At 40.6% G+C, this 144,179-nt stretch overlaps 4 protein-coding genes and 1 long non-coding RNA gene across 15 annotated transcripts in view; 3 read left to right on the top strand and 2 right to left on the bottom strand.

The window, feature by feature from the left end:
• The window catches only part of LOC109204452 (zinc finger BED domain-containing protein 4-like), a 35,472-nt gene extending 3,114 nt beyond the window's left edge, over nucleotides 1-32,358 (bottom strand). The window contains exons 1-2 of one of the 2 annotated variants that reach the window (XM_025896960.1): nucleotides 31,480-32,358; nucleotides 31,126-31,344 (exon numbers count right to left, since the gene is read on the bottom strand). In XM_025896960.1, coding sequence (XP_025752745.1) covers nucleotides 31,287-31,344; nucleotides 31,480-32,264 — 843 coding nt within the window. In that variant the 5' untranslated portion in view covers nucleotides 32,265-32,358 and the 3' untranslated portion in view covers nucleotides 31,126-31,286. Of the gene's footprint in view, nucleotides 1-759; nucleotides 903-31,125; nucleotides 31,345-31,479 lie in introns of those variants that run through there. The other variant, XR_002063930.2, reaches the window with a different exon arrangement.
• Nucleotides 32,359-36,131: 3,773 nt separating this feature from the next.
• On the top strand, nucleotides 36,132-54,927 carry LOC100694118 (GTPase IMAP family member 8). Of its 5 annotated transcripts, none has more exons than XM_025896959.1 (7): nucleotides 36,132-36,348; nucleotides 37,618-37,691; nucleotides 37,813-37,859; nucleotides 45,018-45,050; nucleotides 45,386-45,979; nucleotides 51,612-52,784; nucleotides 52,907-54,927. In XM_025896959.1, exons 3-7 carry the CDS (start codon nucleotides 37,841-37,843, stop codon nucleotides 54,478-54,480), a joined length of 3,393 nt encoding a protein of 1,130 aa, XP_025752744.1. In that variant the 5' UTR covers nucleotides 36,132-36,348; nucleotides 37,618-37,691; nucleotides 37,813-37,840; the 3' UTR covers nucleotides 54,481-54,927. The 5 variants fall into 5 exon arrangements, with proteins under 5 accessions (XP_025752744.1, XP_019220944.1, XP_019220945.1 ...); XM_019365399.2 differs by having other exon boundaries at nucleotides 36,133-36,348; nucleotides 45,018-45,059; XM_019365400.2 differs by having other exon boundaries at nucleotides 36,133-37,005; nucleotides 45,018-45,059.
• Nucleotides 54,928-73,538: 18,611 nt separating this feature from the next.
• On the top strand, nucleotides 73,539-83,916 carry LOC102080448 (GTPase IMAP family member 8). 3 transcript variants are annotated; one of them, XM_019365405.2, is made up of 6 exons: nucleotides 73,539-73,624; nucleotides 75,325-75,377; nucleotides 76,823-76,870; nucleotides 77,699-78,313; nucleotides 80,875-82,035; nucleotides 82,124-83,916. In XM_019365405.2, the coding sequence occupies exons 2-6, from the start codon at nucleotides 75,359-75,361 to the stop codon at nucleotides 83,683-83,685; spliced, it is 3,405 nt and encodes a 1,134-aa protein (XP_019220950.1). In that variant the 5' UTR covers nucleotides 73,539-73,624; nucleotides 75,325-75,358; the 3' UTR covers nucleotides 83,686-83,916. The 3 variants fall into 3 exon arrangements, with proteins under 3 accessions (XP_019220950.1, XP_019220949.1, XP_019220951.1); XM_019365404.2 differs by having other exon boundaries at nucleotides 75,325-75,398; XM_019365406.2 differs by lacking the exons at nucleotides 73,539-73,624; nucleotides 75,325-75,377 and adding an exon at nucleotides 77,267-77,343 and having other exon boundaries at nucleotides 76,852-76,870.
• On the bottom strand, nucleotides 79,982-80,867 carry LOC112841808 (uncharacterized). Its single transcript, XR_003213192.1, has 2 exons — nucleotides 80,241-80,867; nucleotides 79,982-80,154 (listed from the first exon to the last, which is right to left on the bottom strand). It is a non-coding gene; the product is annotated as an uncharacterized LOC112841808 (long non-coding RNA).
• Nucleotides 83,917-108,777: 24,861 nt separating the features above from the next.
• On the top strand, nucleotides 108,778-133,436 carry LOC100694656 (poly [ADP-ribose] polymerase 14). Of its 4 annotated transcripts, none has more exons than XM_025896957.1 (25): nucleotides 108,789-109,090; nucleotides 109,347-109,429; nucleotides 111,676-111,703; nucleotides 112,047-112,100; nucleotides 113,315-113,488; nucleotides 114,143-114,268; nucleotides 117,327-117,500; nucleotides 119,297-119,422; nucleotides 120,944-121,045; nucleotides 121,705-123,892; nucleotides 124,300-124,506; nucleotides 124,613-124,679; nucleotides 125,442-125,678; nucleotides 126,381-126,602; nucleotides 127,933-128,047; nucleotides 128,511-128,645; nucleotides 129,252-129,314; nucleotides 129,398-129,580; nucleotides 130,299-130,502; nucleotides 130,803-130,888; nucleotides 131,211-131,446; nucleotides 131,553-131,824; nucleotides 131,958-132,103; nucleotides 132,672-132,846; nucleotides 132,947-133,436. In XM_025896957.1, the coding sequence occupies exons 1-25, from the start codon at nucleotides 108,907-108,909 to the stop codon at nucleotides 133,225-133,227; spliced, it is 5,868 nt and encodes a 1,955-aa protein (XP_025752742.1). In that variant the 5' UTR covers nucleotides 108,789-108,906; the 3' UTR covers nucleotides 133,228-133,436. The 4 variants fall into 4 exon arrangements, 3 of the variants coding, with proteins under 3 accessions (XP_025752742.1, XP_019220939.1, XP_025752743.1); XM_019365394.2 differs by having other exon boundaries at nucleotides 108,790-109,090; nucleotides 130,806-130,888; XM_025896958.1 differs by lacking the exons at nucleotides 113,315-113,488; nucleotides 114,143-114,268 and having other exon boundaries at nucleotides 108,790-109,090.
• The last annotated feature ends 10,743 nt before the right edge of the window (nucleotides 133,437-144,179 follow it).

Genomic DNA, 144,179 nt, shown 5'->3' with positions numbered 1-144,179 from the left:
TACTGCAAACGAGGCTAATCAAAAGCAGCTGTGTCCTGGGGAGAGAGGAGAGTGAGAGAAACAGAGGGGGTAGGAGTGGCAAGAGAGGAGGAGGCGGGGAAAAACACCACGCCCACACAAGGGCAGTTTCAGGAGGCCCAGCTAGGGCCGTAACACCCAGTCTGCAATATCTTTCCCAGAACAAACAGCAATTGCAAAAAACATACTAAAAATAAACCAAGCACAAGCAGAAGTCCTGAAAAATCTTTCAAAAGCGTACTATGTTGCAAAGAGTGAACCACCATTGGCCAAATTTAGCAGTTTTGCAAACTTCAAAAAGCAAATGTCCTCGATCTTGGTTCCCCTTACCTCTTACCCGTGACTTCAGTGGAAATTTCGGATTCAGGATCTGACACAGACTGATTCATGGTCTACACAGTTCTTACAAGTTCATAGAAATTTCTGTTCAATTAGAAACAAGTATTTGAGTTGATGATTGTAATTTTTATACAGTTGTTGTGATTTGTATTTAACAATTTTCTGATTAATTTTTGTTTCTGTTACAATATTATACTTCAATGTATAATATTGTAACGGAAACAAAACATTAAAAAATTGCTCTCTTTTTTATTCGGGCTACTTAAATTTATTTTGGGCTACCAAAAACTGAAGAGTGCCTGCCCGAAGGGCTACCAGGGATTTTGAAATTTTGCGAGCCCTGTCCTGAACTGGATAAGTACTTAAGAAAATGTGTCAATAAATGGACAAACATCAACTTACTATATTTATCCAAACAGACTGGACCAATAATGCTTCACTGAGTTAGAGACTTTAACAGTCTCTTCTATGTAAGAATGTCTCGTGATAGACCTGCAAACTTGACAACAAAGGTTTTTCAGACTACATGCAGCAGTCCTCTATGTCAGCTAACACATTTACATTCATGTCACACTTATTTCTGCTTTCCCATTTTTATCATTATTACTTACATTTTGATTGGATACCTTGAGTTTGTAAATGATCAGATTACATAATTGGAATATAATTCATGTATCCAATTCAAGGTCGCGGGAGGATGAAGCCTATCCCAGCTGATACAGGACAAAGACAGGCTGCCAGTTATCGCAGGGCTAAGACAATACGTGTTACAGAAAATCCACTTAAATGTTTGATATTGTTAGATTTGTATTGTTTATTGCCATTTATGCTTAGAAATATTTACTCATATATGCTTAGAAGTATATAATTGATTGTGTAGTGATAGGAGGTTTGATCCTTAATAGTCTGTAACAACTCTGTGTAGCATGAAGAGAGGAGTGCGTTCACTCCTCTTCAGAGTGTTCTGGCATAGATCACACACCTCCTAGGAGAGGTCGTATCTTCTCTTGCTGATATATGGTATAACAAACACACGTATATCTGTTTGAGTCTAAGAGCCTTTTGTTTAGATGGACCGCTAGACTCCTGGCACCAGCTTTGGGGAGTCACATTCCACACACACACACACACACACACACACACACACACACACACACACACACACACACACACACACAGGGTATTCTTTGTTCACATGCATACCTATATAAGATGTCATATGTTAATGAACCTATGCATATTCATGTAACCACAATAAAAGGAATGCTATGGGGAACCTGGCTGAGAGTCTGACGGAGGTCAAGTGGGTGGAACGACACTTGGCTCCAGGCAGGCCTCCCTCATGCATGAGTACTACAAAGAACTTTGCCTACTTGTGTCTTGTTTTTGCTGTGTAGCAAATTGTCCTGAACGTTCCAGCGAATAGGTTTATGCTACAAACCTATCATTAATTGGTCCTTCGAGAGCCGGATCCCTGGAATTGACATTCACCAAGGGGAGAAAGAGACACACCGAAAGACGTCAGCCAGGATTCATAGAGGTCCTGCAGCAAAGACCCGAGACGTGAGAATTCGTCATCGGGCCGGTGGATTAGCCGTCTGTTTTTCTCCTCGATGGATGACGATTGACAGGATCTGACGGGACTGATGCTGCACGCAATAAGCAACACCAAGTAAGTTCAAAGAGAACGACTCTACAACCGTGTGAAAGAGATTACTGTAGCGGCGCGGGTTCACGCGAGCACGGTCGTGCGGGTTGCACGCGGACCTTAGCCGTGTGGTTGGACGCAGGCTTATAAAAAAAGAGAGCGACGGCTCCTTAATTGAGTGCGGCTGCGCGGGTTGATGCGGGCCTAAGCCGTGCGGGGTCACGCAGGCTGGGGAAAATTATAGGCCTATTTTGTGTTGTTGTTGTTGTGTTGAGTGTGTTTGTGTGAGTGGGTGCGGAGCAGAACACGTGGTCTGTGACGCCGGTTGTTGTTGTTATCATGGGTTCCCGAGCAAGTAAGACTGCCTCACAGGGAGATGACACATTCATGCAAGAATTTACTCCCGGCAGTGCGAGGTATTTATATGCTCATAACTGTAATCACCGTAAACCAGTCGTTGGAGAATGTCAAATGTTAGAAGTTGTCAGAAAACACAGCAACCTTGAAGAGCGTGCAGAGAAGGCCAGCCCACATCAGCAGCAGTTAAGCTATGCTCTGGTGAATGGCTTTCACCCACCCATTGCTGATTTCATCGGAAAACAAAAATGTTAATCATAACTCTGACGGGTCCGCTGAATGTATGAACTGGACCCGCCATGTACAAGAAGCAATTAAGGAAACACAGAAGAAGTCACAAAGCTCTGCGGCCGCTGCCTTCTTAGTAGACGAGACCTTTTTCCAGGGGCAAAACAGAGAGCAGAATAGAGGCAAGAATGGAGGAAGTAGAGATAGGCGGAGACCTAGGGGCGGACAAAAGCGAAGGAATGAAAAGTGTTACAGGTGTGGGGACATAGGACACTCTCTAGCATAGTGACCTAAGCACAAGCCTGAGTAACCCCACCTGTAATAAATGATTAGTACCCATCAAAACTGCCAATACACACACATGTTTAGATTATTTTTTTTTTAGCTTGCCCTGATCAACAACAGCCGTGCTCCAGACCACAGATTTAATTGAGGTGGATAAGTGTTAAAAGCAATCTGCATTAAGCTTAAGGTTGCTCAAATTCAGTACAATGACATATGAGATGAAGTAAAATAGGCAAATATTTTACCTAATTACGTGCATAGAGGCACTTGACCTGTTTGAAAACTGTCATCCTAATATGAGCCATTGTTGAGATATAGAGCACACCTGTGAAAACAACTATTATGCTGAACCCTGTGTGAAACAGCTGAAAACTACATGATGGAGAAGCTGAGTTGAATATAAAAGTGTAAGTCCTTGCCACTGTGGGCAAAGCACGCAACCACTGTGTGAGGTTGTGTTGCGGTCTCTTCTGAGCTGATGAGCAAGCTACACATTATCAGATCAGGAGCTGGCTGAGAACTCATCAAAGAAAGGGGAAGAGAACTATGATAACTCGAGGATGTAGCGTATCCGTGAGTTCAGCTTCTTTCAGATGCGCAGCAGTTTTCCTGGATCTTGACTCATGTGTGTCGAGTGTTCATAGCATCAGCATCATGTTTTTGTTTATGTCAGGGCTCTGTGTGCAGGCGGATGGAGAGGTGGATCCAATCGCAGGACTCAGACACTGAATTGTAACTTAAACCTCAGCTTTATTGCTGGCACGAAAACAAAACATAAACTGAGCAATGGTAGCGAGTACTGAACACTAACATGGAAACACACAGGCATAGTCTGATGGTACGACGCGACACCGGGTTGAGGAAAACACAGGGCTTAAATACACAGGGTAGTAATGAGGGAATGGGCAACGGAAGGGAGACACAGCTGGGAGAGATCAGAGCTAACGAGACGGGGGAACCAAGCTGCACACACTAACATAAGACAAAGACTTTCACAATAAAACGGGAAACATGAATTACTGAACAAGCACGCAGACTTAACACAGAGACAGAAAATACCACATGGAACTCAAACAATACATGAAACCACAAATCCTAAAGCACGGAATAAACAGAAACATGAACTCTAATAATAACCATCATCACCACCACCACAAGAGAATGAGAAAACAATCCAAAACACCAAGATAACTGAAACACAAAGTACCAGAGAAACAAAGAATAATCCATGATGCAAAAGTAAACCAAAACATAATAAACTCAAAATACTGGGTCCGACGGACCCAGAACCGTGACAGTACCCCCCCTCTAAGGGCTGGCTCCCGACAGCCCTAAACAAAAAAGCACAACAAAGCACCAGGCCAGGGTGGGCGGAGGGGGTCCAGGACGGAGGGACAGAAACCAAACAAAAAACAAGGAGCAAGACAGTTCAAAAACACAAGAAAACAGTCCCAAAGCACAGGAAAATACAAAAACCAAAGCTCAACAAGAGTCCATAAACAGTTCAGGAGGTCGACCCGGAGGTCGGCCACACAGGAGCCAAAACAGGTCAGGGGCCGACCGTGCACACGGCAATGGCGGCGGTGCAGGCAAAACCCTTCAGGAGGCCGGCCACTTGGAAGGCAGTGGCGGCCACGGGCAAACAGTTCCGGAGGCCAACCGTGCACATGGCAACGGCGGCCACTGAGCAGATCCGGAGGTCGGCTGCAATGCCAGCAGCGGCAACGATCTCCCTCCGGAGGCCGACCTCGACGGCCATGACGCCAACTTAGAGGCCTGGAAAACGGCCGGCAGAGGCGAGGCGGAACAGGATGAGCTGGGTCCCATGACGGTGTAGCAACCGCAGGACCAGACGAGGCAGGGCCAGACGTGGACAAGGCAGGGCCAGACGAGGCCGGGCCTGGCGATGACGAAGGCGTGGACGAGGCCGGGCCTGGCGATGACGAAGGCGTGGACGAGGCCGGGCCTGGCGATGACGAAGGCGTGGACGAGGCCGGGCCTGGCGATGACGAAGGCGTGGACGAGGCCGCGGCTGCAGGCGTGGACGAGGCCGCGGCTGCAGGCGAGGACGAAGCCGTGGACGAAGCCGCGGCTGCAGGCGTGGACGAAGCCACGGCTGCAGGCGTCGGTGTGGGTGATGCAGCTGATGAGGAGGCTGCTGCAGGCGACGCTGAGGCCCGAGCTGGACCAGGCGACGCTGAAGACTCGGAGGCTGCAGCTGGCGAGGATGGAGACGAAGCGGAGGCTGGACCAGGCGACGCTGAAGACTCGGAGGCTGCTGCTGGCGTGGCTGATGAGGCCGCAGGTGACGGCGTGGAAGCCGGAGACGAAGAGGCCGCAGGTGACGGCGTGGAAGCCGGAGACGAAGAGGCCGCAGGTGACGGCGTGGAAGCCGGAGACGAAGAGGCCGCAGGTGACGGCGTGGAAGCCGGAGACGAAGAGGCCGCAGGTGACGGCGTGGAAGCCGGAGACGAAGAGGCTGCAGCTGGCGGCGTAGATGGTGAGGCTGCCGCTGGCGTGGATGGTGAGGCTGCAGCTGGCGGCGGCGTGGAAGCCGGAGACGGAGGCGCTGCAGCTGGCGTGAATGAAGAGGCGGCAGCTGGCATGGAAGCCGGAAGCAGTGGCGCTGCAGGCGGCGGCGTGGAAGCCGGAAGCGGTGGCGCTGCAGGCGGCGGCGTGGAAGCCGGAAGCGGTGGCGCTGCAGCTGGCGTGAATGAAGAGGCTGCAGGCGGCGTGGAAGCCGGAGACGGAGGCGCTGCCGCTGGCGTGGATGGTGAGGCTGCAGCTGGCGGCGGCGTGGAAGCCGGAGACGGAGGCGCTGCAGCTGGCGGCGGTGTGGAAGCCGGAGACGGAGGCGCTGCAGCTGGCGGCGGCGTGGAAGCCGTGGATGAAGAGGCTGCAGCTGGCGGTGGCGTGGAAGCCGTGGATGAAGAGGCTGCAGGCGACGGCGTGGAAGGTGAGGCTGCAGCTGGCGGCGGCGTGGAAGCCGGAGACGGAGGCGCTGCAGCTGGCGGCGGCGTGGAAGCCGTGGATGAAGAGGCTGCAGGCGACGGCGTGGAAGCCGGAGACGGAGGCGCTGCAGCTGGCGGCGGCGTGGAAGCCGGAGACGGAGGCGCTGCAGGCTGGACGGGCCCCTTGGACCCTCCAGCGACGACAGGAAGCAAAGGCCGGACGGGCCCCTTGGACCCTCCAGCGACGACAGGAAGCAAAGGCCGGACGGGCCCCTTGGACCCTCCAGCGGAGACACGAGGCAAAGGCCGGAGTGGTCCTTCGGACCCTCCAGCGGAGACACGAGGCAAAGGCCGGAGCGGTCCTTCGGACCCTCCAGCGGAGACACGAGGCAAAGGCCGGAGCGGTCCTTCGGACCCTCCAGCGGAGACACGAGGCAAAGGCCGGAGCGGTCCTTCGGACCCTCCAGCGGAGACACGAGGCAAAGGCCGGAGCGGTCCTTCGGACCCTCCAGCGGAGACACGAGGCAAAGAGTCCACTAGCCGACATAAAGGCAGCTGGCACTGCACGGAGCACTGGCTTTGCCCAGGCAACACTAACATGGAGGAGTTCTCTGAGGGCTGCTTAATCCTCAGGGGTCCAGTAATAGCTGGGGGGTGAAACCTAGCTTCTGGGGAAGCCCTGGAGTGCATTACTTCGCCTGAAGCAGCTAAAGAGCAAGAATCTCCCTGGGTGGAACTAAGACTTTCTCCCTGCCTAAAGCGAGGGTGTGAGACTGGAGCTACGGGGGACCCCGGAGCTACGGGGGGCACAGGGGCCTGGGCTGCGGGTGAAACTGGGAGCACTGGAGGCTGGGCAGCTACGTGAGCCACTGGAGGCTGGGCAGCTACGTGAGCCACTGGAGGCTGGGCAGCTAAGTGAGCTGAAGGTGTGGAAATGAAAACTACACCAGTCCGTACTAGAGGAGAGAATGTAAGTGTGGTTGGGTGATGATGGCGAGGGTTGCATTTCTTCTTTAAGGACGGATCAAACGATTTGGCGATAAACCTTGGCAAAAAATGCTGCTGTTGTTGAGAGCACCAAGTGGCGAGGGCCTCCAGGAGAACAACTGAATCCTCTTTCCCTGGGCCGCCCATGCCAAACAGTTCGAAATTTAGCCTCGCTCTTAGAGCTGTTATTATGTGTTTGAGTCCATTTATATTCAGAAAACTGATAGTCGAGGCAGTGGACGACAAAAAATTATCAAAAAATACTACCTCCAACAGCCTCTTGTCGGGGCTCGCTGTGTGGGCTATCCTCCAACAGTAATCCCATAGGTGCGCGAGATTCTCTCCCTTGGAGGCAAAATGTGAGTCCGCTGGATCCATACTGGTCGCGTCGTTCTGTCAGGGCTCTGTGTGCAGGCGGATGGAGAGGTGGATCCAATCGCAGGACTCAGACACTGAATTGTAACTTAAACCTCAGCTTTATTGCTGGCACGAAAACAAAACATAAACTGAGCAATGGTAGCGAGTACTGAACACTAACATGGAAACACACAGGCATAGTCTGATGGTACGACGCGACACCGGGTTGAGGAAAACACAGGGCTTAAATACACAGGGTAGTAATGAGGGAATGGGCAACGGAAGGGAGACACAGCTGGGAGAGATCAGAGCTAACGAGACGGGGGAACCAAGCTGCACACACTAACATAAGACAAAGACTTTCACAATAAAACGGGAAACATGAATTACTGAACAAGCACGCAGACTTAACACTGAGAGACAGAAAATACCACATGGAACTCAAACAATACATGAAACCACAAATCCTAAAGCACGGAATAAACAGAAACATGAACTCTAATAATAACCATCATCACCACCACCACAAGAGAATGAGAAAACAATCCAAAACACCAAGATAACTGAAACACAAAGTACCAGAGAAACAAAGAATAATCCATGATGCAAAAGTAAACCAAAACATAATAAACTCAAAATACTGGGTCCGACGGACCCAGAACCGTGACAGTTTATTTGTTTTGTTGGGTTGAAAAATAATTAAATAAACTTGTGATCATACTTATGGATCACCATCATCAGTCATATGTTTTATTTATGCAGATGAAAAAAGTGAGTGTGAATGTGCCTGACGTCGCAGTGTGTGTGTGCGTTGTGTAAAAGTAATTGTCACAAATTGTGAGAGTGGTGATTCTGCAGGTCACCAGCTAGTGTAAAGAAAAAAAGAGTAAAAAAGAGACAAAATCTACATTGTAGATGGAAAATAATAGGAAAAAGGTTTTGTGTTTATCAGCCAAGAACAACTACAATCTCATTTTCTGCTTTTAAGAAAGGAGAGTTCAAAAAACAGAGAGTTCTGTGTGTTGGTTAAGCAGTGATAATAATAATGGAAATGTCTTAGTTTTGTCACTTTCAGATGAAAAGCAGACCTGGATCGATTTTCCACATGCAGCAGTCGGAAGAAAGTTATAGTTTAACACTATTGGAAATGTTCAGGCCAATTTTTGGCAAACTTATGTACAGCACCATGTGTCCCTCATCCTCACAAGCGAGCTCTCACTCCTCCCTGAAGACAAGGAATGCAGTTCCAAGAGCAATAACATGGCAGATAAAGAGAAAGCAGCAAAGTCCTGAGCAAAGAGTCCCAGCAAGCAGCAGCAGTGTGGACAAACAGCAGTGGAGAAGAAGAGCAAACCATCATCCTGACTGATCGGATGAATGACACTGTGTTTCCAACAAGCTGCAACTTCACTGTGCTTGTGAAAAGGACGTTTGAGGAGAACCGAGGAGACTGTTGGAGGTTGACATTTGCCACTTTCGGAGTAAAATGGCAAGAAGAGACAGTGAAACAGGACAAAGCTGAAGAAGAACTGCCGGCTATTGGACTGTTGAAGTGGGAGAGGACAACAGAGTGAGAGCAGGAGGTAAGAACACAGAGGAAAGCTGTTGTTTAATGTGGGAAATCAAAATTTGGGTTAGCAAACCTGGGGAAAAGAAAACTGACTGCTTAAGTGGAAAATTGTGAAGGAATCTGAACCACTGCAAAAAGAAACATATACAAAATCACACACACAAGCAGAACATGCATTAACCCTACTAACACAAACACAAGAGAGCTCATGAAGATTAGGCAGCATCTTGAGCATGTGAGTCTGTTTATCACCTGGTGTGATGCAAAGACCAGTGGACTCACAGCACATTAGTTAAAAAATGATCAATTAATAGCAGAGGAGTGTGTAGGAAAGGCAGCTTTAAGAACATGCCCTGCTGGAGATGCAACTCCACAGACATTGATTAAACCTGCCTATTGACACAAACACACATGCATTGAAAATCAGCTTGTTATCTCTCATCAGTGTTAAAATTGTGCCAATTTAGCAGACACCTGTTATCAAATGCTGAATTTATCCAATGCTGACAGTTAACTCTCTGGGTTGCAGGACAACAGTTTAATTTTGTGGAAAAAAAAAAACAGGATTCTGGTTTGAACAACCAGTAATCAGACAATAAATTTAGTTGTTAATATAGTAAATTGGGAGATGCTTTCTGCCTGATTGATGCAGCACAAGTAGTTTACTGTATAAGGGAAATTCTATTTTTGTGATAATATTTTGAACATGCATTTCTGTTGTCCTGTCAACTTAGTGGGTTAATAGCTGATATGCAAATTAGTTGATCGTTCTTAGATTAATGAAAGGTGACTGAATTCTAGCACGAGTGAATGGGATGTGTTGGAGTTTGTTGGAGTGGAGACTCTAAAACACTGAGTTTCCTGTTGTGATGTGTGAGTGAATCCTGCACCCAGATACACAACTCTGAATACATAAGAACAAACTTCTTTTGTGAAATGTATGACAACATGTCACATGTTTTATGATGATGGGGAAAAAGGAAAATTAAATAAAATTTGTGGCCTAAATGAGTGAAAAGCACAGACATAGGGATTAAATTCATAGCTAATAAGACATGAGGCTTATGTTGTGTGTTGTGTGGCTGATGGTTGGTTTGGAGTTTATCTAGCTGATGATTTTTCTTTTGTTGTGAAGTTGAGTCTGCCAATTAGTATGATGGTATGATGAATCATGCTAATGGTATGATTTACCCTCCTGAGATGAGGAGCATGTGTCATGACTGAACAAGGCCTTTTTATTTTGATACTTTCACAGTGCACTGAAAGTTTTGTTTGATGATCTCTGTTTGAGCAGATCTGCACGATTACAACTGAAGCGCTATGCAACGCGTCGTCAAGAAAATTGTTGCAAGTGAGTTTCTCCAAAAGATTACAATGGGCTCCGGAGAAAGTCACTTATATGGGACAATTAGAAAATAGGTCCCTAACCAAAAAAAGATTAAGCGAGATAATCCAATATAAAGTTCTTCTTTTCTTTTTGAAATGACGTCATTTTGCTGAGAAGTGGAAATGAAAATGCGACGATAATTTCCACTATCAGCAAAGAAAGAATGAATGAATGAGTGAGTGAGAGAAAATAAAACTGACTGACTGGTAAAAGTGGACAGAAGCTGACAGACTGACTGACATCACTGTGTGAAGTTAACCCCCACCTGACAAAGTTGCAGATGAATCTATGTGTGTTTCTTTTTACAGGAGCGGAAAGATGACAACAACATTCGAGGTTGTGTGACGATTTAACTTTTTAAATGCCACTTTCTGTGTCTGTGCATCTACCAGGGGTGTTATTCACTACCTTGTGTTGTTCACAGAGGTGACTGTGAGAAAGTGTGTATACACCTGCGCAGCGCTAACTTTTCTACAGCATTACAGTTCTTCATGTGATTTGATCATGTGATTTATACCAGGATAGCTGGTTGATGTTTTCTACTACAGGATTTCTGGGTTCATGTATGAAGAAAACTGTGTTTACAGGTTATGAGTTGGTGATGCTGTTACACTGTGTTTTTGGGAAAATGTGAAGGTTACTTTGACGATGTGAATAACATGTGAAACATTTCCTGTGTTGAAACTAGTGCCACTTCTTTCCACAGCTATGGATGGCTAACTTTATGGTCTTTTTATAGCACCTCTGGGACCTGTCAACTTCTGCCTGACCTCCAGGATTGTCCATGTGTGTTGCTGATGTTTGTTTTTTCTAAGAGTGCATGTAGAGGATTCAGCAGAGACGGACAAGTAACATGAGAAAGCAACTAAGAGATGCAGTGTTTGTGGAATAGTTCAAATGGGGCTCATTAGCTGGCCACTACTGAGCTCCTAGTGATAGCTGAGTGGATTACATTAATGTTAACGGAGTACATGGGATGATCCATGTTTGGGGCGAATTATGGTAATAATTGTAGTTTACTGATTTTAGAAAACCTGCACATGATACTTGTCCTGTTGATGCTGAATGCTTTATTACTCTTATGATACAATTGTTTATAAGTGTGAAGTTTGATTTCACTTCCAGATCTTGTTTTCCAGGCCATGATTGTGTGTATGCAGGCTCCAGGCGGAGCCAGATGTTGAGCAAACTTATTATGCAAAACACACTAACATCTTTTACTGCAGGGTTATAGGTCCGGGGTGGTGCTGCTCCAGAGGGGGAGTGTTGGGAAGGAAGTATTATTTTTTGTTATTTTTATTAATTCTATTTTTATTATTTTGTTATTACTGTTATTACTGTCATTACTGTTGCATCATAATCATATAGCAAGCCTTTGCATTGACACATTTATTGAAGTATTGATACCGCATTCATAGGTTTAAATATATTAGCCTTTAGTACAGGTCTAGTAAGAATCACTTTAAATTGCTGAGCTGCAGGGACAGGAAATATACTCTGTGCCAAAATGAGACAGGAAACACTTCTGCAAGGCTTGCAGAAGTGAAACTGAAAGCAGTCTGAGTTGGTTTGTCATTTTATTATGCATTTATATCTCTGATTAAGCTTTGATTAAGTTTTAAGTAGTGGTATTAGATTGAAACATTTGTTTTATACATTTTACATAGAAGTTAAGATCATCACAACACAGGATGGCCTTAGCCTGGTTGCCTAAGTTGAGGTCAACTAAGGTGCAGAGAGCATATGCAAACTCTGTGCACGCACAGACAGACATACACACACATACACACACACACACACACTGTTAGGGTGTAGGTGAAAGTTGACTGATGACGAAGTAGATGCACGATGCGAGAGCTGAGCTGGCTTACGGGAAACCACCGGGGAGAAGATGGAAGCCAGTGTCCTTTTAATTGTGTCACAAGTTGTCAAATAGAACATTTGTGGTTTTGAAACTGATGTATATGATGACGCAATGAGGGGGCGTCACTAAATATACTCTGATGCATATAAAACTGTATTTTGATGTTTGGAGGATGAGATTTTGGGGCTGTCTGCTCATAGAGTCTGCTCATTCTCCCACGCGTGTCATTTCATTAAAATCATCGTCTTTACCCTTTGGACCAGTGTGGTTACTTGCATTCTGCCTGTATTTACTTCCCTATATTTTTGAACCTTAATATTTTGGGGGCTCGTCCGAGGGGGGAAGTGAGACAGGACGGAGAAAGGTCTGAGGCGTCAGGCGCTCAGGCATTGGTCAGTGGTCAAAGTGAGTGACAAGCCGGCATACAACAAAAGGTAGGCACCACCTGTTGAATTTCAAAGTGTGCCAGATTGGACATTACAAAATTAAAAGTCTACTCACTGAAATTACTGGTAGATGTCTGTTTTGATTTTGGTGAAAATCTCATGAGAACTGAAGTTGAAGTTGAAGTAAAGATAATGACATGTTGAAAATGATTAAAGAGAATAAGTGTATTTGAAGCAGTTGGACTGCAGAGTGAATTTAGAGTTATAGGTTATTGGCGAAGTGTTTGACACAGTTAAGTCTCAATTGAATATAAAGCCGGGCTTGGACATCAATAGAATTGCTTGTGTGATTTTATGTGGGGTTTTCAAATTAATTAAATTATTTTAGGACGGGACTGGGTCCTAGGAAGCTCATTGCTCAGAGGAAACGCTTGCCAACGGTTCGGACGCGCGCCGTTGTCCTCTATGAGGGATAGTCAGCTGGCTACTGTGGAATTTGGGGCACTCCAGAACAGCTAGTGATTGGATCACTTTTACTGTCCGGGACAGTATATTGCGCTTTTTTGGTTAGAGAAACCGGGTTTTCGGCCGTGTAACCTTAAGACTTAAAACTTCCGGAAAGTCTTGGCTGAGGCGGTTATCGTAAATTTGTCAAAATTGTGTAGGTGTTAAGAGGCCTAAAATCTGTGCAGTTGTAATTAAAAGACGTCTGTGTAATATAAAATAAGAGATCTTTGTGTGAAGGAGTCTCTGTGTCAGCAGTGCACTGCCGGATGTGCACTGATGGTGTGTGTGTGAGAATGCAAATGAGGAGCGGTGACGTGCATGGAGATGGTTGCTTTCGGTTTAGAGTGTTATTGAGCTTTATAACTATTGTTTGCAAATATTGCTAAATGCCTGTGACTGAGATGCTGGTTTTGCTCATTAGAATTATATAAATAGAGTTTGAATTCATTACTGTGGATGTGTAGTAATTGACTGAGTTTGATATATATATAGATTGAGTGCATTGTACAGTACCTAAGACCACTATATATTTTTCTGTAGTAACCTCTCTTGAGTAATAAATGCTGGTGTGTTTTAGTTTTCAGCTATGTGTGTGTGGTGTGAGCAGCTGTGAGAATGATTAGAGGTTTCAGTTTTTTCTTTACTTGCTCTTTCTGATTATGGAAGGCATGTTTAAAATACTCATAGGAAAGCATAATTTGTGTGATTTTAACTGTGTGAATGCTGTCAGTATTTGATTTGAGTGAATAGAGTGATTTGTACGAAATAAATAATACTATAGGTAATAATAACACTGGGGAAGTTTTTAGGAGAGTGACTGAGAAAAAGAAAGAGAGAGAAAGGGCAGTGTGTGTGATGATTCCTGAATGACCAAAGAGCTCAATTTAAAAGTGTGGGTGAAATAAAGGTGTATTGTTTTTAGATCAAGAGATTTAGATTGTTTTTAGTAGAATTAAAGAGGGATTTTAGACTATAAATACAAAGAAAGACAGAGTCTGCAGAAACAGGAAATGTGTGCCTGTGGTGTGTCTGTGACAGGAAATGCATGCCCATAAAAGGAACTGAGTGTGTAAAGAAAGAACATAGAGAGAGACGAGTTAAACTCTAGGCATATGTAGCAAATGGAGGCTTTAAAAAAAAGAAAGAAGAAGAAGTGAAAAGGATATTAATTATATGCTTTAGTGTGTTGATACAGGTGGACTTCTCTCAACCTGGAACCCTGAGTACAGCGGCAAAAGCATAGATTAACACAATTGGGAAAACAAGCCAGTTTTTGGCTAAAAGTTGATAGCTTCACCTGTCACTCTGTTCGGACCCTGAGAAGAAGCTTAAAGGACAGTTAATTTCATGATGAAGACCGATAGAACATCGGGACTTGAAGAATCAACAGGAGGCGAAAGCCAGTGGAACCGAATCATTAACACTGACGAAGATTGACGACCCAAGCAGCAGCATGTAAGAAAACCACCTGATGACAACATGTACTGTGAATAACTGGCTGGGTAGTTGAACACAGGGATAAAGAACTGTGGAAAGCACTGGGCACTGAGTTTCATCAAGGTTCAAGGTTCAAGGTTCTTTATTTGTCACATGCATAGTTATACAAGTATAACACACAGTGAAATGTATCCTGACACGCTCCTCGACATGTGCAAAAACATGGGGGGGGGGGGGGGGGGGGGGGTAGAGGGATAACATTATAAATATATATATAGTATATACATTGGGTGAATGTGCAGTAGAAGCAGCAGCAGGTGAATTCTGTACATTAATATGAATAGACATCTGACTATTTTACAGAATGGACAATATAAACATATTTAAAGTTAAAGGAAGTTAAAGGAATTGAGTGTCTGGAGGAGAGTCTCAGTCAATTATAGATGATGTGAGATGGCGTGTGTGTGTGTGTGGGGGGGGTGTTGGTTTAGGGCCCGGATGGCTTGAGGATAAAAGCTCTTCTTGAGTCTCTCTGTCCTTGCCCGGATGATGCGGAACCTTCTACCAGATTGTAGAAGCATATTTTCCATGCTTGGAGTAATCTTGGAAGAGAAGACTGAAAACAAGAATGGAGAAGAAAACAGAGCAAATGAAAATAAGACTGACTGACGACTCCAGAAGCAGAATGGAGGAAACCCCGTGATAAAACATTCAGGGGGAACTGGAGGCTGGTCAAGAACAGTGTCACATGACTGGGGGGCACTGAGCTGAAGGCACTGAATGTGATATTTTGCCAGGCTGGAACCAAACGTAAAAGAAGAATACTGAAAGATCAAAACAGAGAAGAAACAGACTGTGTTTGTTGGAGCTTTGAAGGCCACACAGGACACTGTGAAAAAAGGGAGAAAGGACCGGTGTCAGGTGAAGCCGGGACGAGTTCGACCGTGAGAATACAGGATATGATTGGATTGAAATTGAAGGCTGGACTCATGATGGTTTAGGGATGTCCACCACATTGCAACAAAGAGGTAAACAATAGAAAAGGTAAAAATAATGAAAGAAAATAACTGACAACTATATTAATGAATAGAAAACACACATGCACAAATTGTTATATGTGAAATTATTTTTGGAGAGAAGCAGAAGTGAGATAGTTTGAATCCAGAAATCAGTGAAAAGATGCATGAATTAAACATGAATACGTAAAAATGCAATGAAGAACAAAATGAATTAATGCAATGAAGATGCAGCTTACAGTTCATTAACATGATCACATGATATGCAACGAAGAAAGCAGCTTACATTCAATTAACATGAAATATAAGGAAGAACACGCTTATATTAATATTGATGACATAAACATGACATAATTGGTATAATTGGTAGACTAGAGAGAGAAATGGGTCGTTTAAGCACTGATGATAATAATGAAAATGTCTCAGTTTGTTATTTTTAGGAGCAAAGCAGACCTGGATCAACTTTCCACAGCAGCGGTCGGAAGAAAGTTATAGGTTAACATTACTGGAAATGTTCAGTAAGTTTCTGGTTGAATTGTTTACAGCGTCATGTGTTCCTGAACGTCACAAGCAAGCCATGACTACTGGCTGAAGACAAGGAATGCTGTTATTTAAGGTGGGAAATGAAAATTTGAGTTAGCAATTTTGGCTAAAGACAAAACTGACTGTTTAAGTGGAGAATTGTAAAGGAGTCTGAAATACTGATAAAGAAACATTTACAAGATCACAAAGATCACAAAAAAATAACCCATTCACAAAACCACACACACAAACAGAAAATGCATTAACCTTAAGAAGACAAAGACAAGCTCATGAGGATTAATGCATAAACACTGATCAAACTTGGCTAAGAACACAAACACATGCAATTAAATCAGCTTGCTAATTTCATGAGTGATAGAATGGTGTGAATGTTGAAGAAAATCTACTTGAGTTTGAAGTTGAGGAATAACTCAAAAGGAGCTGTAGGACAAGGGAGTGAGCTATGGAAAAGAAAAGTGATTAGAGTAGTTTTAAAAGAGTGACTTAGGAGTGCTCTCGTATTGAGTGATCAAAACCAGTGATTATTATAGAAAGAAAATGAAAATAATTGAATAATGTGTTAAGGTTTAAACAGGCATTTCTCTTGTCACGGCAACTTGTTGAGATAGGACTCAGTATGCAAATTAGCTGGAGTGAGTGGTGACGAAGACACTTCCTGTGTGTCTGTGTGTCTGAGGCTTTCAGTTGAGGAAACAGAGCAGTGACTGGGGAGGATCATTTGTCGAAATATATAGGGGTAAAGTAACAGGATAATTGATTACGGTGGTCAGGTCTGTTCAGAGGTGCAGATTTGGACAGGAAATTTATAATTTAGTGATGATACGTTGTTGTAATGTGTTTATATTCGAGGCTGATTCTAAGTATGGTGAAGTGTCTAAGGAGACGTTGTTGTGTGTAAAACGGTGCAGCTTTGACGAGGTTTTCAGTGTGTTGAACGGGTGACATTTATGATTGTTTCAGATTTTTGAGGTTGTTGTTTTTATTTTTAATAGAGGGAGTTTTAATAAACATGGACATGTCTAAGGGGGGCAATTATTTTTGTAACAGTGCACTTTAAAAAAAAAAAGGGAAAACCTGTCAGGTGATTTTGTTTTGTGTTTTGATGAGCTAACAACCAGCTCTCTTTTTCTCATTTTTGTTCTGAAGCAGGCCTGTAAGAGAGTGAACTAACAGCGCTGACGAAATTTTCGGGAGAACAAAGATAAGGTGGGCTTTTCAGATTGTAATTGGCTGAAGAGGAGTCTACCGTGGGGACCTGACTGGTTGTGAGTCTCTGTCTAAAAGGATTGTAGCGATTCAATCCAGTCAAAAGCCTAGAGGACTATTTTCCTAAAAAGGAAAACAAAATAAAACAAATGATTGAGCTCATTTTGCTGATGTGGAGCATCTGATGACGTGCGCAGAAGGCTGCAGATCAGCAAAAAATATCATGTGTGAATGCATGTGAGTGAATGCGAGTGATTGGACCAAGGGGGGAAATAAATAAAATGTTGACAAACAGGAGGAGTGGAAGACTTAATTCTGGGGTTGCTGATGTTTCCTTTGAGTGAATTTCTGTTTTATTGATTGGGGTTAGACCATGTTATTACATTATAAAATGCTAAATGCTGAAAGGGAAACATTTTCTGATGTAACTCAGGTTACCATTAACAGAAGAAACACATGATAGATAACTGTTCTGTTTTAAGTTTTAGTTTTTGAGTGGGTTATGAAATGTAAAGTACAGGATGATTAAATTGATTTCATTCCTTAAACACAGGTTTTTAGGGCCGGAGCTAAGTATAATTGAGAGGAAGATTGCACCTTGCTGAGGTGCTTGGACAGACGACTAACCTTTTTTCCTTTTAAGTTTTTTAAGCCCGGGTGACGCATTTTGAGTGTTTATTTGAACACACGTCATGTGTTCACCTGAGTGTGTTCAAATAAAAGGGGGGAGTAGTTTAGGATCGTTTAATGACATTTTGGGGTTTTTGATAGATAGTTATTTTTAAATAAAGCTACTTTTAAAGTAAAATGTACTCAATTCGGTTTAGAGGATAAAATGTATTGATAAGAAGCCGTACACCAAACTTAAAGGGAATTGTGGGACATTTTGAATAAAAGACAAGTTTTGGGGAGAAAAGCATATTTCCCGAGTCAGGATTCTACGACAAGAAAATGTTTGATTTCTTTTTGATTTTCTTTTTGTAGGCTTTATGAAATAGATATTAAATAGATTTATTTCTAGGGTATAAAGGAGAGCTTGTTATGAGAATGTTAAAAGTGCCGCTGCCCCAAAAGGAATAGATCATACACAGGAATGATTTCATACACATTCCATTTTGTGCTTATTAAAGAAATGTTGCTCAAGTCAATAACTGAGGGTCAGAAGCTTTGTTTGGCGCGATGTCCAAGCAATTTATTGTGCAAGATGACAGAGCATTGAAGGCTGCGCACGCTTACAGACATATAGAGTTCATAAACACACATGACAGTATTGATTCCAGGCCAAAGGCCTGAAATCCATTTAGCATCTAACTGAATAGGAGTTTCGCTTGTAACTAAACGGTGACATGTAAAATATTGAGACAACACATGCAGCCCCACATGAGTTTTATTATATAAAATGCAGCTACAGAATAACGAACGCTTGTCGAAGTGACCAAGGTTTCTTTTTGCTTTAAACCAGGTCCAAAGGGGGGAAAGCTTATATATTTTGCTTAAGTCTGATAAAGTATAATTAGAATGTACCATTACATAAGAGCAGCAAAATGAAATAAAAGGCTGTACCAAAATAGGTTATAACACAGGAAATGTGAGTTTAAAATGAAGTTAGCGTTGGCACACGGAAGTTGTTTCTAGGCAGTTTTTAGCTATGATGAAATATATTCAGGAGTAATTGATTATATGCTTACACTTAGTTGATTAAAATGGTTGTTTTTTCTTTGATCCTTGTGTAGAATAAGTGTTTATGATGATTTCTATTGTGAAAGGTGATTTTTGGCCAGAGCTGTGACAGTACAGGATGTTGAATAGAGTGAACAACAGGAAAAGTATGACATCAGTGCTTTAAGACTGTTAAAATGCTGTAGATTGAGATGAGTGATGTTTAAGATTATATAGGAACAAAAGTCAGAAAGTCAAAACATAATTAGGTTCATGCTTTTGAATAAAGAGAAAATTGATGGACATAAGTGAGGGGAAGAGCATAGTAGGGAGAAGTTTTTTTTATCCCTTACAGTTAAGGTGAATCTAGTCTTAGACTAGGAACTACTCTGTGAATTATTGGTTTCGGTCATGCTTTCATTTGTTTTGGTGAGAGAAATTGTTGGGAAGGAAGTATTATTTTTTGTTATTTTTATTATTTCCATTTATTATTTTATTTTTATTAATTCTATTTTTATTATTTTGTTATTACTGTTATTACTGTCATTACTGTTGCATCATAATCATATAGCAAGCCTTTGCATTGACACATTTATTGAAGTATTGATACCGCATTCATAGGTTTAAATATATTAGCCTTTAGTACAGGTCTAGTAAGAATCACTTTAAATTGCTGAGCTGCAGGGACAGGAAATATACTCTGTGCCAAAATGAGACAGGAAACACTTCTGCAAGGCTTGCAGAAGTGAAACTGAAAGCAGTCTGAGTTGGTTTGTCATTTTATTATGCATTTATATCTCTGATTAAGCTTTGATTAAGTTTTAAGTAGTGGTATTAGATTGAAACATTTGTTTTATACATTTTACATAGAAGTTAAGATCATCACAACACAGGATGGCCTTAGCCTGGTTGCCTAAGTTGAGGTCAACTAAGGTGCAGAGAGCATATGCAAACTCTGTGCACGCACAGACAGACATACACACACATACACACACACACACACACACTGTTAGGGTGTAGGTGAAAGTTGACTGATGAAGAAGTAGATGCACAATGCGAGAGCTGAGCTGGCTTACGGGAAACCACCGGGGAGAAGATGGAAGCCAGTGTACTTTTAATTGTGTCACAAGTTGTCAAATAGAACATTTGTGGTTTTGAAACTGATGTATGTGATGACGCAATGAGGGGGCGTCACTAAATATACTCTGATGCATATAAAACTGTATTTTGATGTTTGGAGGATGAGATTTTGGGGCTGTCTGTTCATAGAGTCCGCTCATTCTCCCACGCGTGTTTTTTTCATTAAAATCATCGTCTTTACCCTTTGGACCAGTGTGGTTACTTGCATTCTGCCTGTATTTACTTCCCTATATTTTTGAACCTTAACAGGAGATGCCCTGATGTTGCCTGGGGACATGATCTAGCTAACCTTTTTCTTTCAGACAGGAATCTAGGTTTGATGAGTTGACACATGGGAGTGTCCATGCGTCAAGAGGAGGGGTCCAGAATTACAGAGTTACATGAAACTATGTTTTTCTATGTTTTCTAAACTATGTTTTTATGATTTTTGTGTGATTAACAGTTCATCAACGGGTATTAAACCTATGCAAGTGGTGCATCTGTGTTCAGATGAGGCTTTGATGGTCCATAAATGAAGCTCACTGAACTAAAGAATGTGGTTTGATGATGGTTTACATGCTCCCCAAATAGAAGTTTTTCCTCCTAGCAAGGAAATACAGGTGCAGCAGTTAAAGTATTGCTGAAAGGATCTCCTGAGAAATCTTCAGAGGCCCAGTGAGAAGCAAGAACCCATTCCAGGCAGAGCTGACAGCCCAGGCAGTGGTTGAGGTCAAAGGTCGAGCTGTTTGGGGCCCATCTTCTGACGAAGTTGTGTTTTTGTATTTTCCTACTCAGTTGTATATAGTATTTGTATTTCTATTTTATTCTATTGTATATAGTATTTTATTTTATTTTATTGTATTTTATTGCATTCCAGTGTTTTCTAATTTCTGCTACATAACTTTGCACTTTTGCTGTAACAAAACAAATTTCCCACCTGTGGGACTAATAAAGGCCATCTTATCTTATCTTATCTTATCTTATCATGAGATCAGACTTTGGAGCCACAGCAAGGACCACGAAGCTGCGAAGGATGAGAGCTGTGCCAAGGGGGCTTTCCAGAGGCCAACAGAGGAGATTGTGGACGACAGACGGGCACCTGAAGGATGAGGGGAGCGTGCCAAGCTCCATCGACAGCGCAGGCGGAGTTCGAGGATGACATCATGATTCTGTGAAAAGCACAGGAGCCAGAAGCTATGGTGGTGATGACAGCAGTTTCCTATGAACATCACCTAATGCTGTGTCACTATACTGTGCATACGATTACACTCTGAAGACTGCTGGGATCATAACAGCAGTAAGATAACTGGATCCAACACCCTTTCCACAGGGTTTTCCTGCAGAGGATGGACAATGGAGGAGTCATAAATATCCCCCACAGGACAAGAAGGCCTGAAGTGAGGTGATGGGGGTTGGCAGAGGCCATAAAACTAGAGTGTTGACGAGGTCTGCAGCTTTCAAGATAGCTGAGACCCATGTTGACAAACGGCAAACTCAACTGGTATGTTTGAATGTCTACATACATTTGGACTCTGGTCCTATGAACAGTGATGGAAACAACTGGAAGACACATTTATGACGCCCTGCAGAACTTAAACCGCTCTGCAGAGAGACGTGTGATTTACATGTCTTGCGGAGGAGCACCACCAAGCTGGAGTGATCTTGAAAATGTTAATTTCTCTTTTGACCTCTCCAAAAGTTGAATCTGTTCATCTGGACGTAGCGTTTTGTGGGAGAAACGTTTCGTCACTCATCCAAGTGACTTCTTCAGTCGAGACTGAAGAAAGCTGTTATATTAGCACTCGGTGTATTACTAACATAACCACATTAACATTATTGACACTCGCTGACTTTTAATAGTGTTAAGAGAATATGGTATATATGTGATCAGCTACATGAAATGTATTATCATTAAGCACATTTCTACATGACTTTTCACCTAGTAACTTGTGTGTTGAACCTCTGCAGATACTAACCGCATCCTGTTGTTCTGAACATTTAGATGTAGAAGAAGACCAAGCTCAGCTCTATTACAAGAACATACAGACGTAGAAAAGGGAAAGTCCCGCTACTGGAGTGATGATGTTATCTATGTAACACACACACACACACACACACAACAATCTTGTATGAGAGTCATTCCACGAGAATGGCTAAAATTGGACTTGGATGTTTTCACATTTTTTACCAAAATATATTATTTATATGTATATCCCACATCATTAAGGATATATTTAACTATCAGAAAAATGTATTTTCCCATCTCAGGCATTAGTTTTCTTTTATTATTGATCATATTTTCAAGATGTAGTGACTGTAATTCTTCAACCCCGTTATGGACACTTTGGAGGGTCTCTGAATATTATCATAAAATGTATTTCTAGAGAAATCAATATGTTTACATTAATTAGATGTCCCCCATACTAATTCAATAATTTTACATAGAAAAATGACATAAAATCACACATTTTTACTCTCTTAAAACCTGAAATGTAACTAATGAGTGAAAGCAATCTTATCATTTTTCATCAAAAATTTAGTTTAACTAAGAATTTTAATCAAAATCAATGATCATTTGATAGCGCTCAATATTTTAGACAGAAATCCCCAAATATTAAATTATTTTTTCAACATTTTAAGAAAATAATATATGAAAATGTAGGTGTGACAGGGTTGAGACTAGCATAACAGGGTTGAAGATGGTAACAGGGTTGAATAGACAAATACAGCTTTACATATAAACAGTTGTTTACTCTTAAATTCAATGTATAGGACTTTCCATTAGCATTATATCTCACTTTGTAACCACAGGAAGGACACCAGATACAAATTGCAGTAGAATTAAGTTTTATTAATCTAAAGTAAAAACAACCACAACCGCATATTAACAACTAACAAACATTGTAAAGTGAATTGCTCAAATGTAACATAATGCATGTGTGTGTGTGTGTATGTGAGGGTGGGTGTGTGTGTATGTATGTGAGGGTGTGTGTGTGTGTGTGTGTGTGTGTGTGTCTAGGCATCAGAGAGCCTCATGAGGTGTGCTAAAAGTCACCTCATCCTTGCTCCAATAACATACAATTAAACTTGATGAACTGGTTAAACTAATAACAATAATAATCAGTTAATGATTTCAGTGTGTCTGTCTGTATCAGCGCCTGTGTCTGTGTCAGAGTGTTTTTGCATGTGTGTGCCTGCATCAGTGTGCATATCTGTATATATGCATGAATGTGCATTTTGTTTCATGAATTCATCTTGTGAGTCGGTTCCACACCTCTTTCAAGACTTCCACATGGCACTTTGTCACAGCCCGTGGGGGTGGAATGAGTTCAAGGACATTATCAAACAGGTACCAGAGGATATCATCCTGATGCGGCCAGAACAATCGGTTTGACCCAATACGATGCATGCATTTGACCTGGACTTGTGTTGTTTGTATGTTTAGAATGATGCCTGGATACAAATCATCGTCATATCTAAGTATACACCATTTGCCAATCAGCTCTGGACTTTCCCAATGGATTTCTTTTTCTGGATTCCCCCCACCGCCTGTCTGTGATACAGCCGTTTCTATCTTCTGGCCAAAACTGCTTCCGGGTTGTGCACATGCAGCTTATATCACGAACCATCAGTTCTCCTGGAGCTACAGTAGTGACCTGGTGAATTCTCATGGTTCCAGGAACAGCTGGTATCTGCTTCGGCTTTTTCTCCATAGCTTCCTCGACATCTTCACTTTTCACAAAGAACAGTTTCACACTTGTGTTTGTTTCAGACAAGGCCCTGAATAACTCTTCTGCATCTGGGATGTCATGCCCCTTTGCTACCATCATGTTAGCTGCGCTTTTTAAGGCTCCCCCGACACCATCTGGTGCTCCTTTTCCATGACTAGCCTCGAAAAAATTCCAAGAACCAGCCTTGAATCCCCTTCTGTCCAGTTCTGTAGTGAAAAGGTAGAAGTTTCTTCGTTGTTTGTATCGTGTACAGGTCCGTCTCTTAAACAGTGCAGCACAGACACTTGTGGATGTTGGCCTTGAAGGTAGTCTAGCACAGGATTCAGGTGCTGCCATAATCCTGGAGGGCCTTCATGTCTACTGGGGGAAATAGTGTTAAAGCACACAGGCTCTGAGAGTCCACCAACATGCAACACACCAGTATGAAGCGTAGCCTGCTGATGTGAAGCCCCAAAGTGGACCGCCTGAACTTGAGAACTGTATTTACAGCTGTAGTTTTCTGAGAAGTCAACATGTATCAAAGTCTCCTCCCCTGACATGTTGTTCTTCAGCTCACGCCAGAAGGCATACTGCTGCTTGATATTAAAGTGATGCATTTTAAATTTCTTTACAAAGCTCTGGAAGAGCTTAATGAGGTCCTCTTGTGTGCCTTCCACAGATTTCTTGACTGTCACCTTGACAGTTGCCTCCATCTCTCACGCTCACTCTGCAGGTATCTCTCCCTTCTTTCAGGATCAGCTTTAAGGCGTTCCCGATACTTCCTTTGCCTTTCTGCTGCTGTTGTTGGTGCTATCTTACTTGCATCCTTAACATGGAACATAAATCACATTCAGCATGCATGCAGTATAAGAATGGTGATTGAATATAATAATAATAATTTAAATAATTGGATAACTTAACAACCAAAGTATTAAAATCTCAACCCCATCACAATCTCACAACCCCGTTACAATCAAAAACATAACAGGGTTGAGTGTGACGGGGTTGAGATTTTTGCACAAACTGGCCGCTGCTCAATGTAGTGCATACCAGACAGAGAGCAAATGGCATGCATGAAATTCAAAATCACCATATATTCATGAACTAACAAAAAACTTTTCCATAACTAATAGTTTTCTATCTTTTTTTCATGTTACGGTGTTGAGTCATTGAGGTTGACGACCACAATATCACAAGATAAATGACTAAAATAAAGGACAAGATGGGAACAACTTGCCTGTCTCTGTGGTCCTGTTGTCCAAAACACTTCAGTGATGTCACTTCCTGATGTATATGGAATTCTGGATAACACCATTGTATTTATGGGGGTGGGATCATTTGTGTAACGGGGTTGAGGGGTTAGTCAGGTACAGGAATAATTGTGATTTTAATGAATAATTAACAATTAAATTTGAAAAAAAGAAATATTAACAGCAAAAGAGCAAAAATAGATGTTTAGGTTGATATCAAAATTTATTGACTTTTTAAATAGTTTTATGTGGTATTTTCAAAGTAAACTTTCATCAAGGCCATGAGGGACATGACAAAATAGGTGGTGTCAAATGAAAAAACTGGATTATTTCCCATAAAAAGATAAAAATTAGTTCAGTTTTTTTACACTGTATTAAAGGGTACATTTCAATATATATGTAAAGCTGTTTAAATAGAAGGTTTGGTGACCCAATAGATGAAATACACCATAAAAGGTGAGAGGGACTCAAATTGTGCCATTTTCATGGAATGACTCATAAATAAAGGTCGCGGACAGACGTGGGTTGCAGTTCGTGCGTTCCATGACTGCCCCTCGCGAGTGAAAAACTTCTGCAGTGTTTGTGTGTTTTCTGACTCAGACGTCTCAACTGAAGAACGGCAGGGTGATTTAAAGAAATCCTCTGTCATTTAAATTGGTCCTTCGAGCCTAGAGATGGAAACAGCAGACTCGTTTCTGTGACTCCAATAAGGTCTGACTTCTGCATCCTGACGCCGTGGGTAAACCAGCACCGAAGTCTGTCGACAGCCCTCTCCAGGTAGAGGTGAAAGACCTGGGACGTAAGACAAATTCGGGTCCAGGCCGGTGTAATAGTACTGGTCCACGACGTTGGGATCCAGCCAGATGACCTGACAACCAGCAAAGGACAGCTGAGGGTGAGAAAACACTTTTTGGTTTTAAACCGCCGGAAGGGTTTAGAAGAATGCGCATAGGTCTTATCCGCCGCAAGGATTAATAGCGCATTAGGCTGACCCACTGCACGGGTGCACAAAAGAGAAGCGCATAGGTCTAACCCGCCGCAAGGGTTTGAAGAAAGAAGCACGTGAAATAGGTTGAGTTCGCCGGAAGGAACTAAGTTTAGATTGGTTCTAGAGGTAGCCGTCAAATACCTCGTGACAAATAAGGTTTAAGTTCGCCACAAGGAACTGTGTTTAGAGTGGTTTTAGAAGTGGCCGTGAAATACTTCGTGACAAATTAGCGCGCAAATGTCTATCTGTGTGTATGTATATGTGTTTTGTGTATGTGTTTTGGAAGTAAGTTGATTTTACAGCACAATACGCTGCTGAACTACTTCCATTGTTTGTTTGTTTTTTATTGTTTTCTTTGTGTATCCTGCAAAAGCTCAAGTACTGGTGATAAAGGGGAAAGGTAGAAGGGCGTGTCAGCAACCACCCCCGAGTTTAGTACCAGAGAAAGCTTTGCAGTTCTGTGATAATGGGGAATCAGCCCACAAAACTCACTGTTGACGAACAGTGGTTAGAGAGAAATGTCCAGGCGCCAGACAAATTAGTGCATATAGATGGAGAAATCCAAAGAACACCTAAATGTCCCACGTGGGAGGGAAAATGTATAACTGTATGTATAATGTATAACTAAATTATAAGAAACCCTCCAAGCAGAAATAAATACTGAAAAGGAAGCTAAAAAGAAATCAAAGCGTACACAAGAGTTGTATTTTAAAGCATGGAAAGAGGAATGAAGTGGAATAAACAAAAGGTTAAATTAAGGTTAACTTAAATTAAAGTAGAGCTTATCTAGTGTATTCAACATGATAATAGGAGATAATGGGAAGGATAACAACCTGTAAATTGGTACAAATGAAACAAATTGGGAAGACAACCATGCATGAAACCAGATAATTCACACGAAAATATATCAAATAACAAAGAGAGATGCATAAGATATATTAAGGCTGTGTCATTGGTCAGCCAAGGAAAAGTAAATGTCTCCAGCTTGGGAAGGTGTGAAGCTGCAGATTCACACAGACCCGTGATGGATACATAATAAAATCTAAAATAATAAACTATTGTATATTAGTAGTATAGTAGTATATTGTAATATACTATTGCTGTTATAATAAAGGAATAACAATACAATGATAACATTAATAATGACATACTATTAATAAGAAGAGGCACCTCAGTCAGTTATGATGTGAGGTGGAAGATTGTTAAAAGTAGTCTGATTCAAGCTTAAGGTTTGCTCAAACTCAGTACAAGGATATAGGAGATGAAGAAAATAAGGAAAATACCTCATTCTATAAATGCTGTCCGTTTAAATGGTCTTACCTGTAAACACTGCTGTATCCACCGGATTCCAGCCAGAGTGGATTCTGGAGTCTTCCACGCTCCTGTTAGTGATCCTCCATCTGGATGGATGATAACAAGCTTCTGAACAATCTAGCAGGTGGATGGCCCATATCTATGGGACTGATTTCTGCTAATAACGCCCATTGTATGGACTGATAACAGCCGAAGCGGGTGAATAAAGTCACCGTGTCGCTAGCTGTGCCATTACCCAGCATACACCTCTCCCTCCATAAATGCAATAAACGATACAAAAGTAATGGCCTATAATTAATTTACCTGCTGTACCTGATGTTTCTCAGGTAGTTGTTTACATTATATAATATATTGTGTTCAGTACACGTCACTACAATGTGATTTCGGAAATATATAAATATACGGACAACAAGCTCTTCCGCGGCAATCTCTTGTTGTCAATAAACAACGTTTAGGGAGCGTATTCAATAAGAGGACCCTGCACGTCAATTCTCGACGCCAGGGGGGTACCCTGCGCGCCGATAAGTGAAGCAGAGGGAGCCTGACCATGCGTCACACATTTGACGAGTTGGGAGTGAGAACGTGTTGGTATACCACACACACACAGAAAAATGCAATGAATTGGAAGACAGATTTTATTTTATTCTCTGCCAATAAAAAATAAAATATTAATAAAAATTACCAGAAAAATAAAATTTCAAGTGAAAAATAAACACTTCTCTTAAATGTCCACATTGTAAACAAACAAACAAAATAACTAAAGTATTTTGCAGTCTCAAGCTTTCAGACATAACATTAATGAACCTATTGCAGAGTATCCACATTGTGATTAAAAAACAAACAAACAACTGAACTCTTTGGGTCTCTTTCCCGCTTTCAGACTGAAAAATAAACACTTCTGTTCTGAATAAAACAAATAAAACTTGGGTTTCAGAATAAAATAAACACTTTTGTTAAATTATTGCACAATGTCCATATTATATCCAAACAAAATAACAGTGAACTATGTGGCACTGTCTACAGCTTTCAGATTCACATAACATTAATGAACCACCTATTGCAGAGTGTCCACATTTTAATCAAACAAAAAAACAGGAGAAATCTGCTCTCTCTTTCTAGTCCCTGTCAGGACTCTTGCTGCAGCATTTTGGATCAGCTGAAGGCTTTTCAGCGAGTTTTTAGGACATCCTGATAGTAAAGAATTACAGTAGTCCAGCCTGGAAGTAATAAATGCATGAACTAGTTTTTCAGCGTCACTCTGAGACAGGATATTTCTAATTTTAGAGATGTTGCACAAATGGAAGAAAGCAGTCTTACATATTTGTTTAATATGTGCGTTGAAGGACATGTCCTGGTCAAAAATGACTCCAAGGTTCCTCACAGCATTACTGGAGGCCAAGGTAATGCCATCCAGAGTAAGAATCTGGTTAGATACCATATTTCTAAGATTTTCAGGGCCGAGTACAATAACCTCAGTTTGATCTGAATTAAGAAGCAGAAAGTTAGCGGCCATCCAGGTCTTTATGTCTTTAAGACATTCCTGCAGTTTAACTAATTGGTGTGTGTTACCTGGCTTCATGGATAGATAGAGCTGCGTGTCATCTGCATAGCAGTGAAAATTTATGCTATGTCTTCTAATGATGCTGCCTAAGGGAAGCATGTATAATGTAAACAGAATTGGTCCTAGCACTGAACCCTGTGGAACACCATAATTGACCTTAGTGGGTGAAGAGGACTCTCCATTTACATGTACAAATTGGAGTCTATTAGATAGATATGATACAAACCACTGCAGCACAGTACCTGTAATACCTACAGCATGTTCTAATCGCTCTAATAGGATATTATGGTCAACAGTATCGAGCGCTGCACTGAGGTCTAGCAGGACAAGCACAGAGATGAGTCCACTGTCAGAGGCCATAAGAAGATCATTTGTAACCTTCACTAAAGCTGTTTCTGTGCTGTGATGAGCTCTGAAACCTGACTGAAACTCTTCAAATAAGCCATTCCTCTGCAGATGATCAGTTAGCTGTTTGACAACTACTCTTTCAAGGATGTTTGATATGAAAGGAAGGTTGGAGATTGGCCTATAATTAGCTAAGACAGCTGGGTCTAGAGATGCTTTTTAAGTAAAGGTTTAACTACAGCCAGCTTGAAGGCCTGTGGTACATAGCTGATTATTAGAGAGAGGTTGATCATATTTAAGATTGAAGCATTAATTAATGGCAGGACTTCTTTGAGCAGTTTTGTAGGAATGGGGTCTAAAAGACACGTTGATGGTTTGGAGGAAGTAATTATTGAAGTTAACTCAGAAAGATCAGTTGGAGAAAAAGAGTCTAACTTAACATCGATGGTACTAAAAGTAGCTGTAGATAATATTACATCTGTGGGATGATTATTGGTAATTTTTTCTCTAATGATAAAAATTTTATTTGTGAAGAAGTTCATGAAGTCATTACTAGTTAACGTTAAAGGGATGGTTGGCTCAGTAGAGCTCTGACTTTTTGTCAGCCTGGCTACAGTGCTGAAGAGAAACCTGGGGTTGTTCTTATTTTCTTCAATCAGTGACGAATAGTAAGATGTTCTGGCTTTGCGGAGGGCTTTCTTATAAAGCAGCAAACTATTTCTCCAGGCTAAATGATGATCCTCTAAATTTGTGACACGCCATTTCCTCTCCAGCTTACGAGTTATCTGCTTTAGGCTACGTGTTTGAGAATTATACCACGGAGTCAGGGACTTTGGATTTGAGGCCTTAGTTTTCACAGGAGCTACAGTATCCAGAGTCGTACGTATTGAGGAGGTAAAATTATTAACAAGATGATCGACCTCTGTTGGAGTAGCGTTCAGATAGCTGCTCTGCTCTGTGTTGGTACAGGGCATTGAAGATGATAACACTGGGTGGATTATATTCTTAAACTTAGTTACAGCACTTTCAGAAAGACATCTACTTTGATAAAGTCTACTCTCCACTGCTGTGTAATCAATTATTGTAAATGTAAATGTTATCAGGAAATGATCAGACAGCAGAGGGTTTTCAGGAAACACTGTTAAATGTTCAGTTTCTATGCCATATGTTAAAACAAGATCTAGAGTGTGATTAAAGTGGTGGGTGGGTTCTTTTACATTTTGAGAGAAGCCAATTGAGTCTAATAACAGATTAAATGCGATGTTGAGGCTGTCATTTTTAGCATCTACATGGATGTTAAAATCACCCACAATAAGTATTTTATCTGAGCTGAGCACTAAATCAGATAAAAAGTCTGAGAAATCAGAGAGAAACTCTGTGTAAGGCCCAGGTGGACGATAGATGATAACAAGTAAGACTGGTTTCTGAGTTTTACAGCTGGGGTGGACGAGGTTAAGCATCAGGCTTTCAAATGAATTAAAAGTCTGTCTTGGTCTTTCGTTAATTAATAGGCTGGTGTGAAAAATTGCTGCCACACCGCCCCCTCGGCCTGTGCTTCGAGATTTCTGGTAGTTAGAATGACTCGGGGGTGTTGATTCATTTAAACTAACATACTCATCCTGCTGCAACCAGGTTTCTGTAAGGCAGAGTAAATCGATTTGTTGGTCAATTATTAAGTCATGTACTAACAGAGACTTGGAGGAGAGAGACATAATATTTAATAATCCACATTTCACTGTTTTACTCTTTGGTTCAGATGTAGATACTCTATTGTTCGTTCTTTGTGATTTTTTATGTTTAAGTTGTTTGTTGCTGGTTTTTAGTTTGTTTTTTGTCTGTTTGGGAGCTGACACAGTCTCAATGGAGATGGGTTTTTGGGGGGGTAGCAGGAGGAGAGAAGCTGCAGAGAGGCGTGTAAGATTGCAACTCTGCTTCCTGGTCCCAACTCTGGATAGTCATATTTTGGGGGGTTTAATAAATTTAGCCAGGTTTGGGAACCGCACTTTATTAACCATCCAGTATTGTAGTGGTTTGTCTTCTCGTAAAATTGCGGCCTCTCCAAGATATGTCTCTAACTCTACACTGGAACCTACCGCAGCTCTGCCCACCGATGCTGATGCCTGCTCATCTGCAATTTCATCAAACATGCTGTCCAGACTAGTTGTGGGCTGGTCACTGCGTGCTTTTCTTGAAGGTGGTTCATTCAGGTGTTGATCCTCCTGCTTGTCTCCAGGCAACCTTAGCAGCTCAAGTTTTAGCATCTCCTTGGCATTTGCAGCAGTTGTGGTGCTGGAGAAAAATGGTTTTTATATCTAAAACAGAGAAAGAAAAAAGTTAGCTGACAATTGTCTTGCTTACCATTTTTTTTTTTTTTTGCAGTAACACAGTTACATACACAGTCACATTCACATACAGTCAAACAGTTACACACACAGGCACACACTCACCTGGGATCGAGTAGCGTGGCGATGCTATAGAGTGGGTTTTCCTCCACGTCAGTGAACCGCGTCCTGACAACTGCAGCCAAGGTTCCCTTCATTGCTTTGATCCCATGGTCGTCATTAGTCTCCCTTGTTAGAAATCTGTGGAGCACAGTGACGGCTGGAATGACGTCTGCAGCCATGGCATCTGAAGAGCTGACTTTTCGAGTTAACTCCTCGAATGGACCCAGAACAGATATCACCTTCTCCAGCAGTGTCCACTGGTGAGCTGTGAGAGTATCAGGGAGTCCATATTCAGACACAAATATTCCCAGAGCCCGTTTCTGCTCGATCAATGACTGTATCATATAAAAGGTGCTGTTCCAGCGGGTCTGAACGCCTTGCTGGAGCTGCTTCACGGGATGGTTGATCTGTAATTGAATGTCCTCGAGACGGGAGATGGCTAGAGCAGAATGTTTAAAATGTCCAACTATTTTGCAGCCAACTGCCACCGCATCAGCAACACTCTTCAGTGACAGAAGGCCCTCATGAACAACCAACTGGAGAGTGTGAGCAGTACAAGGTAGGCTGGGCAGCTCAGCATCACTCATGGCCTTTATCATATTTCTTGCGTTGTCCCGGAGCACTACGTGGACGGACATCTTTGGTATATCCCAGGTTTGAAGCATGCTATCGAAACCATTGCAGGTTTGGCTGGTGTGCGAGCCCCTGAACGACTTTGCATGTAGTGTTACTTGATGACAAACAAACTCCTCATCAATCCACTGCGCTGTTAAACTGAGGAGCGACATCGTTAGTTACAATAATTCACTCATTCTATCATTTACTGAACAGAAACAATGAACAGTTACATGCAGAGATGGGCAGTAATGCGTTACGTGTTACTGTAATCCAATTACAGTAATGCGTTACGTGTTACTGTAATCCAATTACTTTTTTTCAAGTAACGAGTAAAGTAAGGGATTGCTATTGCAAAAAAGGTAATTAGATTACTATTACTTTCCCGTAAGCACGCTGCGTTACTGCATTACTAAAACAGTGATTTTTTTTGTGAGTGTCTCATGACAGTGACGTAAGCGAGTGCGACGTTCAAGACAACAGCTGTGTGCAGATCAACAATGGATAATATATTGAGTGAGGGAGAGAGTATGAGCGTGCAGCGTTTAAAGCGTGGAAGTACTGACCTTACTTTGAGTTTGATTCTGTAAAAAGTGACAAAAACATTAGTGTCCGCTGTTTACTGCGTGGGAAGAAAACTTCTTTTTACAGCAAAAACCCCCCTAAACGTCCAAGCAAGGACCGAGTAGCTACCAGGGAAATTCCCAGAGCTCCAGTTCAGTGACATCTACAGTACATGTATCTTGGAGAGAATTGCTCGCTTTACACTGCTGCCAGGATGAGAGCTTACATAGTACAGATAGCTATGTGTGTTTTTACATCTGGATGAGAACAAGAAGAACAAGAATAGTTAAAACAACGGTAGCTAGCTTGAACAAACTACCATAAGTAATTCTTGAACTATGTTGATTTGGACGAATACTACATGAAAAACAGGGCACTTGGTTTGATTTGGCCTGTAAGCCAGGGTTAGGAACGGTGTGTTCACATGTTGGTGCTGCACTCTGAGCTCTTCTGTCACCTGTAAACAAACACAACTAAGAGCACAACAGCTTTCTGGAAGTTAAGCTCAAAGATGTTTAAAGGAAGGCTGGAGAGCAAATGGCCACATTACTGTTTTTGCCCACCAGATGGGCGGGTCCCAGTAGCTCTGCCATCATGTGAAAATAATGGATAATTATAACTTCCACCTTAAAATTATGTAGTATGTAGTCCATTAATAGAGATAGATTAATTAATTAATGGCAGGACTTCTTTGAGCAGTCTTGTAGGAATGGGGTCTAAAAGTCACATTGATGGTTTGGAGGAAGTAATTACTGAAGTTAACTCAGAAAGATCAATTAAAGAGAAAGAGCCTAAGGAAATATTAATAGTATTGAAAGTAGTTGTACATAATGTTTCATGTGTGTTTTTAACAAGAAGAAGAAGAAGAATGTCCTTGGCACCACGATGTCAGAGCCTTCACTTCATCCATGTAGGCTGCCTTGTTGGAGATGGTGCCCAACACCACTGTGTCGTCAGTGTTTGGCATCCCTCACTGCATGCCGCAAGCTGTATGAAGCAGCTTTGGCGCGCATATGGCCAGTGGCGAGACCGGCATTGTAGGTGGTCCTGGTGTCCACTGGAGCGCAGATTGATCTGTCCACCCACTGTTTCAGGTTAAGGAATGTCACAACTCGTGCAGTGGGGATTGTTGGAGATTAGACAGTTTAGGCCTCAAATACTTCGGGCCATATTTAAGTATTTTGCTATGATCTTTAATTTGAGTTTCTATTTATAATCTTGATTGTTTTATGTTGTAATGTAAAATAATATGCTCCACAAATTTGTCCTGCTTTGTTAATCTATTGGCTTGTTGTAAAGTGTTGGTAGGTGTTGTAAAGGGGGTGTGTTAGGCACGATGAAAGGTTAAGCAAGTAAGCAGGACGTGGAGCAATGGTTTTCTGATCGTTGTTGGTTATTGTTGTTTAGTTATAACAGAACAGAAATGTAAAAGGAGCCCCCGCTGGAGGCATTTGTTTTGTACGTCTTGATGCATTCTCAATCATCCAGGAAAGTAAATCTCCAAAAATTGAATCTGTTGAATCTGAGACTGAAGAAGTCACTTGGATGAGTGACGAAACGTTTCTCCCACAAAACACGTCCAAATAACAGATTCAATTTTTGGACATTTGTTTTGTACTTTCGGTTTGTATGGAGCAAATAAATGTTTTCCTTTTTTATATTTGCCTTCTTTTTGCGACCGAAAGGTATACAAGCCATCTAAGAAAGGCAGGAGTCAGAAACCTTATGTCCTGTAGAAGCGGCAAAGAAGGACCGAAGATTGGGGATGATATTATGACAGACACTAATGTAAAAAACATGTAAAAAAAAATTAAAATGTCCTGTTTATAAGATTGGGGAAACCTGCAGTCAGCTGAGACTGAAGAAGTCACCTGGATGAGTGATGAAACGTTTCTCCCACTGAAAACGCTACGTCCAGATGAACAGATTCAACTTTTGGAGATTTACTTACCTGGATAATTGAGCATCCATCAAGACAAACAGTAAAGATAGTTTGCTGCTGTTGAATGCTCAGTAAGGCTTCTACCATCTATGAACAGATCTGAAATGTTGTATGTCATATTATGTTTTAATTTTCTTTTTAGGTTTTGTGTCTTATGTTGTCTTATGTTTATGCTGCCCCAGATTAAATGTATACATAGAAGAGCTGAAGTTGCCCACCTGTGGTAAACAGGAAGCTGTGGGTGGAAAGATTGCTGTATGTATGTACCACATGTATTATGTTCTGTCTGCAGAGTGTGCTGCCTGCAGGAAATGAGACATAGTCAGACGTGGGAACGGTGGGTGAAGCAAGCAGTCTAGCTTTCAAAAATTCTGTTTCTGTTTCTGGCTCATTCTGTGTGATGTGCACTTTCTTTTCTAGATAGATTTAAATAAACAAAATTCAACAGCACTGTGTTTTAGTGTTAGTTAAGCTGGATCATTTTAACATTTTCAACTGTACACAGTGGAGAGAACTGACTTTAAAATAGTTTTAAATGTGTACTGCATGATCAGTGGAGGAATAACAAAAACTGTATGTAAATGAAACTCACAAATCCATGTTCCCCTTCACACAAACATTAAACTTTTTGGACACAAATGTGCACAAGTTGAATACATTTTGATTCATACACAGATTTAGAAAACCACAACAACATGAAACATGACTGTGAGGATTACTCAGATGAGCTTTTCAACAGTAATGTGGAAATGGCAGGTGCTCTATCAGTCATACACACCAACAGTAGAAGGATGCAGAAACTGCACAAAACAGGAATATTTATATCAGTTCACAGAGTTGAATGTTTGTGCTGTATCTGAGACTAATAACAAAGACTATGATGTGGGACTAGATGGATTTGAGTAGTTTAAAGTTAAAAGGACCAATAGAAATGGAGAAGGAGTTGCCCTGTCTGTTGGTGGAAAGCATGCCTCGCACCACAGAAAACATGTTTTTAACTTCAGAAACTGTGACCTTTAGTTAGTTTAATGTTTTCTCTGCGTTGTTTGGGTCCTTATTCTTATCCGGGCGCCGGGACAAGGAGCCCAGACCTTCCTCTCCCTGCCCACCTCCTTGAAGTTATCTGGCTCCTTACATTTTAAATATGATGATCCTAGCAAAACACATTAGGCTTTAAAATGAACAATGCTTTGTAATAAAAACAGTACAAACTATACAATTAAGTATAGGTTCTACCTTACAATATAAAGCACTTTGAGGCGACTGTTGTTGTGATTTGGCACTGTATAAATAATATTGAATTTAATTAACAAAACTCTGAAGAGGGTAATTAGATGCAGTACATATAAAAGGGGAGATAATCATCTGTGATCCAGTTACAGACCAATGTTTCTGCTTTCCCATAATAAAGAAAATCATTATCATTTAAAGCTTCATCGTTCTTTCAGAAAGCTTCCTGTTTATTGCTTTCTTGCTGTAGTCATGTGCAGGGGCAGGCTAACACCACCCACACAGAACATCAAACCCACCAAAAGTTGTTATGTTTTGTTCGTTTAGGTAGTGGAAGCACAGAAAACATATGCACAATTACTAAGTTCTGATTGGGCAGGCAGCTTACAGCCCACCTACAAATTGTCCCACTCTCTCACCCACCAACATGATCAGAGACACAAACAGACAAAGGAAGAAGCAGTGCTGTCTGTCCGAGCGTGCAGAGTTGTTCAGCTGCGAACTCAGAGCAAAGCAAACAGGTAACACACACAATCATCAGCTGCTGCAAAGGAATCACTCGAACTATAACCTGCTTAAACTTGTACACATCAGTCAGTATGTTGTTCATGTCTGACTTACACCAACCTCGCACTGGGATGACACTCTGACACTTTTTTGTCTAATTTACATTTAACATTATCTGGTTTTTAGTCTTCATTAACTTTAATCCATGCAAGATGCCATGGTCCTGAATCTGACGACTCAGTGTTTTGGGTTTCTTTATATTATTCTGTGTTCTTGTTTATTATGTCTTTTGTTTAGGTTTGCTATGTGTTTGGGTTTTATTTTATGCCTGCCTGTGTTCCCTGTCTGTCCGCGGTGTCACTGTGGCTGCTTGTGAGTCTGTCTGTCAAGTTCAGTCGTTAGTTTCCTGTTTTATTCTGAAGGTCCTTGTCTCATGTGAGTGTGTTCACTTTATGTTTCCCCTGTCTCGTCAGCTGTGATTTCTCCCAGGTGTGTTCTCCTCCCACCTCTCCCGTCTCCCATCCCTTGATTACTGCTGTGTGTATTTAAGCCCTGTGTGTTCTCCTGCCTGTTGCTGGTTCGTCTGTGTTATTCCCCTCTGTCATCATGAGTGGTTTCCCTGCGTCTGTCTGGGTCTCTCTGCCCTTCACCCCAGTTGGTTATCATTTCAGGTTTGCTCTTTAATTTTCCTGGTTTATCTTTCCTCAGTTGCTTCTCATGCCCCCATTGCCTGTTTGTGTCATTCTGCCATTTTGAAAATAAACATTTACTCATATCATCTGTCCTTTGCCTGCGTTTTGGGTCCTTTAATAATTTCATCCCGTGAGCCGTGACACAAGAGCGCCAAAGACAAACTGTTACAAGTGTCAAACCAATTTTTTGGAGCAGAAATACAAATTTTTTAAAACCAGTGTAAAACTTTCATTTGGTTTGAATTTTCTCTTTATGTGAGGAGTTTATTGAGATGGAAGTGATGTCCTTTGTGTTTTTAACCAAGCTGAACACCAAGAGAATTTTTTTCAATTAACCAAAAAGACAGTTCATCTCTCTTTGAGAGGTCAGGTAAAAACATACTACAGGTAAGATCTAGGTCTCTAAACATTTCTGCCACAATTCTGTTCATATACTCCTGTATCCACAAAACATTTATGTATTCCAACAGTATCCACGACAAATTCAATATTTCAATAATTGAGGTTATTCTGCAGAAAAGATTTGTTAATGAATGAATTATGAACAAAAGCCAAAATGCTGATGCTATCTGAATTATTTCTGCACTGCAGCATCCTCCAACTCCAAAATAGTCATCCGAGTTGCAAAGATCTTTTTCAGCACAAATCTGAGGACACAGTAAAAAGTAAGTATTGAGTATTCACTGCTTGTCCAAAACCGTACTGCATGCTTCCACATGTTTGGAGAATCTGTCTTTATAAGCAAGTTTGTCACAGAAAAACTTAATATCTTTTTTTTCTCTCCAGTCTTTGGTATTTTTAACAGAGTGATATTATGGCGGCAGCAGCACCTGGTGAGTTCAACCAGACTTCAGTGGTCTGCATGACACATTGTCTAATCATATTGTAGCATGGTGAGATCAGACTCGTTATTGTCATGTTGAGGCAATGCAATACTGGTTCTGTTGTTGGAAGAGAATATATGGAACAGGATGCTAATATCTCTGTGTTGTAAAGAGAAAAAAAGTTGATGAACATTTTCATATTGCATTTGATTATTTTTTTTTCTAACAAACAAACAAATCTTATGTTCAGGTCAGAACTGAATGAAATTTTCTTTTCTTTTAATCAAACAAAACATCACATTCAGCAAAAATTGGAACTTCAAGAACTGAAAGAAAATTCTGTCTATTTAATGCATGTTCTTTGTGTTCACACACTTTACATGCACTTAATCTACAGGGTGGGCCATTTATATGGATATACCATAATAAGATGGGAATGGTTGGTGATATTAAAGTCCTGTTTGTGGCACATTAGTATATGTGAGGGGGCAAACTCCTCAAGATGGGTGGTGACCATGGTGGGCATTTAGAAGTCGGCCATCTTGGATACAACTTTTGTTTTTTCAATAGGAAGAGGGCCATGTGACACATCAAACTTATTGGTAATGTCAGAAGAAAAACAATGGTGTGCTTGGTTTCAACGTAACTTTATTCTTTCATGAGTTATTTACAAGTTTCTGACCACTTATAAAATGTGTTCAATGTGCTGCCCATTGTGTTGGATTGTCAATGCAACCCTCTTCTCCCACTCTTCACACACTGATAGCAACACCGCAGGAGAAATGCCAGCACAGGCATCCAGTATCCGTAGTTTCAGGTGCTGCACATCTCGTATCTTCACACCATAGACAATTGCCTTCAGATGACCCCAAAGATAAAAGTCTAAGGGGGTCAGATCGGGAGACCTTGGGGGCCATTCCACTGGCCCACGACGACCAATCCACTTTCCAGGAAACTGTTCATCTAGGAATGCTCGGACCTGGCACCCATAATGTGGTGGTGCACCATCTTGCTGGAAAAACTCAGGGAACGTGCCAGTTTCAGTGCATAAAGAGGGAAACACATCATCATGTAGCAATTTCAAATATCCAGTGGCCTTGAGGTTTCCATTGATGAAGAATGGACCCACTATCGTTGTACCCCATATACCACACCAAACCATCACTTTTGTGATGGTTTGGTGTGGTATATGGGCTACAACGATATATGGTATATGGGCTACAACAGTCTTGGAGGTATCCATCCAATGTGGGTTAGTGTCAGACCAAGAGCGGTGGTTTTGTTTGTTAACTTCACCATTCACATAAAAGTTTGCCTCATCACTGAACAAAATCTTCTGCGTGAACTGAGGGTCCTGTTCCAATTTTTGTTTTGCCCATTCTGCAAATTCTGTGCGCCGATCTGGGTCATCCTCGTTGAGATGCTGCAGTAGCTGCAGTTTGTAAGGGTGCCATTTGTGAGTAGCTAATATCCGCCGAAGGGATGTTCAACTAATGCCGCTCTCCAGTGACAGAGTGCTACGCTGTGGGCTCTTGCTGAATGAAGCTAGGACAGCCACTGATGTTTCTTCATTAGTGATATCTTGATGCATTCTCAATCATCCAGGAAAGTAAATCTCCAAAAGTTTATTCTGTTCATCTGGACGTAGCGTTTTGTGGGAGAAACGTTTCGTCACTCATCCAAGTGACTTCTTCAGTCTCAGCTGACTGCAGGTTTCCCCAATCTTATAAACAGTACATTTGCATAACAACCGAAACCAGCCCACTGAAGGAACAATGGGCTGGGAGGTCAGTTCCTTAATCATAATCATTTTTTCTAAACACCGGGTCTCTGTGGCTTTTAAACCCCAAAACACGCTGCTCCAAAAATTGGTCCACCCCAAGGATCGGGTCCCCCGACACAAACAGAGTAACATAGTGTACGCTGTTAAGTGCCAGGAAGATTGCCAGGATTTATACATCGGGGAAACCAAACAACCTCTGGCGAAGCAGATGGCACAACACAGAAGAGCAACCTCGTCAGGCCAGGACTCTGCAGTCTATTTACACCTACAGGCCAGTGGACACTCTTTCAACGATGAGGATGTACACATCCTGGACAGGGAGGAACGCTGGTTTGAGCGCGGAGTCAAGGAGGCCATTTACGTGAAAAGGGAAAGACCATCTCTGAATCGAGGAGGGGGCCTAAGGGTACATCTGTCACCATCTTACAACGCTGTGATTGCAGCCATTCCCCAACTCTCTGTGAATGGTACTCATGGCCATTGATCAGTGTTCTTTGATCAGTGGGTTTTGGTCAGTGGTTGTTGATCAGTGGTCATGAGAATTTGAATAATTATGATTAAGGAACTGACCTCCCAGCCCATTGTTCCTTCAGTGGGCTGGTTTCAGTCATTATGCAAATGTACTGTTTATAAGGTTTGGGGAAACCTGCAGTCAGCTGAGACTGAAGAAGTCACTTGGATGAGTGACGAAACGTTTCTCCCACAAAACGCTACGTCCAGATGAACAGAATCAACTTTTGGAGATTCATTAGTGACAGTTTTCTTGGGTCCACATTTTGGCAAATCCAACACTGAACCAGTTTCACGAAACTTAGCAAGAAGTTTGCTGACTGTAGCATGGGAGATGGGTGGTCTCGTAGGGTGTCTTGCATTGAAATCTGCTGCAATGACCCGGTTACTGCGTTCACCAGATGTCAAAGAATCGTTTCAGCAAGCAAAGAAAGACACAACTCAAACATGTATATACATGGGTGATCTCAGTGGAGACTCACACTGAGACATCAGTTCCCTCTGTATTTATACACTGCTCCTTCCTAAAATATGTCAGGTCGGTGCCCCTTGTGTGTAAAACAACTCCTTACAAGGTGATAAGCATGAAACATATGTTCAAACAGTTAAAAATAGTAACTGGTCAAGCTTATCTCAGCAAGGGTAGAGGCACCTGTGGTATTTCCTCATGCAAGCTTTGTCATGAAACACAATGTATGCAGGAGTTTAAATGAAGCTAAACAACTAGGGATTTTTAACTACAATAGAGCAGAATACATATAAAAATCCTTTAACACCAGATATCAACATGACTTCGATCCACTCCTCACGTGTTAACCTCTTCGACATGTCAATGGCTGTGAACAAAGAGAAACTTGTAAATAACTCATGAAAGAATAAAGTTACATTGAAACCAAGCACACCATTGTTTTTCTTGTGACATTACCAATAAGTTTGATGTGTCACATGGCCCTCTTCCTATTGAAAAAACAAAAGTTGTATCCAAGATGGCCGACTTTTAAATGGCCACCATGGTCACCACCCATCTTGAGGAGTTTGCCCCCTCACATATACTAATGTGCCACAAACAGGACTTTAATATCACCAACCATTCCCATGTTATTACAGTGTATCCATATAAATGGCCCACCCTGTACAACAATATCATACTACTACTTAGTACTATAAGAAGATAAGAGCAGTGCAATATGGGTGACAGTGCCTACCCTGTGATCAAGTCTTCACAGATTTGTACTTTCTACATATGTAACATGCCACCTAGTGTTTAAAGGGAGGAAGTGTGCTGTATTGCACATATTGTTTGATTGAATCTGAACACAGCAGCATAGGGATCACAAGCCAGTAGTGTTGTGGTAGTGTAATGTGCAATTCAATCCAGTTTTATTTATACAGCACCAAACCACAACAACAGTCGCCTCAAGGCGCTTTATATTGTAAGGTAGACTCTACAATAACACATACAGAGAAAAACCCAAGAATCATATGACTCTCTATGAGCAAGTATAATGGTGGCATCTAGTTTTTTAGCTATTATACAGGAAAGATATCTATTGTTTAAAAAGATTTAATTTGCTTCAGCATTTGAAATTACAGGTTACAGCGCTGGACTGTGATGTGAACAGAGCAGCCTGCCTCACACCAAGGATAACTCTGAATCGGGCCGTTAATACTATGACAACAACAACTGCAAAAACAGCTTCACACACATACACATCCGCTTCAGCCAGATTTCCGCAGAGTAAAAAACTACACAGAGAGCTTACATGCACACACACACACACACACACACACACACACACACACACACACACAGTGAGACACAAAAAAACATATGCATTAAACACCTGTAATTATATAAATATTGTACTAAAGAAGACTTACTGTTTTTTTAAGGGGAGAATTGCCTCCTTCTTCAGTAACAATGATTGATGTCACCACCAGTGACTACCGTAGTTATTGGCTCAATGTACAATGTACTGTTATTAACAGTTTCCTTTTTTTTTCCTTTACGCCGTACAATACTGTTTTCCATTCCCAACCACTTTAATCCTTTTATTCAGCTTATTTTATCTAATTTAGCTGTTAACCTGTTTTAATCTGACCTTTGACCTTAACCTTAGTCTAAACCTTATTTTTAAAATAAAAACCTTCCACAATTCTTGTATAAAAGCTGTTTTTATGCTAATACCTTAAAAACCAGTAAAAACCTAACCTTAAACTTAACTTTAAAATAAAACCATTTGATCTTTGTTGACCAAACCAAAATCTCTCTCTTTTAACATTAACCTTAAGTCTTAAATTAAACCTTAATTTATAACCTTTTTCCCAACTTGTAATTACAACTTTATGCACTTAACATGTATCTTATCATATAAACACAATTTGACTGAGAGATCTTTGACTGCTCACATTTAAATTTAGTTTATGTCCATTCTTTGCAGATTTCGGTATAAACAACAGACTCTGCTTACCTTTATTTTGAAGGCCTTTTGTGAGTCTGACTCAGTTGTATCTAGCTCTGGCGTCTGACAGCAACTCCGTCAGGAGCCTTTTCAATTGTCTTTTCTCCTTTCTTCTAAAAAAAAAAAAAAAAAAAAAAAAAATTCACGTTGGGTCACCAATTTGTCATTTTCAACCCTTTCACGCATAATGGAGTGGTCTCTAAGTGGACAGCTATTCAAAGGCTGTTTTCTTGTATTTGCATCAGTTTTGACGATATACTTGCACATAAACATAAAACACCTGGATGACTGAGAACCTTCACAGACATAACACACAGTGTATATTATGTATTTGTTTGTCATACATTGTTTGTCATACATCAAAACGTACGTTGTCCACCTAAGTGGATGTGTAAAAAACTCTTTGAAAAGTACGTTTAAAAATGAAGTTCAAAAATCTTTTTTTCATGCCTAAAGATGAATACATAGAAGAATAGAATAGGGGGAAATTTGGTTGTATCAGCAGCAAAAACACACATATACAAACAGAACAGAAACACATTTTTTACATACTACATGATGGACAATAGTTACCAAAGCAGAGGGCTGTACAGTTATTAAAAATTAGAGTAAAGATAAGTGGCAAACCCAGGTTGTAGTGTGCAAACAGAGCAGGATACTGAAAGATGTTTAAATAGTTAAGAATATTTAGAATAATTAGAAAAGTGCAGATTAGGGCTGGGTGATATGACCTAAAATCCATATCGCGGTATAATTTAAAGCATGAAAACAGAATTGATTACATTTGAGTTAGAAGTTAGCTCGCTAGTTTCCACCTAAATATGACATAACATACCATGTCCTGACTGAAAGTTTTCTGACAAAATTCAAACGTACAGCTCTGCTGTCACTTCCAACATAAATGAAGACAGAAAACTAAACAGCAGTGACGTTTGTAGGGTTACTGAAGTTGGGCTAGCTGGTATATAATGATGTGCTATGTGATCGCTAGCGACACAGCTATGTTAGCATAGCATTAGCACAGTGAAGCTGGAGGATGAACGCTAACTTTTTTCACTGGTTAAAAGTTAACGTGAGGGTTCCTGATGGTTAGATACAAATGCAATCGCATGGCAGGATGCTGTAAACGGACCAAACTTCAGTCAGGAGAACAACTGAGATAATCCATCCACAATACGAGGTTAGACATTAATATACTGCAACAACACGGGAATAGAGCAGCTGTGAGAGAATTCAACATTAATGAATCAATGGTACAGAAGAGGAGGAAGCGCAGTTTTTGGCTTTTCCCATATTTCAAAAGTGCTTCGTCTCTTTGCTGTTACTGTCGCCCGGCATAATTTGCAGATGATAATGCTTTTAGCCACTGTCATGCTTTCGACCAAAACAGGCGCAGCTTGATGACATCATCAACACCTCCTCTTCGTCCACGTCTGCTCACTCCTGTCGACCTCCTATCTGATCCCGTTTGTACTTCCTTGCCCCAGAGAATATCCTTATAACCATTATGAAGTGTGACGTGTAAGCATGCAGCAAAAAGGACCCTTAAGTGCTCTACATCACTGTCAATATTTCAATCCAGACATACCACTGGACGAGGCTTTTGACCCTCAAAGCAAGGAGCTTTCTTTAGGCGCCTTCCCAGCTTTGACAAAAGTCCAGCTGGGATAACCACATTTACTCAGGGCCTTCTTGATGTGATGTTCTTCTGCCTCCCTGGCTGCTGTGTCAGTGGGGATGGTGTTCGCTCTGTGTTGTAGCGTCCTGATGACACCCAGTTTGTGCTCCAGTGGATGATGAGAGTCAAACCTTAGATACTGATCTGTATGCGTAGGTTTACAGTACACATCACCTTTTAGATGTCCCCCATTACTGATGGAAATCTCACAGTCTAAGAAGGCCAAGTTGTCATTTCTATATCGTCCCTGATGAATTGTGAATTGTGGAATGTCCTGAGAAACCTGGGAAAGACGTAATCTGATCAGCTAACAAGATATACTTGTAGATATACTGTAGCATGTTAGCAGTGCACACACACACACATACATACATTCACACAGTACATATACTCATGCAAATGGAGGCAAGTGTCATGGGTGTTATGTGAGCACACTGTCAGATTCTCTAAATCCTATTTTAAGCTGTTTTTCACTTGGGTAGTGCGGTCTAGGAATAACTATATTTTATTAACTGTAAATATGTTTTGAAATAGTTAAAAATGTTTATCCCAACTTTCCTGCATATCCGGCAGCTTCTTGTCTATTTACACAGGCTTAGGAACATAATCTGTTTAATTACATTGATATGAAATCTGTTCATTACATAAAGTGAATGTGATTTTTCATTTCAGAAAGCAAAAATGGTGGCTGGTAAAGTGTTAGAATGCTGATTTGTGTTTTTCTATTGTTGCAGATGAAGATAAGCCAGAACACATCAGCACTGAGTGTGAGGACTGTAAGAGCAATTAACAACACATAATGAATAAAATAAGATAAACCAATAAATGTGTGGTACAAAATATTGTGCCACAAACTTTATAATTTCAAAATATCAACCCAGTAGTAACATATCACAATCTTTAACAAATGAAATCAAAATAAGAGGTTAAATGTAACTGTTTATGTCTAAATTTACATTTTCTGTTTTGAATAAACTGAATCGTTTGATTTCTTGTACAAAGGATGTGGCGCAACAACTCGAGCTATTATTGACTAATAATTACAAAAAATTTAATGAAAAATGAAAGTTAACTCAGTACTCACTTAAAGTCTTTTTTTCAGTGTCTGAGCTGAGGGTCGTTCTGCTGGGGAACAGCTGGTCTAAGAGGAGCTCAGTGGGGAACTTCATACTGGGAGCGACTGTGTTCACCTCTGATGATAAAGCAGACCTCTGTCTGAGAGTCAAAAGAGAGCTGAAGGGGAAAGAAATCGATCTCATCAACACTCCAGATCTGCTGTCACCTAAAATCTCCCCAGAAGATCTGACGAAACAAGTTGAGAACTGCGTGAGACTCTCTGCTCCTGGACCTCATGTGTTTCTGCTGGTCCTCCAGCCTGCAGACTTCACTGAGGATCACAGACAGAGGCTACAAATGGTCCTTGAACTCTTTGGTGATCCATCATTTGATCGTTCGTTGGTTCTGATAATGCCCAAAGACAAGAGTTCAAGTTCCATTGAAAAGTATCTGCAGCATCCACAGTTAGGAGACATAATCAAGAAATGTAGTGGAAAATTGTTGTGGCAGAAGAACCTGGAACAAGAGCAGCTGTTAGCAGCCATAGATACAGTGGTGAAGAAGAGCATGGGGGAGGATGTTTCCAGTGAGGAATCACCTGTTTCACCCAGTCAAGATGACTTGGATCCTATAAGGGGTGGTGAGTACAGTAAAAATATTTGTTGTATAGCAGAATGTGATGATTTAATGATTAAGTTCAGGCCTTTTAATAAATGTCTGTCTATTAAAAACCCTGCAATCAAGGGGTCTAGGTTGGCCTCCAAACAGACACATCTTTTAAAGATAAAACATTTTAATAATCCTCAGCTCAGGTTGAACAGCTTGGAGAGAAAATGAAAGAGGTTGAGATGATCTGGACATGTGAACAGGAGGGGTATAAAGGATGTTGAGGATGGAGCTGCCAGGCAGGAAAAAAGGAAGACTCCAATAAGCTACATAGAAGGACAACATGCAAAGGGTTGGTGTGACAGGAGTATGCAAGAGACAGTGAAATGCAGGCCTGTGATCTGTCAACCCCTAACCCCCCAAAAGAAAGAAACACTTAAATGTCCCATTCAGTCATAAAAGCTAAAATGATTATTTAAAACTTGAGGAGAATAAAAGTTCTAAATGTCATATTCCCATTTTAAGTGGAATTGTTAATAGCTGAAAATTGCCACTACAGTACTTATTGCAGGAGGTGAGTCAACAAAAGAGAAGTCTGTCATAACCCAGCAGAATGATGGACTCACTTGCAATACACTGGGGAAAGATTTAACATGTTTATTTGCAGATAGTAATGAAATTAGAATTAACACTGACTGTGATGCTGTGAGATCAAGGAGACATGGCAAGGGTAGTGTAGTTAGTCTGAGAGCACGTGGACACTGTCACAAAAGCTCACCAGATTCTAACAATGTATAGTGGTTTGCGCAGAAACAGAGATGAATTCAAAGCAAAATCTGACACAAAACATGGCACGACTGAGGCCTGCCACATACCCTGGCTGATGCAACGATCTAGCAAAAGCCTGTCCACAAGTTGCTGGTTTATGAGACACTCCTCAATACCTGGCTCCAAGGAAAGGGCTTCAGTCCCCATATTCCTATATCTATATCTTCTGCGAATTATTGCCTTATAATGGTGGAGGGGTTTGTACATCCCAGGGATCCCAGGGGCAATGTTGTTGGGTGTTTTTGGCCCCCTGGCAGGATCTCTGATGACAAATTGGTTCTGGGTGAGGGACTAGGCGATTCAAAACTCCTATTAATGAAAAATCTGGGGAACCTTTCTTGATGCATTTTCAATCAATGAGGTAAGTAAATCCCTAACCTGCAGCCAGCTGAGACTGAAGAAACCACTTGTATGAGTGACAAAACATTTCTCCCACTGAAAGCTCTACTTCCAGATAAACAGAATCAACTTTTTGTGATCTAGGCAACATTTCACCCTGCCAGGGGTAGGTGCCTGGGGGCAAGTGCCTGGTAGCTGGGCCTTAGTCCATGAGGCCGGCTGGGACACAGCCTGAAAAAGGGACATGGGCTCACCCTCTTGTAGGTCCACCACTCTAGTTACACTAGTATCCCCTTGGCTTGGTGTCTGCACGTTGAAGTTTATCTTGGTGGACAAGAGTGTTTGTTCTCTGCGCCTTATGGCAGGAGAATGGGTCCTGACTGTTTCTTGCACTTGCCATACGACAGTTCCGAGTACCCGGCCTTCCTGGAGCCTCTGGGTGAGTGCTTGAGGGTTCTCCACCTAGGGAACCTGTTGTCTTACTGGGAAATTTCAATGCACATGTGAGCAAAGACAATGAGACCTGGCTGAGCGTGATTGGGAGGAATGGCCTGCAAGATCTGAACCCAAGCGGTGTTCTTTAACTGGACTTCTGTGCAATTTTGTCCGTTTCCCTTCTCTCACCCCAAGCGGTCATAGCAGATGGCCCCGCCCCTCCCAGAGTTTGATTCTGCTGGGGGTTTCTTCCTGTTAAAAGGGATTTTTCCTTCTCACTATTGCCAAAGCACTTCCTGATATGGGGGTCAAATGATTTTTCAGTTTTTCTCTGTATGTATTATTGTAGTGTCTACCTTGCAATATAAAGCACCTATAAATTGTTCATGAGTGAGTGGAGCGGGAAATCGGCAGATGGATTGGTGCTGCGGATACTGTACCAGTCTGTCGTGGTAAAGAGAGATCTGACCATAAGAGCGAAGCTCTCAGTTTATTGGTTGATCTACATACGTACCCTCAACTATGGTCAAGATCTTTGGATAGAGACCAAAAGAATGAGACTGCAGATAGACGCTTTCTCAAATGATGGCTGGCCTTTCCCTTAACAAAGCGTGAGGAATTCGGCCATCCAGGAGGGGCTCAGAGTACAGCCACTATTCCTACACATGGAAAAAAAATCAGTTGAGGTGCTTTGGGCATCTGACAAGGATGCTTCATTGTGGGCATCTCCTGGTAAGGTGTTCTGGGCATCTCCCACTGGTAGGAGGCCCCAGGGCAGATCCTTGACACACTGGAGAGATCATATTTCTCGCCTTATCCTTTACCTAGAACCTATATTCAAAGATGGTACTCATTGCATATTGTGAGTAGAAGTTGCATCTCTTCCTCCCAATACATCTGTTGTTAACTAAGTGTTTTACAATAGAATTGTCATTTTACATGTACAACAAATTTATGGAAACTCCACACCAACTGTGCAGAAGTAAAAAATAAAATAAAACAGGGAACAAATCAAGAATATATAGCAACAGAAGAGATATCTGCAGTTTAGAAGAATATACACAAACTAGAAGAATATATACAAAAGAAGAGAAAAGCACACAATGGAAAGCGAAGGGCATGATGTGTGTGTGACTGGCCTGAATGGTGAGGGTTACTCAGACCATGACTCAGATCGGTGAGGTGGGCAGGGTTGGGGTGTGGGGGAATAGTGTTTGTTAAAAGTCCCAATGGTCCAGGGCAGTGGTTCCCAAACTTTTTTTGCCGGGCCCCCCTTTGTTTACAAGAAAAATGTTCGCGCCCCCCCCGTGTGCGCACACGCACATTTTGCTCCATTGCGGTTTATTTCACACCTCAAACATTTAGTAAAAAAATTAAGCAAATACAAGTAATCTGCTATAAATTACAGGTAGTAATAAAATAAACTACTAACTCTTTCACGCTACGTCCGCACCTACACGGGTATTTTTTTTTTTTTTTTTTTTGCCTGTCCCATTTGGTTCTTTAGCCGTCAGAATTGTTGTCTGAAGACCAACAAGGATACCAAATGGATTTATTTTGCCAAATGGATCATCATGGCATTGCCGTATTGGTCCATTTGATCAAACTTTGTTGTTATTATTTATTTTATTTTCAGTTGTTACAGATGGGACAGACATGACTGGGGGATAGGAAAGGGAGAAAGAAAGAGAGGAAGGAAAGGAAAAACAGAAGGGAAAAGGGACAGTGAGAAAGGGCACTTACAAAGACAAAGAGAAAGAAAAAAAAAATCTCCTGGATCACCTGTTGAGAGAAAAAGAAGAGAAGACAAGCAAAAAAAAAAACCCCAACAAAAACAAAGCAACATACTAAACACAACACCATCACGTTAATCTAGCTAAGTGTGAACAGCAGTAAATACTAAATATTGAAAGTTGTTGTGCAGCACGCAGGACAGACAGCGCACAATGTGCTTTGAAGTAGCAGCTAAGAAAGGTGTAGTTTGTCTACGAACAGTGAACACCCGTGTGCACACCTGTGTGGATCAGCGCGCTTGTATACAAAAGGTTTCCCCATGTAACGGTCTGCTAGAGGGTGTGGAGGCCCATAGCCCCGTCCCCCAGGGCATGAAGCAGGCATGGAGGAGATCCAGGCTCCAGACATCCAGAGGCCCCAGAGTGCGAGAGCCCAAGGAGTACCACCGGAGGGGCATCCGTGCCACCCTCCTGGGAAGGGCTGAGGAGATCCCCAGATGAGGGGGTCACCCAGTAGCCACGGAGCAGAAGCCAGAGGGGGCTGCGCTGGCGTGCCCGCTGGCTCTGCCGGCAGCCAGCTGTGCCAGAGTGAACCGAGTTGCAGGCCCCGAGGCCGGAGGCCCGAGGGCCCCCTTTGCCCCGGAAGAGGCCTGACCGAGCGACAGGCACCAGGCCCCGCCAAGTAGCCACCGGGAGTGAGCTGGTGCATACCTGAGCGCCCAGCCTCGGACACCAAGAACCACCAATGCACCAACCCCTGAGGGCATCAGCTACCAGCAGGGAGTGTGGTGAGGGGAGATAGGCCTCCACACTTGGAGGGCCTGGGAGTACCCAGGGAGGTGGAGTCTAAGACCCGACCTGACATATAGACACAGACAAACAGGCACACACAGACATAAACATGCTTTCCCACCCTCATGCACACATATACAAACACTCAGCACTCACCCAATGTAGGGATAGACATACATAGACATGTACACACAATCATACTCCACAAACATACTCTATGCCCCGGGTCCAGGTACCCTCACCCCCAGAGGGGGAAACGGCACCCAGACCCAAGAGATGTGACCCTTTCCCCCGGGGTGGAGGCAAGCAGACCGCCCCAGGCTCCGCAGCAGCAGGGAGGCCAATCGGACAGCCAACACCTCCTACACGGGTATTTTTGAAAGCGCAGCTGTTTCGTCCACACCTAAACGGCATTTCGAATCACCAAAAACGGAGATTTTTTAAAACTCCTTTTTTGCGTTTAGGCGTGGACGAGGAATACAGAGTTCATCACGCAACGTCAAAGGTATGTGCCTCTTTTCACGTCACGCTGTGCGTCACGTTATTGTTTACATGAGATGAATTGCAGAATGGCAGATAGAGACACAATACTGTTAATCTGACTGTCTGCAGGTTTTACACGCTTACATTTACACACGCAGTTACTGTCCCTCCATTTAGAAAGGCAGAGGCGTCACGGTGTGATTATTTTACATGTAGTTGTATTTTTTCCTGTGTAATAATATTCAACATTGCCATTAATACATTTTTCAAAAAATGCCTCTCTGTGCAAAATGGGTTCAAAAACATAAACAGCTGTGGGATCCTGTTTGTCCGTGATGTGAAGAGCCCGGCGCTGCTCCCGACGCAGGGAAAACCAATTCTGCAGGGGAGACCTACCTCGGCACTTGTGCAGGTGAAGCCAAAGGGAAGATATGCTTCATCATATTTTCTAGTCTTTGGCTTAGAATGAAGTTGGTTTGGAAACATATTCAGCGATGCTCCATCTCCTGCTTTGCGTTTCTGTGGCCGCCCTGTGCTAGCAGTGTCCAAGCTTTTTGTTTCCCCCCTCTTTCATGCCGTGCCCCCCCCTGCAATGGCTCTGCGCCCCCCTAGGGGGCGGGACCCACACTTTGGGAAGGTCTGGTCCAGGGGAAGAAGCTGTTAGTGAGTCTAGAGGTGTGGGACCTGATTGATCTGAGGCGTCAACCAGAGGGCAGCGGGTCAAATAGGTGGTGATAGGGGTGCGAGGGGTCACCTGTGATGGACCTGGTTTTTCTAAAAGGGAAGATCTGGCGATGGCGTCCTGGGTTGGCGGTGGTATTTTCACACTCCGCAGACTTCACATTCTCAGTAGAAGCCCCTACATGCCAAACACCGAGACAGAAGGGGAGCACGCTCTCCTACTTAGGAAAGAGAAAGAAATATGAAAATTAGTGTTTAAATAAAGAGCTGATCAACAGGTCCAAGCTATTTAATGGGATGTAGTAAAACTATGGTGAGGAAAATGTGTGTTTCATAATTTTGAAATAGATTTAAGTTTTATCTTTTATTTTACAGCACATGAACTCAGGATAATGCTGTTTGGGAAAAGTGAGGACAAAAAATCATCCCTGGAAAAGCTCATCATTCAAAAAAAAGAGTTTAATATTCCTAAAGTTCTTGGAGGAAAGCAATGTCGTGCTGCCTCTGGAGAGTGGAACGGGAAACCTCTCACCGTAGTCAAAACCCCCGACATCTTCAGTCTTTCTGTGAAAACATTGTTAGAAGAGATGAAGAGCTGTGTGAGTCTCTGTCCTCCTGGACCAAATGTTCTGCTGCTGTTAGTGAAACCTTCTGATTTCACTGAGAAGAACAGAAAAAATCTGAATTTGGTCCTGCGTGTATTTGGTCAAGATGTCTTTAAGCACTCAATGGTCATTATAACACATAATGAGAAATGGAGCAACTCAGTAGAAAAACTAATTGAAGACTGCAATCAAAGGCAGCATTTAGTTAATTTTGACAAAAAAGATTCTTCTAAAATTTACTCAGAGTTGATGCTAAAAATAAATAACATAGTGAGTGAAAACTGGGGAGAGTATCTCATGTTAAAAGAAGAGGCTAAACCCAATCTGAAGTCCAGTCTGAACCTGGTTCTGTGTGGGAGGAGAGGAGCAGAGAAGACGTCAGCAGCCAAGGCCATTTTAGGTCAGACTGAGCTTCATTCAGTCTCCAACTCATCAGAGTGTGTTAAACATCAGGGAGAGGTGTGTGGACGTTGGGTTTCCCTGGTGGAGCTGCCTGCCCTGTATGGAAAACCTCAGGAGGCAGTGATGGAGGAATCATTCAAGTGTATCTCCCTCTGTGATCCTGAGGGTGTCCATGCCTTCATCCTGGTCCTACCTGTGGCTCCCCTCACTGATGAAGACAAGAGAGAGTTAGAGACCATCCAGGACACATTCAGCTCTCGAGTCAATGACTTCACCATGATTCTGTTCCCTGTTGAGTCACATCCTACAGTTTCAGCTCTTCTTAACATTGTAAGACAAGACAAGGACATCCAGCAGCTCCTTCAGACCTTCAGACAAAGACATGTGGTCCTCAACATCAAGGACAAAAAGATTTCAGAGATGTTTGAGGTGGTGGACAAAATCATTGAGGCAACGGACAAACCACACAGTTATACAGCTACAACATTTTTACATGCACAAATGGAGAAAGTCTTACAACTAAAGATGAACATGGTCACTGGTAAGTACTGTACACATCCATATTTTTCCTGTGTTCAGTGATCCAAATAGTTTTAAGCCAGCAGTATACAAGTGTCAATGTTTAAGCTAACTCTGGTTGTTTTCATGTTTTTGGTGATGAAGTTGGAGAACAGGACTCAGACTGTCTCAGGATTGTGCTGATTGGGAAGACCGGCTGTGGAAAGAGCTCTACAGGAAACACCATTTTAGGAACAGATGAGTTTACAGCTGCATCAAGTCAAATATCAGTCACAACATGGTGTCAGAAGGCAAAGAGTGAGGTGGACGGTCGTCCTGTTGTTGTAGTTGACACTCCTGGTCTGTTTGACACAAGTTTGACCAATGATGAAGTTCATGAGGAGATGGTGAAATGTGTCAGTCTTTTGGCTCCAGGACCACATGTCTTCTTGCTGGTGATACAGGTTGGCAGATTCACAGTAGAGGAGAAGGAGACACTGAAACTCATCAAGAAATTCTTTGGGAAGAATTCTGAAAAGTTCACCATCGTTCTTTTAACCAGAGGAGACGATCTGGAACGTCAGGGAGAGTCTATTGATGATTACATCAAGAACAAATGTCACAGTTCCTTTCAGAAGCTGATCCATAACTGCGGAGGAAGATACCATGTGTTCAATAACTCTGAGACACAAAACCGTACACAAGTCAGTGAGCTGATAGCAAAGATTGACACCATGGTGAAGGACAATGGAGGAAGCTTCTACACCAATGAGATGCTGCAAGAGGCTGAAACTGCGATAAAGAAGGAGATGCAGAGGATCCTGAAGGAGAAGGAAGAAGAGATTCAGAAGGAAAAGGAAGAGATTGAACGAAAATATAAAGAGGAAATGGAAACCATGAAGAAAAGATTGGATGAAGAGAGAGAAAAAATGGAAAAAGAGAGAAAAAAGAAAGCCAAAGAACTCGAGGAAATGGAAGGGAAAATCAAGTTGGAACAAGAAAAGAGAAAGAAAGAACAGGACATCAGAGAACAAGAGAGAAAGGAAAAAGAAGCTGAAGAAGAAAAACTTCGAGAGAATTTTATAAAGCAACTTCAAAAGTTGGACAATGAAATTCAGTTAGAAAAAGAGGAGAAGAAAAGTGTTGACAGAAAGCTGGAAGAGACCAGAGAAGAGATGAGAAGAAAACAAGAGGCCTGGGAGAAGACATTGAAAGAAGAGCGTGAGAAACAAAGGCAAGAAGATGAAGAGAGATGGCAGTCCGAGAAGCAGAGAATAGAAAAACTGCAGCAAGATTACAATCAAGAAAAACTATTATATGAACAAAACAAACAAAAAGAGGATCAGCGTCGAAGAGAACAGGAGGAACAAAAGTTAAAAGAATTGGAGAAAGGTTACAAGAAATCTCTGGAAGATCTAAAGAAGAATTATGAAGAAGAAGCCAGAAAGAAAGCAGAAGAGTTCAATGAATCCCAAAAGAAATACATGGAGGAAATAGCAGCTCAGAAGGAAGAACACGAGAAGGAAATGAATGACTTAGTGAAACGTGTGACCAAAAAGAGTGAAAACCTGAAAAAGATCAAGAATTTAGTGGAAAAACATGAGAAACAAATGAAGAATGCAAAAAATGAGGAGGATAAGGAAGAACTACAGGAAAAACATGAAAAACAATTAAGTGAACTGATGCAAGAAATCTTGAACCAAGGGACCAATGACTCATCAGCCTGCAGCATTTTATGAAGACCTGATGTGGTGATCAGTTACTTTTTACTGAACAAAGAGTTTTTCCTGAGTTGAGCTTTTTATGTACAAAGATGTTCATTTAAGTTGTTTCTTCCTGTAAACATTATTAGTTTTGCTCTATACTGAACTGTAAGTAAAATGAGTCGTTTAATGTTTAAAATCTTGACTGATTTGTTGTTTTTTATAATGTTTGGTAAAAATCTGCATTTTTAAAAATCATACATTGTTGTTATAAATGTAGTCTCCTATTGACAGAAAAACTAAATTAGGTGCATTATTTTATTTCTTATGTTTATTGGGAGTAGTTAGGGAGTAATAGGGAAGTCTTTTTATGTAGTTTCTTTGGGGTTTTTTGTTTTAAAAAAAATGTAGTTGTGATTAGTAATTATAACATTTTATTGTAAATAAAATTCTAAATGTATAAGAATAAAATGGATAAATGAATAAACGGTTTTGACTTGCATGGCATTATTAAATGTTAGGTCATTGATGAACAAGACCTTTATCGTGAATGACTTTCAGTCACTGTCTGGATTTACTGCTCCTGACTGAAATCTGAATTTGTCCTGGTGGCTGCTTTCCCTTTTTTGAGCTCAAGTGGAAAAAAGATGGGCTGCAGGTGTCCTTTCTCATGTTGAGAGTCTGTACAGGTATCAGGACATTGTTAAAAAGGAAAAGTCAAGATTTCTTTCTAATGTTATTGAGAATAGCTCCAATAATTCTCGGGTTCTGTTTTCAATTATTGATTCTGCCCTGAATATTTCCCCAGCTTCTTGTATTAATAGTTCCTCAGACACCTGTGAAAGGTTCTTGCAGTTTTTTATCAATAAGATAAAACAGCTTCGATCTATGATCGCCCTGCCTTCACATGATGTGTCTAAAATATTCACCTGCTCTGCTGTTTTTGATCAGTTTGAGCCTGTGTGTCTTGATCAGGTGGAGGAAGTATGTAATGGCACAAAGACATCATCATGTCCAAATGACATTATTCCAACACATCTCCTAAAAAAGATTTTTAATGTTGTCAGTTCTGACATTTTAGCTATTTTTAATAGCAGCCTTAGCTCAGGTGTTGTGCCAGCCTGTTTTAAACATGCTGTTGTACAGCCTGTACTTAAAAAACCTAATCTTGACTCCTCCGTCCTCACTAACTTCAGGCCTATTTCAAAGCTCCCCTTCCTGTCGAAAATTTTGGAAAAGATTGTGTTCGTTCAGCTGCAATCTTTTCTAAATGGACACAATGTTCTTGAGAGGTTTCAGTCTGGCTTTAAAACTCTCCATAGCACAGAAACTGCACTTTTAAAAGTTCTTAATGATCTTTTATTAGCCACTGACTCAGGTGACTCAGCTGTGCTTCTGCTTTTAGATTTGACCGCTGCCTTCGATACTGTTGACCACAGCATTCTAATCTCACGGTTGGAGCATTGTGGCGTAAAGGGCACCCCATTAGAGTGGTTCAGGTCATACCTGTCTGACAGGACCTTCTCTGTGAGCTTTGGTGATTTTATCTCTTCCTCAGCTCCCCTTACTTGTGGTGTTCCCCAGGGATCTATACTGGGGCCAATATTGTTCTCCATTTATATGCTGCCTTTAGGTCTAATTTTTAGAAAATATAACATTTGTTTTCATTCATATGCCGATGATACCCAGATCTATCTTCAATTGAAGGGAAACAGTCCTGCCTCACTAGAACCCTTACTTCAGTGTCTCGGTGAAGTTAAATCCTGGTTGGCCTCTAATTTCCTTAACTTCAATGAGAACAAAACAGAAGTGATAATTTTTGGACCAAGCGGCAATCCCAACACTTCTAATTTTAACCTGCACAGTCTTGAGCCTTTTGTCAAATCACATGCCAAAAATTTGGGGGTTATATTTGACAGCAATTTCACCTTTGAAAAACAAATTAGCTCAGTCGTACAGCGGTCTTTCTTCAAACTGAGGCTTTTATCTAAGGTGAGATCATTTTTATCTTTTAAAAACTTTGAACGGGCGATTCATGCTTTCATTATAGCCCAGCTGGACTATTGTAACTCCTTATATGCTGGAGTCAGCCAGACCTGCCTGGCAAGGCTGCAGTTGGTCCAGAATGCTGCAGCTCGTCTTCTGACACGTACTAAGAGATGTGAGCACATTTCCCCGGTACTTGCCTCCCTTCATTGGCTCCCTGTCCGCTTCAGAATTAATTTTAAAATTTTATTGTTGACTTACAAAGCCCTGAAGGGACAGGCTCCTGGGTATTTGTCTGACCTCTTGCAGACTTATACCCCCCTTAGGTCTCTTAGATCAAGTGATCTTTTGCTTTTAGCTGTACCAAGGTCGAGGCTGGTTCATCGAGGTGATCGAGCATTTGTAGTCGTAGCGCCTAAGCTGTGGAATAATTTACCCCTACACATCAGACAGGCTCGTACTGTCAGTCTTTTTAAATCATATCTTAAAACACATTTTTATTTACTGGCTTTTAATACAGCATGAGAGTTATTTGTTATTTGTTAATTCATATTTGGTGTTTGCTTTTAATACTCTAAGTTGTTTTATTATGTATGTTCTATTCTTGTACAGCACTTTGGTCAACGCTCCTGTTGTAATTAAATGTGCTATATAAATAATTAAACTATTAAACTATTAACTATTAAACTATATAAACAATTACAGCAACATGATGCAACAAACACAGCAGTGCTACTAATCCAAAATACTCAAAGCTTCATAGAACTGAAACAAACATTTATTTTTAGCTCCATTCTGCTGCTGATACATACTTTAGGTTTCTGAATATTAAACTTGTTGCTGCCTTTCATAGTGTGTAACTTGAAGGCCCTGAGTACTTTCTCCCACACTGAAAACACTGGGATGATAACATTATTTGAACATTACCTAATAAGACTGATTCAGGACAGACAATTAGTGATTTTAAACTACACACAGCCGCTCTATCACGTGACGCATACTGCTCCGACGTGCTATGGTTATGAGCCAAGTTACGCCGTGTCACAAGTTTTGTGAGGTGCTTTTGTGATATTTAATGGATTGGATTACATTTTTTATTTCTCTCCGATATCCGATCCAGTAATTTAGGTCAGTATCGGACCGATACTTTAAGTTGCTTGAAGACGTTTCATCTCTCATCTGAGAAGCTTCTTCAGTAGGGTCAAATGGAGAATCCCAAATTTAAACCTTGTGGGAGTGTCCCACCGAGAGGGACCCCCTATTGATCCTCTACCTAATCACATGAACCAAGGCGTGAAAACGGGTGTAGGTCACAATCAGCCAGGGTTTCGGGTGAGCTCATTGTGAAACCTGGCCCCACCCTATCATTTCACAATGAATCCACTGTCAACGACCATCTTTGAACAGATCGGTGGCTTACGACACCAACTGTCTTCCATCTACAATCTGGTTTTGAGATCCCTTCCCAGACGTCTTAACGCCCACTCACATCCTGGGCCATCTGACCTCAGGAAATCACATGAAGTGAACAAGTTTTAATTTTTCAACTTAAATTTTCAAACCAACATGGAGAGGTTTCAAACAGCGCATCAAGACATCGCACAGAACAAGACAGCTGAATGAGAGGAAGTGGAGAAAGATGACAGAAGCTATGAGGAAAAAAAGTAAAAAAAAAAAAAAAGTAACTTCTGCTTCCACAAACATAAATCACAGGACATCGTCTTCAACACAGGCACCAATTACCAGACACGTCAACTTAATAAAGTTTATTTGACTCCTAACAAGTTTTTCAAAGCTTTAGAGAACAGACACTTCTCAGAGGAAGATCATTTCTGCTTCTTCTACCTGCGACGTCGTTCTTTCAAAACCACAAAACCCTGGTTTGACTTCCTGCCAACAGTGAAGGAGGGTTGATGCTGGTGCACGCTCAGTAAGGCTGCTACCGTCTAAGAACAGATCTGAACTGGTCCTGTTTTTAATCTATTAATCAGGAGGCAAATTATAGAGTTAGGACGAATGCACCAAATGCAAAGTTTTGCTATTTAAACCTGGAAAACATTCTGTTTGAGTACATTACCACGAATCAATGGTCACGAGACCTGGGTGATAAAAAAAATACCAATCAAATCAAAAAACTCCAAAAACAACACAGACTAGAAAACCAAATAAAAACTGAGTAATCTGAGCTAATGAAATCTTTATTTTCTGTTCTGAGACTGTGATGGGAGCAACAGTAATCGCAGTGATTGTGGTGACAAATTTATTTTTTGAATACTTGGTTTTCAAAATTCAATTTCTAATATTTCTTATGTTGTGTTTTCTTTATGTTTTATGTTTTTTCTGTACTGTTCTTGAATGCCCTGACCCAGATTTAACAGAGAACAGCTGAAGCTGCATACCTGTGGTAAACAGGAAACTGTGGGTGGAAAGATTACTGTGAGAAAGAAGCTGAAGAGGTGCCAGTTGCAGGGTATGCTGCCTGGCAGGAAACGAGTCAGCCAGACTGTTTTCTGTCTTTGATGCTCCTGCAGTGTGATGTGCATCGCCTTTTCAAGATGAAGTCTGTTTTCTTTTCCTTTCAGTAACTAACACAAAGATAGCTTTCATTCTTTTATGAATATTTATTATTTCTTCTCACTCAAAAAGATTTACCATCACAACTGTGAGCTGAGCTCTCCAGAGGAGGTGGTGACTGTTAAGCTTGCATGTGTCAGTATTGGCAGGTTCGTTTTAGTTGTAAAATTTTGATAAATGTCAATTGCATGATCTACAGATGAAGATTTACATGTGTTCAAACATTTGTGTATAACTGAATATTAAAAGTTAACGTTCCACCCTAACACGCCCTAACACCAAGCTATGTGAAAAAACGTGCAAATATAAACCTGTAAAATTAACATTTTTGTTTGGTTCAGTACTTTACAGTCGAATATGTATTATTTAGAAAATGTTGATGTAAATTAGACATTGCTTTGTTGTTTTTCTATTTACACTTTTTTGATTACAAGATTTTACACAATTTTACTGTTAATTTCACAAACATTTTTTACAGTGTAAGTCAGGTAGGGAGAGATGAGGTGCGGGTGGACATCGGATAATTAAATGTCAGCGACTTGATTGGATGGCTGAAATGCGGAGATGTGACATCCATCCATCTAAGAGTCTGTTGTGGTCAGTGCTATCCTCTATGCTGTTGCATGCTGGGGTAGCGGGCTAAGGGTCGCAGATGCCAACCGACTCAATAAACTGATCTAGAAGGCTAGTGATGTTGTGGGGACGGAGCTGGACTCTCTTAAGTTGGTGTTGGAGAGGTGAAGGTGAAGTGAAGGTCTGAGCTGGTATTAAATACTGCCGCACCGTTTGTTGTCAATGAGCTGCAGGTGTTATGGGAAATGCGGGTGGACTCAGAGAGCAGAACGCACGGAGGCACAGAGTTGCTATGAAGGAAATTTATTTAGAGTGAAGGGCGAATTTTCATGGACAGTGTATTTAGAACAGAATGTGAATGGGAACGCGGAGCCGGGACGTGCAGGTGAAGAAACACACTGGCAGAGAAGAGGAACATGAGAATTAGGAGGGTCTTGCCCAAAAACCAAGAAAGACATAAACAAGACTTTACCGAGAGTTGAAGAGCTTGGTACTGTTTGCCAAAACCTCCGGAAGGTAACGAACCACATGAGGCGACCTGGAGAAACAGAAAGACTAAATCCTGGGGAGGAAACAAAACTCTGTACAGTCACCAGCGAAAATAATCCACAGGCTCCAGTAGGCAGGCGGGCAGGTTTACAGGTACTCAATACAGGACAATACTCCAACACCAGACCTCTGTCGGCAGCTCCTAAAGAACGCTTCTGAAGAAAGCGTCTGATGAGTAACAGGTGTGCCAGGTTCAGTGAATCGCTTCCCCGCCTACCTATGCCAACAAAGAAGACACAAAACACACACAGACAAAACACCACAGAACCATGACCCGGCTCCTAACAGCAGGTGAGGAGAAAGTGGACCTGGAGTCCGATGCTCCACTTAGAGGTGGAGTTAGCATCTTGGGAGGCAAGGCTCAAGCCTGCCATGAACTGGAAACTGCTGGTCAATCATTCCAATTCAATTCAATTCAATTCAATTCAATTTTATTTATATAGCGCCAAATCACAACAAAAGTCGCCTCAAGGCGCTTTATATTGTACAGTAGATAGCACAATAATAAATACAGAGAAAAACCCAACAATCATATGACCCCCTATGAGCAAGCACTTTGGCGACAGTGGGAAGGAAAAACTCCCTTTTAACAGGAAGAAACCTCCGGCAGAACCAGGCTCAGGGAGGGGCGGGGCCATCTGCTGTGATTGGTTGGGGTGAGAGAAGGAAGACAGGATAAAGACATGCTGTGGAAGAGAGACAGAGATTAATAACAGATATGATTCGATGCAGAGAGGTCTGTTAACACATAGTGAGTGAGAAAGGTGACTGGAAGGGAAAAACTCAATGCATCATGGGAATCCCCGGCAGCCTACGTCTATTGCAGCATAACTAAGGGAGGATTCAGGGTCACCTGGTCCAGCCCTAACTATATGCTTTAGCAAAAAGGAAAGTTTGAAGCCTAATCTTGAAAGTAGAGATAGTGTCTGTCTCCCGAATCCAAACTGGAAGCTGGTTCCACAGAAGAGGGGCCTGAAAACTGAAGGCTCTGCCTCCCATTCTACTTTTAAATACTCTAGGAACAACAAGTAGGCCTGCAGTGCAAGAGCGAAGTGCTCTAATAGGGTGATATGGTACTACAAGGTCATTAAGATAAGATGGGGCCTGATTATTTAAGACCTTGTATGTGAGGAGCAGGATTTTGAATTCAATTCTGGATTTAACAGGAAGCCAATGAAGGGAAGCCAAAACAGGAGAAATCTGCTCTCTCTCTCTAGTCCCTGTCAGGACTCTTGCTGCAGCATTTTGGATCAGCTGAAGGCTTTTCAGCGAGTTTTTAGGACATCCTGATAATAAAGAATTACAGTAGTCCAGCCTGGAAGTAATAAATGCATGAACTAGTTTTTCAGCATCACTCTGAGACAGGATATTTCTAATTTTAGAGATGTTGCACAAATGGAAGAAAGCAGTCTTACATATTTGTTTAATATGTGCGTTGAAGGACATGTCCTGGTCAAAAATGACTCCAAGGTTCCTCACAGCATTACTGGAGGCCAAGGTAATGCCATCCAGAGTAAGAATCTGCTTAGATACCATATTTCTAAGATTTTCAGGGCCGAGTACAATAACCTCAGTTTGATCTGAATTAAGAAGCAGAAAGTTAGCGGCCATCCAGGTCTTTATGTCTTTAAGACATTCCTGCAGTTTAACTAATTGGTGTGTGTTACCTGGCTTCATGGATAGATAGAGCTGCGTGTCATCTGCATAGCAGTGAAAATTTATGCTATGTCTTCTAATGATGTTGCCTAAGGGAAGCATGTATAATGTAAATAGAATTGGTCCTAGCACTGAACCCTGTGGAACACCATAATTGACCTTAGTGTCTGAAGAGGACTCTCCATTTACATGTACAAATTGGAGTCTATTAGATAGATATGATACAAACCACTGCAGTGCAGTACCTGTAATACCTACAGCATGTTCTAATCGCTCTAATAGGATATTATGGTCAACAGTATCGAACGCAGCACTGAGGTCTAGCAGGACAAGCACAGAGATGAGTCCACTGTCAGAGGCCATAAGAAGATCATTTGTAACCTTCACTAAAGCTGTTTCTGTGCTGTGATGAGCTCTGAAACCTGACTGAAACGCTTCAAATAAGCCATTCCTCTGCAGATGATCTGTTAGCTGTTTGACAACTACTCTTTCAAGGATTTTTGATATGAAAGGAAGGTTGGAGATTGGCCTATAATTAGCTAAGACAGCTGGGTCTAGAGATGGCTTTTTAAGTAAAGGTTTAACTACAGCCACCTTGAAGGCCTGTGGTACATAGCCGATTATTAGAGATAGGTTGATCATATTTAAGACTGAAGCATTAATTAATGGCAGGACTTCTTTGAGCAGTTTTGTAGGAATGGGGTCTAAAAGACATGTTGATGGTTTGGAGGAATTAATTATTGAAGTTAACTCAGAAAGATCAATTGGAGAAAAAGAGTCTAACTTAACATCGATGGTACTAAAAGTAGCTGTAGATAATATTACATCTGTGGGATGATTATTGGTAATTTTTTCTCTAATGATAAAAATTTTATTTGTGAAGAAGTTCATGAAGTCATTACTAGTTAACGTTAAAGGGATGGTTGGCTCAGTAGAGCTCTGACTTTTTGTCAGCCTGGCTACAGTGCTGAAGAGAAACCTGGGGTTGTTCTTATTTTCTTCAATCAGTGACGAATAGTAAGATGTTCTGGCTTTGCGGAGGGCTTTCTTATAAAGCAGCAAACTATTTCTCCAGGCTAAATGATGATCCTCTAAATTTGTGACACGCCATTTCCTCTCCAGCTTACGAGTTATCTGCTTTAGGCTACGTGTTGGAATGGAGTGCTATTGCCTTTTTCTCTGTTTTATTGCTCCTGTTTGCTGGAACCCAGGGTGTCTGTGCCTTGCAAACAAAGCAGCAGTATGCTTTCTGTAAGCAATGACTTAGACTGAGCCCATCTGGATTTATAGGTCTAAATGTTTGTGTCATATTTGTAAATACTTGTGTATCAATGAATGACCAAAGTCAGACATATTCAGATTCTGCTCTTCTATGTGTCAAATCAAGCTGGCTAAACGAAAGTACCAGATTTGACTCTTTCTGAACAAGATACAATGAATTGTACAAATTTTCCTTTGCACACAATTTTCTGACTGTATTTTGTAGCCATAGCAGGTAGATAACTTGTCTCTACAAATGAGTCTATGCCTGTTGTTATTTTTTTTTTTCTAAGTAAAATGCCAAACGTCTGCTGCTGTGCTCTGTATTGTTGTTTGACCCCCTTTGAAAATGAACCTACAAAGACAACTTTGTGTGCACATCAATTTATTTCATATTTCCAACACACTCCAAAATTAGCATCTACGTTTTAACATGGTGAGTCTTACTGAAACAGTTCAAAACAATTCTCTGTACACTTTCAATGTCACGTCCGCTGAGGCAGATGTGTGGGGTTGTAGGACCCAAGATGCAGGCAGCTGAGATACGAGTGAGTTTATTCATGAAGTGGAATACAAACGGAAATGGGAAAGGAGTAGACGGACACTAAACAAAACCTAAACTGGAGAAAGCTAACAAAACGCAGACCTGAAATGGCAAAGCAGGGAGACGCAGGCTGTAGACACAGAATGAAGCAGGGAATGAACACAGATGCCGGAGAGCGACAACGCAGACAAACCAACAACTAACAGAGGAAAACACAAGGCTTAAATACACTGAGGGATAACGAGGGCATGAGACACAGAAGGAGAGCACAGCTGGGAGTAATCAGACATGACGGCACACACCAATACATAGACTGAACTTAGAGGTACAATATAACAGAACCAAAACGTAAGAATAAAAGATACATCATGAACTCAAAGATTAACAATACAAAACAGAAAACACTGGGTCACAGACCCAGGACCGTGACATTCAAAGCCCGCTACCCATTGTTAACTCTTCATTAGCCAAGATAACCACAGCTGTATAGATCGTCTTATTGCCCTATTTATGGGCACAAACGGACATGCAAACGGAATGCAAAGCAAGCTTTAATATTGATTTTCCAGGTGATATAAAACCAGTTACAGAAAACAGGGAATTCAGGGAAATGCTTAGAATTATAAACACAAGGACTACAAACACTACGAAGGGTATCTTGGAGCTAGAAGGATGAGAAGAGACCGAGACAATAGATACAAGCGGTAATGCAGGAAACAGGTGGGGAACACATCTGAAATTAATGATGGCAGTTGAGACAAAATATATAATACAAAGCACAAGAGACAAAAGGCTACCAAAATAATTCAGAAGGACAGAGAAGTAAAGAAGAGAGAGGATAAAAGAAGAAGATTTTACCAAAAATCCTGCTGCTGGATACTAACAGAAATAACAATTACTTGAAATAAATGAGGTAAGGTTGCTGAAATAACCATTAAACATACAGAGGAAACTGGAGATGATGATCATTGAAATTTAATACAATTTACATGAAATAAGTGCTCAGAGGTTTTTGGGATGGACCTGACTGCCAAGACTTGCTGCCAGAAGGACTTTGGACCTTGAGAATATCATATTCATAATGGTGGACTCAGTGTTTATATATTAATATTCCTACACCGCCCCCTGGTGGTTAGAAACACCCTGTGACATGCTTTTACAGCACAAAGCCTTTATGTTGCAACAACCTTTGTGTGATTGCCCAGCGCTACTGCCAACGTTACGGTAAGTGGAGCCAGGTAAGGAAGATAACCTGGGCGTTCTGCTTCTGTACAGGAAAGTGGCACATTAATGCTCACTAAAGCTGTTCACTGTTATAGTACTGACCTGAACCATTACTTTAGAAATTACTGAGAGCATCAGGCTACAAAGTTTTTAAAGTATTTTCAGACAAAATAGATTTGTTGAAATGTAAAATATATTGAGTTGCATTAGTTAAACCAGAAGAGCCCTCAAAGAACACATCTTCCAACAAGACCTGAGCTCTGACTCCTGATTATAAAGAGAGACACTACATGTACCTGTGATAATGGACTGTAGTTTTCTTATTTGAATATCTGAGCTCTTCACTAGGCTCTATGAAACTTGACTGAAGTTTTTGTGTAATGTTACTGGAGAGGAAAACATACATCAGTGTAGATGGAGTTATTATTCTAAGCTACACTTTGACAGTGTCCCCCAGTAACATGAAGAAACACATAAATTCAAATGTGGATTAACATGGTTTATTTTATTTAACAACAGCCACACTACTACAAGTAAAATCAGCCTTAGTTATGCCATTAATTATAAAACAAAAATTCTTCTTCTACAATTAATAAACAGAGTAAATAAAAGCTGTAAAGCATTTTTTTTATACAATATATAATCGGTTTAAATAATAAAAAATGAGTAAATGCTGTTATACTTGTTAATAAGAGGTTGCTTCCTGACCTTGTAAGACCCAACCCATCAAAAATAGCCAGAAAATTCTCTTTTTGGAGCTGATTTATGTTTATTAATAATGGATTGGATTTATATAGCGCTTTTCAAGGCACCCAAAGCGCTTTACAATGCCATTATTCATTCACGCTCACATTCATACACTGGTGGAGGCAAGCTACGGTTGTAGCCACAGCTGCCCTGGGGCATTAACTCTTCTAACAAAATCCACATTTCCTTGTGATATCATCTTGTTTATTACATATGTTATTTATTGCATTTGATACATTGGGCGTTTTTGGTAACCCAACCTTATAAACAGTAAATTTGCACAATAAATGAAATCAGCAGCAGGACCACTCTCAGCATCGACCGAGTGTGTTTGCTTTTGGAACTGTGTCTTAATTCTACCTATTTCACATCCAAGGGTCAGTTCTACAGGCAGAAACATGGGTGTGCCACTGGTTCCCCAGTTTCACCCACTGTGGCCAGCTTCTACATGGAAAAAGAGGAAAAGAGGGCTTTGCTATCCTACCCTGGAACACCACCAAGTCATTGGTTCAGATATGGGTGAAAATCAAATCTGCACTACAAAATCAGTAGTGTTAAATTGACACTAGAAAAGTGTCTATATGTGTCCAGTCTTCTGACTGTTAAATGTTCACTTTTGACAGTGTTATATTTTTAACTGTATCTTAGTGTTAAACATTAACAATGACTCACACTTAGCATTGTTGATTTTCTAACACCGGAAAATAACTAAAAATGCTAGTAATTTTTCAGTGTTAAAAAATCAACACTGGAGACTGGATGAAGCTCTGTCTGACCTAAAATGGCCTTGGCTGCTGACGTCTTCTCTGCTGCTCTCCTCCCACACAGAACCAGGTTCAGTCTGGACTCCAGTGTCTTGGGTTCAGCCTCTTCTTCTAACATTAGATACTGTCCCCAGTTTTCACTCACAGACTTTGCATCAACTGATAAATTTTTAGAATACTTTTTGCCAAACGTAATTAAGTGCTGCTTTTGTTTGTCGTGATTGAGGAGGTTTTTTTTGTTTTTACTGTTATATCTTCTTTTATTAAGTGTTAGGATAACTATTGAAAATTAAAGGCATCAGACAAGACAAGACCAGTTACCTGGATGGGATCTGAAGAAATTTCAGTCTGGAGTTGGTGTTGGTGAGGGGTGTTGAGCAGGGCCCAGTGTATTTATTTGTTTATGTAGAGATGGTGTTCAAGTATGACCAAAAGGGGCAGTATTGGGTGTCTCTTCATATTCTCTTTTTGGGTGGTATTTTAGCCTTTTAGCCCTCTGTGGGCCCTAAAACCTATTGAAGTTTTTCAGTAAATCATCTACACCCAAACAAACAACATAAATAAAAGAACAGGAACAGACAGAATTACATTTATCATGGAGTAATATTGAAGCAGTATGATTTTTAGTTGAGACTGTTAAGCCACAGTGCAGTTACCTTCAAGTTCAATAGCAGTGCTAATAAAGCACATCGTTTCTTTCAGTAAGTGAAAAGGTCATTAAGTGCATAATGGACAAAGGACCAAATTTACAAAAGAAGGTAAAAGCATATGAGTGCAATCCCCACAGTGTTGAACGTGAGGTTTGGTTGGCTTTATGGGCGATTTACAAAAGTTGTGTAGTTTTCTACAGCTTTTAACATCCATATAGAATACTAAAAATGACACCTTCAACACAGCATTCAACTTCTTATTGGACTGTGGTGGGCGTGGTCTGTGGTGCTTTGCAGGGAGGGCGGACACACCTGCGCGGCATCCGCAATTACCCCTGCTGACCTACACAAGGGCAATTGGGGTTGTTGTGAGTTAGTTTTTGTGGTGTGACGTGTGGCTGACAGCCGAGAGCTGCAGCCAGAATAAATAAAATGGCTCTAACACAGAATCTGTGGTTCCGCCGTGTTTCAGTCACACCACATGGACTTAACTGGCTTAAATATAAACAATATAATATGATCAACTTATCTCTAATAATCGGCTATGTACCACAGGCCTTCAAGCTGGCTGTAGTTACCAAAACTGTTGCTCAAAAAGCATCTCTAGACCCAGCTGTCTTAGCTAATTATAGGCCAATCTCCAACCTTCCTTTCATATCAAACATCCTTGAAAGAGTAGTTGTCAAACAGCTAACAGATCATCTGCAGAGGAATGGCTTATTTGAAGAGTTTCAGTCAATACTGGCTTCCTGTTAAATCCAGAATTCAAAATCCTGCTCCTCACATACAAGGTCTTAAATAATCAGGCCCCATCTTATCTTAATGACCTTGTAGTACCATATCACCCTATTAGAGCACTTCGCTCTCACACTGCAGGCCTACTTGTTGTTCCTAGAGTATTTAAAAGTAGAATGGGAGGCAGAGCCTTCAGTTTTCAGGCCCCTCTTCTGTGGAACCAGCTTCCAGTTTGGATTCGGGAGACAGACACTATCTCTACTTTCAAGATTAGGCTTCAAACTTTCCTTTTTGCTAAAGCATATAGTTAGGGCTGGACCAGGTGACCCTGAATCCTCCCTTAGTTATGCTGCAATAGACGTAGGCTGCCGGGGATTCCCATGATGCATTGAGTTTTTCCTTTCCAGTCACCTTTCTCACTCACTATGTGTTAATAGACCTCTCTGCATCGAATCATATCTGTTATTAACCTCTGTCTCTCTTCCACAGCATATCTGTAACCATTGTTGGGAAGGTTACTTTTAAAATGTATTCCACTACAGATTACAGATTACATGCCCCAAAATGTATTCTGTAACGTATTCCATTACGTTACTCAATGACAGTAACGTATTCTGAATACTTTGGATTACTTAATATATTATCATGCTTTTTACAAATACATGAATGTCCTATTGCTGTGTGATTTATTACTGTTACTGAAGGTCACTCTCCATACCAACTAGATGTTTAAATCTTAATATAAATGAGGAACAGTAGGTGGACATTAGGTAAGGCTGCACTTTTTGCAGTGATCTCGTATAGAAAACTATACCGCGTGTATATAAAACAGGTCCGAACCGTAGTAAAGGGACCTCTGGCTAATACGTCGGGTTCGTGTCGGGCTCGTAGCTGAAAACTAGCTTTACTTTGTTGTCTGGGTCAACTTTGCTAGCGAGAGACAGAGAGAGGCATTGAAAGGCTGCTCCAACGGAACTTATTGTTTCAGAGGAAAACACGAACACAGTGTACAGTCGAGTCTTAATAGCTTACTTACAACTGGACTCGTCAGGCTGCTGTGGTTATTATTATATTTACATGCTTCCAGCTCCCGTTTCTGCTCGGTGACAGCTCGGACTTTTCCACTCTCCTTTTTCTCCCTCCCTCGCTCACAGACACATACCGCGTATGGCAGTCCATTCACCCTGCAGCACGGACTACACTGCCCATGACTAGGGATGGGTATTGATAAGATTTTCACGATTCCGATTCCATTTTCGATTCTGTTTAACAATTCGATTCTTTATCGATTCTCTTATCGATTCTTTTTAAAAAAGGAGAACACTAAGGTCGATTAGCTTAGAACTTTGTTTTATATTTTCTCTTTGAACAAGATAGAAATTTAGGAGTAACATGGCCTTACAAACCCAACAGTGAGATCTTAAGAGATCCACAGCCTACGGCTCTTCAATGGGGTGTCACAGGGTCCCCAGGAAAAAAAATTGTAAATGTAAAATAATAAAATAAATATTCTTCTGTAGCAATAACAAAGTATAACATAAATTATTCTGTAGCAATTACACAAGAATATCCAATAATGTCCCTGCCTACAATTAAACACATTCACTTACCGAAAATCGGGGGCATCTGGTGTGGCAAATGGGTGCAAGCCTTTTACCACAAACTTAGTCACTGCTCGGTGACATTCATCCTGGCCTGAAAGGAGACGCTACCGGTAGACTGCAGCGAGAACTGCCAGCATCTGAGCCAGCCAGACTCTGTCTGTCTCATCATGGTCACCTAAATGCACAGTAACGGCAGGTTTTGTAATAAAGCAGATCGCGCTAACATAATATGCACCGTTAGTTGATTATTTACCTGCCGCATTAATGGGAGAGGAGGTGCAAACGTTACCGCTGCTGCTGGGTTGAAATTCACGAGTCCGGAGCGAAATTAAAAACATGACATTCATTTAAAGTCATCGCGTGTTTTGTGAGCAAATGCTTTTGCATATTCATAGTGTTTCCTCCCTTAAATGAAACATCTACTTTGCAAGTTGCCCCGTTGTCATCCGTTCTCGTAAAGTATGACCAAACTTTTGAGCGTTTGAGCCGCCATGTTTCCTGCCAGGTAAATGACGCTCCGCAACATGGTGACGTCATTCGGGGCGACTGGAATCGATAAGGGAAGCGTTTGTAAAACTGTCAAACGATTCCAAGGAATTGAAACAGTGGGAACCGGTTCTCAACAAGAACCGGGTTTCGATACCCATCCCTACCCATGAGGCTACATTCTTTAGGGCTATGCCTGTAACACTCTGCCTATTGCCTTCATAAATTCATAAATCATTTTTTGAATAATAATTATTAAAAAAACATAAAAAAAAAGCCTAACATATGAAACAGGAAAATACCACCGTGTAATCCATGTATTTCAACAAAGTAACTGTATTCTGAATACCACCTTTTTAAACGGTAACTGTAACGGAATACAGTTACTCATATTTTGTATTTTAAATACGTAACGGCGGTACATGTATTCTGTTACTCCCCAACACTGCCTGTTATCCTGTCTTCCTTCTCTCACCCCAACCAATCACAGCAGATGGCCCCGCCCCTCCCTGAGCCTGGTTCTGCCGGAGGTTTCTTCCCGTTAAAAGGGAGTTTTTCCTTCCCACTGTCATCAAAGTGCTTGCTCATAGGGGGTCATATGATTGTTGGGTTTTGTCAGTGTGCTTTTTATTATTGTAGGGTCTACCTTACAATATAAAGGGCCTTTAGGTGACTGTTTTTGTGATTTTGCGCAGTATTAAAGAGAATCAAGGATCAGAGCATTTTATCAGTGCTCAGTTCAAAGCCCGCATCTCTGATGGTATGAGGGGGAGTCTGCGTCTATGGGATTGGCAGCGTACACGTCTGGAAAGTCACCGTCAATACTGAAAGGTATCTACAGCTTTTAGAGCAGTATATGCTCCCATCTAGAAAAGTATTTTAAGGGAAGTCCTTCATGTTTCAGCAGGATGATGCTAAACTGCATTAGACAAGGATGGGACAACAATCCTCTCCCAGAAGTTGAGCTGCTGCTCTCCTCAGCTCAAAGACGTTTATGCACTGTTGTTGCTGCACAGTAGAAACAATGGGTTTTATGTCTTTTGTATTGTGTTGTAGACTAAACATGTACACAAAACATTTGACATTTCATACCTGTGTTAAACAGGAAGCTGTGGGTGAAAACATTACTGTAAGAAAGAAGCCACTTCTGTTGTGTGGTGCACGCTGTGATCATGAGGACATGAGCCATAGCCACATGTGGGATGGGTGTGTGAAGGAAGTAGTCTGGCTTTGATAAGATGCACTTAGAGTTGGATGTGCACTGCTTTTCTTTTGTTTTTAATCATTGTGCTCCCAAAGAGAAATTCAATTAATTTAATTTAGAAAGCTCCAATTCACAGCAACAGTCACCTCAAAACACTTTATCTTGTAAGAAAAAAATCCAAGAATCAGATGATCACATTTGAGCAATCAGTTCGTGACAGTGGGAAGGAAAACCTCACTTTTAGGAGGAGGAAACCTCTGGCAGAACCAGGCTGCGAGAGGGGCGGGCATCTGCTACGACCAGCTGGGGGTGCAAAGAACAAGAAAGGAGGGTATAAATCACGGGCCATCGTTCCCCTTTAATTAGAGGAGTTAATAGAAATGAAATACATGACATGGTTAAATAACATAAGAGTCTGCAGTCAGTGCTTCAAACACAGGCATATTTATAAGAATAATATAGACCATAAGTAAATAACAGTATATAAATAAGACAGAAAACTTATATACAAATATGGAAATAAAATGTATTCAATTACAGAGCAGCTACTCTGCTTTCTTAGTTTTTGAAGATTTTAAAACTACTTGGTTTTACAAAGACTTGATACCACAGAAGGAAGTTGGAGCAGAGATTACAGGGACGTGAGGAGAGGGCTGAGAAAAATCACTGAAGGTGGGGGTGAAACTGTGGGGGATATGCATAGAGCAAACGAGTTAAAACAACAGGTTTAACTCCGCCTCCTCCTGCTCAAACATCATCACATCACACCATCTGTACTCCAGTGAGACCTCCACATTCCTCCAGCAAACCCCCATCACTCTGACCTCCATCCCCCTCCATGCCACCCTGTATCACAGCCCCAGATACCACCACGCCCCCGGTTAGTCAGACCAGCCAGCACACCCACTCAGGTGAGAAGATAGTTGAAAAGCTCAAAAAGGGCAAACCAGCTAAACCTGACGACATCGGCCCCAGAGTGCTGAAGGCTGTGTGGAGAACTACAGCACCACCTCTACAACCTGAGGCTACGTCCACACTAATGTGTTTTCATTTGAAAACACATCGTTTTCTCCCGTCCACACCAAGACGGCGTTTTCACTGATGGAAAACGCATACATTTGAAAACGGTGCTTTCGCGTCGCGGTCTGGACAGCGAAAATGGAGACTTTCTGAAACGATGACGCATGTTAGTCATATGATGCAGTCATGTGACCAATTAAACTCAGATAGCGGAGGGTATTATACCGGCTAGTGTGGATGTAGCCTGAGCCTGCTCCTCACTGCCTGAGACCCACCCAGTGGCACTGAATGACTGCAGGCCTGTAGCACTGATCTCTGGTATCATGAAGGTCATGACCCTCTGTGGTTCGCATACCAGCCTCATTTGGGGTGGATGATGCAGTTATACATCTGCTGCATGCTGAGAGTTTATTCCTCCCTGCATTGATCCAACACCACAGTTTGTATATTGATCTTTGACTTCTCAAGTTCCTTTAACACGATCCAGCCTGCTGAGTGTTAGGGATGAAGGTGGAGGCTACATGTTTCTATTTCTATGCTTCATTTTATAAATTTGCTTTGTTGTCAGGAATATTATTGCTGTTATGACAACTACATTTCCCTCCAGGATTAATATAGTTTCTCTGTGATATTGTTTTTTATTAAGTTTGATGTATTTTGTTTACTGTAACATACCTGTGGTAAAGAGGAAGTTGTAGGTGGAAACATTACGGTAAGAAAGAAGCCACTTCTATTATTTGGTGAAAAGTCAGCGGACTGTTCACCACATACGGTGTGTCATCTGTCAACAGGAGGAAGTGAGACGTATCCAGATGTGGGGGTGACAGAAGTGCTGTAGCACTGTTTCTGCTTCAGTCTTTGTTGAGTCTGATATGATGCACTTTTATATGTTGATGATTTTGATTTGTTTGCTTTCAATAAATAACAAAAGGAAAACTTTGATTTGCTGATGATCATTTGAAGATTTTCCATCACAAATGTCAGGCGAGCTCTTCAGAGGAGGCGGTGAGCAGACTGCTGCTGCCCCTCAAACCCAGTGGGTGGATGTGCTGTGAAAAGCGTTTAATACATCGTGATTTGTGATGTTTGTCACACTTGGACAAATAAAATACTGGATAAAGACGACCAGAGTAAAACCAAAGTACACTTTAAAAATAATGATTTCATTTCTTAAAGGAAAAGACCCTCGCAATGCTACCTGCTTTAATATGTACGTGTACAAACATATTCAGGTCTCAAGTATAGATCATTATTGTTTGAAATATTCTTTATTATTTCCTCTGATCTTTGTTTTAGTCGATTCTATTTAGAAAAGTGTTTCTTCAGCTTCGGCCTCATTAATGTTCTTCATGATCAATTATTCTTTCTATGAACATTTCTTATTTGCTCTTTTGTTTTCAAAACAAAAAAATAATTACTAACATTTACAGAGAAAAAAGATTTTTATTTAGGCAACAGTACAGAAAACATGATCACCATTACTATCCCCCACTGCACGCACGCACACCATGTGATCAGACACACAATCACACAAAAGAAGAAGCACTGCTGTGTCTCAGAGCGTGCAGAGGTGTTCAGCTGTGAAGTTGGATCGAGGCAAACAGGTAACACACACACACACACACACACACACACACACACACACACAACCTCCTTAAACTCATAGAGATCAGTCAGTTTTTCATCTTCTTTATTCTCATAGAATCTAAATTATTTGCCGTTTTTAGTGTTTCTGCTGCAAACACTGCTGCTGCTGTGACTCTCTCGCTTCCTCCTCTTTGGTTAAACTAAAATATTTGTGACATTACATTTGTTTCTGTCATTTCTTCCTTTTAATTGCATCAGGTTTTCCACCTCATTTGCATTTTTCCTGACTGGCTGAGAGATGTGGACACACTCAAAAATAATATTTATGCCCCAAACTCTGACTTTGGGTAATTAATCAATGTAAATTTGTTACATAAGAACAATATAAAAAGTTAAATCTGGTGAAATGTACTAGATTGATATACATTCACCTTATACCAGGATTATTGTCCTTAATATTTAATATTTATTAAATCAATAAACCTTTGATTTTACATATTTCAGCTGCATTTTACTCAGAATTATTGCTGCATGTTTGTGAGGGATAAGAATCCATTTTTGAGTGTACAAATTTTTTTGCAGCTGTCCTTATTGTGGCTCTGATTGGTGCAATCTGCTGCTTAGATAAACAGCTCTGCTTGCAAATGTTTATTAAACCTTAAACTGTCCTTGAACATTTTGTGTATTTTTATGGAATGACTGACTTAATGAGTGGCAACATGAAAACAAACTAATAAAGTCCACTTTTGAAGTGGATAAGAATCTCTTTACTGTGAAGAGATCCTTAAATTTACATGTTACATGTTACATGTACGCTGGTACTGTAACCTGTGACATTAACAAGGGTCTTAGTTTGAGTCCAGAAGAGCGTTTCAGTGAGCTAATACAATGCTGTTCACTTTTGATTTTTGAGAAAACGCCAATATTGTTTAGTAATAACATGTTTTTAAGTTTGAGTCAGTCTGAATTTTCATTTTTAGCTCATAAAATCAATTATTGTGATAATTCTGAGTCCTCTCTAAATGGCTCGTTGATGGTCTCACTCTGTGTAGGTGTGTTAATAACCTTCTGAATCCACGTAAAATACAAACATTTATCTTTTAAACTTTGTCCGAAATCAGATTGTTCACGTCAGCGTTACTTTGCTCTTGCTGTCTTGCTGCATTTCTCTTCACTTTCAGTGATTTCTGTTACGTAGTTTTTCAGCTCCACCTCTAAAGTTTTGGACAAGGTCATTTTAGTTCATCGTTTTAACAGACTGTGAAACTACTCACATCAAATTTCTTGTTCACGTTCACACAAACAAAAGCAGAAGAAAAGTTCAGTGATACTCAAAAATGAAACAAATGACAGGAAACCTATAATACACAATGACTGCTTAGAAGCTCATTTTGATTTCAGAGGAGAGTTTTAGCATGAATGTTTTCAGTGCTTGTGAAGAAGACTTTCGTTTGCTAACTGTCTGCATTATTCTGAACAACAGACCAAAGAAACACATCAAAGATGCAAAATAATAATTAAATAATTGATGCACAACAGCTTACTGTGTTTTTGGCATCTGAGCTGTGCAGACCATTGTTTTTCTGGAGTTGTGGGGACACAGTCTAAAGTATTTAGTATTCACTGCTCATCCAAAGACATACTGTATGATAGTGCATGTGTCTGTATAAGAAAGTTTAGCACAAGAGAGCTTAAAATCATCTTTTCCTCTCTCCAGGTCAGTCAGTCGGTGGACTTTCAGCAGTGACGTGATGGCAGCAGCAGCACCTGGTGAGTCCAGACAGACTGTAGGTGAGACCTGCAGCCTGCTGACAGGAGTGAGAAACTTGGTTGGCACTGTTGGCTTTTGGTAACTTACTGTGATTCTAACACCCGTTCACCTGTTGGAAGAAAAAATACACATCATGATAATAATAATTCTCTGCTTTGTAAACAGAGAAATTAATGTGTTGAGTGTTTTTCCACTTTCTGTTGAATTAATTTTCTCTGAAAAACAAACATAAAAAACATTTATGTTCAGCACAAACATCAGCGCCAAATGAAACTTTATGATTTCAAGGTTTCATTTCAATCAAACAGAACATTAACTTCTTAGTCAGCCTGATGTGTTAGATGCCTTCAGGCGACTTTTGTTGTGATTTGATGATAAAAAGAAAAAGTTTCTCTTGGCTTGAACTCTAAATGTGTTCACAGGGTGTCCCAAGAGTCTCTATATACTTTCACAAGTTCCTACAAATTACACAACAAACTGAGTTTATTCATGATTTATCATCAACAAAGAAGTTGTTGCAGCTTTACTTGCTAGGTTTGCCGTCACATTCCAACACTGTGAAGATTAGCTGTATACCTCCTCATGAGCAGCTCAACTTTCAGCCATCTTGGGACATGAACCTCTCAGAGGTTTTACAGCATCCCTTCCCTGACCTCGCTGCAGGCCAGACTCTGCACACTAAACCACCAGCTTCGACCAGAGAGAAGAGAATCATCACTGAACTTTTCCGGGACGGAGGTTGCAGGAGTGATTCACACATTTACACTCAGCATTATAATTTTATGCTTTCAGTTTTCGAACAACCTGAAGCTGGTACAGGTAGAGCTTTATCCTCTCTGAAGCATCCACTGAATCGAGCTTTTGTTGATGCTGAGTTAGAGTGCAGCCCTCCGGATGAACCTTTGATGGCTTTGCAGGAACGCCTGCTCCAGGAGTTTGGTGCTTTCATCAGTAACATCCTTCTGCTGCTTCATTTGTCAAAAACAAATCCTGTTTCAAGAAACTTGCTATGGATTCTGTTAATTGTGTTATGCACTGCAGCAATGTGACGTCAATAAAGTTTCTCAAACTCACATTGAACTGCAGTCAGGGACTGAAAAACAACACTTCAGTGTTGGCGAGCCAGGCGAGTGATCGTCTTACAAGAACTGTAAAGTCTAAGCTTTCACACGTTGATACCCAAGCAACGAAAGAAGGAAGTGAACGGGGAGTTTTGGGACACGCGGTATATGATTATGTACACACACACACACACACACACACATACACAGTGTTTATTTACTTATCGTCACTGAACATAATGAGTTGATTGAAATATGATGATTGATGATTTAATTTCAATCATTTTTCATTTTGTACTGATGTAAGCAGTGGTGAGCTCTGACAATTTCAGGCTGAAATTATAAATTGGAGCACACTGATTCATGTTTCTGTATTTTTGCAGATGATGATTTCAACAAACCAGAACACAGCAGCTCAGAGTTTGAGGACTGTAAGTCAAACTAACAACATTTCATATCATGAATAAAATAAGAGAAACTGGTGGATTAGAGGTATGAAATGTTATGCCAGGAACTTTCTGATTTAAAAAGAGAATGAATCATCTATTAAATCCTGCAGCCTGATTTTCTGCTCATTTATGAGTCCAGTAGTTACAGGTCAAAATCTTTAATGGATTGAATGGAAAAAAGTGATTAAATGAAGATTAAATGAAGGTGTATATTTCTGTTTTGTTCACATATTATATTTTAAATATTATATATATATTATATTTTATGAAGAAACTGAGTAAAAATGGTCAGTGACTGTGGAAATCACTAGTTGGTAGTGAATCTGCACACGAGTCCATTTACAGTTGAAATAATCCATCCAAATAATCTGTTTACAGCCTCCACACTGCAGCGGTCCGACTGCCCACCATGGGCTTTATTACAGTGGATTAAAGCAACAGCAGAAACTAATTAAGTAGGAAAACACTAATTAACCATGAAAATTACACTAAAATGTGATTTTAAAGTAAAGTGAAATTCCCCATTATTTTAAGTGTTTCGTTATCAGTAACAATTGAAATCTAAATTATTACCAATATGTACATCTAATTAGACATTAACAGACAAACGTTTGTTTCCTACATGTTTAAAAAGCTGTTTTGGACTGAAGAGCATAATCGTTTCATTTCTTTTAAAAAAGAAGAAGAAAATGTGGTTAAAAAGACCACAGAATGAGACATGAATATTATGTTTCTACAAAAAATACATGAATAAATTAAAAACGTTTTTAAAATAAACGCAGTGTTTCAGTAACTGAACTTATTTTTCAGTGTCTGAGCTGAGGGTCGTTCTGCTGGGGAACAGCTGGTCTAAGAGGAGCTCAGTGGGGAACTTCATACTGGGAGCGACTGTGTTCACCTCTGACGATAAAGCAGACCTCTGTCTGCGAGTCAAAAGAGAGCTGAAGGGGAAAGAAATCGATCTCATCAACACTCCAGATCTGCTGTCTCCTAAAATCTCCCCAGAAGATCTGACGAAACAAGTTGAAAACTGTGTGAGACTCTCTGCTCCTGGACCTCATGTGTTTCTGCTGGTCCTCCAGCCTGCAGACTTCACTGAGGATCACAGACAGAGGCTACAAATGGTCCTTGAACTCTTTGGTGATCCATCATTTGATCGTTCACTGGTTCTGATAATGCCCAAAGACAAGAGTTCAAGTTCCATTGAAAAGTATCTGCAGCATCCACAGTTAGGAGACATAATCAAGAAATGTAGAGAAAAATTGTTGTGGCAGAAGAACCTGGAACGAGAGCAGCTGTTAGCAGCCGTAGATACAGTGGTGAAGAAGAGCATGGGGGAGGATGTTTCCAGTGAGGAAACATCGGTTTCACCCAGTCAAGACGAGGAAGAAAAAGTCCCTGCCAACTTGGATCCTATAAGGGGTGGTGAGTCTAGGAACAGTATTTTTTGTACAGTATAATGTGATGGTCAGGTTTAAGTTCAGATCATCTGCATCTAGCTGTGAACTTTCCAACTTCAGTTCAGGTTTGAAGGATTCCAGTTTGAAAGAAGGTGGAGACCCTCTTCCAACTGAGGACCATGGCCTTTGATTTAGAGGTGCTGATTTTCATTCTCGCCACTTCACACTTGGCTGTGAACTGTTGCAGTGTGAGCTGGAGGACACCACCTGATGAGCCAAACTGATGAGAAACACATCATCTGAAAAAAATAAGCAGAGACGAATTTCTGACGCCAACACAGTGGAAGCCTTCCACCACTGTCTGCACCTAGAAATTCTGTCCATAAAAATAATGAACAGAATTAATGACAACGGGCAGTCCTGCTGGAGTCCAACACCCACCAGGAGTCTGACTTGTTGCCAGCAGTGTGGACCCAGCTCTAGCAATGGTTGTAGAAGAATCAAATGGCTTGCTGCAACAGGTGAAACACTCCATACCCCTAAAGAACTTCTCACAGAATACTCTGAGGGACACGGTCAAATGCCTTCTCCAAGTCCACAAAACACATGTAGACTAGTTGGGCAAACTTCCATGGACCCTCAAATATCTCTGTTAGCTAAAGAGCTGGTCCAGTGTTCCACGATTTGGACTACAACCACATTGTTCCTTCTGTATCCGAGTTTTGACTAAAGCATGGACTTTCCTTTCCATCCTCGTGGAATAGACTTTCCTGGAGAGGTTGAGGAATGTGATCCCCGTATAGTTGGAGCACCCTCTTGTGTCCACCTTCTTGAGGATAAGAACCGCCACCCTGGCTTACCAATCTAAAGGCTCTTAATGAGATCCTGTAGAGGTGTGTCAACCAAGACAGCCCTACAACACCCAGAGCCTTCACGAACTCAGGGCAAAACTCATCCACCCCAGGGGCTCTACCACCAATGAGTTGTATAACTGCCTCGGTGTCCTCACCTACAGTGATGGATGACTTTCTCCCCATTGTCCCCAGACTCTGGTTTCTGGAGGCAGCAGCCTAAGCAGAGAACCTCAGACCTTGCTCTTTCTAGGCAACTCCTCTAGCTTATCCGGTCAAATACCAAAGCATTCACAGGCCTCATGCACTAGCCCAGGTTCCTTCCCCACCAGAGAGGTGAGAGTCCATGTTCAAGTCGCCAGTCTCTGTAGCAGGGATCAGTCTGCCAGTGTCTCCGGTCTTAGGACACACATTGCACCCGACCTCTATGGCGTCTAAAGATGGGTTGCCTAAATGAGGATGGACCTATGTTCCTTCTTCAGGTTGCACCCGGCCAGGCCCCATGGGCTAAGGCCAGTCACTGGAGACTCTCCCTCAGGTCCCCTCCGAAGTCCTAGCTCCAAAATGTAGGTAACCGGATGCCTGACAGGGTAAACTGTTCCCTTCTGGTACTCATAAGGGTCTTCTAAATTGCTTAGTGTCTGGTCCCTTGCCCAGGACCAATTTGTGATGGGACACACAACCAGGTGGCAAAAGCCCCCCAACAACATAGCCCCTGGGATCCCTGGAACACACAAGCCCCTCCACCACAATAAGGCGGCGATTCACAGAGGGGCAGATTGTCACGGTCTGTGTTGGCAGACCGTGGGGAGGTGGGGAAACAGGACCCAAACGCCGGGCTCTTCAGTGCAACAGTGTTTATTTACAGAGGTGGTGAAGTAAACAACAATAAATTCCCCAGTTTCCCAGACTCCCGTGTTGTGTCTTCCTCCCAGAAAAGTCCTAGTGTAGTGCTCTCTGCTCCAGTGTCCCTGCACTCCCTGTGCTCACTGCTCCTTCTCGTCCCACATTCCTCCTGGGGGAAAACAATAGAGGCAGTCGTTACACACCTTATCCCAGCAGGCATACACTCACACTCTCTGACTATGTTTGAAGATTGACGTGAAGTCAAACGCAATAATCCAGCATCGGTGGAAACTCCATCACTCCTCTAAATAGCTCCCCCAACGAGCCCAGATGAGGAGCAGGTGTGTGGCAAGGGCTTCGGGTGTGGCCAGTCCTCAAGCCAGGCCACGCCCCTCAGGCCTGAAGATGCCTGTAACTTGGCCACAGAAAACAGCAACACACAAACACACACAAACCTGCCTACATACAGATGAGGACAGAGATCAGAGGCAGTGCAGACGACACACCAAATAATAATAATAAAGACAATAATCCTAATAATGATAATACTACTACTAATAATAATCGTCTTAGTCCCCACTGCCCACGGACCCCGAGTCCCCAGAGCCGGATCCGTGACACAGATAATATTAAAAGGTGATACTGGTTGTGCACTGTGAGTAGAGAGTGCATCTGCAGTTTTCTTGTTATCGTGAGCAATCATCAGCTGTTTTAAGAAAAAGAAGTAAATGGTGGTGGTGTAAACATTGGTATTTAACCAATCAGGTGATCTTATTAATATTTCAAACACTGTAACAGAATGTAGTAAAACTGGGGTGATAAAAATGTGTGTGTCACAATCTTAAAGGTAATTTACAAGTTTTATCTTTTGTCATTTTTTGTTTTTCAGCACATGAACTCAGGATAATGCTGTTTGGAAAAAGTGAGGACAAAAAATCATCCCTGGAAAAGATCATCATTAGAAAGAAAGAGTTTAATATTCCTAAAGTTCTTGGAGGAAAGCAATGTCGCGCTGCCTCTGGAGAGTGGAAAGGGAAACCGTTAACAGTGGTCAAAACCCCCGACATCTTCAGTCTGTCTGTGAAAACTCTGTTAGAAGTGATGAAGAGCTGTGTGAGTCTCTGTCCTCCTGGACCAAACGTTCTGCTGCTGTTAGTGAAACCTTCTGATTTCACTGAAGAGGACAGAAAAACTCTGAATTTGGTCCTGAGCTTGTTCGGTCAAGATGCCCTTAAACACTCAATGGTCATTATAACACAGAAACAAGAGAAAGGCAATAACTCAGTGGAAAAGCTCATTGAAGACTGCAACCAAAGGCAGAACTGGTTTGAAAAAAATTGTTCTGCTACAGAATATTCAGAGTTGATGGAAGAAATGAATGAGATAGTGAGTGAAAACTGGGGGAAATATCTCATGTTAAAAGAAGAGGCTAAACCCAATCTGAAGTCCAGTCTGAACCTGGTTCTGTGTGGGAGGAGAGGAGCAGAGAAGACTTCAGCAGCCAAGGCCATTTTAGGTCAGACTGAGCTTCATTCAGTCTCCAACTCATCAGAGTGTGTTAAACATCAGGGAGAGGTGTGTGGACGTTGGGTTTCCCTGGTGGAGCTGCCTGCCTTGTATGGAAAACCTCAGGAGGCAGTGATGGAGGAATCACTCAAGTGTATCTCCCTCTGTGATCCTGAGGGTGTCCATGCCTTCATCCTGGTCCTACCTGTGGCTCCCCTCACTGATGAAGACAAGGGAGAGTTAGAGACCATCCAGGACACATTCAGCTCTCGAGTCAATGACTTCACCATGATTCTGTTCACTGTGGACTCAGATCCTACAGATCCAACTGTTGTTAATTTTCTAAAGGACAATGAAGACATCCAGGAGCTCTGTGAGAGCTGTGGAGGAAGATCTGTTGTTCTTAACGTCAAGAACAAAGAGCAGATCCCAGAGATGTTTGAGATTGTTGACAAAATTAGTCAGTCTACAGGACAACTGTGCTGTTATACAACTACAACATTTTTACACGCACAAATGGAGAAAGTCTTAAAACTTGTCAGTGGTAAGCAGTTTAGATTGTGATATTTTCCAATGACCCAGAGTTTTAATCCAGTATACAAGTGTTAACTCTGATTGTTTTCATGTTTTAGTTGATGAAGGTGGAGAACAGGACTCAGACTGTCTCAGGATTGTGCTGATTGGGAAGACCGGCTGTGGAAAGAGCTCTACAGGAAACACCATTTTAGGAACAGATGAGTTTAAAGCTGAATCAAGTCAAATGTCGGTCACACAATGCTGTCAGAAAGCAAAGAGTGAGGTGGACGGGCGTCCTGTTGTTGTCGTCGACACTCCTGGTCTGTTTGACACAACTTTGACCAATGAAGAAGTTCAAGAAGAGCTGGTGAAATGTGTCAGTCTCCTGGCTCCAGGACCACATGTCTTCTTGGTGGTGATACAGGTTGGCAGATTCACAGCAGAGGAGAAAGAGACACTGAAACTCATCAAAAAATTCTTTGGGAAGAATTCTGAAAAGTTCACCATCGTTCTTTTAACCAGAGGAGACGATCTGGAGCGTCAGGGAGAGTCTATTGATGATTACATCAAGAACAAATGTCACAGTTCCTTTAAGAAACTGATCTCTGACTGTGGAGGAAGATACCATGTGTTTAATAACTCTGAGAAACAAAACCGCACACAAGTCAGTGAGCTGATAAAAAAGATTGACACCATGGTGAAGGACAATGGAGGATGCTTTTACACCAATGAGATGCTGCAAGAGGCTGAAACTGCGATAAGGAAGGAGATGCAAAAGATTTTAAAGAAGAAGGAAGAACAGATTCAGGAACAAAAGGCAGAATTTGAAAGAAAACGTAAGGAAGAAATCGAGGCTATGAAGAAAAGAATGGATGAAGAGAGAGAAAAGGAGAGAATACAGAGAGAAAAGGATCTAGAAAAAATGAGAAATAAAATTAGAGAAGAAGAAGAGAAGAGAAAGCAGGAACAGGAAATCAGGGAAAAGGAGAAAAGGGAAAAAGAAGCTGAAGAAGAAAGACGTCGACAAGAATTTGAAAAAGAACTTGAAAAGCTGGACAAACAAATTCAGTCAGAAAAAGAGGCAAAAGAAAATGTCGACAGAAAACTGGAAGAAGCCAGAGAAGAGATGAGAAGAAAACAAGAGGAGTGGGAGAAAGAACAGAAAGAATGGTGGGACAAACAAAGACAAGAAGAAGACAAAAGACGAGAGGAAGAGAAAGAAAAAATTGAAAAACTACAGGAAGATTATAACAAAAAGCTGAAATGTGAAAAAATCAATAAAGAAGAGGATCAAAGAAGAAGAGAACAGGAAATAAAAGGATTGGAGGAAATTCATAAGAAAACTCTGGATGATCTAAAGAAGAAACATGAAGAGGAAGCCAGAAAGCAGGCTGAAGAGTTTAATGAATTCCAGAAGAAACACATGGAGAAATTAATGGCTCAGAGGGAGGAACACGAAAAGGAAATGTATGACTTAGTGAGACGTGTGACGAAAAAGACTGAAAACCTGAAAAAGATCAAGAATTTAATGCAAAAACATGAAAAAGAAATGAGATCTGTGACAAATGAAGAGGAGATTGAAGACCTCCAGGAAATGCATAAAGATCAACTAAATGAGTTAATGCAAGAAATCTTGAACGAAGAGATCAGGGACGCGTCAGCCTGCAGCATTTTATGAGGTGAAATCCACTTTTACAGCTGTTCTTTAACTGTTAGAGGACAGAAACATCAAAAATGTGCAGACTTGTTGTTCTGCATGTTTTACACATGCTTTTTCATCACGGCCAATGTTGGTCAAGTTACTTGAAAAAAGTAATCAGTAACTAATTACTGATTACTTCCCCGCAAAAAGTAATCCCGTGACTTTACTGATTACTTATTTTCAAAAGTAATTAGTTACTTAGTTGCTTTTTAAAAACATGATTTACAACCTGAATAGATAAAGCGATAGATCTTTCAGCCCAATTCTACTTTTTCTGCATAATCCATCATACAAAATGTAATCAAATGGAAATGTCTCTTTTTAAAACTTATTTTGTTAGTTTTAATCTTTTAACTTTATGCATCAAGCAAAAATTTAATTATATGCAACATTCTCTGACTGGAAGAAATTTGTTTAACATTTAAACCTATTTTCTGCACATTCCAGCACATAAAATACAATATTTTTTTTGTGTGTTTACACTCAGTCTTTCAAATAGATGCAAGTGAAACACAGCAGAAAATAAATAAAATCAAAGACTAGCGGTCCTGTTGCTCTATTTTCACCTGTAAAGCAGGAGTGGGGTAGGCGGAGGTTTGTCCTGGTGCAGGTGTGCCGCAGCCATCATGTCAGTGGAAGAATCCGCGAGTTTGTCTGTGAATTATGTCGTAGCGCACTCTGTGCTTGCTCAGACGTTTAGGGTTTTTTTCGCTGTAAAAAGAAGTTTTCTTCCCACGCAGTGAACAGCAGACACTAATGTTTTTGTTACTTTTTACGGAATCAAACTCAAAGTAAGGTCAGTACTTCCACGCTTTAAACGCTGCACGCTCATGCTCTGCTGCACTCAATACATTATCCATTGTTGATCTGCACACAGCTGTTGTCACGAACGCCGCACACGCTTACGTCACTGTCATGAGACACTCTCGCAAAAAAATCACAATTTTAGTAATGCAGTAGTGCAGCATTCCTACGGGAAAGTAACGGTAATCTAATTACCTTTTTTTGCAATAGTAATCCCTTACTTTAAACGTTACTTGAAAAAAGTAATCGGATTACAGTATTACGTTACAAGCAATGTTCCCTCTAATTTTTCATGCACACTGTTGGCACGGTCTCTGCGCAGAGAAAATCTGCGTTGCGCACAAAAAAAATTCTAACCTGAATTGAAATTAAAGTAAATATGTGCCGACACCGGTGTTTTAGCTGGCAAAGCGGCGTGGCTGACATGGTTGAAGCCACGTCAATGACAACGTGTACAAACTTTGGAGATGTGAGCAGACGGAAAAAAGTGTGGACTTTATACCAGTTTTTAAATTGTATTGATAGGCCACGTAAAACCAGAGTTATGATAAAAATATCTGCAATGTTTGGTTTTCTTTCTGAATACTGTCGTTGTTTATATTTACTGCGGGAAGAAACGGTAAAAAGCGCTCTCCACCTGTGAGCAAAGACGAAACCAAAACGCTCCCACCCTTTCCCATTGGTCAAAAAATGTACCCTGTCGACCAATCAAAACATGGCATTTAGTTGTTTAGGAAGGGGGAAGTTTTAGGAGTGATGGCGGCGTTTTGAGATGTGAGAGATTTGCGACGTTTAGCGCAAATCTTGTGTAGTTAGTGTGTAGTTAGTGTGTAGTTAGTGTGTAGTGTAGTCAATAGTTTTGTTGTGTGTGTCAGAACAATGAGGCGACTGCTGAATGTTACAGGTGTTACAGCAGTGATACATCTCCTGTTGTCAGGCCTGCAGGTATCAGGCTGTTGTTCTCCTTTATCTCATAGTGGACAGAAATTATTTTTTGGAGTGGCACAAATAATTTGTGTGGCATCAGATTTGATGCAGAACAGCTGATTGTTCTGTAAATAGTTTGAAATGTTTATTTAAAAAAACACCTTGGCTTCATTTTCAGGTAAACAGCTGCAAAAAACTTTGTTGTTTGCAAAACTCAGTAAATTTTTGAAGAAGTAACTATGTAATTAATTGCCCAACATTGGTCTTTATATACTGTATTTTGCAGACAGAGTTACAGACTCTCTCCCAGACCACAGACTCATAATACAAGTCGAGTTTTATTTTTTTTAAAAAAGAAAGTTGTGTTTTCAAAATTGGAGTTCAAGTTATTTTTACTTCCAATAGTGTTAACATACTACACAGGTCATGAACAAGAGTTTTTTTTAAATTTTCATTGTAAGTGGGCTAAAGCAGTTAATTCAAAGTAGTCTAACATAAATGTAAATGCAGTAATTTGATTATTTTAATAAACCATGTAACTTGGATGGATTCGATGCTGGCGTGACCACAGTGCACACGTCTGATGTCGCTCACAGTGGTCCAATGGACGCTCAGGGAGTTTGTGTGTTTGCTCAGACACATGAAACATTAGAGGGAACATTGGCTACAAGTAATGCGTTACTGCCCATCTCTGATCACGACCACAGAAAAATCTGCTGATTGGATATCATCTAAAATACTTCAGTTCAGTTTTATTTATATATAGCACCAAATCACAACAACAGTCACCTCAAGGGGCTTTATATGGTAACGTAAAGACGCTACAACAATACAGAGAAACCTTACAATCAGATGACCCCCACGATCTAACACTTTGGTGACAGTGGGAAGGAAAAACTCCCTTTTACAGGAAGAAACTTCCAGCAGAACCAATCTCAGAGAGGGGCGGGCCATTGCTCACTAACTCCACTCATAACCAATAATAATCATTTTAATTTACACGTTTAACCTGCACTATGTAAGTAAAATTACTCATTTGAATGATTTGGCAAAAATCACCATTTGACCAAAATGTTTTTTTCTTTTTTAATATTAAACTGTTGTTAAAAGGAATCTTGATGTTATTGTTATTTCATATATTGTTCTGTTGTGAATATTTGTGGTTTGATTATGATTGTTATTTTTTTTGTTTTTTGCATAAATGTGTCATGAATAATAAACACAAGATGAATAAATAAACAAGTGAAAAAAAACTTAATTATTTTTCTTTCACTTATGATTAATAAATCATTTAAAAACAATTATAATTTAACCTATTCTCTCCAAATATCACAGCATTTATTCATTATAAAAACATATCTGTATATCATTTACACCAGTTTAATGAAATAACTAAGATTGTATCCTTGTTTTCTTTAATTATTATTGTAAAAAGTTTTTCCCTGTAATCAGCTCTGATTATTGTTAAATGATGAAGTCAAACATTTTCATTCACCTCTGAATTTATGTGTTTTTATATTACTGAACTTACCAAATTACATTAACTGCTCCATCTATGCTGACATATTTGATTTCCATAAGTTTTTTTTCTATAAGGAAAAATGTGTAAAACCTGCAGTATTATGGTAATTAGTAATTGTAATGTGCACAACAAAGTCCTGATAAAGAAATTGTTGCTAATAAAAACAATGGTACTGGAATTTTAAGCAAAGTTTGAACTTGTTTCTTGAGTCTTACTGTGGCAGGATGAGTCAATTTATGTTTTTGGTGCCTTTTCATTCTCAGCACTGTTGCAGGTAAATGCAGGATCCCTCGGCTACAGAGCTCTCAAAAAACATTTGTTTTTTTTCTTAATCTGATTTTAGTCTGGACTTTGACTCAGCCACTCAAAAACTTTTTTTTAAAGAGAACTTGCTGGTGAGTTTTGGATCATTGTGCTGCTGAAATTACCCAAGTGCTCTTTAGCTGCAGAGCAGGAAGTGACGGTCGAAGCTCTTTAGGTTCTCCTTCAGGTTTTTCTGGTGGAGACATTCAGGAGCAGAATTCAGCAGCAGCCCAGCCCATCACACTACCATCGACATGTCTGACTGTTGTTGTGATCTTTTTATGAACTGCTGTTAGTTTGATCCAGATGTAACGCGAATCAGAGTTCAGCTTTTGTCTTGTCAGACCACAAAAAGTTTCCCCAGATGTCTCGGGGATCATCCAGATGTTTTTTGGCAAATGAGCAGTTAAAGGAGAGACGATCGTGGCTCAAAGAGTTGGCAGTTCGTCTTGTAACCGGAAGGTTTCCGGTTCGAGCCCCGGCTCGGACAGTCTCGGTTGTTGTGTCCTTGGGCAAGACACTTCACCTACTGGTGATGGTCAGAGGGGCCGATGGCGCGACATGACAGCCTCACTTCTGTCAGTCTGCCCCAGGGCAGCTGTGGCTACAACTGTAGCTGCCTCCACCAGTGTGTGAATGTGAGAGTGAATGAATAGTGGAATTGTAAAGCGTTTTGAGGGCCCTGATAAGCGCTATATAAATGCAATCCTTTATTATTATTATTAAGTCCTTTAAAGACCAACACCTGAGTGTGAGAGCTGGACTCAAAAATATCCTATTGGTTACTGGCTGGCTGGTTACTTGGCCCAGCCAGCAGGCCACAACCAGGCTCCATCAAGAGCTAGAGAAACTACAGGAAAATGCAGGCCCGGAGTTAGCAAGCCTCAGGATTGATTGAGGCTGCAGTAAAAAAGGGGCACAAGTATTTAGAAGATGCCGCCTAAAAGAAGTAATATCAATGAGGAGGAACTGGAGGACATAAAGAAATCTTGGAACTTTATTTCAGAAGAAATTACAACCACTGCAAAACAACAAAAGCTGATAATCAACTTAATTGAGGATATTAAAGAATTAAGAAGGCAAAGTGAGGAAAAGGACAAGAAGATTGCTATGTTGGAAGTACAAGTTGTAAGGTTGGAACAATATTCGAGAATAACAGATGTAATAGTAACGGGTCTGGAAACCAAGCACCAGACATATGCACGGGCAGCAGCAGAAGAGAGAGGGGAGCCGCCTGAGCAAGAGTTGCGCTCCCTGGAAGAACAGGTAATGGCCTTTTTCAATAGTAAAGGCATTGAAATGGATAGCAAGGACATTGAGGGGTGCCATACTCTTCCAAGGAAAAACAAGAATCAAAAACCTGCCATTATTATAAGATTTGTTAATAGGAAGCAGAAAAAAGAGCTACTGAAGCAAGGAAGAAAGTTGAAAGGAACGAATGTGTATGTTAATGAACACCTAATCAAGAAAAACACAGATATTGCAAGACAAGCAAGATTATTAAGAAAGCAGAAGAAAATACAGTCAACCTGGACATCAGATTGTAAGGTGTTCATTAACTTAAATGGAACACCGGAGCAGGCAAAGGTCTTAGTCATTAAAGAACTGACGGAATTAGAAAAATACGGCTGATAAAATGTAAGGCAAAGCATTGGGATGGTCGATGATACTTTCAATGAATTGTCAAATTGGTTGGTACTTGGCTTAGACAAAGTATTGTTAAAGGTGATGGTGTGTGGATAAGATATATAATAAAGTCACATGTCTGACAGATTTCAAGTAACGAACCAAATGGATGTTGAAACTGGGACACTGGGGTATGATAGCAATGTAGATCCTGACTGTAGTTTTTTTTTTTTTAACCAAAATGTTAAAGGACTGTAATTATTGTACAATGGAACAATTTAATAGGAACATAGAGCGAGGTAAGAATATAACCATGGTTCATTTTAAAAGTAGAAGTTTATATAAAAACTTTCAATTTATTAAAGAATATATAGCACAGTTTAATCAGCCATTTGATGTGATAATAATATCAGAGACTTGGATAAACACTGGAAAAGAAGAGGATTTTGAGATAGAGGGATATGAATTCCTCCACTTGGGGTGGCACTCTATGTTGATAAAAATTTAAGGTTTGAAAAAAGGAGAAGAATGACGGGGGTGGTAGATGGAGTGATGGAATGTATAACAGTGGAAATAAATATGAAAAAACAGAAAAATATGATTGTCAGTTGCATTTGTAGAACACCAGGGTCAAAGATTGAGACTTTTAAGGACATTATGGAGGATTTATATACAAATCTGAATAAAAAAAAAGAAAGTTTATTTGTGGAGACTTTAATATTGATTTATTGAACCCAAATCATAATAAGAGTATTGAAGAATTTATTGATTCAATGTATTGTATGGGATTATTTCCCCGGATAACAAGACCGATGAGAATAACCACTCATGGTGCAACTCTATTAGATAATACTTTTACAAATGTAATGGAAGAAAACATAAAAGGGGGGATTTTGATAAATGATCTAAGTGACCACTTACCAGTTTTTGTAACTTATGACTGTTGTTATAAAGTTCATAGAAATGAATGTAAGATGATATATATAATAATTAGAACAGAAAAGACAATACAGTGTCTCAAAAATGAGTTAATAAAACAAGATTGGACTATTGTATATAAACACAAGGATGTCAATAAAGTCTATGAGGCATTCTTAAGCATATTCATGGCCTTACTAGAGAAAAACAGCCTACTCATTGAAGTCAACAGGAAAGATAAGTATGCAGGAAGACCATGGATGACAAAGGGACTGCATAATGCCTGTAAAAAAAAAAAAAGAACACCTTATATAGAGAATTCATTAAAAAGAGAACTATAGAATCTGAAAAGAAATATAAAAAGTATAAAAATAAATTAACTAATATAATGAGAACTTGTAAAAAAGAATACTTCATCAAAAAGTTAGAAGATAATAAAGATAACATGAAAGGGATTTGGAAATATTAAATAGTATAATAAAAAATGGACCAAGGACTAATAACTACCCTGGGTATTTTACGGAAGGGACAAATACTATTAGTAAAATGAACGAAACAGTAGATGGATTCAATGCATTTTTTGTAAATATAGGGCCAAAACTGGCTGCGGAAATAAAGGTTGATATGATAGAAAAGGAGACTGGAGGAAACATTGAAAGGAATGCAAGTTCAATGTTTTTAAGAGCAGTGGAAGAGAAGGAGATATATGATATTGTCAGTGGACTTAAGAACAAAACAAGTACTGACTGTCATGATATTGATATGGTAACAGTAAAGAGAGTAATTGATGGTATTGTAAAACCACTACAATATATTTTTAATTTGTCTTTCCAGGAAGGGGTTTTTCCACAAAAAATGAAAGTTGCAAAAATTATTCCCATTTATAAATCAGGTGAAAAGCATTGTTTTACATATTATAGACCAGTGTCGGTACTACCCCAGTTTTCTAAGATACTGGAAAAACTATTTATAAAAAGATTTGATAGCTTTGTGGATAAACATGGATTGTTGGCAAATTGCCAGTATGGGTTTAGAAATAATAGATCAACAGTTTTGGCATTGATGGATTTAATGGAAGAAATAACAGAATGTATGGATAACAAGAAGTATGCACTTGGAGTCTTTCTAGATCTAAAAACAAGCATTTGATACTGTTGACCACAAAATCCTAATAATCAAACTAGAAAAATATGGGTTTAGGGGTGTGGTATTGGCTTGGATAAAAAGCTATGTGATGAATCGACAGCAATATGTACAAATAAATGAGTTTAAATCTAAATTGATGGATATTGAATGTGGAGTACCTCAAGGATCAGTATTGGGTCCGAAAATGTTAATTATGTATATAAATGATATTTGTAAAGTATCGAAGATACTAAAGTTTGTAATTCTTGCAGATGATACCAATATACTTTGTTCAGGTGTGGAATTTCAACAGGTTTTGGAGGTGATCACACAGGAGTTAAAGATATTAAAGAAGTGGTTTGATAGAAACAAATTGTCCTTAAATTTAAATAAAACAAAATTTAAGTTATTCGGAAACTATAAGAAAAACATTAACATTGAAATTTGTGTTGATAATGTATATCTAGAAACGGTTAATACCATAAAATCTCTTGGTGTGATCACTGATCATAAGGCCTGTTGGAAATCACACATCACTTATGTGAGGGGAAAGTTAGCACGGGGCAATGCTGTCTTGGGGAAAGTAAAACAATTTCTGGATAGGAAAACATTGTATATGTTATATTGTGCTTCACTATTACCATACATGAGTTATTGTGTAGAGGTTTGGGGAAATACATATAAAAGTATTATTCAGACTATAATCATAATGCAGAAAAGGGCTATTAGACTAATAAATCAGGAGGGGTATAGGGCTCACACAAACACACTCTTTATTAAGACGCAAGCTATAAAATTCCAGGATCTGGTGAAGTTTAAAACAGTGCAAATAATATATAAGGCAAGGAAAGGGATGCTCCCAATCGAAATAAGTAAATGGTTCTTAGAAAGAGAAGGGAGGTATAATTTTAGAGGGAAGTGGAATTTAAAATTACAAAGAGTAAGAACAACATTGAAAAGGATGTCAGTTTCAATAGAGGGAGTTAAATTCTGGAATGAGTTAAAAGAAGAAATAAAGGTCAGTAGTGATATAAACCACTTTAAAATAAAACTCAAAAAAGAAATTTTAAATAAGTATAAGAATGAAGAAAATGCAATTAACCCAAGACAGCAGTCAAACTGATGTTTATTTTCTTCTGCAAGTTTGCAAATCTAAATATAGTTTTAGTTGAACATGAGAAAATATTTTTTGTGATGTTATCTTCTAAGTTGAAGGCATTGTATATGTTTTTGTTGTTTAAATTTAGATGATGAGGATGCAAACCTGAGGCGGTAGGACTAAATACAGTGGTAGAGACATACCCTAAAAGACTGGCAGCTGTAATTGCAGCAGAAGGTGGTTCTACAAAGTATTGACTCAGGGGGCTGAATAATTACACACACCCCACTTTGCAGTTATTTATTTGTAACAAATGTTTGGAATCATGTAGGATTTTCGTTCCACTTCTCACATGTACACCACTTTGTGTTGGTCTTTCACCTGGAATTCCAATAACATTGATTCATGTTTGTGGCTGTAATGTGACAAAATGTGGGAAAGTTCAGGGGGCCGAATACTTTTGCAAGCCACTGTAAGTGTATACTTCTGCCTACTCCTTTTCAAACAACTGCATGGAAAGATGTTATGAAATGTTGGTGAATGTATATGTTTGAAATAAAAATGAACTGAACTTTCTTACATACTTTTAATCAGCTTTAATTAATAAAAATATAAAAATCTTTTTTGATTTCTGCATCAGAGCTTATGTGTCAATTAATTAGTAGTTAATTAGCTTGCTTCACAATCATCTGTAGAATTATTTAAATGAGCCTAAAAAACAATCTGTGCTAAATGTTGATGCAGATTCAGTTCCTGCTGATGCTGTGTAGACTTCTGTGATGCTGCAGATTTTCAGTATGTCAGAGAACGCAATCTAATCACAACAGTTATATTTTCCTAATCATTACTAGTTTAATGCAGGCAAATGAGTGATTGCAGATTTTCCTTACTAAACTCACCCATAAGCTTCATTTGAATGTTTCAGTATTATGTTAAAGAATCATTTCCAGGATGATTTCTTGTGACAAATAAAGTCTGTCATATTATTTATGCAGAAAGATTTACTGTAAACAGCAGTGCCTGTTGTATTACAGTCTTTATGATGGTCTTCATCAAACAGCTGGGCTGAAGTAAGAAGAAGTTAGGAAAATGAGACAGGAGGTAGTTTTATAGATTATTTGAACATGCCCAGGTTCATTCTTCTTCTATTCAGAAAGGTGTGTAACCTGCTGTGGAGGCGGGGCTTCTTTTCCTCCAATCAACACAGTATTCCTTGCTCTGTCACAATGATGCAGTCCAGAGGCTCCACTGTTCACAAAGAGCATCCAGACCTCAATGGATAAAACCAGGAAGAAGTGAGCAGGAGACCTCCTGTTCTCTCCTCGTCCACCGTCAGCCAGACACGCCTCTGCTTCACTCTGTCTCTGATGGACGTCTCTCACTGTGGGGACGAACATGTGACGCTGATCTGTCTGAATGGATCCGCTGCAAACTCAGACCTGAGGTTTTACTGACTTCTTTCTCCAGTGACCTTTTAATAACCAGAGTGGTGTGTGTCACATTTTCACCAGCAGCACAGTTTGTGTCTCATGTAGTGTTTTTGTTACTGGGATTCCAGCTCTTAGGTGGAGGTGTTGGTGCTTAAAAGAAGCTCTGTGTGTGAATAAAGTGCAGGCTGACTGGGAGCTGGTTCAGAGAGTCGCCTCACCTCGTGCTCTGTGCTGATTGGTTGAAAAAAGACCCACCCGTCTGCAGCAGGTAGGGAGGGAGAGCAGCACCTTCATGGATTTTATTTCAAACTGTTTGAATCATCCAATCTCCATGGCAACAATAAAATAACTCATGTTTCATGTTTTTTTTAACCAATGACTGAGCAGTGCCTCCTCTTTCACTCATTTTTCAGCTGCTTTAAATCAATGTTGAAGATGTTGAAGTTCAAATGTAATATTGGTCCAATAACTGATTGACAGCCTCCATCAGTCTCTGGGTGGAGAATGATGGAGGCTGAGCAGCTGATTCTGTTCCCCCTGCTCTTCATCACATCCTGTCGCCGTGATTTTTATCTGAACTTGGAGAAAAACCATGAAACATACTAATAATAACTTCATTTATAAGGCACTCTTTACAGGATTAGAACCACAAAGTGCTTCAAAATAATATAAAACAGATATAAATAAAACAACACAGTCAATCATACAGCACAACTGTAGCTGCTGGTTATAAGAATAAATGCAATAAATGCAACGTAAAGATGGAGGCACAGTTATTCCATCTGCTGCCTTTCTGAACTGAAGTGTGGAGAGAAGCTTGGTTTCACTCTGTCATTTAGAAAATGCTGATCAAGATTTTTCAAACATTTTATATTAACTACAACAAATGAATCTTTTTAAAAACAGAACTAAATGAATACATTTCATATCTGATCCTATTTGCAGGTTTAAACAACATTTTTGAAAATGACTCTTCGTGTGAGCGATGACTTGAGGATGTTTCATGGTCCTCTCTGTTGTTGCTCACACTTTGTAGAAATATCGTTTAGTTTGAGATGAATAGAAAACAAAAACGCAGCACATCCAGAAGAAAACTGCACCAAAGTAAAGATGATCTGACTGATCGCTCTGAATATGAATCCAACAAGGTTGATTCAATCATCTGGTTGTTGTTTTACTGAATGGCTCAGATTTATTCTTCTGCATGAAACTTGTTAAACAGACAGTTAATGATGTAATCAATAACTGGTATTGATTAAATCTGAAGCCTAAAGGAACATGAAGATCAGACGTGTCCAGACAGCAGTGATAGAAATGAGAGTGCTGTTGTTGGAGAGCTCTTAGTTGTGGGTGTTTGGCCTTTAAAAGGACCTTTTGGTTTGTGGGGTGAACATCCGGCTGACGTGGAGCTGCTGTGGACGTGATGGAAGTCTTTCACAGGTCTGTTTCCTCGACATCGCTGGCCTCCTGCAGACCGTCCACAGCCAGGCAGTGAGCGCACACGTGCTGGTCAAAGTGCAGAGCCAGCTCCCGAGCCAGCTCCTGGAAGTCCTGACCACGGCTCAGCGTCCCCAGTTTGTCCCTGCGGTCAGAGATGTCCGTCGGAGCGAAGTAGAAGCGTGTCTGGCTGACGGTACATGAGGAGAGGACAGGAGGTGTCCTGGAGGTCGGAGTCTTGTTGTTGGGACTGGATGGAGTCTGGCTGCTGGATCGGTGCTCTGTGGTCCTGGTTCCATCCATCATGGTCTGGGTGATGTTCTCGGTGTGAACACTGGGACTCTGCACTTTAGGCTGCTTTATATCATGAGAGCTGCGTGCTGATTGGATGAGACAGAACAGGACCTACAGGTCCAGGTCTCCATTGTTCAAGTGAAACCCCCACCCCCACCTCACCACAGGACCCTGAAGCCATTCAGGAACAAACCAGAGTGTAATCAAAGCTGTTGATTAGTTTTAGTTGGACACAAAGACTTTGATGATTTTTAGTGATCATTCATTATTATTGAATCATCTCTGACAGTGATGAAGTCCTTTTTATTATATGTTTGTATTAATGATATAGAAAACAATTTGAAAGATTTTGTCTTTTTAGCAGATGAAACAAATTTTATTAAACATATAAAAGGAACTTTTTAAAAGTTTTATTTGACACAATCAGAAACATTGCACCTCCTGCTCTAACTGGTCACTCACATGAAGAGTGTGAAAACTTTCTTTCCTTATTAGTAAGTCTAATATTTGCAGAGCAAATATCAATCCTCCTCCTTTCTCTCTGACTCCACGCCTTAACAGGCCACCACTCTTAAAGAGCTTTGGACCAAGCTCTCTGAATGCTGTCATCAATTTGGTTGACAAAATGAAACCATCCTCTTACCCATCACACTCTTCTGTGTATTCATCCTGTATTCATTTCATAAAAAACTGTGTGGCAGCAAATTATCTGTCTTTGAATACAAAAACCTGAAGTTCTGATCTGTGCACCCTGTTCTGTTTAAAAACCATCTGCTGATGTAATGAAGATGAAACAGGAAGTGTTCCTCTAAAATCTGCTGTAGATTCATCAGGTTGGACTGTAGCAGCATAGCTCGAGTTCACTAACATCTATCCAAAGCAGTTTCTATCATGTCACATGACCTAGCTTGAACTTTTATGCAGGTTCATATTGTTCTGTTACTCTCCCCCCAAAGAGTCTTGTATCTTCAAATTCACAACAGTATAGCAGACCTCAGGGGACACGAGTACCAAGCTGACCTCTTCAAGAAACCGGAACAAGTATAATAAATGATATGAAATGTCATGGAGACAGCTGTACAACACATGTTTAACAAGAACAGGCTGACATCATCATATTTTAGTAAAAATTGTAATAAATGTTTTAGTTTTGCCTTTTAGGGGAGTTTTTTTTTTTAGAATAGAATAGAATTCAACTTTATTGTCATTGCACATGTCACAGGTACAAGGCAACGAAATGCAATTTGCATCCATCCAGAAGTGCTTTAGCCATGATATAGATACATTACAATATATATTAGCAATAATATAGATATGTGAGTATATTACAGAAATGGGTCTATTGTGGTATGTTACACGGTATGAAGGTATGTTATGAATATGCTTTAACTATAAGTATGTACAGGCTATGAATGATATAAATATGAAAAACTATACCAAAATATGAGATATACAGCTATACAGAAATGTGAACTATGCAGGTTATAAACAGTTGTAGAATTAAAATAAACACATTTTAAAATGTGTTTATTTTAATCAGTTTTGTTTCCACAGTAGTAAAGAACACGATCTGTTATCTGAAGACAAAGGTCATAAGACAAAGTGTCTTCTCTCATAATATTCACTTTTCGCTTTCTGGAAACTCAACCACACCACAGTATGCAGGAGACTCCACCAGGGGGCGATGTTTGTCTCTCTAATAGGATTCGTTATCGCGGTTTATTTAGAACAAAATGTACATTTTAAATACATGTAAGCTTCCTTCTACAGCACATTTAGAATTCATATCTTAAATATTAGCTGGAGATGTTTTAATCTGGTCACTTTGGAAAACCTTCATTATCTATTAATTACATACAGCTCTAAAAGCTTTAATTCTCACGTGAAATGTATAATTGTGTTTAATGTGTTTAATAGTGCTCTTATAGACAAACCATATTAGCTCTGACTCCATTATCTGATTTAAGCATCAAGCTTCTGCAAATAATCTGAGATACATATTTTTAACAGAAACAGAAAAACACTTTCAGCCTCCTGAATGTTTCAGTGTTGATTCTTCACGGTCTGTGTAAAGTGGAGATGTTTGGCTTTTGTATTTGGGTTGTTCGAGAGCCGCCGCAGTAAACTCGCTGTTCTCGGTGGAGGTCACAGCAGCGATGATGCTGAGCGAAGCATTTTCTCAGGATTAATCTTCAGGTAGCAGGAACAAGACCCCATTTATGAAGTTAGTTATGATCAACACCTACGGTTCAGATTACACACTGATTAACAGGTCAGATTATAGATCAGCAGGTATGACATCACTGCCTACTGACCAATCAGACCTCAGCAGGAGAGTCTAAAGTCTTCGTGTCCCATACGGTAAAAAAATACATTTTTCCTGGCCAAAATATATTTCAAATATATGGTAAATATATTTTGTATTTGTGATGCTCCAAAAAATATATTTTTGAAATTGAAAATATATTTCTTTCAAACCAAAATACATTTCAAAACATATTTTAGGGTGAAGAAAATACATTTCCAACCTTGCAGTAGAATGTATATCAAAGTATCCTTTATTTAAAATGTATTTAGTGCAATAATGATGATAATGATAATAATACTAAAAGTAACATGTTTTATGCACATCTGCAAAAAACAGTTGGATTCAAACAAAACAGAGTCAAAGGTCTATCACGAATTATGTTGTTTATTCATTTGCTTACAGTATTTCACATTACACAATATCTCACTATAATGTAGCATTCATTGACTTTGAAATTATCTGTCAGTGATACAGTAAACAAGATACAACAACTGCTATGTACACTTTAGTTTTTGACAATATATACAATATAGTACTTAAAGGAACACACTCCACTTTTTTTGGAAATAGGCTCATTCTCCATCTCCCTCAGAGTTAAAAATGCAGCGTCTTCTTTTTAGATCCGTATGTTAATAGAACTCTGGAGCGTGATCTTACGGGATGGGGCGTAGCCAGGATTTTTGGTCGAGGCGCCATATTAGCAGGCCAAACAAATGCTTGCTGTGTGGCCGGTTGTAATGTTAGATTGCACTACCGGCAAAGGAATAAGCTTGAAAACAGGCTCTCTTTTCATTGTTTCCTCACCTGGAAGCATCATGAGGGAGCTTATGTGTTGGATGTTACCAAACAAAAGCGTCTAGCCTGGATAGCAGCTGCGAAACGAGCTGATATTCAGTTCTCTACCATCCCCAGATATCTGTTGGTGTGCTTCAGTATTTTCATTCAGGTAAGTTCTAAATAAGTTCATATTATTCTTTATAGCCTGTTAGTTTTATTTTCAATGCGCTCTGAGATCATAGCACAAACTTAGAACAAACATGCAGAACTACCTTCTATTTATAGAGTTGCTAATTATTTGGCATTATTGCAGCAAACCAGCCTATGAAATGAATGAAACAAATCCTGACTGGGTTCCAACACTACACATGGGGCACTACGAAATCCCTGCTTCAAACTACATGCTACATACCACCATACCAATCAGATTACTTCTTCCATGTGTAGGTAAAAAGGTGACCCTCCTGGATAAGATGGCAAAGGTTTGCTGCGTTTTGGTGAACATGTGCCCCAGTGTGGTAGTAAAACCAGGGAAAAATGCTCTTGTTAAATACTCTTAAGTCTTGTGCTGTTTATGTAGTGATAAGTTTTCAAAAGAGACAGTAAATTACAGAATGCTAGTAGTGGGTGATATTATTTAAATGCTGTCATGATTTTATGTGAACATTTTGTCATTTGTAAACTATACATGACATTGATTCTACATTGTAACTGATTTGATGTTCTACAAAGTGCTTTTAATTAAAAATAGGCAAACATTTCTTTGTTTCTTTATTCAACTTTTGAACAGTGGTACTTAGTAAGTACATATTCAGTAAATGCAAATTATTTACATGCCCCCCTAAATTAAAACATTATGGGTTATTCAGAACAGAACTATGCTTGGAAAATATTGTCCCATCAGTTGATCCAACTCCTCCACAGTAGCAGGTGGAACTTTTCTTTTTTGAGGACGGCTTCTTTTACCTGTCACTACAGATGGTCTGTTTATGTTTTGATCGAGAGCCTTTTTTGGGCAGCTGAAGAGGAGAAGTCTATCTTATGGCCAACCTCTGGCTGTGTCTTGGTCATATTACCAGGCAAAACCCAGTATGCAGGTTCATCTGTAACAGTCCTTGTGCCACAGATCAACACTGTTGCTTCTACATTAAACAGAAGAGCAGGGACATGGCTGCAGGTCTCCACGACTCCGGCCATAAAGGTGCAGTGGGCGGCTTCAACCTTCCCTGTGATGCTCACAATCACCTGTGGCTGCAATGCTGCAATTCAGTCTTTAAGAGTGCAGTACCTGAAACACACACAGACAAAGTTCATTTAAAGACAAGAACTTTAATAAGCCAAGGCCGACATGAATGTGTTTTATCTACTTTCATATCCATTTATCATAAATGTAACAAATAAAGTGTTTTTATGTATCCATCTATAGAACGCTGCATGTTATATTCTAAATCTGCCTGTTTCTTTTTAGAAACCTAGCAGCAGAAAATGAACCTAAAGTATGTAATGCAAGGATGTCATCACTTTCAAGAGGGAGAAAGCATAAAGTTCGACTTTAAGTGACAATTATGGACACCTAATATGATAAGGAGATTCTGCAGGTCATTAATCAATGTATAAAACTAAAACAGAATGTATTTTTAGTGACACAGGACACAAACAAGGAAGCAAGATGTGTAATTAGGATTATTTATAATAAATATGAATTAATTAGGGCAATTTCTTTAACCATAAAGAATAACTAAATCCTTCAGGACAATGTCACATCAATGCACTGAACTCACTATGTTATCCCTCTAACAGAGCCTCCACATGTTCTCACTGTAATTTCCCCTCATGAATGAATTTATGCTAGCACTAATCTGAATGTTCGGGGGGAATCAAACGCATTTTACTCGCAGTACTCAAGCTGACTTACCTTTGCTTGAATGACGGCGTACTCACAACGTGGAGGCTTAAAAATAGCCAAATCTTGTACCCAGTCCTTGGTGAATTGGATGTGCGCCTCCAGAGATTTATAATTGCGAAATTGGTGCGCCGTGTATGCGCTGACTCCACAGACAAGGTACCAGAGTAGATCATGCTAAGTCAATAGCGGTTTGGTCTTCAGGGTTTCTACTCCACGGCCGTATTTCATACGGGTCCACATTTCAGCAATCAAGTACCATCTCTTTGCATCTGGACACAATCTGTCTCTATACCGTCATTTTCTTTTGAGCTACGTTTCAGAATGGTTCGTGGCAATCTTGTTTTGATTCGCAGCCTGCCAAGATGGTGCTGCGCTCCCACAATGCATTGCGACATTACGTCAACTCCAAAGCCCTTTGCGTGCAGGAGTATGCGCATGTGCATTGCCATGGTGGTTTAAAAAATAAAGATATAATGAAAAGTAATTAATAAAAATTTAATATTTAAACATTCCCACAAATGTGCAATGAACGTGCAAAAACTCTCTTATTAGTTGTTGCTGTTTCTTTCTTTTTTCTTTCTTTTTTTTTTTTTTGAAAAATAACGACGTCTCTGAGGCGCGAATTCCGACAGCGAGAGGAACGGCCGGATACAGGAGACGGGAAGAAACAAGCCGATTATGTTCGCGTTAATTAAGTGGTTGGAAGATGTAAAATTCTCAATCCTGCCAACTGAACATATACGAGATTTTAATGAGGATGAATAATTAGCCGGCATGGAGGAAACGGACCTTTATTTGGTGGAGTGGCGACAAGGAGCCAAAAGACGGGTGGCCGGTCTATGAAGCCTCCATCATCAAGCTAGCAGGTGCCTTTTCTCATATAATATTACTTTATTCTCGCTTATTTGGCACGGAAGCGTAGAGCTGCCACCCAGGACAAAGAGAAATATAAGTATATCACGTTATAACGTGAAAAGTTTATCGTTCTAACAATATACTATCATGTTTATACAATATACTTTCGTGTTTGGACATTGTATGAACAATGTACATAATTATCACATCCGTACAATATTGTGCGAACGTGATAATTATGTATATTGTAATAACGTGATATTATATTATACAAACATGCAAAGCATAATGTTAGAACAATAAACATTTCACGTTATAACGTGATATAGCTCTATTTTGCTTTTGCCTGGGTGGCAGCTCCACGCTTCCATAATTTGGTAATCAAAATATGTAACTTAATTAATTATGTTGTGACGTACTTTTGCCTTTTCTTATTATTCTGCCTTCTCAGAAAGGGAAAAAAATACAAATAATATTGTTTACACTTGTTATATACAATAACTATCAAAACCTATTCACATTTAATTTGGCTTTCACAGAAATCCCACCTCTCCTTCTGGCTACAGAGCACTTACTTACCAAGGTTAGAAACAAAGTACAGTTATGCTTTATTAATGTTCGCTAATTACAATGTTCCACATTTCCTTGCTTTTTAAGTCATTTTTAGGCTTTTTAGAGTTGTTGTTTTTTGTTTTTTTAGCAGTAATGTTTCTGCCTATTTATTTCAGCCCATGAAATCGAATGCAGATCTTCCTGATGTGAGATTTACATAAATGTAAGTAATTTGTTTGTCATTGTCATTAATGTTGTTGCTGTTGTTGTTTTTGTGAAGTTTGCAATATAAACCTAGCAAGCATCAGTCAGCACAGTGACTAACCTAAACAGATTCTTGCTTTATTCACATATATTATATGTAATTATATATACCTGCACATTGTACCTAGGGTTGCAGCCACTTGGCCCCACCCCATTGTTGTGACAGCCCTGACTGTACACTGCATCTGAACAGGGAACAGTCTGCCACATTAATGTATTTTAAGTGACTTGTTTGTAATACATGAATTTGCTTCTTACAGATGTCAAAGTCTCAACCTCATGCTGCCCTCCCCCATCCTCCTAAAGTAAGTATTTGTTGTTGTAGTTTTTTATGCAGTGTCTGTGTCACATGCTAATCATAATTATTGAAATAACTGTTTTCTAACAGATTTTCCAAAACACTAGCTGTGTTTGTTGTCATTCAGACTAATACTACTGCTTAGACATTGCTTAGTGGTCATGCATGTTTGACAAGCTTGTTATGATACCAAAACAGTAGGCCTATCACAATAATCGATATATTGACTTAACACACAATACATGTACATGACCTCAATAATTGTTGATGATGCAATTTATCTGCCATTATATTAAAAAAAAATATAATAATAACAACACAATAACATTAAATAACATTGTTTTCTATTTGTTAGAAAATTTACTATTTATTCAATTTTTTATGGTATCTAATATTTTGATACCTAATTTCCATGATCTAAATATTTTCAGAATTAGATGTTGGTTTGTCAATTGAAAGTGTGTAGATCTTGCATTATTATGGTGTTATATTATGATTATACATTCAAAGACATAAAATGGTCTTAAAATCACAATGACATAACTTGTCGCAATTGTTTATGGGGCAATATACAAACCAACAAAAAGTTGTTATCGTAACAGGCCTTCAAAACAGACGGTTTTATGATTGATAAATTCAAAAAATAAATACATTTAATTTCTCTGAGATTCTCTAATATTCAGTTACAGTTCACAACACAGCTACCTGTACATGCAGTATTATACTGTAAATATAAATCTCTGCATTTAGCATCCCACTAGAAGAGTCACAGTTACTGCCTCTTTTTTTTTTTTTTTTTTTTTTTTTTTACAAATACCTGTACTATTACTAACACATTTACTGTTTTACTTTTAGCCTGTGGATACAAATGCAGATTTCCTTAATGTAAGTTGTGCATTTTAATTACATCATGTTATTTTTATTATTATTTATTTATTTTATTTGACATTCAAATATTTCAAGCTTCTTGGTTAAAGAAGCTTGATTGCTAGTAGGTAAAGAATAGTTCACCTATAATTGATATTCCCAATTAATTTCTCACCTCTGATTGAATGCCTTTGTTTGTTTGCCTTTTTTGACTATAACAAAACATTTTTGCAGGATATATATGGTGAATTTATATGCATAGATACAGTCGTAGTGCTTGACACATGCACACAGCAGTAGATGTACTAAAAAGGAAATAGTTACAATCATGATGTTGATTGCTGATGTCAGTATATATATTTTAGAGGAATGTTTTGTTTTTCACCCAAAATGAACTATATTGCTTCAGAAGAGATTTATTACCCTACCTGACTCTTATATATTGTTTTTTGTTTGTTTTTGTTATTTTCAGGTTCAATGGTGCGTGTTCTTCTAATGGCCGCCTTCCCACTGGAGGTTTTGATCCACAGCAATTTAAAAGGTAAACAGCTTTGAAAGTCAGTTCAAATGGTTAGCTAATAGTATTCTAAAAAGCCTACTTCTCTGTCACCAGTTTCTTTACCAAAAAGTACCCATAAAAGTATCTCTCAATAGCATATCATTGTAGTTCAAATGTTTAGTTGTACAAATGTCAGATTTTTGGAAATCTAAAACTAGTCAAACACTCAAATGTTTATGCCTTTTATAGGAGGACAGAGCAAAACGGACATCGGCACAGAGTGAAGAACTGCCCTTCACAAGGACACTATGACAGCCATATATAGTAAGTGAAGACTTTCTGTGTATCTAAAATTGCATACAGCACAAGTAACTTACTGTTAGCGCCATTTATAGTTATTACATGTTTTATTTTGAAAAGCCTGAAAAAGATGTGGTGCTTTTGTTGTGAAAGGTTTTGTGAGAAATAAAACAAGCGAATGGCGGAGCGACACGATGGTTTTACTTAATGTAATGGCTATGTTGTTTCTTCTTGGAGTTCTCTATTTTTCTTATATCTAAAATAAGAGTCTGGATGGACAAGAGGCTGTTTTACGCGTCGTTGTTGTACAAACCGACGCGTAAAACAGCCTCTTGTCCATCCAGACTCTTATTTTAGATATAAGAAAAATAGAGAACTCCAAGAAGAAACAACATAGCCATTACACTTGCTTTGCAACCATTAAAATAGGTTGTAAAGTAAGTTACCAATACAAATAGGTGATGATGCATTGTGGTGGGTGGTCTCAGACAAAGAAGGTCAACAGATTTATGAATGCTGGAGGGTAAGGAGAGACAACCAAAAGGGGTGTTAGCATTACTGTAATGTGAACTGGATAGACTTTCCATCTAGGAAAAAAAAGAGGTAAAATTATGCGTAAAATATATCTGTATTAATATCTGTATCTATATAAACAGAAATATCTGTTTGCTAAATGAAGCCAGCTAACATAAATCATATTTTTATTTTAACTCTGATAAAAGTAATAGAACTGTGACTTTTGTTTGTTACAGTGGCGGTAAGGAAGAGGTTTCCCAATGTGTCCAGAAGGGCTTTGAGGATTGCAGTGAAAGCTGGGGGAACTGAGACTGCTGGAGAAGGAAAAGAAATTACATTTTAAGTATGTTGACTTATGTTAATACAATCACACAGAAAATATACACATACACACACACACACATATATATATATGTATATATGTGTGTGTGTGTGTGTGTGTGTTTCTTTTAGAATGTTTAAGTATGTAATGAGAATAAAATTATAAAATGAATATTCTTTGCTTGATTGATATGCTATATGTATGTTTTAAACATCAAATAAAGATTTCTTTCAGCTGTTACATGTGAATGTGTTTTCTTAGAAATATATGAAGGGTTAAATTGATATATTTTTGAATGATTTTAAATAAGTTTAAATTGTATTTTGAAATATATTTATAAATATATTTCAAAATATAAAAAAATAGCCAAAAATATATGTGTTAAATACATTTCAAAATATATTATAAATATATTTTTAAAATATATTTTAAAATACATTTTGAAATATATTTCAAAATATACAAAAATGGCCAAAAATATATGTGCTAAAATATATTTATATTTTAAAATGTATTTTAGCACATATATTTTTTGGCCATTTTTTGTATATTTTGAAATATATTTCAAAATGTATTTTAAAATATATTTATATATTTTGAAATATATTTTAGCACATATATTTTTTGGCCATTTTTTGTATATTTTGAAATATATTTCAAAATGTATTTTAAAATATATTTTTTTACCGTATGGGGTCTCCCTGGTGAGCATCAATAATAAATACAGATTATTAGACACAGCTTTATTCCAGCATTTTCTTTCTGTTGGCAGCAAACAAATTGACAATAATTTTATCTATCTATCTATCTATCTATCTATCTATCTATCTATCTATATATACACACACACATATGCTGTAGAGAGCAGCAGTCTGGCCTGGAGACTCAAACCCAGGAGCTTCTACTGTGAGGTGTATGGGTGCGTGCTCATCACTGACCTAACTGGTTCTCAGTCCTCACTGCTTTGTGATCCTCAGTGAGTCATTGACATAATTCCATCAAAGATGAGTGGTTTACAGCACTCGGGCTCAGCATGACTCACTGCTCTAATCCCGTTAACACCTTGAACTTTGTTTACGCGTCAGAGATGCAGTGACGCGTCCTGTTTTATGACAGCATCACTGACTCTGGACTGGGTGGAGCCCCTTTAAGTTGTTGGGGCTGTGATCCAACATTTTTCTGTGCATGCTCACGTGTAGATCTCCCACATCTACTCAGACTTTCTTGTGGGTCAGCTTCCCCTCAGCTGGTTCTCTTTTGTTCACCCTGGGACTTTGTGAACTCGAACATCAACTCATCAAAGTCAGCTTTATAGTCAAAAACAATATGTACATAAAATCCCAGATAGCAAGGAAACATTGAAACAATGTTGAGTCAATATCAGGCGACGTCATTGAATCAACGTTGAAGTGTGACGTTGATCTAACGTCACTCTTGCACCCATTTTTAACGTTGAAACAACGTCAGGTTTTGATGTTGAATCAATGTTGAAACCTGACATTGATTCAACATTATATTTTCTAATACTGTTGACATTGAAACAATGTCAGATTCTGATATTGAAACACTGTTGAGCTATGGTGTTGATTTTCCACCTCTTTCGCAGTTGTTTTTTATTAAAACAACAGTTAAATCATGACTGGAAATCTACCTTTCTTTATAGTTATTTTAACCAATACTAAACTACTGCATGTTTCCATCAATACTTAAACCACCTAAACACATAATTGCACTTATTCCTCAAACTGGACACCCTTTATAAAAATCAAATGTCTCGCAATGTATCATGTCAATATTAATATCCTAAAATAAGAAAGTATTGCATGTGATGTAACAGAAAAAAAAAAAACTAAACAAAAAAAGGTCAATAGACATGTTTCGTTTGCTAAATACTTTATTAAAACAGTTTTCTATTTACATTTATATTTTAACATAACTTTGTAGTTTTTACTCCGGGATGGGGACGGATGACGTGCATCCTGCGCCACCCAAACGGTCTGGGGGCGTAGATATTTGGGATATCCCAAATCCTTGGAGTCGCTTCACACGAACTTCAGAGCGATTCGTTTATGGCGTGAACGCGATCTGAACCGACTACCAGGTGTTGGTGACGTAAATAGCCAGGTGTGCTTTGTGTTCGTAAAGCATGACGGTACTATACACGTGCACAGGTCTGTGAACTAGCAGCTCGCCATGAAATGAACCAAACTGTCCAGGGGTCCGTTCTTCGTACCTCGCTAAGTAAGTTAGCCGGATTTGAATGTTGACGATTTCGCGTGATCTTGGATCGTTCGGTTCTCCGAAGCTCATCTGGGACTTGCTGTCATAGCAACAGATCCGTAAGCGTAAACCTGCTCGGGAGCAGGTTTACTTTATGTAAACAGGATTAGATCGCGGCCACTCAGGTATGTCCGCTGCAGTTATATGAAAGCAACAGCGATATTTCTCCACTGTTTTACCATAAATAAATATTAGCAATGTAACTAAAGATAATGCAGTATTTGATTCTTTTATTGATTTCATACAGATACATACAGGTCATTTCCTAAAAAAAGGGAAATGTACTATTAATCATTCTATTACATGTAGTAGATCATGTCAGATGTAATTCATATTTTAGAGTAGTAATAGTAAATTACTTCGTGTAATCAAGATGAGAGACCACGGCTAAAAAAGCGAAGGTGGATTTGGGAAGTCTGTCGCAGCCATGTCCTGTCCGTTTGTACGCGAGCAAGGAAGGTGCAAGATTGATAAGGAGAGTTTACAGAATTTAGCGGATATTGCGGGATAGACAGGATCCTTTAGCTCAGCGCGACAGTGTGCTCATAGAGAGATATCGATTCTCCCGTGAGGGTATTATTTACTTTCTTCCGCTCTCTCTCTCTCTCTCTCTCTCTCTCTCTCTATATATATATATATATATGTACTTACTGTACTGTATATACTTACTCCCGACTTACTGTGCATGCTTCAGTCACCGCTTGCATGGGAACAGGTAAAAGTGATGGAGTGTTATGTCAAACTACACACAAAAAAACCCACAATGTCAATAAATGTCACAGTACAAAAAGGGGTGTGACGAGGGGGTGCAGGACCACCACCTGTCTTTATTTGCTCTGCCCTTTTCTTGGTTGCTGTTATAAACAAACAAACAGATTATTCCAGGGTCTCTTGTCATAGACTAAAAGCAATATAAGTGATAAATATTACCATTCTGTGGAATATTCTTATATTTCACTTTTACTTGTTCCCATGTTCTAGTGGGTCCTGTTGTGGCTCTAATGTGAAAGAGGATATGATGTAATATAATATAATGTGGTATAATATAATATCACATGATATAATGTAATATCATGGATCACTTATGAGTTTAATTTGTCAGCAACTTTCTGCCAGCCCTCTCTCCTTGCTTTTGCAGCCTTTGCAGTGTTCCCCTGCGTTTTAATTAAACTCTGAAACTCCTGATATCCCTCAATCAAGAGTTCTTGCTCTGCTGCCGTGAAATACTGAGCGCGCTCCTTCGACATCTTCGCCGACCAATCACAGGGTTGCCGATCAATGTTTCTACTATCGATGCGTAGCCCCTTTTAAGCCACCCAGTGATCTCAGATTACTTCATCCAGCTATACTAATCGTCAACAACAGGTGTGTTCGGAGAACCGGATTAGCGAGCTCAAAGTTGGCGCGATGATTTGATCTTGGATGTAGTAAGCGAGGTACGAAGAACGGGCCCCAGAGCTGCACCTTCTTCCTGTGTTTACTTTTGTTGCGCCCGCCCCCCACACACTTGACCAATGAATGACGTGGTTTGTTGTGACGCACATAAACCAAAAACGCACCAAACGCGGTCTAGAGGAAACAGGATGTGAAAACACCCGCCTGATCTACACAGTACACTGCAAAATAAAAACGATAAATCATTTATTTATTTATTTAAAATTTGCGCCTGTAACAAATCAAGGCAGCAGCATTAAAAACACGAACTTCTTTAACTCAAATTAGTTAAGTGTCAGAAAATATCGCAAACCAATAAACCAGTAAAAGTGTCTTTAGATACAGGTAACACGTAACCAGACCTCGTGACTTGTGAGTAACCTGGGAGTCACGGTTTCAGTTTTCTGGACGTTTGTGGCGAAATGAAAGTGAAAGTAAAGATTAGCCTGAAGTCTGGACTCTGCGTTCGGCTGTCAGTGTGTGTGTGTGCGTGTGTGTGTCAGTGTGCGTGTAACAGTGTGTGTGTGAAGCAAGATGGAGGGATCCGAGTGTCCGCCTGTGACCGTGGAGGGGGACTGGACTCCGGCTCAGACCAAAGCCCTGAAGAACAAACTGCACATTTACTTCCAGAGCAAGAAGAAGTCGAGCGGAGGAGACTGCCGGGTGGAGGCGGAGGAAGGAGCCCCGAGGGCGGCCGTTTACTTCCGCTCACCGGAGGGTGAGAGTCTGCTTCATGATGGTTCAGATAGTAAAACAAATCATTTAATAATGAAAAACGGAGAGCTCAGAGACCTGTGAGTGTAATGATGGAACAAACAGGTCTGAGAGTTTCACTGTGACACAGAATGAAACACAGAATTCTTCACATCTGTCTGTTGAGTGAAAACATGACAGGATACAGGTTTGATTCTTACAGCTTCAAACAGCTGATCATAAAACGTGTGTGTGTGTGTGTGTGTGTGCTGTGATTTCAGTGAGAGAGCGAGTCCTCGCGAGGAAGAATCATGAGATCATCCTGGACAGTAAAACCATCCAGTTGCGGCTGAGCTCAGAAGCAGTAAGTCCAGTTTTAGATGTTTCATGTGGTTTTTTTCCTCACTCAGAGTTTCCTGTTTGCTGCTCACTATCACTGCTCTGGGTTCAGCTCTTTGGACTAAGCACCTTTAGGTTTTTATGACTCCATAAAATCTCACTGAGCGCCTCTCTTTATACAAATATCACAATTAGTTCTTTAAAAACAGAAAACTCTGAATAACTGTGACGTATGAACCAACAGTCCAAATAGAAACGCGTCTCCTCAGTGTTTGAATCATATTCATAAGCATGCTGTTATGACCAGGGTGACTCCAGCCTGCGTGACAGGTTTTAGAGGCGTTTTCCTCATGGATATAAATCAGTCCCTGCATGTGTGCAGCAGCAGAAGCAGGTTGGACTTGGAGTCTCAGCTGATATTTTCATATGTTTGCCCGTGCACTGTAATCATGCCAACAATAACCAACCTGACTGACATGATGATGTCACATGGTCTTCAGGTTCATAAGGCAGTGAAACCCATGAGGACAGAAAGTGTTCACCCTCTTCCTGATTTCACACTTTTGTCACACTTAAATGTTTCAGATCACCAAACAAATGTAACAAAGATGACACAAGTAAACACAACATGCAGTTTCTAAACGAAGGAGGTGAAAACCACTGAGGCTGGAATTGAAAGAACAGGTTGTTGCTGGTCATGATGGCGGCGGTGAGTGCAGCTCGCCGTCTGCCAGGCCTGCTTGGATCAATGTTTATTCGGTGTTTGTTGCCATGGTGTTTCTGCTCTTCTGGTGTATGATATCTATGCTCTCTTTGATATCTGATCATCCACAAAACTTGCATAGAGCATGATCTGGATAAGCTCAAGCCTTCTACCTTCCTGATTATTTGAGTGTATTTTTATGACGGTGCGATTGCTGGAACCAGACTATCTTTCTGTTCATCCGGGCCTACCGAACTCGTCAGTGCTGTTTAGAGTAGTGGAGATGAGGACCCAAACACAGGATGACACAGGCGGGTAGGAATGAATTGAGAAAAAGGAAGTGATCATTTAGGCTGATCGCTGATACACCAAAAGGCTAAACAAGGAGCCCAGAATGATAACAGGGAAGTATCAAGTTCCAGAAGACCTAAACTGGGAGACGTACTGGGGAAGACAGATGCTCTGACAAAGGACAACGAGGGTGATTGTTTGGCTCTCAGTAATGCTGCATCACTAACAAACAAGACTTTTCTGCTGAAGGAACTCTTTGCTTTCAATGAACTGGATTTTATGTTCCTGACACAGACTTGGCCTCGTGCTGCTGAGTCCGTCCCGTTCTTAGAACTTCTTCCTGCCTGTTAGTTTTCAGCTCTCCTCACCCTGCTGGCAGAGCGAAGACACCAGTGCCTGTGTTCAAATCCAGTTTCCAGTGTCAAAAGTCGTACCCGTTATCCAAATTTGCAGACATTTTTCATAAACTTTGACACTCCTGTACTGTGTGCTCTGATCTCCCACTCAACAACATTTAACACAGATTTCTTACATATCAGATTTTCTGTCACTTCTTGAACTGTGTGGGCATCAAATGTACAGCCCTAAATAATTCAGTCATATTTGTCAGATAGTCTGTTCTGTGTCAGGTAAGGACCATCTGTGTGTTGCACACTTGGACAAAAAATGAATTTAATCTGTTTCCTTTACTCGTCTTTTGTTCTGCAAACACAGAAAGAAAAGTGCTTCAGTTCAGTGAGGCTGAACTCTGCTGGCCGTTCATGAATATTGGCTCCCTGTTGAATTCAGAATTGAAACACCTGCTCCTCACTTACAAGCTCTTTAATAATCAGGCTTGCTCATAGGAGTTCATATGATTGTTTTTGTTGTGTCTGTAGGTCTTTGCCTTGCTATAAAAAGCAGTCTGAGGCAACTGTTGCTGCGATTTGATGCCATATTAATGTTATAACACTGAACTGAACCGAAGTTCAGTTTGTTTGCAGCAACAGAAAAAATGTAATAACATTAGTATAAAACTAACATTTATTTGAAAGTTTAAGTATGAGAAAGATATTTTTGTAATATTTGCAGATATATAATATTACATATTTGTATCGTATTTATGTATTTATACATATTAATGTCATAATGAAGTTGGTTTTGCTATAAATATTTTTCCAAAGTGCAAAACTGAAAAAACAAACAATCAGTTTGAATGTTCTTTTAAACGTAACTGTCGACATATTTTCTTCTTTTTTTCTTCTGTTGGTTTAAACCTTTTTTCTTTTTGTTCTCAGAGCCCAACGAGCAGCGACCGTGTCTCAGGTAAATCCTTCTCCTCAGTTTTTATCATCACTGAATTTTGTTCATTTGTTTCAGTATCTTCTTCATGTGAAATAAGTGTGTGTTTGTGGCAATGAAGGAATATTTTACCAGACTTTATTCAAGCTGAAGCAGATTCACGTCAGATTGCTCTCTCGTGATTTTAATCTCAGATGAATCCAAATATGTTCCTGCTTAAATGATGATTCCTGCTCATCTGGAGTAAAAGACTCAAATCAAATTTAAACCAGTAAAATATAAGAAGTTCCATGTGTCTTAATTTTTAATAACCATATTTCAGATCTCAGTGCTCTGACCTCTCTGTGATTCGCTGTGTTCATGTCAGACTCAAAGACGCCTCAGGCTGAACCTGGAAGTGGAGCTGCTGCCAGCAAAGAGGGTAAAAACAAAGTGATGAAGAATAAAGAGAACAGAGAACAAAACTACAGGAAGTTTAGATTTATACTTTATACAAAGTTTCATTAACTTGGCATTTGACACACTGACATTGAACTGTTTGACACAAACAATTTCAAAAGAATTTGTGGGAAAATGTAACCAGTTTAAAATGACACTGTTTTGTTTTTTATGATGAAAATTGACACCTATATATTTATCATAGTCTAGCTATTTTTGTTAATGAGAAAAATGAAAAATATGTTAAATGTGAAACTTAAAATGAATTCCACTGAGTTACTCTGCAGTCATGCTTCTTTCACAGCAGTGAACTTTGACATGAACTTACAGAGTCACACGGTGTCTGACATTAAATGGTCTCATCATTGATTTTCTTTCTATACAAAGACAGAGTGGACTGCTGTGAGTGGACGGGCAAAATATAACTGTGGAGTGTTTCAGTGTAAATTAAAGGGGTTTTGTGTGGATGAAACAGCCAGAGGAAAACATCTGTTAATGTAACGCACAGAGACGGGAGGCGGGTAACACTGCTGTCCGTCAGGTCTTAGACCTCAGTGATGAGACGAGCTGCAGGTGGACGGGACCTCCATCCTGCTGTCAGAGGGGAAAACTGAGTTCATTCGACACAATGGGAGAAGCTTTCCTTAAATAATGATGCTGTGTGTTTTCTGCATCCACAACATCCACCCTGAATCCACACTGGACTGTGACCTGCACGCTTCTCTGATGGGCTCAGCTCGTCATCACACAGAGTCATCACACACGGGAAGCTGCAGTTTAAAAGCTTTCAGATTTATTTGATCATATATTCACATCAATCATGAAAGTTCACGCCTGCAGTGCATGTTTGAAAAGAGCTTCATTCTGTGAGGTGAATGAGTCCAATTCAGTTTTTCCTTCATAAATGATTATAAATAAATACCTACCAGTATTAAGGGCACAGTCACCAGCTTTTGTCTCAACTAAACAAATAAATCACAAACATATGTGGTTCTTCTTCTTAGTCCAGTGTTTTTGGAGCCATTTTTCTTCACTGATTTTATTTTGGATAAAGTGTATTGATTTTGCGCCTTGACGGTGCTTCATTTAACAGAGAAATGTCAGTAAAGTAAAGTTTTAGGAATAACGTGGACAAAAGACTCCTTCCCCCACTGCTCACAGACACTTTCGTTGATCAGGTTTGTGTGTTTCTCTCAGACTCAGAGTCGTCTCAGAGCTGTGCAGTGGTTTTGGAAAACGTCACAGACGACATGTCCACAGATCTGCTCTCCATGCTGGTGGAGAACATCTCTGGGTTGGATGAGAACGGCTACAGCATGGAGAGGATCCTGGAATCCAACAAAGCTGTGGTCACCTTCAGCAGCCCTGCAGGTAGGAAGCAAACACCTACCAGCTGATTTGGTGACAGCGGGAAGGAACAACTCCCTTTTAACAGGAAGAATTTACATTCAAAATAAAATAATAATTAAAAAAAATATTTATTTAAAATAATGAAGGATTTTAAATTTGGTTCTGGATTTAAACCCAACTGGTTCAAGAACTTTTTTGATAAAAGGAAGCTGGAGATTGGCCTGTAATTAGCTAGGACAGCTGGGTCACTTGCCACTTTAAAGGCCCGTGGGCCATTCATTGAGATAAATTGATCCAAAGATATTTTAAAGTGCAGCCAGCAGCTTCAGTTAGCATAGCTGTTGAAACCAGGATAAAGTCTCGTTTGGTTCATCCACAGCTTTTGGAAAGTTAACCTTCAATAAATGACTCGCTTTAAGCTCACCTCTGACAGCCTGAGTCTACAGTTGGCTCCTGCAACAGTCAACACACTAACAGCACAAAATATTAACACATCTGTCTGCAATAAAGGAGGATTATTAAATATATAAAGTAGATCCAACAAAGATTGCCTTTATATTTTAAACAAGGACAAAGCCTGACATCATTATATAGATAACACTGTGTAATCCAGCTCTTCTCTCTCGTCCTCTGACCTGTTTCAGTCTGAAAGGATTAATCTGGATTATTTTGCAGATGTGGAGAGATTCCTCTCTGTAAGTCAGACCAGCACAAAGATGAAGAAGCATGGACTGACCGCTGGGCCCCTAAAGGTAGCAACGAACATCCGAGTGGAGAGTCTTCCTCCGACAGTGGTCAAAGGTACAGACAGAAAGCAGTATATGCTGCACTTATTCTCTTTTGGCTCTTGACGAAGGCGGTCACACTTTCTCCCTCCCCCTTCCCTTATCCTTCCTGCTTGGCTTTCTCATGTTTCTGTCTAGTCTTGTCTACTTCTCTCCCTCTACCCTGGAAGAGTCTCACAGTCTGTTCTCTAAAACCTAAAAGAGGAACTATGGATTTGATCAACTGGTGCCTGAATGCAATTGAGACCCTCTTCTCGACGAGAAGCCTGGGTTCGGGAGAGCCCATTGAAGACATCTACCTTTTCAGAACCATGATAACTGATCAGCGCTGGCTTGGCCCTGGCTTATCGAAGAATAAAGAAAGCTTAAACGGCTGTTCAAATCCCCACAAGGCTGCCCGCTGTGTTGATTGGAACGATGGAGCGAGCCGTGGCTTCTCAGAATGGGCTCATTAGACGCAGCACGGATGACATCTTGGAGAAGCTTGCGGCTGCTGTGAGTGCTGAGACTCTGACAACATCTCGGAGAGGCTCACGGCTATCGTGAACACTTATGCTCTGTGAGCAAACTGGATAACTTGTCAGTGTAGCTGGATAACATGGTGGAGAGGCTCACAGCTCTCCAATGGGAATGGTGAGAGACCAGTGATGGACATCAGACGACTGTAAAATTGAAATGCAGTGGTTCGCACTAAAGCAAGAACACCACCATTATTTCATGCGGCTACCGTTTCGGCGCCAGCTGCGGTCTCAAGGCTGGAGCTGAACATAACAAACAATTTCTCCCCTGATAACAAACTGTGTTTAGACTCGTTCCAAACGCCCTCGTACGTTTATCTCAGGCCGAGTCGGACGGCGGGTCTGGGCCCAGCGCTGGATGTATAGCTGCAGGGCAGGATGGCTGCGTCTGCATCAGCTTACTTCTCACCCCCTTACCCACCCCTGTTGCTGGTCACGTGCTTCATGATGTTGTGATGTGGACATTTAGGAGCTCTTTGTGCAGAGGAGCCCAGCATGAGTAGAGGTCTCTTTTTTTCGCCGATTGTCAGATATCAAATCAATCTTGCCGATTGATTTGTACATTTCTGTGTTCTTCCAAAATACTACCGGTCCCCGACCTGTCTCCCCATGTCATGTCTGTGTTGTGTATGTAAGGTCGGGGGGGGGGGGTGTCCCATCTGCATGTGACAAATAGAGGCTTTCTTGACTCTTCTTGACTTACTGCTGGGCAGAAGTGTAGTCCTGACAACATTAACTGAAGCAGCCAGATATACACTAACAGTCAAAAGTTTGGACACACCTTCTCATTTAATGTTTTTTCTATTTCTATTTTTCTTCTTTCTACATAGTAGATACCAACTGAAGACATCAAATATATGAAGCAAGATACATGGAATTATGCAGCAAAGATAAAATTGATAAATAACTCTAAATGTTTTATATTTTAGATTCCTCAAAGTAGCCGCTCTTTGCTTTGTTGATAGCTCTGGAAACCCTCGGCCTTCTCTCAGTGAGCTTCATGATGTCGTCACCTGAAATGGTTTCACCTCACAGGTGTGTCTGTCAGAGTTCATTTGTGGAGTTTCTTACTTTCTTAATGGGGTTGGGACCATCAGGTGTGTAGTGCAGAGGTCAGGTTGGTACACAGCTGACAGCCGTGTTTGACAACTGTTAGAATCCATATTATGGCAACAACCAATCAGCTACGTAAAGAGAAACAACAGCCCATCATTACTTTAAGAACTGAAGGTCAGTCAGTTGGAAAACTGCTAAAACTCTGAATATGTCTCCAAGTGCAGTTGCAAAAACCATCAAGCACTAGGAAGAAACTGTCTTACATGAGGACGCCTCAGGAAAAGAAGACAAGAGTCGCCTCTGCTGCTGAGGATACAATCATCACCAGCCTCAGAAATCACAAGTTAACAGCAGCTCAGATCAGAGCCCAGATAAATGCCACACAGAGCTCCAGTAGCAGACACATCTCTACATGTTCAGAGGAGACTGTGTGAATCAGGCCTTTATGGTCAAATAGCTGCTAAGAAAACATGACTAAGGAAAAGCAACAAGTAGAAGAGATTTGTTTGGACCAAGAAACACAAGGAGACCATCTGTGCTTTGGTCTGATGAGTCCAGATTTGAGATCTTTGGTTCCACCTGCTGTGTCTTTGTGCAGAAAAGGTGAACGATGGTCTCTACATGCATGGTTCCCACTGTGTAGGATGGAGGAGGTGATGTGATGGTGTGGGGGGGCTTTGCTGGTGACACTGATGGAGATTTATTCAAAATTGAAGTCACACTGAACCAGCATGGCTACCACAGCATCCTGCGTCAACATGCCATCCCATCATTTATTTTTCAACAGGACGATGACCCCAAACACACCTCCAGGCTGTGTGAGGATGAGATGGAGCACAGATTGAAGGCAAAAGGCCAACAAGTGCTCAACATCTCTGGGAACTCTTTCAAGACCTCATGAAGCTCAACGAAAGAGACTCGAGAGTGTGCAAAGCAGTAATCAAAGCAAATGCCGGCTGAAATCTAATATATAAAACATTTTGAGTTATTCATAGTGTTCATTCATCGTTTGATGCCTTCGGTGCATAGTGATTATTCAGGCAGATACTTGTGTCAGTATCACAGTGAGTCACTACTGTTTTTTAGTCAGTTTTTGAAACAGAAGACAAAGGTAAAATTTTCACTTACTTCCAGAATTATAACACCTATAAAACAGCTGAACAAACAAAACAATAAGTGTCATAATTCTGTCATTTGATCACTTTTTCTCAGTTATAGCTGAATAAACTTCCCACTGTGTTGAGAAACAAATAACAACTCAAACGTGGGTGTGTGCTGACTGACGTTCACTGTTACTTAATCAAATAGCACTAAAACTCTGCTGCTAGTTCAAGCAAACAGCCCAGAATTTGCCGCCCTCACCCCTGGAGGGGGTGCTCCAATTTACAGAAAAGAAATGCTGCTGAAAGTAAAGTTTTAGGAATAGCAGGCCGGACAAAAGACTCCTTCCCCCACTGCTCACAGACACTTTCTCTGATCAGGTTTGTGTGTTTCTCTCAGACTCAGAGTCGTCTCAGAGCTGTGCTGTGGTTTTGGAAAACGTCACAGACAACATGTCCACAGATCTGCTCTCCATGCTGGTGGAGAACATCTCTGGGTTGGATGAGAACGGCTACAGCATGGAGAGGATCCTGGAATCCAACAAAGCTGTGGTCACCTTCAGCAGCCCTGCAGGTAGGAAGCAAACAGCTGGACGTTTCCACATACACAAACACAACGAGGCAAAAGGACAAACATCCAAAATCCCCTTTAGAGTAACCTTTGAGTCTAATTTTAAACCTGACTTTATACAAAATCACATATCTGATTTGGAAAAGTGTAGAGAAGCACAAATTACAAAACCATGTGATTAAATTTGAATAATGAATCATTTTCATATAACTTTAGTCTAAGGAGCTTGGAAAGAAAAGCATCTGGACTTCTTTAAGTTGCTTGAAGACGTTTCACCTTCATCCGAGAAGCTTCTTCAGTTCTAGGGTCAAATGGTGGAGAGTCCCAGATTTAAACCCTGTGGGAGTTTCCCCCCCAAAGGGAGACAAAGGACCCCCTGATGATCCTCTACCTAATCACATGAGCCAATGTGTGAAAAAGGGTGTAGGTCACAATCAGCCAGGGTTTCGGGTGAGCTCATTGTGAAACCTGGCTCCACCCTATCATGTGATTTCCTGAGGTCAGATGGCCCAGGATGTGAGTGGGTGTTAAGGCTCCTTAGACTATGATGACCTGGATGACTGAGAACCTTCACAGACATATAAACTTTACTTTAAACTACACAAACATTGTATTCCATTTACTGTATATACCATTAAGACTTTGAAATAATAATGCAGAGGAAACTCAAGTATCAGATAGCCCCCTATCAGCAAGCACTTTGGTGACAGTGGGAATGAAAAACTCCCTTTTAACAGGAAGAAACCTGCAGCAGAACCAGGCTCAGGGAGGGGCGGGGCCATCTGCTGTGATTGGTTAAGAGAAGGAAAACAGGATAAAGACATGCTGTGGAAGAGAGACAGATTAATAACAAGTGTGATTCAGCAGAGAGGTCTATTAACACATAGTGAGTGAGAAAGGTGACTGGAAAGAAAAACGCAATGCATCATGGGAATCCCCGGCAGCCTACGTCTATTGCAGCATAACTAAGGGAGGATTCAGGGTCACCTGGTCCAGCCCTAACTATATGCTTTAGCAAAAAGGAAAGTTTGAAGCCTAATCTTAAAGTGTCTGTCTCAGGATTCAGACAGATAAAGCTTGATGCTGGATTTAAATCGTGCTATTTTAAGAACATTTGTGATAGAAACAAGAATGTAGATAACTGGTGCTCTGTTGGGGTCATATGGTACTATGAGGATCAGATGGGGCCTGATCTCGGTCACGCTCAGCGGCCCTGCAGTGAGGACAACCTGCTTGACTTTACCTCATACACAAACAAGTGAAGCACATGTTAAACAATTTTTACTTTGATATCAGAAATCATAAATAAATTGGTATCAGTAAAGTAAATGAATGAACAGATCCAAATACCTCAACAGACTCTTTATCACTGCTCTCCTTTATCACTATTCTGTTTGCTGCCACTGATCCCAACATCTTTGTTGCTTTACATACAACATAATGTCGTCTACATACGAATTAAGATCACAGCATTGAGGATAATCAAGAACCTGAATGAATATTGTTTCCTTTGACCACAACTAGTGAAAATATTAACTCTCCTAATCCTTGATTCAAATTTGAAAGAATACAAACAGCATAAAATGACAGCAGATCTGTCTCCAATACAGCAGGGTTATTAAATATAGAAAATAAATCTATATTGACGCTACATTAAAAAAAAAAAAAAAGGGGAAGCCTGATCTAGAATTGGGGAGCTTCATTCATTCATAAGAAGATTTCTAGATGATACGCTGTAGCCCAGCTCATCTCTCTCATCCTGTTTCAGTCTGAAAGGATTCATCTGGATTCTTTTGCAGATGTGGAGAGATTCCTGTCTGTAAGCCAGACCAGCACAAAGATGAAGAAGCATGGACTGACTGCTCGGCCTCTGGAGGCAGCAACGAACATCAGAGTGGAGAGTCTTCCTCTGACTGTGGTTAAAGGTACATGTGCTCCTAAAAACCATAGACTGTATATAAAAGCCTTTGGATAATTAATACATTATTTTAACAAACAGCAGGGGTCGACTCCTCTGGTTGAAAAAAGTTTACCAGAACATGAGTCTACTGCTCAGTATAGCTGTTCTGTTATATTCGATTTTAGGTTAGCATTTTACAGTGGCTGTATTTGTTGGGACAAAAGAGACAGTTTGAGCTTTGTTGCTTCCATTTTCACCTGAAATTAACACATGAAATCTAGAAAGGAGCTAATCAATACAACAAGAGGCATAGTTACTTATACAGGTAATTAAAAAAAACTACATAAACAAGCTAAATATAAAAATAAGTATCTTCTCCTCAATACAGGAAATGAACTCAGGCCATGATTGAGCTCATTCATGATTATAGCTGTGTACAGTGTAGCTTCCACATTCTCTGTGTCGATTCACAGACACAATCGATTCAGCCCTAAATTTCTTTCTAACCTTCTGAACAATAAGGACAACTGTTACGTTCTTAGTCTAGGCGTGTATGAACGCAACAAGAAATTGGCCCACTCACACACCACCCAAGCAAATACACAAACAACAATATCTTCTAAAATGCTAAGCAGCCATTTATTCGCTTCAGCTGTGAGCAATGCCAAAAATAACAAACAAAAACTCCCTACTGGTCCCTGTGCTTTCCTACACAAAATAAACACCAACCAAAAGACAATCCACTTACCTAACTTTCTAACAAAAAACAGGAGAAAACTTAATCAACAAAAATGGCTTCTCACGCCTACTAGGCTGCTGCAGTGAAGGATATATACACAAGGTGAACAAAATGTACGATCGCTACTTGACAAGACTATTTACAAAACTAAGACACTAACACCAGACACGCGAGAGGAACATGGTGGATACACAGACGGACCAGCCAAACTACAAAGACAGAGGACGCGACTTAAATACACACAGGGAAACACAGGGAGATTACACACAGGTGGGGAACACAGCTGGGAATAATCAACAAGACGAGACAGAGGTAAAACTGAACACACTCACATGAGACGCAGACCTTCACAATAAAACAGGAAACGAGAACAAATCCTTAAACGTAACATAAAACAAAACACTGACAACATTAAATCGTAACACAACGCATACAAATTAGTTGAATTCCTAAACAGTTTATGTAATACTTTTGTTAAATCTGCTGAATTAAAGTAAAATCTGCACTTCTGCCACATTTAAAATCCACTGTGGTGTCATCTGATCAGACTGTGTTCACTGTGTTTCACAGGCTTATCTAAATATCGTTCAACAGACTTTAAACACACTTAAGCCTATTCTTCAGTGTCCCTTTCTTTGCGTGTTTAATACTTTTTCCCTGACATTTTTCATTATATTGACAATGAAAAATAGAAGTACTCAGATTTTTAATGCCAAAAACATTTCTGCTAAAATAACCAGATAACCAACTTTGAAAGTAATTTATCCTTCATGCATCTGTAAAACGGCATTTCTGACTTTTTTCTAGACATACTGGAGTTGTATTTTGAGAAGACTTGGACTCATCCCAAAAACATCATCATGATCCCAAAAGAAAAGGCTGCCATCATCACTTTCAGTGATCCTAAAGGTCTTTTTTTTGTTGATGTAAACCTTTGCTGAACGTATGCAGACACCAGCATGTTGTAATAGTGGTGATTAATGTGAGGGCTTTGCCACCAAGTTCTTTCATGTCTTTAAACAGAAACTGGTTCAGCAAACTTTGGATACATGTTAGTGTTTAAGCTTTCAGAATGGACTGTGTACGACTAATATTTGTCCTTACTGGAGCGAAGCAGCTGAGATGAAAACAACAAAAACAAACCCAAACGTTAGAACACAAAACTCCTGTACTTTGGTTATATAGTGATTTTATTCCCAAGGACGAGGTTGGTCTGAGGCAGCTAGCTTCACATAGGAAATATTAGGTCAGCTTTTCTAGTTTTTTAAAGTGAACCTGAACTTAGAGGCAAAGAAATCAGTTATTACTAAAGTTAATAAAATAAAATAAAAAATGCTTTAGATTAATACCTGTTGTACTTAGAAGTAGTGTTCACATGACTGAAGCAGTTAGCTAACAGTGACTGAGAAACTGTAAAAAGTCTAGATCCAATCTGAAATGTGTTTAACTGAAGTAATTTGAAGATGAAAAGTGTTGTAGAAAAATGATATTTGTCAGATCAAGAAGGTTCAGAACTGCAGAGTAACAACTTACCTAACCTTTGCTTCTCTGCTCCTTGTTTGCTGCAGTTGTGGAAAAGATTTGTGTAAAGAAAGACCTCGAGTTGAAGTCTATCACGGTGAAGGTATATCCATACTATGAGTCACTGGGAACCGCCTTGTACGGCAAAGAACGACCAACATGGAAGATGCCCGAGCCCTTCACAGAGCCTGTTCACCACATTATCTGGAAATTCCTTGTGGAGAAGAAACTATCCGAACACATCAATGATCAGATGCGTCCACACTTCTGCAGAGTGGATTTGAATGACCCTGAAATGAAACTCAGCCCTGTGCCAGAGTTTTTGAGGCAGCAAGATCTGACTGCAGAACATGTAGATAACTGGATGAATAAGGCCCAAGAGGCCTTCTGTCGCCTGATGTCTCAGTACACAGCATTCATATGTCACGTAAATGCACCGGGATGGACAGCTGCAGAGAAAGATGTCCGTTCAGTTGTGAAAGAAGATGCCATCCTGGTGCTGGATGCATCCAAAGGAGTTCTGACTGTTGCTGGCCGAGCTGATGATATAAAACGAATCAGGGCTCCTGTGGAGAAGATTCTTCTTAAAGCCATGAGTCACATTGAACGACAGACAAACAGCATCTCTGAGGAAATGATTTTGTCCCCTGCATGGTTCTACATCCTGAAGCAGGAAGGGCTCCACAAAACTGCTCTGGACATTTCCCCTGAGATGAAACTCTCTTATGATGAAGGCACCCAGAAGTTAACCATTACAGGACTTCCTGCAGAGGTCTTCAAGACTAAGGCATGGATCTCTGAGAAGAGAATGAATATGAGTAAGAAACATCAGAATGTGCCCCCATGTCTTCTAGACTTTCTCAGAAAATTGGATCCAATGGACATGTCCCAGGATCTGTTCACATCTCAAGGCATCAGTGCAATCTACACCATTGAAAGCAAAGGACTTCTGCTGTTGGGGAGTTCTGACAGAGCCCTTGCTGATGCAGAAAGTAAGATGAAGGCTGCTTTGGCTCATCAGATTGTTGATGTGGAAGACCAGAAAGTTCTAAAACTTCCCACCTGGGGCCACCTGAAGCAAAAGCTGCTGGATACATACAACCTATCCAAGAAAAAAACTGTGGCCATTCAGATGCATCCAGAAAGAAGAAACAAAATAACAGTGGCTGGTTTTGTGAATCCAGTGAAAGAGGTCAGCCAGAGTCTGAGGGAGTTCATTGCAAGCAATTCACAAATCCAAGAAACACTTCGTGTCCAATCCTGTGCTGTTGTTTCATTTATTAAAAAGAAAAAATCAAAAGAATGGTTAAGTATTGCTAAAGATAATCATGTATCAGTAAGGTTTTATGTACAGAAGCAGAGCATCAGCATCCTTGGTGCTCGTCTTCATGTCCAGAAAGCCAAATCCTGCTTTATGGAACTGGCCAGTGCTCTTTTCACTGACACCTTAACTGTGGACAAGCCCGGAGCAAAGAAATATTTCCAAACCCAAGGAAGCATTTTCCTGTCTACAATAATGACTGAGTTAAGATGTGTTATTCTCCTTCGTCCAGAGATTGAAGAAGAAGAAGAAGAGGAAGTAGAGAATTATGGAGGAGAAAGTACCCTTTGTTATTGTAAAGTGCAGACCATCAGTGGAGTTCAGATTTCTGTCAGTAAGGTGGACATCTGCAGCTTTGGTGTGGACGCTGTGGTCAATGCAGCTAATGAGGACTTAGACCACATTGGTGGCCTGGCTTTGGCACTGCTAAAGGCTGCAGGACCACAGCTGCAGAGAGAAAGCAGCGACTATGTCGCTAAAAATGGACGTCTACGTCCAGGTGACGCCATCATAACAGATGCACATAACCTGCCTTGCAAACATGTTGTCCATGCAGTTGGTCCACGATTCTCTGACTTTGACAGGAAGACAGCAGTGTCACGCCTGAAGAGTGCAGTTAGAGAAAGTCTGAGACAAGCAGAAATGGCCAACTGCTCCAGCATTGCACTGCCAGCGATCAGCTCGGGCATCTTTGGTTTCCCTGTTGACCTCTGTGCTGAGACCATAGCCCAGGCAGTTCGGGAGTACTGTGAAGGCCCACAAGGTCTGAGATCATTAACTGAGATTCACCTGGTGGACAACAATGATAGCACCGTCAGAGTCATGGCTACAGCTGTGAGCAAGGAGTTCTCTGACCTCGGACCTACAATGACCATCCCACAGCAAGCAGGCAGGAAACGAACAGGAGCTTCAGGGTAATTTTTTTTTAAACCATTTTTAATAATGAACTTTTACTGTAAACATCTTAACATTGATACTCATCAAGCTCATGATCACAGGTAACAACATCCAGCTCCATGTAACGTCCTTAATTGGATTGTGTCTGTTCTATAACTGTATAAGCACTTCTGTACACCTGACAGCATGGAGCTAATCTATATCCACAACCCCCCAAAAATAAAACTATTTCTTTAAATCTTTTCAGTAAACCTTGTTGATGCTGAGCTAGTTGAGAAAAACTATATCAATTTATTGGTCAGATTTATTGTTTATGGTTGCCACAAAGATGGCTGAGCAGCTATTTTAACCTAAATGGCTGCTTAAGTATTTCAGTCAAATTGGAGTCATTTGGAAAGTATTTAAAACTGTCATTACTTCCTAGTGGACATCAGCGGGGTCGAGGCAGAGGCAGAGGTCAGAACCAATCACATGGTGCCAGCTGGTGTAATGAAAAACAAGAAGAAGGAAGGGGAGGTGGAAGAGGAAGAGGAGGTGGAAGAGGAAGAGGAGGTGTATTCCGGGGCAATCATCACGGTAACAGGGGAGGCCAGAGCCCCAAGCAACAAAGCAGCCACAGAGAGCATGGAGGGTAGGGTGGTTCACCTTCTATTTCTTTGGTTTTATCACACTCTTGATGACATCATGTTCATGAGGCCTCTTTGATATCATCAGTCCTGTTATCTGATTGGATGCAGGTTGGAGCAGACCAAAGCTGAGGGGCTGAAGATCATTTTATGTAAGGGAAACATTCAGGACCAGACTGTGAGTACCTGTGCTGTCATTTGGATCATAGTTTAGAGGATTCTGTAAATGGTCATGTAATTACAACATGAAGGGATAGATTTGGCTTACACACATCTTTAAACCAGGATTAAAAGTAAATTCTGGTTTATGCAGTATTTATTTCTATCTGTCTCTGTCTTTTCATGTTTTTGTGGCGTTTCTGTTCTGCTGAACACCACAACAGTGTTCACTACAGGGCCAAATGAGCTTACTACATAAATACATTTGAATGCTGAGTTTACAAAGGAACGCTCATCAAAGACTTTGGTACATTAGTGCATTGATAAATGCAGCACATTCAAACCTCCACTGATTCCAATTTGAAACCTGCTTTATGTTTTTAATTGACTAGTGTGAAGGTGTCACATGTTCCAAACACGACTCAAACTTTGCTCATTTAACTATAATTTGATTAACATGTCAAAATGCCTGGATGCATTTCCTGGTCTTTCTATATCAGGTGGGCAAAATGATCAGCCAGAAATAATATAATAACTAAGAACAAAGCTACACAGCTTTATCAGCAGGAACAACGAAGACACATTCCACTCTGATCACATAATTAAGAATTTATACTACAATATTTTTATGGAAGACAGTTTGTGTATTTTATATACTGTAGTTTGCAGACATTTAGTGTCTCAGCCTTTTTAATGCTAAAATGATAAGATATCTTTGATTTTTTACTTAAAAATGACTTTCATTTACCAAGCTTTTTGTGATTTTACTCTTGTTCCACAGACTGACGTCATCGTCAACACCATCTCAGAGGACATGAAACTGAACCAGGGAGCTGTGTCCAAAGCCATCCTGTCAGCAGCTGGAAGCCGTCTGCAGGACGCCATCTACTCTGAAGCCCAGAGGTCCACACTGCGATACGGTGATGTTGTCGTCACTGACGGCTACAACCTCACGTGCCAGAAAGTCTTTCACGCTGTTTGTCCTTCCTGGGACAAAGGAGGCGGCCAGGCAGAGGAGGTGAGGCTTAATAAAGGTTAGACACTGTAAACATGAAGGACCCAGGATACACAGTTTAGCTTTCTAGCTGCTGGTCGCACACACACCAGCTCTGGGTCCTGATGCCATTGAACTAAGGAGTGTGATTAGTCTGTTAGGCTCAGCTGCCCCGTCAGCCTGCTGAGTACCGCCCCCTGAGCCCACTGCACCACCCCACCTCTGCAGACCACACCCCAGCACAAACACTTAAAGTGTGTCCCACAGATATCTGCACTCATAAGAATAAGTTTGGAACATTTAGTCTTTACAAAGAAAACTCCAGAAAGCACTTTTTATTCTCTTTTCTTTTCTTAAACTCTCTTATTCCCATAAGCCCCAGCATTTGTGAGATACTGTAGCTTGACACAAACAGACACCATGTTTCTGATACTAACACAGCACTTCTCTACTCCAACTGAGAACTCCAGATTCCTTCTACTACAAGCCTCACTGGCCCAATTACACACATTCATCCAATCACTGTTTTCTATCCCCAAACTCTACTTAAACCATCATTCATGCACTCATCGACTGAGGGATGCATCAGGAGAAAATCTGTGTCCCTCACCACCAGTGAAAACGCCACTTTTGTTCCTGGCCGTTCACATACCGTACTGTGTATCTTGCCCAGTCACTGAAGTCCAGCTTCACTTTATCTGTCTTTGACTTATCTCTGTTTGTCAGGAGTTAACGTCCATCATCAGATACTGTCTGGTGGAGGCTGAGAAACGTCAGATGGCATCGTTGTCCTTCCCAGCCATCGGGACAGGAAACCTGAGCTTCCCCAAAGCCCTGGTGTCCAAACTCCTGCTGAGGGAGATCCGCTCGTTCAGCAGCAGCAGAAACCCTCGCTGTCTGAGAGAGGTGGTCATCGTCGTTCACCCCAGTGACAGCCAAACTGTGGATGTGAGTTTGTGACTCTGATAGGAGCTAAGAGTGTTTAAGTGCTTATCATGTTCTGACAGTGAGCACTCCAGACGAGCAAACCCAGCCTGTTAGTGAACCCACAACAAACACATGGACACATAATGTGCAGGCAGACACTGATCAGTCCCACTGTCACCTAGCTTAGCACAGAAACTGGAACAAGTGAAGCTGCTTGTGGCTACAGGTAGCAGAAACCACACTGAGTGGTGATACACACTGTTAGTACACTGGTCCCTCGCAATAACGCGGTTCACCTTTCGCGGCCTCGCTGCTTTGCAGATTTTTTTTTTGTGCAATTTTTCATGGTTTCTTTTTTCTTTCTGTTTTTTACAGCGCGTTGTGTTCTGTGTCCCGTTTGGCTGTAGACCATTGCCAATCAATCTCCTGCCGTGTCTCCTGCACAGAATGCGTTCAGCTTCAGCAAAGAAAGATTAAAAGAGTCAACAACAATGTCAAAGAGCCGCTGATGGAGATTTTCTCTTCTTGATTTTTGTCTTTTCCATTTTGGTTAGCTAGGTTTAACTAGACAAAACTGCTACTGGGACATTTTTATTGTACTAAAAGTAACGTATATTATTATCTTCAATCAAATTAAATATAATTTTATTGATTAGGCTCTCTCCCCTGGTTCACTCCCTGTGCATGGGGAGTAAATGTGACTGTAGACTGCAGCCAAAAACATTAGAGACACTTGGACTGAGCACACCACGTTTACTTTACTTCATTGTTGAATCACATCCCTCAAACCTTCCTAACTACGAGCACCTTTTATCAAAGCTGAAAACATAAAGGAAAAAGGGGAGATCACTGCTTTCTGTGGGTAATGTTCCCCCACAGAAAGCTGCTCATTAGTCAGCTGGAAAACAGACGACTACTCTGGCTTTTTAACGTATTTCCTGCTTTTTTAAATTTTCTTAGCTACACCATTAAGCAGTCGATGCTTTTTATTTCTTAGGTAATGACATTAGCAGAATTATGTTTTGTCAGCAGTGTGAAGCATACAAGCAGCTGATTTCATTAGAGCTGTGTGAGAATATATTTGATGTTGCTTCAGGAGGAACAAACCTATCATGTAAATTTAGCAACAAAAAACAATAAAAACTGACAAATCAAATACAACAAAGACAGACTACATTACATAATCCCATTAACATGTAATTAAAACCACCTTCAGGTTTAAAATGATTAAATGTTAAATTGTATTTTTCCTCTTAACGTTCCACTGCACTGAGCTGCAGTTACAGCAGCTTCATCAGTGCTGAGAAAAGAAATCACCAGCATGAACGTAACACATGAAATATATTATCAGTGTTTCACCAGAGAGTTCACTGTTCAGACCGCTCAGAGGAACGTCCAACATGAAGCACGTGGTTTTAATGAGGTACCAGCTCAACAGGCTGTCGACCAATCACAGCACTCCTCAGGTAAGAACCATCAGAACTACAAAGAGCAGAATCCTGTTTAACGTGATGTTTACAGGTTATTTAGTCTTAATGTAGCAGGTCAGAGATTGGCCAGGACAAACTGAGGATGTTTTAGTTTCACTAAGTGGCCTGATGTGACCATCAGTGACAATTCATGTTGTTAAAGGTGTTTGTGAGCCTAGTTTGTCCAGCAGGTGTCGCTGTTGAGCTTATTAAACACAGACAGAATAGAGTAAACACTCTGTGTGAATATCAGTGGGTGGACACCTTACAGGTCCTGGGGTCACATCTTCAGCTCTGTCTATTCCTGTTTAATTAGATGGAAGAGTTGGTCAACTGTGGATTTTTAAATAGGTGTGAGTGTTGAAAAGTGAGTGTTATAAAAAATAACTCTGTGTGTGTGTGTGTGTGTGTGTGTGTGTGTGTGTGTGTGTGTGCGCCCGCCTACATTTCTCTGTCCCAGTCTTGTTCACCTCCCTCGATGTGCACCAGATGCAGATCGATCAACTCACCCTTCAGGCATCATCAGGTGACATTACCAAGGAAGCCAGTGATGTCATTGTCAATTCCTCCAATCAGAGCTTTAACCTTAAAGCAGGTGAGTGTTGACCTTATATTTGTGGCTACAACAGTTAAGACACTGAGTAGGACCTTCCTTCAGGGTCCTGTGCAGTATCTGTGCTGTTCCTAGGACTGATCTGAGATGTTGTTCCTGGGATCTGCTGGAGCCACTCGCCCAGGTTGATAGTCACCGCGCCGAGTGCTCCATTTACCACTGGGACCATTGTTACCTTCACCCTCAATATCTTCTCGAGCTCTTCTCTGAGCCCTTGGTACTTCTCCAGCTTCTCATTCTTCCTGATGGTGCTGTCACTCGGTGTAGCTACATTCCTACGACTGTCTTCGTCTGCTTGTCCACCTGTGCTGTCTGGTGCTTTAGAGCACTCAGGGCGGTGCCCGTCACACTGGGCTGGAGGCTCCAGCAGATTCCAGAACAGCGCAGTCCTAGGAACAAACCAAAAATCAAAAATACTGATAAAGACCGCCTGCAGGGTGGGTGGAGAATTATTTTTTTAAAATATGCACATATAAAGAGAACGAGACAGAGGTAACTGTGAAATTTAACTGTGAAAATAAACATGTTTTTTCTGTGTAATAAAATCTGACTAACTGCACCTGTTGCTCTCCTCTTATTGCTTCTCAGGAGTGTCCAAGGCGATCTTAGACGGTGCTGGAGTAACAGTTGAGCAGGAGTGCGCTCAGCTCGGTGTGTATATGAAGCTCCAGCCTTTTCACTTCCTTTTTAGACTCACTATGCTTCACATTGATAACGCTGTTTCCTCCCTGCAGTGAGTTCCACGGCTCAGCCTCCTGCAATGATCCTGACATCAGCCGGGCAGCTGCCCAGCAGGAACATCGTCCACGTCGTCGGCCAGAACGACCCTGCAAGCATTAAAAACACGGTTTACTCAGTGCTGAGGGTCTGCGAGGAGAACAAGTTCAGCTCTGTGGCCTTCCCAGCTCTGGGAACAGGTCTGTACAAACTACAGTCATGTGAACAGGAACGACCTGGGACACACACAGCTGTGTGTCCCAGTGTATCGGGCTTTGCAGCAGCTTTCCAGCTGTCGTCACCTGTGCTCTCTCCCCTCTCAGGTCCTGGCGTCACTGAAATAGTGAGAGCACAACTAGTTGAGTGGACTCAGTTGCCCTGCCAGCCTCTCTGGCACTGCCCCTGAGCCTGCTGCACCACCCCTCCCCTGCAGCAGAGCCACAGGCTACACCTCCATCACAACTCGGTTCACTGTGCAGCAATGCAAAGCATCCTTACTTCACACCGCTCTCACAAAGCTGAGTTTGTGCCACTAAAATGTCTTTAATACAAAGTTGAAACACAGCTCCCTTCTACCGACTCTGTGTGATGTCAGATTACACCGATGTGTGATTAGAGCAGCTAACTGTCCGGTGCATTTACTGCTGCGAGGTAGTTTCCATCTCTGCTGCTCCTCCATGCTCGCTCATCTCAGTCACATCAGTGCTTTTTCCAACAGTGCAAACGACTCTGAGGTGGACTGTTTGTGCTCCGTGTTCTAATTGATTTATTTCTATGTTTTTCAGACAGTCAGTATGTTTCCTTTGTCCAGCTCTTTTTCTTGGCACTGTATTGAAATGAAACTCTTATTCTTATCTCACAAACTTTCATCCTTTCATCATCATCATCATCATTGCTTGGTCCTCGTCTGCCCGCCAGGTCAGGGAGGGGCCAGCCCTTCAGCGGTGGCTGACGCCATGGTGGATGCAGTGGTGCAGTTTGTGAAGAAGAAACAGCCGAGGTTTGTTCAGAGTGTGAAGATCCTGATCTTCCAGACGGCCATGCTGAAACATTTCCACACGAGCATGAAGAAGAGACAGGGAGAGACGATGCAGGAGAAGAGTGTCGTTAGCAAAACTGAAGGTATTACATTGTTTTAAATCTGTTAACAATAAATCCACATTCAGGCTCATGCACTTCTTTACATCAGCTCTTCTTTGAACAAAACTCTGTCAGTGATGAAGAACTGAGAATAGAAACGGCTACAGTGTCTTAAATATATTATATTTTACTATTCTCAATTAAAATATTATTTATATGGTTTTTTTTTACACATTGTTTTATGGAGATTGAACTCTGTGTGACATTCACAGATCTCTTTGCTATAATACAACAGTGCTATTTTGAGCTGTTTTAGACTAACTTTGTTTTTCGGGCTCGGAGCAGAGCAGCCAATCGCTGCTGACTTAGTCCTGGAGAGGGAGGAGTTTAAGCCCGTAGTGCTTCAGCTGTGTGCCGATGACCACAAGGTACAAATTCATTCACGTCATGTTTCCATTCTTATTTATTTATTTGACAGGAAGTCTGCTTTCTAGACAGAGGTCAGTGCATTTTAGGATGAACCCTTTGTTTAAATACTGCAATACAGCGAGGTTTACTACCATCGTAAATATAGACCAAAGGAAAAATCTTTGTTTCTAAATGAGCAACCAAAACCATATTCAGAGACACTGTGTTGAAGTAACTGCTGGTCTCGTTGTCAAGGAGATATAGTTCCAGTACACTCAGTAAAATAAAAATAAATGTATTGTCTTTAAATCTCTGTTATTAACACACATTCTGATGCTGCAGGCAGCGAGTCAGGCCAAGAAGAGGATTACTGACCTGATTATGACTGAGCAGGCACAGAAAACCATCTCTGACCCCTGCATTAGTCAGCTGTCACAGGCTGACATGGAAAAGCTGAAGGCTCTGCAGAGAGAACTGACGGTCAGCATCTGTCTGGACAAAGGAGCAGAGGACCAGGACCCGGAGATCCACCTGGAGGGTCTGACCAAGGATGTCTACACTGCTGAGTCTACAATCAGGTCAGAAAACAGGAAAGCCACATAAACCATTGACATGTAATAATTCTTAGGTTTAACATGTTACATGATAAAGTATTGCTTTACCTTTTTATTTGATGACCTTCAGGGACATCATCCGTAAGGTGGAGCGGGCGGAGGCCTTGATGAAAAAGGCCTTGGAGATGAGTGAGCAGGTGGAATGGCAATTTAAGGACCATAATGGGTCAATGGTGGCCTTTGACATGAACACCAACCTCACCCTCGAGGAAGCTTTCAAGACAAAACAAAAAGCAAAGATCAAGATCAACAATGACGCGTACACCGCCGACCCAAAGCGTGAAAAAGCAGTTTCAGCAAACGGACGTAATGACGTGGAGCTCCATCGAAAAGACCTGAGAGGTGAGTCAGTAACGTGCACTTAGTCCTCATTTAACCTGCTGGAAGAACACAAAACAATGTGTCCAGCGTTTTGCATTGGACCAAGAAAAGCTTGAAACGTTTCAATGGTGAGTTTTTACTTTTTGTTCTGCAGGTACCAGCGCTCTGCCTTTGCCTTCATGTTGGGAGGACATGAAGGGCGACCTGCTGAAGTTGTTTGCTGTGGCTCCAGGATCTAATGAATACAACGATGTGGAGAAAGAACTGACGAAGACCGGACTCAACCCAACCATCATCAGTGTATGTTCAGTCATAAATACACAGACCAGGCTGTATTTACACAGACAGAAGTATTCAGATTTATTAGAAAATGTAATTTGAGATAAAAAGAGAGCAAATTAGTGTCCAAGTATCAGCTTTAACTACAGATGGTTTGGCTTAAACTGTATGGAAAGATGAATATAGACATGTTACACAACCACTGGTTTGTAAAATCCCTTTTCAAATGTTTGAGGTTGTTTGGTGTTTTTGGAGACTGATATTTGAAGGAGAGGGTGGCGTACTACGATTTCAGCTCACAATAATAGGTGTCTGTGAAGATTCTCCTTAGAAAAATAGTGTGGTTAAAAGTGATATACATAAAATGTACATCACACACACACAGATATCTGTGTAAGTACATTTATTGGATCTTAGATTAAAGTTGCAGTTATACTTTTAATGTTTGAACAAACCAGATGAAGCATCTGAATGTTTAATTATAAATACTTTGTCAATAATCATTAGAGAGCAGACACAGAGGTAAGAAGGAGAGTTATTGTACTTCGATGAAAATCACCAACATGATGTGTTTGGATTACGTCGGCAGATTGAAAGAGTCCAAAATCCGTCACTGTGGCAGAATTACCAGATCATGAAGAAACAAATGGAGGTGAAGAACAAACACACAAACAATGAAAAGCTTCTGTTTCACGGCACCACGGACACCTCCATCCATCTGATCAACAAACAAGGCTTCAACCGCAGCTACGCAGGAAAAAATGGTAAAGCCATCACACACGGTACACACATACAAGGGTAGAATATTTTAGCACTAGTTTAAGTGAATTAGTTATTCAGTTAATTTGTTCACTTTGTCTACAGCTGCGATCTACGGCAACGGCTCTTACTTTGCTGCGGACCCTGCATATTCAGCAGGAAACTACGCCACGCCCGACACCAGTGGACACAAGCGCATGTACCAGGCCAGAGTTCTAGTTGGAGACTACGCCCAAGGACAAAAAGGCATGATCACCCCTCCTCCCAAATCTGGGAGTGCCTCGGACCTGTATGACAGCGTCACAGATGACACTGCTAATCCAACCATGTTTGTAGTCTTCAATGATATCCAGGCCTACCCAGAATACCTCATCACATTTACATGAAGAGCCACGCTCCCACTGTGCAACATGTCTGGGAGTCGCGTGTTTTAATTTAACTTCAGTCTATTAACTCTGTCAGATAATATAAAATACTGTACGTCTTTGAAGGGGGCGCTGTTGCTTTCATTTTTCCTGCTGCAGGTGTCACTTTGTACTTTAAATCTAATCAAATGCAGTTTAAAGGAGCATTAAAGTAACAATACAACAATCAGTGAGTCTCTTGTTGGTTATTTCATACACACTTCATGTTGATAATGTTATGTTTGAGTTTACAGATCATGTTGTGAATTAGTCACTTGAGCTTTGACTGGATACGTTTATTAATAATGAGTTCAGATGCTGCTTTGGTCATGGAAGAGCATTCCCCCTCATGAGAGGACTGAGGATGTCCACAGTGATCATTTTCTGAGTTCCACTGAGCACTACTGTGAAGTAAATATACGTCTAAATTATTGTTTATTGCTCAGTCTTCTCAAACCTTAAAATAATTTAAAAGTAACTAAGAACTGGAGCTGTTCTTGACTAGATTCTGATACAAGTCAGAATGTGGAATCCCACATTGGTAAATAATCCTTCCAAGTTCAAAGTTGAGCCAAACCTCATGGATGACAACATTTTCATCCAGACCTGTGCAAAACTGAGTGAAGAATCCTGAAAACAAACAAATAGGCCAAACCAGTCAAAAATGTAATTTGTATAATACTTCAGCTTTTGGCCTCATGTGATGGCATCCACTGACTTGAAGGCTAACTGTGTATTTATGCTTCAGCAGCAAACCTGTACCTTTCACTATAAACACTATAGTGTTGTAGTGAAACATTATAAATAATCCTATAATAATAACTCGTCTGAACACTACGATGTAACCTGATATGCCACCATATAATTGTAGCTTCTACCTTACAATATAAGCACCTGTTGAAATGTAACTACAGTGTTGTGGATGCATTGAATAACTATTGTGATTGGCCGGATCACTGCTGATTCCTCCTCCTGCATTTCTACATATTTTTTTCACCGACTTTTAACCAAAACTCGTAAAAGAGAGCACATAACTCCCATCCTGGCTTTGCTCCATTGGCTGCCTGTATATCATAGAGTTCATTTTAAAATTCTCATGTTTGTTTTTAAATGTTTAAACGGTCTTGCCCCAACTTACCTCTCTGAGCTTCTGCATCCTTACTCACCCCCCAGGTCTCTCAGGTCAGCTGACAAGCTGCTCCTGGAGGTACCCAGGTCCAAGAGGAAGCTCAGAGGGGACAGGGCCTTCTCTATTGCTGCTCCTAATCTGTGGAACAATCTGCCCCAGCACATTAGAGAGGCCCCTTCACTGTCCACTTTTAAAACACATCTTAAAACCCATTTTTACTCCTTGGCATATGACACAGTCTGACCCGATTTTATTGATTTTATTGTTTTGATCTAATGTGCTGATTTTATTGTTTTAAATGTAATTCTCATCATCATTTTTTTTATACTATTTTATTATTGTCTTTGCTATTTGTGCTAATTTTATTTATTTTAATGTCATTTTATTAATCATTTATATATATATATTTTATTTATTTTTATATTATTATTTTTCTTATTTTTTTAACATGTTCAATGTATCACTTTGGCATGTCAAGTGTACAGCACTTTGTGTTCAGCTGGGGGCTGATCTGAAAGTGCTATATAAATAAATTGCTTGCTTGCAAAGTTTTCAATTTGCCAGTCAGAAAATAACAACAGTCAATACAGGAACTCACAAATATAAAAATGAACGATTAAAAGCAAATTCATGGACATAGACTGGCAAAAGTTAGACGAAAGAGAAAATACAAAGAAATGTAAACTTTAGGGATAATTATGTTAAATCTGTACCAGCATCTTATTTCTTTCTATCATGGCTGGTACAGTATGTAAAACATCACATGTACATGTAGTACACGCGTGTACTTAATTGAATTGGATTCAACTCAACTTTATTCATTTTCAGAAAATCACAACAACAGGTGCCTCAAAGTGCTTAAATTTGTAGGTAAAGACTCTACAGTTATTCAGAGAAGGCAGGAAACAGGTAATGACCTACGCCTGACTCATGTGACGGCACACATGGTTAATAGGGGGTTAAGAGCCACCTCTTAAGGGACGACCCCCACTAGGGTTTAAATACCTGAGACTCTCCACCCGTTCAGTCACTTCTTTCAAGCTCCTAACTATGAGAGAAACATGCTCTCTCTTTATACTCGGTTTGCTCGAGTAAAAGAAGAATTTATAAACGCTGTATTTCCTTCTGTCTCCTTCTTACGCTGATAGCAATGCCTGACCAACGGTGAACATTTGGAAAATGTGTGATCTGCTGCACACAGCTTAACAAAACGAGGAAGCTGGAGTTTTCCTGCACGGGGCAAATTTTGTTCCTCACTGGTTTTAACAGGAGCTGTTGATTAGCGATAATTCATTAAAACACAGAAGTTTTGTTTATCAGGTTATTACAATTATCACTAAAATCATCTGCTGTGACGGGTTCAGGTGAGGGGAGGAACAGAAGTTAATTATAACTAAAAATAAATGCAGAGAGGTGTAAAAACAAACAAAAAGGTTGAGTGAAGGAGAAACACCCAATGCATCATGGGAATCCCTGGCAGCCTACGTCTATTGCAGCATAACTAAGGGAGGATTCAGGGTCACCTGGTCCAGCCCTAACTATATGCTTTAGCAAAAAGGAAAGTTTTAAGCCTAATCTTGAAAGTAGAGATAGTGTCTGTCTCCTGAATCCAAACTGGAAGCTGGTTCCACAGAAGAGGGGCCTGAAAACTGAAGGCTCTGCCTCCCATTCTACTTTTAAATAATAATGATGATAATAATAATAATAATAATAATAACAATAATAATGAACTTTATTTATAAAGCACACTTAAAACCAAGGGTATGCCAAGTAACATAGAGAAGAAAAGGAAGATAACAGAAATAGGACCAAAGCAAGTACTAGGTATGCAAGCAGATAGCTGTCACTGATACATAGGAAAGCAGCAGATACGGAACAAACAAGGAATTAAATGAGCATAAAAGTGCATAATATAAAATCATAAAAGAAATGTTAACTAGAGGGAAAGGCAAGATTGAATAAGTGGGTTTTTAGTCGTGATTTAAACAGTGCAGCAGAATCAGATGCGCGGATATCAAGAGGAAGCTTATTCCATAGTACCGGGGCAGCCAGAGCAAACGCACGGTCACCCCGAGACTTCAGCCGAGATCTAGGTTGCGTCAGAAGTAGTTGAGTAGCAGATCTAAGTGTTCTAGCAGGAGTATGTGGCTTGAGAAGTTCACTAAGATAACTCAGCGCTAATTTATTAATAGTTTTGAATGTGAGGAGTAATATTTTAAATTGAATACGGTACCTTATGGGCAGCCAATGCAAGCTAGCTAGAACAGGAGTAATAGGGCAAAATTTCCTAGTACCAGTCAAGAGGCAGGCTGCTGCATTTTGGACTGTTTGCAGTCTAAGAAGAAGAGAAGAGGGAAGCCCGTGGTACAGGGAATTACAGTAATCCAACCTGGAGGTCACAAAAGCGTGAATAGGCTTCTCCAGGTCTTCATGTGGAACATAATGCCTAGCCTTAGAGATAAGGCACAGCTGGTAGAAGCTAGATCTCACTACAGCAGACACTTGCTAATCGAGTTTGAGCGAGCTATCCAGCAGTACACCCAAGTTACTGACATAGTCACAGGAAGAGCTAGCAAAGGAACCCAGGGCAGCAGAAGGTTGGGCACGAGGGATTTTACTGTTGAACACCACAATCTCAGTCTTCTTATCATTTAATACAAGAGAATTACTCAGGAACCATTCTTTGACCTCCTGCATGCATTCTTGAAAGTAATGCAGGGACACAGCAAGGTCGTCAGCAAGTTCAAAATAGATCTGTATGTCGTCGGCGTAACAGTGGAAGGCGATATTGTATTTTTCAAAGATTGCGCCTAGAGGGAGCAAATACAATGAGAAGAGAATAGGGCCTAAAACTGATCCTTGAGGTACACCGCAACAGACTGGAGCGGAGGAAGAGGAGAAGGTGCCCAAGTTAACCAAAAAGGACCTGTCAGCAAGGTATGATTTAAACCAGTCGAGGGCAGTGCCTCTAATACCCACAGTGTGCTCAAGTCTTAATAATAAGATGTTATGGTCCACTATATCAAAAGCCAAAGAGAGGTCCAGTAAAACTAGGACCATAGAGCGTCCAGTATCAGTAATTACATGAATATCATTAACCAACGCCGTTTCAGTGCTATGCAATGGCTTAAAAGCAGATTGAAATTTCTCAGCAACATTGTTCGTGTCCAAGTACGCCTGGAGCTGGGAGAGAACTAGTCTCTCCAGGATCTTGGACAAGAACGAAAGCTTAGAGATCGGTCTGTAGTTTAAAAGGTCTAGGAACAACAAGTAAGCCTGCAGTGTGAGAGCGAAATGCTCTAATAGGGTGATATGGTAGTAGTAGTTTAGAGATATTGTACAAATGGAAGAAAATATTTGTTTAATATGCACAATGAAGGACATATCCTGGTCAAAAATCAATCAATCAATCTTAGTTAGTTACACGTACATGTTGCGTGTTGCACGTACAGTTACCTGCACCCTTTACATCCTTCCCTCTTTACATCTTCCACCATGTAAATAGGACGTGACATGCAATTATTTAGGCTTCGAGAACAAAACTGAGAGACTCTCTGAAGGTTACAGTTAGACGAGTCTAGACAAGCACATGAGAAGCCAAGCAGGAAAGCTAAGGGAGGAGAGGGAGAGCAAAATGAGCAAAAATGACTCCAAGGTTCCTCACAGCATTACTGGAGGCCAAGGTAATGCCATCCAGAGTAAGAATCTGCTTAGATACCATATTTCTAAGATTTTCAGGGCCGAGTACAATAACCTCAGTTTGATCTGAATTAAGAAGCAGAAAGTTAGCGGCCATCCAGGTCTTTATGTCTTTAAGACATTCCTGCAGTTTAACTCATTGGTGTGTGTTACCTGGCTTCATGGACAGATAGAGCTGCGTGTCATCTGCATAGCAGTGAAAATGTATACTATGTCTTCTAATGATGCTGCCTAAGGGAAGCATGTATAATGTAAATAGAATTGGTGCTTGATGATTAAACAGGCTGGACACAATAATATAATATATATAATTATAAATTGAGGTTTACTCAGTAGACAAAGAAACAGTTTGATCTGATTCTTAGGACTGGTGTGTGTTTCTCAGTTATATTTTTTCAGTCATAGAAGCTGTGTCATACAGATTAATGGGGCAGCAGTGCAGAGGCTTCAGATCGTGCCTTACAATCGTCTGGTTTAAACATGCTATTAAATAATTAGTAACAGTTGTCTATATTTCCACTGCTGCACAATAAACGATAACTGTTAATCTTTAATTTGGCAAACATTATTTTTCAGATTGTAAACAAATACAGTTTAAAACAGTGTTTCTGTCGCTGCCACAGAGTAACTCAGTGTAACGCAGTAACCCGATGTGTCCATCAAAGTGACCAATCACATTAGGACCCCAGCCTCCTTTAGGCTCCGCCTCCAAACTGTCAAAAGTGATCTGTGTGGACGGATAAAGCGCACGAGCAAAAGAGAAACTCTTGCAGGCGCGGTGGTTTCTTTGTGTGCATAGCCGCTGAGTTCTGCACACGTGTTTGTTGAATTTACACCGGTGAAATGAAATTATTTGCTCTAATTATGTTTTTTGCCCCGTGGGAATAAAGATCATTCCATATGCAGCACATCCAGAAGAAAACTGCACCAAAGTAAAGATGATCTGACTGATCGCTCTGAATATGAATCCAACAAGGTTGATTCAATCATCTGGTTGTTGTTTTACTGAGTGGCTCAAATTTATTCTTCTGCATGAAACTTGTTAAACAGACAGTTAATGATGTAATCAATAACTGGTATTGATTAAATCTGAAGCATAAAGGAACATGAAGATCAGACGTGTCCAGACAGCAGTGATAGAAATGAGAGTGCTGTTGTTGGAGAGCTCTTAGTTGTGGGTGTTTGGCCTTTAAAAGGACCTTTTGGTTTGTGGGGTGAACATCCGGCTGACGTGGAGCTGCTGTGGACGTGATGAAGTCTTTCACAGGTCTGTTTCCTCGACATCGCTGGCCTCCTGCAGACCGTCCACAGCCAGGCAGTGAGCGCACACGTGCTGGTCAAAGTGCAGAGCCAGCTCCCGAGCCAGCTCCTGGAAGTCCTGACCACGGCTCAGCGTCCCCAGTTTGTCCCTGCGGTCAGAGATGTCCGTCGGAGCGAAGTAGAAGCGTGTCTGGCTGACGGTACATGAGGAGAGGACAGGAGGTGTCCTGGAGGTCGGAGTCTTGTTGTTGGGACTGGACGGAGTCTGGCTGCTGGATCTGTGCTCTGTGGTCCTGGTTCCATCCATCATGGTCTGGGTGATGTTCTCGGTGTGAACACTGGGACTCTGCACTTTAGGCTGCTTTATATCATGGACTGGTTCTTATATAGCGCTTTTCTACTCTTCTGAGCACTCAAAGCGCTTTACACAACTTGTGCATTCACCCATTCACACCCATTCGCACAAGCACATTTTTCTAGGTGCTTTCTAAGTAACATTCACACACACATTCATACTCCGATAGATGCATCGGAGAGCAATTTGGGGTTAGTATCTTGCCCAAGGATATTTGGCATACAGACTAGGGGAAGCCAGGAATCGAACCACCAACCTTCCGATCAGTAGATGACCTGCTCTACCACCTGAGCACGCATGAGAGCTGCGTGCTGATTGGATGAAACAGAACAGGACCTACAGGTTCAGGTCTCCATTGTTCAAGTGAAACCCCCACCCCCACCTCACCACAGGACCCTGAAGCCATTCAGGAACAAACCAGAGTGTAATCAAAGCTGTTGATTAGTTTTAGTTGGACACAAAGACTTTGATCATTGATTTATTGTAACGATTCATAAAAACAATCAAACATTTCACAGATATAAAACAGCGAGCTCTGAACTGTCTGAAAGATCTTTAAACATAAACTGGTTCAAATGTCAGTTTGTTCTTCAGCATCATCTCCAGAACAAACCTCCAGCTCTGAAATGTCTCCTCAGACTTCAGCACTCATAAACGTCCGGTTTCACTAAAATGTTGGATGTTGTAAAACTTCAGCTCTGCAGTAACTGATGTTCACTGCAGCACAATAAATCTGCATCTACAGACATTTATGGTCTGTAGATGACTTCATGACTCATGATGTCCTTTTTTAAATATTTGATATTATATTTATATTTATTTTGGGAAAAAGACATTTTCTTACAATGCTTCAGATACTTGGAACAAATGACAGCAGGACCTGAAGCTGTGCAGCCTAATTGAACTGAAAGGTTTTAAACTTATTCTAAGGACGATGCAGAAAGCATCAGAGGCTGTTCCTGTTCCTAATGCTTGTTATTGTATTTTATTTTTAATTGTATTTTTCCAGTTAATTGATTATATGAATTGTAATCATTATAGTGTGTTTTAACATGATATACTTTTGTATGAATATTTAAAACAGGTCACTTTTAAAAATGAGTCCTAGTGTCTCCATGAGATTTATTTGTATAAATAAAGAGGAAATTCTGGAAAAATTTAAAAGGAACTTTTACAGGATACTGAAGGGAAATCTTTAAAAAAATACCTTTGATATAATTTTCTCAGCATTAAAAAACATATTAATGTTTGTTTTTAAGAATCAAACAAATATTGAACTAGAAGCTATGATCCAAGCTTAGATTAGAGATGGAAACAACACACTGATTTTATTAACGGCAAAATATCAATTGTAGTTTTACATAAAGCTACGAGGCCTTGCATGAACCTTGTTGCTCACTTCCTCACATTTCTGACTGCGTGGAGTTTAAAACATTCAAATTTAGATTTATTATAAAAAGAGCCACACACGTATTTAACAGAGATCGGGCAATTAAGTCGGTGACTTTCTTCAGTGAAGTAATGACAGGCTGCTTTCACTCAGTGTCACAGAGCAGCTCGCACTGCCTCCATCTGTGAAAAGCAGATCAGCTGAATACTGAGCAGGGTCTGAATGCAGCCGACACTCTCAGCCCCACCAGATTAACCCTTTGACAACTTAGCCTGTGTGTTGACTAAGAATTTAGAAGGCAGTCAATTAGTGTTTTTTATTTTACTTCAATTACACGTAAACTTTGGAGAGGAGGACCTTGACGCTACCGAGGTCTCAGAGTGAGGATTGTAGATGGTGGTAAATATTGGTGGTGGCAGTATAAGTTTTCTTTAGTAGCAAGCGAGCTAAGCGCAGGGATACAGGCACCCTTTGTGTGGTCTAGTGAACGAGGGAAAAAAGCGGGTCAAAGTATTAGCACAATCTATCTTTTTTAAAATGAAAATGAAAAGATGCTGTTATCAACACAGAGGTCATTTACGTTAAATTAAATAACTGAAATAATTAAATAGTTTAGATCGACTGTGTTCCTTTTTCTTTTTTTACCTTTGTCCTGCAAATGCAACACCCAGTCTCATACTTCCTTTGTTTTGTATTCAGTGATCTCTAGTTAGTCAAACAGAGCAACCTCAGCCTCATTTCAAATTATAACTGCAAAAGATGATATCAAGCATTTTTAAGTAGAAATAACTTTCTTCATCACAAGCTAGCTGGTGTTATCTGTTAAAAGACCTTTAATGAGCAGGTAAAGCTCTAGAGATTCCAAGATGGTGCAGAGTATGGCAGCCTCGTCGCGAGCTCCCCCAAACAACAGCTGGTTTTTGTGTTTAATTTTACTTTTCACGAGTAGCACATGTCTTCTTGTGTACGACTGACAAACCTTACTGGACATAAGAGATGGACTTTCTCATCACTTTCCGGAGTTCAAGATTTGCAACACGGACCCTCCGTTTGCAGACCCCCCATTCATCTCACCTGAGACACCTTTGTTCTGTGTCTGAGGAGGATGTGCGGAAGTGCTTCAGGAAGGTGAACGCACGCAAAGCTACTGGTCCGGACGGGATCCTCGGCCGCGTCCTCAAGTCATGCGCGACTCAGCTGGCTGGAGTGTTCACGCTAATCTACAACCTTTCCCTCTCTCTGTCTGTAGTCCCAGCCTGCTTCAAAACGGCCACCATCGTCCCTGTACCCAAATCCTCCACCATCTTATCACTGAATGACTGGCAACCGGTAGCCCTGACCCCCATCGTGAGCAAATGCTTCGAGAGGCTGGTCAGGGACTTCATCTGCTCTGCACTACCCGACTCACTGGACCCAGGAAACTGCAGGATCTAGGACTGAGCAGCTCCCTCTGCAGCTGGATCCTTAACTTCCTGTCTGACAGAATCAGAATCAGAAAGAGTTTATTTATCCCCAAGGGGCAATTAACATACAACAGAGCAGCATAACGTTGAAGATAAGAACAATAAGAACAGGCAATAAGAGTGAGAAAATAAATACACAGATTATACAGTATATACAGTTTTAAAATTACACGGTTTAAAATTAAAGTGACTGAAAGGTGAATAAATAACTGTAAGTGACTAAGAGTGAATAAAGTGTTGGCAGTATAAGAAGAGAGTAGTTTATGTTTATGGGTGTGGGAAATGTTCTTATCTGCTGGAGTTAAAAAGCAGAGTGGCTTTGGGGACAAAGGTGGCTCTCCTCCTCTCAGTCCTGCAGGATATGCAGGGGAGGCGTCGCCCAGAGGGGAGCCATTGAAATGCGGGGTGAAGAATGTGAGAGGGGTCTTTGATGATTTTGGCTGCCTGTCTAAGGGCCTGTTGGCTAAAAACCTGTGCAAGAGTTCGGACAGGCAGGCCAATGATTTTAGAGCACACTGATGCCGTGTGCTTCAGTCTAACAGACAGACAGACATCAAGTGGTCAGACTGGGCCACTAGCAACTCCAACATCATTGTGAAGTATGCGGACAACACTACAGTGTTGGGTCTAATCAACAAAGGTGATGAGACGGATTACAGGGAGGAGGTCAGCACCCTGACCCACTCATGTCGAGACAACCATCTCACCCTCAACGTCGCAAAGACAAAGGAGTTGATAGTGGACTTCCGGAGGTGCAGAGAAGTACACACCCCCATCACCATCAACGCGCTGCTGTGGAGAGAGTGAGCAGCTTCCGTTTATTGGTGTACACCTGGCGGAGGATGTCACATGGTCAGTACAGACAAACAAAACAGTGAAGAAGGAGCAGCACCTCTTCTTTCTCGGGAGACTAAAAAGATTTGGCATGAGCCCCCGCATCCTCAGGACCTTCTATCGCTGTGCCATTGAGAGCATCCTCACTGGATGCATCACCACCTGGTATGGCAACAGCACCGCTTACAACCGCAAAGCTCTTCAGAGAGTGGTGCGGTGTTCTGAACGGATAATTGGAGGTGAGCTTCCCTCCCTCCAGGACATCTACAGGAAGCGGTGCCTGAGGAAAGCGGGGAGGATCATCAAGGACTCCTATATGTATATATGTATATATATATATATATATATATGTATATATACATAGCCCCAAGTGCGATAGGAGAAGGATCGTTGAGTGCGAGAGGAACTGACCTGAAAGATAGGATCATGGCCAAGCTTGAAACCTGGACCCCCCCTAGCCGGTTACCAAGATTACGTGAAGTACCCTCAGAAGGTCTGCTAGATGATGTTAATGCAGCACTACGGATGATACCTACAACCACGATTACCGACACTAACAAGCTGATCTACACTACGGCAGCAGTGATCAGTGAGATGCTTGGCTACAAGTTGAACAGCCACAAGGGGCAGTACCCTCCATGGAGAAGGAGGCTAGAGGGCAAGATCAAAGTAGCACGGAGGGAGGTTAGCCAACTAACGGAGTTGCAGAAAGGCGCGACAAAGAAGAAGGTGCATAAGAAATACAGCAAGCTGTCCATACCTGAGGCCTTGGAAACTGCCAAGCAAAGACTCACAGCCTTGGCC

The sequence above is a fragment of the Oreochromis niloticus genome, linkage group LG12 (assembly GCF_001858045.2).
Source record: "Oreochromis niloticus isolate F11D_XX linkage group LG12, O_niloticus_UMD_NMBU, whole genome shotgun sequence".
Lineage (NCBI taxonomy): Eukaryota > Metazoa > Chordata > Actinopteri > Cichliformes > Cichlidae > Oreochromis > Oreochromis niloticus.
This window is presented reverse-complemented; position numbering and strand designations above follow the sequence as displayed.

Bases quoted from the DNA above. Each gene is read 5' to 3' on its own strand.
- LOC100694118 (XM_019365399.2), top strand. The intron at 45,980-51,611 runs GTGAGTACAGTA...TTTATTTTACAG, and splicing joins CTTGGATCCTATAAGGGGTG to CACATGAACTCAGGATAATG. The intron at 52,785-52,906 runs GTAAGTACTGTA...TTGGTGATGAAG, and splicing joins AAAGATGAACATGGTCACTG to TTGGAGAACAGGACTCAGAC.
- LOC102080448 (XM_019365404.2), top strand. From the start codon at position 75,359: ATGGCAGCAGCAGCACCTGGTGAGTCCAGACAGACTGTAG. The intron at 75,399-76,822 runs GTGAGACCTGCA...GTATTTTTGCAG, and splicing joins TGAGTCCAGACAGACTGTAG to ATGATGATTTCAACAAACCA. The intron at 78,314-80,874 runs GTGAGTCTAGGA...TTTGTTTTTCAG, and splicing joins CTTGGATCCTATAAGGGGTG to CACATGAACTCAGGATAATG.
- LOC100694656 (XM_025896957.1), top strand. From the start codon at position 108,907: ATGGAGGGATCCGAGTGTCCGCCTGTGACCGTGGAGGGGGACTGGACT. The intron at 124,507-124,612 runs GTAGGGTGGTTC...GATTGGATGCAG, and splicing joins AGCCACAGAGAGCATGGAGG to GTTGGAGCAGACCAAAGCTG. The intron at 132,847-132,946 runs GTAAAGCCATCA...CTTTGTCTACAG, and splicing joins CAGCTACGCAGGAAAAAATG to CTGCGATCTACGGCAACGGC.